The sequence below is a fragment of the Bidens hawaiensis genome, unplaced genomic scaffold (assembly GCF_021521415.1).
Source record: "Bidens hawaiensis isolate Kalapana, Puna unplaced genomic scaffold, B.hawaiensis_p1.1 tig00012889_1, whole genome shotgun sequence".
Lineage (NCBI taxonomy): Eukaryota > Viridiplantae > Streptophyta > Magnoliopsida > Asterales > Asteraceae > Bidens > Bidens hawaiensis.
Window position 1 is genome coordinate 268,836 of NW_027492075.1, and position 144,179 is coordinate 413,014.

The window sequence follows — 144,179 nt, forward strand, 5'->3', positions numbered from 1 at the left end:
TGTGAAAAAGTTTCTAAGTCCCCCTTTTATACCTAACGTTTGGGTAGTATAGTACCTCCTTTTTTCGTCTAGTGCAAACAGTTATCATTTAATTTCAAATTTAATGTACCTCCCTTGCTCGAGCATACAGCCAAAATAACAGCTGGCTCCCACTGTACTCTACTTAGTACAATTCTTGCTCGACGTACTTATATGTTGATGCTCGAGAACAAGTATTCTCGAGATAGGTTGCTCGAATACACTTGTGCTCGACGTCAAGGTAAATTGAAGTTACTTCAGTTGCTCGAGTATAGGATCATTCTCGACAAGAAGTGTACTCGACAATACTTAGTAAAATTCACTTAGTCATGATACACGAGACACACTCATTGCTGAACCTTACTCGAGTATGCATCATGCTCGACACTGCTTAGAAATCAATCATGACCAAACATATGCTCGAGATGCAACTCCTCTTAGCAGTGTTATAACCTTTGCTCAACTTACTTAGATTACTACAACTCAATGTGCTCGAGTTACCTTCATGCTCGAAAGCCTTAGCAGAATTAATCCTTCCTATGTCTGTACTCGAACACTCAAACTTAAGAGTCTAGTACACTAGTTTGCTAGAATCACTTAGCAATTATGTCCATCTACCTCCTAAGCTCGAAACTCACAGACCAAAGTGCCTAGTACACAACCTTGCTTGAAACACTTAAATGTCTCCTATCATTCCATTCTTTGTGCTCGTAGACTTAGGTCTAACCACTTAACATGTAATCATGCACGAAACATATAATATCAATTTTCATGACCCAGCAGGTGCTCGAAAGTAAGATGCATGCTCGAAATACATAGATGAATCCTACAGTTCATATAGCATACTCGAAGCAATGCAATCACACAAAGAAGCAAAGTTTCTTTGCTCGAAACACTTAAATGGTTTTTAGTTCAGATTGCGAAATCAACACATCTTTTGCCAATCAGTTTGGACATTTTCACATATATCCTTTGCTCAAATTGCAATTTTGCATAAAAGATAATCATTTCAGAACATTGAGCTGACATAAGAAATTAGTTTTAAGGTGAAATAAGAGATCAAATTTCAGTTGAATACTCTTTTTGAAAACATTTTCATAGAAAAATCTCAACATGGGATCAAATTGTTTAAAAACTTTCACACCATTTCATAGTAAGCCTTATTACGATTTAAGTCAGGTTGACATTAGGGAATTGCACTTAGCATGATTATCATAACATTTGTGATATAATTAAAGTTCAATTAAAGCTTAAGTGAAGAATGGTTACATTTTGGACTTCAGATTGTTCCTTATCTCTTCTCAAAGCTTATTTAGCTTTCTCCAATCACCCCAATTTGACTTCAACCCCCTGATGCCTTGGTCAAAATTTGTTTTTATGAGCAGTTTATTTGTAAATTTATATAGATATCAGACTGTAAGGTTGAACATTGGACTTACAAGCCATCCGGACCTACATGCCTTACATTCAGGGTGTTTAGGACTTATTTGGATGCCCCACCCCTGTAGTTCCCTTGGTGCCCCTTAAGTCATGATATATTATTATTTGATATACTACTTTGAAGCAATTTTCTTTTTCTATATTTTTCCTCTTTCTTTTTCTTTCTTTTTCTTTTTAATAAGCTTTTGTATAAATACTTTTATATCTGCTCGGATACTTTGTAAATATATTTTTGTGTCACCAAAACACCAACAGGTTTTTGTATGATTGGATAATTGCCTTTCTTCCTATCATTCGGAGAGATATGCAAGGAAACATACCTTGGTCTTCAAATGAGTCACCACATCAGACTTAGCATTTTCATTATATTTGTATCACGTATGTCACTACACTCATGAAAAGATACTCAAAGTAAAATGTCAATTTACTGAACAGAGATCCTTTAAGCCTATATTCCATGAGTTAAGAATTTAAACAATATACTATCATTTCCCATAAGATTGGATACAATTTCTATCCAAAAACCTTTAAGCTTCTATAAAGCTTATAACTGAATAATCTTATCATATCTCATGTTTGAGATCACCAAAAAAAAACAGTGTTGCTTAGTCAATAACATTTCACAGTTTCAAAAACCATTTCTTTTGAAAATTCATTTTAAGGATTGATTCTGAAACAGTGATGTCATTTAAGCATATTTAACAAGCACGCACTTCAACAATATCAAACACATTCATTCAAACAACATAAATCATTCAGATAAGCAAATAACTCTGTCGAGCATGCTCCGAAATTCATCGAGCATGCTCGAAAGTCTATCGAGCAAACTTGAGATCTATCATTTCAGTGCTTGTGCTCGAAAGACTTAAACTGTGTGCTTGAGCAATAGACTTGTGCTTGGAATACTTAGAAAGCTTTCCAGAACACATGTCCATGCTCGACCGGTAATAACATATCATTTGTGCTCGAATTACTTGAGAGAGATCTCAAGTATGGTTTGTTTTTGCTCGAAGAACATCAAACACAGAGTTATGCTCGAAATACTTAAAAAAGATTTTCAAGGCAAGAATCTATACTAAAGCAACTGAGCTATGACATCTGTGCTCGAAAGACTTGGAAAAATCTTCCAAGTACTCCTGCTTGTGCTCGAGGAGCAACAAGCATAGTATCAAGCACAGATTCATGCTCGAAGTACTTAAACCACAGAAATACATCATGCAAGCACAGATCAAAGTACTGAAAGCTGTAATTATCAATAATATAATATTTTTCACACAAAGACAGTCACCTACATGATTCATGCAATCAGAATGATCAGTTAAGTATAGCAAATCATAATGCAAACATTCAACGTGAGTAACAAAGATAATCAGTAAGCACCTCACTTAAACATACATCCTCAATCAAACTTTATCAGCATTTATCATACCTAAGCATTTTAACAGAAAATGAAACCTAGTCTTATCTAAAGGTTTGGTGAATAGATCAGCCAGATTATCAGATGTGTCTACTTGTTTCATTTCTATTAAGCCTTTCTCTTGACAATCCCTAATAAAGTGATGTCTAATCTCAATGTTCTTAGTTTTAGAATGTTGGACTGGATTCTTAACAATGAACATAGTAGCAGTGTTATCAATTAAAATTGGAGTAGATAAGAAATTCAGACCATAATCCAGTAGTTGATTCTGAATCCATAGAACATGTACACAGCAAGCGGATGCAGCAATGTATTCAGCTTCAGTAGTTGAAATGGACACTGTAGTCTGCTTCTTGCATTGCCATGACACCAACCTATTCTCTAAAAACTGGCAGCCTCCTGAGGTTGATTTTCTACTCATGTTGCAACCATCATAGTCACTGTCTCTGTAGGCCATCAAATCAAAAGAGGGGTTCTTTGGATACCAAATCCCCAAATATGGTTTCCCTTTGAGATATCTGAAAATTCTTTTCACTGCTAGTATGTGTGAGACCTCAGGTTAGCTTGGAATCTTGCACAGACACACACAGCAAACATAATATATGGCCTAGATGATGTAAGATACATCAGTGATCCTATCTTGGCCCTCTATTCATGCTGGTCCACCGGCTCCCCCTTCTCATCAGGTACCATCTTCTCATGTGTGTCCATTGATGTAGACACTGTCTTGAATTCCTGGCACTTGAACTTGTTAAGAATCTTTTGGACATACTTTGATTGATTGATAAAAATTCCATCTGCCTTTTGCTGCACTTGAAGTCCAAGGAAGAAGTTCATTTCTCCCATTGAACTCATCTTGTATTTAGACTTCATTACTTGCTCAAATTCTTTGCACATTTGTTCATTGGTAGAGCCAAAGACGATGTCATCAACATAGACTTGTAACAGCAGCAGATCCCTGTTCCATCTTTTGTAGAATAGGGTCTTGTCAATGGCTCCTCTGCAGAAACCATTGTCTAATAGGTGGTTTGATAGCTCATCATACCATGCTCTGAGAGCTTGATGTAGTCCATATAATGCTTTACTGAGCCTGTACACCTTGTTAGGATGGACTGGATCTTCAAGTCCTATAGGTTGAGTTACATACACCTCCTCATCCATCTTTCCATTCAAAAATGCAGATTTCACATCTAATTGGTAAACTTTTATGTTCATAGATGCTGCATATGCTAGAAAGATTCTGATGGCTTCGAGTCTTACAACTGGAGCAAATACTTCTTCAAAGTCCACTCCTTCTTGTTGTAAGCACCCTAGAGCCACCAGTCTTGCCTTGTTTTTAATGACTATTCCTCTCTTATCCTTATTGTTTCTAAACACTCATTTGGTTCCAATAGCAGACTTGCCTCTGGGCTTGTCAACCAAGTCCCATACATGTAAGTCTCTGAATTGAGCTAACTTTTCCTGCATAGCTTCTACCCAGCTGTTGTCTTTTAAAGCTTGATTGATGTTCTTTGGTTCAACTTGGGATAAAAAGAAAGTATACAAATAGATGTTTGCCTTTTCAGATGAACTTCTTATCACTCTCTCATGCAAGTCTCCTATGATGTTCTCTGCAGGATGATTTCTTTCAACAGAAGTAGTCTGCACCAGTTGTTATGCTGACACTTCTGTCTCAAGATTGGTCATATTGATCTCAGCAGTTTCACTTTCAATTCTTTCTTGAGTTTCATCAGCTTCTTGAGTTTGATTAATCTCAGATGATGATGGTTCATTTGATCCAATCTGTAGAGAGTCAAATAAAGATTGAAATCTTTCTTGAAATTGATTTGTCACTTCAGGTTGAGCCTATTGCTGACTTTGATCTGGTTCACTATTCAGGTCACTTGGTTCTTCATTGGAAACATCAACTGCAGCTTCTTGTCCATTCATTTCAACATCAGCTACTCCTTGAGTGCATCTTTCAAAGGTAAATCCATTTGGTTCAGGAGCAACAGATGACCATAGCTTGTCCAGATCAACTTGTTTTTGTTTTCCTTTATCTTCAAAGGTTGTTCTGTACATGTTGTCATCCATGTCTACATTATAAATCTTGAATGACTTGATCATCTTCTCCAAGTCAAATAGCCATTTGGGTCCTTCAACATTATTGAAATGGTTTTCAATTAAGATGATATCTAAAGACTCAATGACTACCATATGCTCCTTCACATAGACTCTATAAACCTTTGAATGAAATGAGTATCCCACAAAGAAACATTCCAGAGATTTTGACTCCAATTTGTTTAGATAGTCCTTTGTATTCAACAGTGAGCATCTGTATCCAAAAGGCTTTAAGAACTTCACAAAAGGTTTTCTTTTGAAGATAACCTCATATGGGGTCTTATTTTGAGACTTGTTTAGTAGAACCCTGTTTTGCACATAGCATGCAGTGTTGATTGCTTCTGCCCAGAAAGTGACTGGCATATTTGCATCAGCAATCATGGTCCTTGCAGCTTCAATTAGTGTTCTGCTTCTTTTTTCTGCAACACCATTTTGCTCAGGAGTTCTAGGTGCACTATATTGCTGAAAGATCCCCTTAGAAGTGCAGAATTCTTCCATTATTCCATTCTTGAATTTTGTCCCATCGTCACTTCTAATGACTTTCACTTTCCTTTCAAATTGATTTTTCATTTTTAGGACATAGGTTCTGATCAACTCTGGGGTCTCATCCTTGCTGCCCATAAAGTATACCCAAGTAAATCTTGAATAATCATCTGTGATCACTAGACAGTATCTCTTCTTTCCAATACTTAGAACACTCACTGGACCAAACAGATCCATGTGTAGTAGCTCCAAGACCTCATCAATGGTATTTATCAATTTGCTCTTATGTGAGGATTTATGTTGTTTCCCTTTGAGGCAAGATGTGCATTTTTCTTCAAGCTTAAATTCTCTTGTGGGAAGGCCAACAACATGTTCACCTTTTACTAGCTTGTTCATATTCTTCAAGTTGACTTGACACATCTTCCTATGCCATAGTTTAGTCTCATTTTCAGTGGCTTTGGAAACAAAGCATGAACCGCCTCTAGATGTAGCAGTATTCATTCTCAATTCATAGAGGTTGTCATTTCTTGGAGCCATCATCATGATCATCTCAGTTGGAATCACAAATTCAGGCTTTAGGATTAGGCAGTGTTCATCATTGAAAGCCACTTTGTACTCTTTGTCACAAACTTGAGAAATGCTGAGTAGATTATATTGTAGTCCTTCAACATGCAGCACATTCTCAAAGGATACCTTGCCCTTAGTGAGTGTTCCTCTTACAACAATCTTCCCTCCATTTTCATCACTCCCAAAGGCAACTGGACCTTCATACTTTCTTTCATAATTGATAAGAGCTCCCTTGTCACAGGTTATGTGCCTTGAACATCCACTGTCCACGTACCATAAGTCATTACTGTTCAAGGACTATTCCTGCACATATACACAAAAGAGAATCAGATGGATTCTGAGTCACAAACTGCATCAGTTTGCAATTTAGATTCAAGTGAAGATTCATCAGGAGTTAGAACTGGAAGTGGAAGTGGATCTTCATAGACAACTTCACATTCTTCTTCTGAGTCAGAGTCTGACCCAACTTTCACAACTTGTGACATGATAAGGTTTTCATTTTGTTCAATCACATAGTCTTTCTGTTCATTTAACTCCTTCTTTGTCTTCCACTGAAACCCTCTTGGTTCATAACCTTGCTTCATCAAGAACTTTTCATCACCATTAATAACACCAGGTCTCATTTTGGCCTTTCCTTTATCATTTAACCTTTTGTTCTTTACAGGTTTGCTTGATCCTTTTGTATCATCCTTTATTTTCAAAACTTGTTTCAGTCTCTTTTTCAAAACTGATATTTTCTCTTCATCACTTGAGCTGTTCTTCTCTTCATTCAAATATCTTTGATACATCTGCTTGTATCCTTTCATGTCAAAACCACAAACCACATCAAGGACCACAAACTCTTCTTCTTCAAACCAGCAAGAATCAGTGTGATGACCATAAGCATCACAATTCTTGCACCATACCTTGGCATAGCTTCCCATATCCTCAAGTAATTGTTTGTCTTTAATTTTGTCACTTGGTTTGTGGAAGTCAAAGCCTAGGGAAGTTTTTGGACATAAAGAGTTGCTGAAGTCCATTTTGATTGGCTTGTTCACATCAGGCACCAAATGATATTTCTCCTTGACAAACACAATTGGCTTCAACTTGGATGGTAATTTTGAACAGCTTCCTTCTTCAGCAGCAAATCTTCTCATAGGTACATACTCCACATCTCCAATATCAAACAGTTCATGATTAGAGAAAACTGGATAGATTGGAGGATGGGACTGATCATACGAAGATTTCTTTGGTACATCATTTCTTTTCTTGATTTCTGGCTGTGATCTTACACAAATGTCAAATACCACAAGTTCTTTTCTTATATGTTCATAATGTTTCTTCAGCTTGGGAGTCATCTTTGGCAATAGTGGAATCTTTTCATCTTTCTTCTTGTTTGATCCCTTCTTTTTCTTCTTACCTTTAGATGATTTTATACTGCCACAGCTGCAAGTACTCTCCTCACTGGAGTATTCACTCCATTTCTTCTTCTCACCATCCTTCTTTACATCCTTCTGTTCCTCTTGTTTCTCATTTTTCTTCTTAGCAAACTCTCCATTTTCATCAACAATCACATCTTCATATTTTTTTACAAATTCAGCTTTATCTTCAAACACATTCTTAAATTGTTTCAAATACTCATTTCTACTTTCCTTGTCTACTCTTAGTGGATAACTGTCACAGAAAGGTGGTGGCACCTTCTTGTATTTCTCTTCATCTGTCATTTTGTCCACAAATCCCACTATGTTTCCTGTAGACACAAGGTTTTTCAAGAATTCCTTTTGAATTAATAATTCAACATTCTTAAGCTTCTCTTCAACATATAACTTTTTCAGTCCCTCAATCTCAACTGTCATTCTTGATTGAGTTCTGTATGCTTGCATAAAATCTTCTTCTAGCCCCTTAATTTGATTCTCATAGGTTACTTCACTCGTTTCATACAAATTTAGAAATCCTTCCTTTCTACCACATTCAGTCTTCCATTTTCCAACTTCCTGATTGAGTTCATCAATTGTAATAAGAAGATCAGAAATTGAAATATCAGAATGTACCTATGCATTTGAAGATTCTGATTTGTCTTGCACCTTGGCCATGAAAGCAACATTTGCTTTTTCCATCTTAGCTGCATGATTACTCCAGTCAAACTCCCCATCTTGAGGCACCCTTGTGACTGCAACAATCCCTTGGTCTCTGACTTGATTCACAACATTCCGATTGACTCTGTTCTGGTTGTTTTGAATCTGCAATTGGTTGTTTCTTTGAGGCTGAAACGGTTGTTGCTGGGGTCTATTATGGTTTTGATAGGGGTTTTGATTGGTGATCTGATTTCTCTAATGCTGGAAGTTTTGGTTCTGATTTTGGTAAAATTGATTTTGATTCACTTGGTTTCCAACTTGCTTGGGCATATTGCATTCTCTTGCGAAGTGTTTAGGATGTTGACAGTTGTAGCATATGGCTTTTGATTTGTCAAAACATGTTCTCTCATTTGGTCCATTGAAGCTTGATCTTCCTGTTCTGTTGTATAACCTCTTGCTTCTCACAGCTAAAATGACAGCCTGCCATTTGAGGTCCATATCTTCCAAGTCATCAGCATCAATTTGCTCAAGGTCTTCCTGCTCAATGCTTGTGTTGATCAGTTTCTTGGCTACAAATGCATGATATGACTCAGTAAACATAGAGAACAATGCTTGGTATTCAGTTCCTTGAGTTGTATTGTTTTGCACAAATGTGGACTGTCCACTTGCTGTTAAGGCTACATCATCTTCTATCAACTGAACATTAAATCTTAGCTGTCCACCACATGTTGAACTTGTCTCAGATGGCTCTTCAATGATTGGCTACTGATTCTTGATTGAGAGATTTCCCGTTGGAGCTACAAGAGCATTGTTCACTTGAAACTAGGCTTATCTTCTCTGATCATGTGGTTTTCAATCATTTCATGTTCTGTAGCTTTGAGGAAGGCTATTACATCATCCAACTTAAAGTTAGGGAAATTTTCATGTTCCTTTATGAATTTGCTTGTTGTATACCACTCACCAGACAAAGATGACAGAAGCTTCTTGGTTAGCTCAAAATCAGAGATCTGCAGGTCAGTTGTTTTTATATCATTCACAATCACCATGAACCTTGGCAGGACTGATTTTAATCTTTCTCCATCTTTAAACTTAAATCTTGCAGCTGTTGCTTCAGTCTATCGTTTTTAATGTCTTTCAGTTCTGTATTTCCTTCAAACATATCAATAACTGCATCATACATATCTTTAGCAGTTTTATGATGATTGACAGTTGTCAATATTTCCCAAGACAGACCTGGCTTTAGCATAGATAGTGCTTTGTCATCTCTTTTCTTCATTTTTAGCTCTACAGTGGCACTATTGTTTGCAGCAGTGGAGGCAACATCGTTTCCCTCTGTAATAGATGTCCAAAGTTCCGGGTCATTGTAATTTACAGTAGCTTCAAAGAGTACCTTCCATTTAATAAAGTTTTCTTGTCCAAGTAATCTAGGAATTTTGTTGGTAGAAACTTCTTGTCTTCCATTTCAACAGATCTGACTTTTGCAGCAGAGAAACAGAGTAAAGCTTCAACCTTTTTCACAAACCTTCAGTCCCGTGGCCTTCAGCAAGCTTCCAAAGTTCTGATACCACTTGTCAGGACCGGGAGTCAGGTGCAAACCTTGGAAAGGTTGACAAGAACACACTAACTCAGTTACCCAAAGGCCTATTGGATATCCAACGAATGGGAACGAAGGTGTGATGTTGTAGACACGAAACAGTAACGGATAATCAATAAGAACACAATCAAAGACAAAGATTCACTGTATTGAATATATCATTAAATAGAACAGTGAAAGGAATGTCTAGGGTTTCGTGAATGACGGCGGCAGCTGTACGAGGAAACAAATAAAATATTCGCTAAGCATGTTTCTCGTATTCCGTGTCACGTCTGCCCTAAAATGAAAACCTAGGACCCTATTTATAGACCCTGACATTCCTTCTAGAATCCCTAATCATTACATAATGAAAGACAAAATCAATATAAGTGTAAGAGTCTTCGAGCAAGGTTTGTCTCTTGCTCGAGCAGACTCAGAATGCAGGGTATGCTCGATGAGTGTCTTCGGGCATACTTTACTTAGAATATTTTCCAATGAAAATATTCTCCTCTAGCAGTTTTCATTCCTCTTGACTCGTCCTTACTTTGCTTAAACTAATCCATCAAGCAAGCTTATTCTTATTGATGTCTTCAATCTTGTCATAAGACTTATTTAGCAATCTTTAGCATGCTCGGATGTAAATCTTGCTTGAGAGATTGAATCATGCTTGTAGTCTATGCTTGGAGCACATGACATCTTCTTATTGCATCCATGCTCGTCACCTTGTTCTCGAACATCCTGTGCTCGTAACACTTGGTTAAAGCTTGAATGATCAAACTGTTTGCTCGATTGGCAATCCATGCTCGAAAAAAGAATACTCTTGCTTGTTGAAGTGTAGCTTGCTCGAAGCCTTAACACTTACAGAAATCAACCATAAATGGTTCTTTAGACCTTGCTCGAAGTAGTAAGACCATGCTCGATACTCTATGCTTGCTCGAAGTCCATACTTAGCCATTTCCTGAGGAGGTTGAGAAGATTCCAATCTTCCTTATCAAAAATCCGACCCAACACAATCTAGCAATCCAATACTCAAAGTCGTCAGTTTAAACGATAACCTGCATATACGTAGAAAATACATTAGGTTTGTCAACAATAATGTTAAGATAGCAAGTCATTAGTTTTGCAACGATATATATAATACGAAAGTAGCAAAACGTAGGTAAATCAACAAACCAAACCAATGAGCAATTAAGTGTCAAGTGAACCATTGCCAAGCGAATCAAACGCCGGTTAAAACTAGACGGTCGTATGATCATACTATAATGAGAATATGGTGGATCTCTGCGAATGCGCAAATTAAACAAGTAATCAATTTAGCAACTTTGTGTAGCAATTCACACACAATACCACGTTTGCTAATGTTAAGATATATATAATATAAAATCCTATAAGTACGTATACGCCCCTAAAACATTTGAAAAATATGTGAAAACGGGGAATGACAAAACTCACCTTAATAATAAGCGAGTTAATTAAAATATATAAGAATAAATAAGAGGTCTTCCGATTAACGTGCTGAACGAGAATATGCAACAAAACTTGAAACTTATCTATATGAAAGTATAAGCAAAAGCGAATCTAATGCCGCTGGAATCAATCCAAACGGATAAGTATAACTCGAGTTATGTTGATTTTAATGTTTAAATGAGTCGAGTCTGACCAGAATCCGAACTTTGATTCAGGAGTTGGGTTTTGGTCAGAACGCTTAAAATTTAATTACGAGAAGAAAAGTCTTCTGGACTGAACATTGAATCCGACCAGAAGTATGAGAAAACAAGAAGTCAAAGTTGTTGACTGTTTACCCTTTATCGGGTTTTAAAGCAATTGACCAGTCAATACCCTTTAATCTCAGAAATTTATTGAAGGTTATCGACTAGTGAATATTTATGAATGAAAACTCAGTTTACAACTTACCCGAAAAGTGAACGAATGATGAGATATATCGAGTCAACGGTTCTTGAGCTTGCAAAGTCAACAGAATGTAACGGTTCTTCAACGAAAACACCAAAAACCGAAAGAATACGAGATGGCAGAGGTTAAGCACGGCTGAGGGGTGATGTTTAGGGTTTGTGTAAAGTTTTGTTGCAGATAAATGAGGTTAGTTTATACAGAACAAGCATAAACGAACTAGTTATGGGCTTTTTGGCCCGTTTAAGCAAGTGATGATGTTTTTAGGATAATATCTCTTATTATATTCAAAAAAACCCGATATAGATCAGTAAGAAACGTTTCAGGGAATCATATTTTAGTTAAGAAATGATTCATGGGTCCTTACTTCTCTCAAATGTGCTTAAAATAATTGATTTTATGCCTTAAACGAGTTTACGAACGAGATTTCATGAACTGACTGTGCAGCAATCCCCCCCATGCCGCGCGACGGCCGGCCTAGGGCCGGTCGCGCCGTGCGACGGCCACCGGAGATGGGTGGTTTCATTTTTTGTCAATAATAGTCCCTCTAGTTTAGATATTGAACAATATTTGAACTTGTTTTGATATAATTAATGAATAACAATACATAAAACATTGAGGACTTAACGTGAATATAAAGAATCTAGGAAACTCATAAATGAAATGTATTATTAAATATTAGGATTTGAAATAGGTGCGTACAATAATAAAACGAAAATAAATGGATACGGTAAAAACCCGAAATGTTACAGTATCCCCTACTTTTAGGAATTTCATCCCGAAATTAGAGAATAGCTGTAGCGAACAGATGAGGATACTTCTCCTTCATTTGATCTTCCTGTTCCCAAGTAAACTCAGCTCCTTGCATTGATTCCCAATGCACCTTGACTAACGGTATACGACTACGCTTAGTAACTTTATCCTTGTGGTCCATGATCTCAACGGGTCTTTCAACGAAATGCATAGTCTCATCGATAACTTCATCGAGAGGTATTTGGAAATTACCCTCGGCAAGACACTTCTTCAAATTCGAAACATGAAATACCAGATGAATATTTGAGAGTTCAGATGGAAGATCAAGTCTATAAGCAACAGGACCAATACGCTCAATGATTTCAAAAGGGCCAACGAAACGAGGAGATAACTTCCCTTTCTTTCCAAATCTCATAAAACCTTTCCATGGAGAGGTTTCCTACGCTTGTCCGCAAAACTCTTTTAACGACTACAAGCAGCGAGTAAATTTTGGCGGAATTGAGCAATGCGATCAGTTGTTTCTTGAACTAAGTCCGGACCAGTAACTTGAGATTCTCCAACTTCATTCCAACAAATAGGAGAACGACATTTGCGGCCATAAAGAGCTTCGAAATGTGCCATACCAATGCTAGAGTGAAAGCTATTATTATACGAAAATTCAGCGGTAGGTGAACATCCCAATTGCCCCCAAAATCGAGGACACATTAGCGAAGCATGTCTTCTAGAGTTTGAATCGTACTCTCAGATTGACCATCATATTGCGGATGATAAGTGGTACTAAGATCCAAACGAGTTCCCAAAGCGGATTGGAGAGACTTCCAAAAACGAGAAGTGAAATGACCATCTCTATCGGAGATAATGGTTAACGGAGTACCATGATGACAAACAATCCTTTCCACATAAATATGTGTCAATCGATCAACCGAATATGTTTCCTTGACGGGAATGAAATGAGCAGACTTCGTCAAACGATCGATGATTACCCAAATACTATCATGTTGTTTTCGGGTAGAAGGAAGCTTAGTGATAAAGTCCATAGCAATATCTTCCCACTTCCATTCGGGAACGGGAGGTTGCTTGAGCAAACCATAAGGTCGATGATGCTCGGCTTTGACTTTAGAGCAACTGAGACATTCGCAATGTAGAGAGCAATGTCTTTCTTCATTCCGGGCCACCAAAATATGGAACGAAGATCGGCGTGCATTTTATTAGCACCGGAATGTACGGAATATCGTGACTTATGAGCTTCGTCCATTATGAATGTGCGAAGGTCATCACGATCGGGAATCCATAAACGATTAAGGAAATAAAGTAAACCATTGGGCTTGGTTTCCAATTGAGATTCCGCACCACACGACATCTCATCATACATGTTGCCTTCGGTGACGAATTCGTGTTGCGCGTTAAGAACACGCTCTTCGAGATCATTTTGAATAAGAACACAAGTAAGCAACACGGATTTGACTTGTTTCTTACGGCTAAAAGCGTCGGCCATGACATTCACTTTACCGGAATGATAGCGAATCTCGCAATCATAGTCGCTAAGAAACTCGGCCCAACGACGTTGCTTCATATTGAGTTCCGTTTGATAAAAAATGTGTTAGAGACTCTTATGATCGGTAAATACTACACATTTGGTACCATAGAGATAATGTCTCCAAATCTTCAAGGCGAATACGACGGCACGAAGCTCAAGATCGTGTGTCATATAATTCATTTCGTGAACCTTGAGTTGTCTCGAAGCATACGCGATAACCTTGCCTCGTTGCATTAGAACACAACCGAGACCTTGATTAGAAGCGTCACAAAATACAATGAAATCTTCACTACCTTCGGGAAAAGCGAGAATAGGAGCGTTGCAAAGCAAGTCCTTCAAAGTTTGAAACGCTTCCTCTTGCCTTGACCCCTACTCATAAGGTTTACCCTTATGTGTAAGAGCAGTGAGGGGCAATGCAATCTTCGAGAACGAATGAAACGACGGTAATATCCCACCAAACCAAGAAAAGAACAAACTTCGGTGGGAGACGTCGGTGTCTTCCAATTCTTGACGGCTTCAATCTTTGTGGGATCGACATGAATACCATTGTCGTTAACAATATGGCCCAAAAATTGAACTTCCTTAAGCCAAAACTCACACTTCGAAAACTTGGCATACAATTGTTCCTTCCTTAGGAGGTCAAGGATAGCATATAGATGTTATTTGTGATCGTTTTCGGAATTCAAGTAGATCAATGTCATCGATGAAAACAATTACGAATTTTTCTAAGTAGGTTTTACACACACGATCCCGCACCTGTTTTGTTTGTGAAGAAGAAGGATGGATCACCGTGAACTCAACAAGCTTACCGTCAAGAGTCGTTACCCGCTCCCTCGTATCGATGATCTTTTCGATCAACTTCAAGGAGCCGCTTGCTTCTCGAAGATCGATCTCCATTCGGGTTGTCATCAACTTCGCGTTAATGAAGATGACATACCCAAGACTACTTTCCGTACTCAATATGAGCATTATGAATTTTGTGTTATGCCTTTTGGGCTAACTAACGCACCCACGGTTTTCATGGATCTCATGAACCGTGTGTGTAAACCCTACTTGGACAAATTCGTAATTTTTTTCATCGATGACATTTTTATCAACTCGAAGTCCGAAAATGATCACAAAGAACATCTATATGCTATCCTTGACCTCCTACGGAAGGAACAATTGTATACCAAGTTTTCAAAGTGTGAGTTTTGTCTTAAGGAAGTTCAATTTTTGGGCCATATTGTTAACGACAAGGGTATTCATGTTGATCCCACAAAGATTGAATCCGACCAGAACTATGAGAAAACGAGAAGTCAAAGTTGTTGATTGTTTACCCTTTATCGGGTTTTAAAGCAATTGACCAGTCAATACCCTTCAATCTCAGAAATTGATTGAAGGTTATCGACTAGTGAATGTTTATGAACGAAAAATCAGTTTACAACTTACCCGGAAAGTGAACGAATGATTAGATTTATCGAGTCATCGGTTCTTGAGCTTGCAAAGTTAACAGAATGTAACGGTTCTTCAACGAAAACACCAAAAACTGAAAGAATACAAGATGGCAGAGGTTAAGCACGGCTGAGGGGTGATGTTTAGGGTTTGTGTAAAGTTTTGTAGCAGATAAATGAGGTTAGTTTATATAGAACAAGCATAAACGAACTAGTTAAGGGAATTTCCGCCTTAGGTTGGAGTGTGACATTATCCACACTCAACATATTGTTTAATTAATTTGAAACGACATCACACGACACGATAACTAAAATTAACTCACAATATTTTATTCACTTATTATAGAAACGAGGACGTTACAAGTCTCTCCCCCTTAAAAAGGTTTTGTCCACGAAACCTATCTATTACATAAAAAACTGCTGGTAGAGCTTACACATTTCCTCCTCTGTTTCCCATGTTGCATCGGATCCTTTACGGTGTTTCCAAATCACCTTAACTAATGGAATAACCTTTTGATGAAGTTTCTTATCCTTACGGTCAACGATCTCGACTGGCTGCTCGATATAATTCAATCACTCATCTACCTCTATGTCCATCAATGGCACGTGAGACGTGTTGTCCGTGAGACATTTCATTAAGTGAGAAACGTGAAAGGTAGATTGAATCCCTTCCAGTTCTTCGGGTAGATCGAGCTTATACGCCACCTCTACTACACGAGCTACGATCTAAAACAGTCCAATATACCTTGGACTCAACTTTCCTTTCCTCCTAAAACAAATGATACCTTTCCACGGCGAGACTTTAAGCATCACGTTGTCGCCAACATTAAACTCGATCGATCGACGTCACTTATCGGCATAAGACTTTTGACGATCTTGAGCAGCTTTCATCCTTGCCTTGATTTGATCAAAATTCGGGGAGGTTTCTTGCACAACTTCCAAACTACAAATCCTTTTCTGACTAATCTCTTGTGACATTTGAGCCAAAACAAAGTACACCTCAGTATGTATTTACCGATTAAGCAAATAAACGCTTTTTGCGTAACAAACGAACGATTAACCGAACATGTCGGGTTATGACCCAGATATCCCGAGGGGACATCTATAAGTGATATACGATTAATATAAGCTAATATATTAATATTATGGCCTTAGTTCAATAGCAAACAAGTTACACGAAAACATGCTCGTTTAACTACCCGCTATAGATTTAAACGCGAAAGATAGTTACAAACCAAGCATGGTATCATCTGTTAAGCCGAAAAAGATTTACAAAACACTTAGTGGGAATGCTTTAAGCGACCTGTGAAAATATTTTCGATTTTTACAAACGAATAATACGTTTTTATAAATTTACACAAAAATAGCCGAAAAACACTCGTTTTCGCACTGTTTGTCATACCCGATATATTTTTCGCGCCAAAAACCGAACCCGAAATAAATTTAGGCTCGGGATTTCATGTTCTAGCACGCAAATCAAGAAAATTGGGCCAAGATGGGCCCAAAGGGGCCCATCCCTTGTCCGGCCGTAATGTTTGAAATACCACCATATATATCTTTTTTTGTTTACAATTTACCACATTCTATAACATTCCTCAAGATATTTTATAACCCTTTGAAGCTGCTGCAGCAGGTTTTGAGGAAACTCAACCAAAACACTAGGTAATTATGTCTAATTTGATAATTTTATGCATGTTTTATCTTGATTTTTCCATGAATATTGATCATTGATTATCAAATTCCTAACCATGCAAAAATCTTAAAAAATTGACCAAAAACACACTTTGACCATACACATGGTTAGGAACCTGGTTTGATAGTTTTTTTTGGCCATAAACACGGATTATAAGGTTTAAACGGCGTTTTTACGGTTCAAAAGTTCGGTTTTATACCCTCACCGAAACCCTAAGTTAAGGGGGTGTTTTGTTGATAAAACTTTCTTGGTTTGTAATATAGGACCTGTATCTAGCTTGCATAGGAGCACAAGAACCCGAAAACTTGATTAGAAGAGCAAAAACGAACCAAAACCGCAAAGGTAATACCGAATCACTCGTTTACGGGCTGTTTAGGTTAAGGTTATGATGTTCATATTGTTAGGTCTTGAAATTTTACAGGGACATCAGGGACCATGTCATTGATTCCCTGTTAAAATTTGGTAATTTTTCGACCATCCGAGAATATTCGGCGAAATTATTATCGAATTGGGACGTTTAATGGGGAAAAATAGTTAAAATACTTAAAAAATTATGAAAATTTTCAGAGAACTCAGATTTAATGTATTTTGATCACATATGAATTTTGGGATCATTTGGAGACGACTAAGGGTGTTTTGTGCATATACGTTTGTGTGATTTTTATAGCCGAATTTGAGCCGAAACGAATATGGCACGTGCTTTTTATATTCTGGAATTGATACAGGTTGTTTTGGAACATAATTTGAGTATTCAGGAATTTTTGTGGAATTTTTGGAAATTGTTTGGGATAAACGGACGATTTTCAGGCGAAATATAACTGATAAAATAAATTTTTATAAATTAATAAATCAGTAAATAATTCCAGAAATATTTTTATTAAAATATACATATTTTAATTGATAAGAAGCTAAATTTTCATAATTTAATGATTAACGGTTAATTAATTATGCCAATTTGAAGATTAAACAAATTCAGTTTTTATAAAACCGGCAAGTTCGCGACTAACGAACCTGCGGGAATATCAAAACACCAAGAGTGATCAAAAATCATATTTTTGGATTAATTAAGTAAAAACGAACCTTTCTATGAGAAACCTGGACAATCTGGATAGACTGTGCGCGTTTCTTCTCAAATCAAACTGAATAAACGGAAACGGGCCCCGTAGCTAATCCGGGACCCCAATATGTGATCTTTCTTTATAACTTAATCATTTTATTAACCAATATATTTACCCAAGCTTATTTACCCATAACTATTTTCTGAACGCGTAAACGAACAACTTGGTCCAGCTGGGAAAACGAGAATCTGAGCCAAGTTCGGTTTTAAGTATTAGGCATTGAACAACATCACAATCTAAGCCTATTGCCACTTTCTGGGCATTCCAACTATACCCAGATTAGTTATACAGCCCAGTTTAGTATTGAGATCATAATAATATTAAAATATTAATATTATTATAATATTGATTATAGGAAACTATGATTACAAGTTACACAAACCTCGAACCGACGTGCTACTGATTATCTACTAAATAGTGAGTTTCAAGATCCCACTCTTTAAACAGTTTTACGAACTTTTGGGGTGAAAAGCATGTTTGATTATGTTTACATATCTGAAACTTGTAACGATGTGAATTATCTAAGTGCTAACACACGAAAGTCCCCACGATCACAATGATTATCTTCGAGCAGGTGGCTTGTGAATAGTACTATTGGTTTGACAAACCCAAACGAAATCGGCCTGGTTGCCGTGTCACATAGCGCCGTTTGCACATAACCATATTTATACATACAGGCTATGTAGTCTTAGACATCGCTACCGGGGCATGTTGTGGGTGGAAGGGGAGCCACAGTGGTTGATTGAGCGTGGGAAATGGATGCACGCAGCATAGTCAAGGCTTCATTGTAGCTTAGCATAATTACATCATTTACATACATGCATACATACATACTTATATCATGATTACAAGTGTTAACTTGTGAATACTCATAACTGTTTTCTTGAAACTCGTGAAACTCACCAACTCTAGTAGTTGACCCGTTTTAAACTGCTTTTCAGGTGTACCTAAATCGGAATGATTTGGTGATCTGTTACTTGCCCAAGGTGGGTGGTAGATGCTATGTGAATAGAAGCAAGGGGGTTCATAGTAAGATCGTATAGTTAACAAACTAGTTTTGTTTGTATCACCTAGACTGTAAAACAATGATAGAACAATGAAATGTACTATATTGTAAATTAGTTTGTGATGTTTCTTTATAAACAATGTGTTGATACCAGAGGTGTCTGTTACGTTCCCGTTTTACGCTTCTGCATTGTGCTAGTCCGGGTGTGACAGAAGTTGGTATCAGAGCCATTGGTTATAAAGGATTAGGTTATCCCTTAGGGTACATAAAATATAACCGTAGGCTCGATTAACTCTGGGAAATATCTAAATAATAATTTAATATTATATAATGATGGATGTCGGGATGAACTTGTTGGACAAGTGAGTTATTGTGGTCCGGAACATAATAACAGACTTGCCTGTACGAAGGAATTCGGGGAGAAGTCGCGGAACGTGTGGTTAGGTAAAAGTGGCAACATATGTGTATAAAAGGTAATGTGTAAGTATATATATATATATATATAAATATATATATATATATATATGTAACACTCATACGTGCTTATCTGAATCAAGGTGTATAAATACATATATGTACGATACCGTTGATGATGGTAAATTTTATTATGAATATTATATTCATTTATATTCAGTATTAATTCTAATAATAATTAAAATTAAAATTTTAATAAAACTAATATTATATTCTAATATAATTAATATTAAATTTGGCTTAATTAATTAATCTCCCCGACAATAGTTAGCGCTAGCAATAGATATTATTCTTATAACTAACCTTTGTGCAGATTCATGTCAAGGAATAACGACTACGTACCGGAAGAAGAACCAGTAATCTCTGCTGAGGAGGAGAATCCAGAGGAGGAATCGGAGGAAGATCCAAAGGAGGAACCAGAGGAGGAGGACCTCGAAGAGGAACCGGAGGAGGATGATGAAGAGGTGGAAGAAGAAGTTATTTGTAGAGAGCTACCCAGAATTGTGCCTGATCTGTCGGGCTACAGATGTGATAGTTATCCACCCAGATCACCACGCAAAGATCAGAACGAAGTTAACAGTCAGTATCGTTCACCTGCTAGAGTAGCCAGATCACCCACTCCACCTATTCACCTGTCCCCGACGACTTCAGCTACTGCACGAGTCCGACAAACTGCTCGTATTCGGGTAACCCGATTGACCCTACCTCGATTCCATTCAGATCTACCCACTACCGGGGAGGACCTTCACGTCCTAGGGCAGATACTTCATCTTCCCGTTCGTTGAGTATACCTACCCCTCGCCCTGACCTCCCAAACATAGGAAACAACTCTTGGATGGCTGTCCTGACTGACCGTGTGATAGACCACTCGATAGCCATAGCTAAAATTAACCAGGAAAGGAGGGACGTGGCCCAGTGTTTATTGACGTTACAGCAGATAGTACTGAACTTGCAGCAATCAGATGCTTACCACTACTGGTGCTTGGATAGGGTGACAGTTCGACTGTGGAACTGTTACTTGGTGATTATGGTGTTGTTGTCTTTATGTTTGTGGCTAGTCTATCGTTTGTATGGATAGATGCAGGATGTTACAGATATGTGTACGTGATCTTTTGATACTCCATGTATGTATATAGTAGTATGTTATATTAACATGAAGTATGATTTTATGTATTATTACCAGCACTGACCCTTGGGTTAAGTTTAGCAGTTACTTAGTGACAGATTTTGATATATACAGGCAAGCACTGGCCTTTATTAGGCTAAGTCTATGTACCTTTTATTATCAATGCATAGAACAGTTTTTAAAATACCAGTGTGTTGTTTTATTTATTTGTACAACATTTATTGTGATTATGGTTACAATGTGCCGAATACTGGAATTAGTATTAATTGGCTTATATTTGTTTATCATTGTAGAATGGCCCCAAAGAAAGCAAATCCTATGACTGAGGCAGAAATAGCCGAGATGATTGCTCGGCAAATGCAAGCAGTAATCCCACTTATTGTAACACAAGTAACTGCCGGTGTTAATGCCAATGTACAGACAAACCAGCAACAAATCAATAATGCTCCCCCAACCAACAATGAAACAGTCACAAATAATAATCCCCCACCTAATACAAATGCCCCTCCCAATGCAAATAATCCCCCACCTGATACAAATAACGTCAACAACAATAATCCTCCAACGAACCCAAACAATAACAATAACAATCCTAATCCCCCTCGGAGAGAATACTCAATCAAAAACTTTATGGCCTGTAAACCGATTGATTTCAAGGGCACTGAAGGGCCAAACGGGTTAATCAAAATGGTCCTCAATATCAGCAATTGTCCACCTGAAAGCATTGTCAAGTATGTTGCCTCTACTTTTACGGATCATGCTTTGATGTGGTGGAACACTACAGTTCAGATAAAAGGGCAAGATACGGTTAACCGCATGACTTGGGCGGAACTCAAAACATTAATGCTAGATCATTTCTGTCCAAAGAACGAAATACAAAGGTTAGAACACAAACTCTGGAGTCTGGAAATGAAAGGAGCGGATCATTTGGGATACACGAACCACTTCAATGAATTGGCCCGCTTAGTACCATGGTTAGTAACTCCTAAAGAGAAACAAATTGAACGTTATGTTTGCGGTTTATCCCCAGAAGTGAGGAGTTTGGTGAACTCCATGGGTCACACATCGTTTGAAAATGCTGTGACTCAAGCCGAAATTGTGACTTTTGATTTGGTAAGAAGCGGAGTATTGAGAATGACCGGAGAATCAGTGGGTATGGAACGAACCGACTACGGGACGAGATCACAAGGAGGACAATCAAGCAAGCGTTCACGTCCAACAATAAGAAATTATGCTATAACCGGTCCAGATACGAAACAAGACAGGTATAAAGGACCCTTGCCAAAATGCGATAAATGTAATTACCATCACGTGGGAGAATGCAGATTCCCGGTATGCCAGAAATGTGGCCGAACTGGGCATTATGCCCCTAATTGCAGAGCAGGTACAGAAGTTGTGAACCGATCAACCCAAACAACTCAACCTTGTCGTCCACAACCACCTAGACCTCAGCCAATCCACCAACAACCTATCCAACAGACTGCAGCTGCAACCACCTACCGTGCCTGCTATGAGTGTGGCAGTACAGAACATATCAGAAGAAATTGCCACAAGGTGAATCCAAGAGCAACTGCTAGACCAAACCAAGCATCGACTTCAAATGCGCCTAGAGGACGCGCGTTTGTAATTGGGTCAGGAGAAGCACGACAAGACCCGAATGTGGTGACAGGTACATTTATAGCCTCTGATCAATATGCTTCTGTATTATTTGACATGGGTGCCGATAGAAGCTTTGTTTCCACTAGTTTTGTATCCCTGGGTAATATGCTAGTTAGTGAACTAACAAATCCCTATACTATAGAACTCGCTAACGGTAACTCTATAAATGTCAACCAAATAGTCCAAAACTGTTCTATTATTCTAAATGACCACCCATTCCTTACTAACCTACTCCCGGTAGAGTTAGGAAGTTTTGATGTTATTGTCGGCATGGACTGGATAACCAAGTATAAGGCAGAGATTGTGTGTAACGACAAGACAGTTAAAATTCCCTTTTCGAATGGTGAGATGATTGTGGTACAAGGAGAGAAGTCCGGTTCGATATTACCTCTCGTGTCTCATCTCAAAATGTTGAAATGTTTACGCCAAGGTTGTATGGCATTCTTGGCAAATGTGACCATAAAGAACCCTGATGAGAAACGCATAAAAGAGATTCCCGTTGTACGTGAATACCCCGATGTCTTTCCCGATGATCTACCTGGATTACCACCGAACCGACAGGTTGAATTCCGTATTGACTTAATCCCAGGATCAGCCCCTATTGCTAAGGCACCTTACCGATTGGCACCCTCTGAAATGCAAGAATTATCCAACCAGTTACAGGAGTTGTTAGATAAGGGTTTCATACGTCCTAGTTATTCTCCTTGGGGAGCAACGGTATTGTTTGTAAAGAAGAAAGATGGAAGTTTTATAATGTGCATCGATTACCGGGAATTAAACAAAGTTACCATCAAAAACCGATACCCTCTTCCACGAATAGACGACTTATTTGATCAACTTCAAGGGGCAAACTATTTCTCAAAATTGACCTTCTATCCGGTTACCACCAAGTTAAGATTCAAGAGGAAGATGTGTCTAAAACGGCGTTCCGAACTCGTTATGGCCACTACGAATTCTTAGTTATGCCGTTTGGGCTGACTAATGCTCCCGCAGTTTTCATGGATCTTATGAATCGAGTTTGTAAACCATACCTCGACAAATTCATTATCGTGTTTATTGATGACATTTTGATATATTCGAAAACCAAAGAAGACCACGATTAGCATTTACGAACCATTTTGGAATTGTTGAGGCAGGAAAAGTTGTATGCGAAATTATCAAAATGTGAATTTTGGCTACAAGAGGTTCAATTTTTAGGGCACGTTGTTAATCGACACGGAATCCATGTAGACCCGAGTAAGATTGAGGCCATCAAAAATTGGCAAACCCCAAAGTCACCGAAATAAATCCGCCAATTTTTGGGATTAGCTGGGTATTACCGGCGCTTTATTGCTAATTTTTCCAGCATAGCCCAACCTTTAACTCTTTTGACTCAAAAAGATCGTGCTTATGTTTGGGGAGAAGAACAAGAAGCGGATTTTCAATTGCTGAAACAAAAACTATGCCAAGCCCCGATACTGCGTCTTCCAGAGGGAACTAATGATCTGGTAGTCTATTGTGACGCGTCCTGGAAAGGCTTAGGATGCGTACTAATGCAAAGAAATAAAGTCATAGCATATGCTTCTCGGCAGTTAAAGGTGCACAAGAAGAATTATACTACCCATGATTTGGAACTGGGCGCGGTTATTTTCGCACTTAAGATCTGGAGACACTATTTGTATGGCACCAAATGTACAGTATACACCGACCACAAGAGCCTACAGTATATTTTCGACTACAAAGAACTAAACATGAGGCAGAGGAGATGGGTAGAGCTGTTGAACGATTATGACTGTGAGATTCGATACCATCCGGGCAAGGCTAATATAGTAGCAGATGCTTTGAGCAGAAAAGACAGGATCAAACAACTATGGGTCCGGGCACTTGGAATGATTGTCCAAACCAGTCTCACCGAACGAATCCGTATTGCCCAAAACAAAGCTCTGAAAGGAGATCACTTAGAAAACGAATATTTACATTGAACCGAACAAAACTTTGAAAAAAGAACCGACGAAATTTTATACTACAAAAACCGAGTTTGGATTCCCACTCTCAGCAATTTGCGGGACTTGATCATGAAAGAAGCCCATAAGTTCAAATACTCCATTCATCCTGGAACAGATAAGATATACAAGGACTTGAAGGAGTATTATTGGTGGCCCGGTATGAAGAAGGATATAGCCTCGTATGTTAGTAAATGTTTAACTTGTGCGAGGGTTAAGACCGAATATCAAAAACCTTTGGGAATGTTGCACCAACCGGAAATACCACAATGGAAATGGGAACAAATTACCATGGATTTTGTAACACACCTCCCTAAAACTTCCCGAGGAAACGATGCAATATGGGTGATAGTTGACCGACTAACCAAATCCGCACACTTTCTTCCAATCCGAACCACTTACACAACTGAAAAACTTGCTCACATTTACATAAATGAAATCGTATCCCGACACGACGTACCCGTTTCAATTATTTCTAATCGTGATAGCCATTTCACCTCTCGTTTCTGGAAAGCCGTACAAGAATCTTTGGGAACCCGAATTGACCTAAGCACCGCCTACCATCCCCAAACCGACGGTCAATCCGAGCGAACCACTCAAACCTTAGAAGATTTGCTACGCGCTTGTGCACTAGACTTCGGTGGGAATTGGGATCAACATCTTCCACTGGTCGAGTTTTCGTACAACAATAGCTATCATAGTAGCATTCAAGTGGCACCATATGAAGCGCTTTACGGACGGAAATGTAGATTACCCTTGTGCTGGACGGAGGTTGGAGATACCCAAATTACTCGATCTGACTTGATTCAAGAAACTACCGATAAAATCCGTAAAATTTCTAATAAATTGAAAATCGCCTGAGATCGACAGAAAAGCTAAGCCGATGTTCGTAGAAAGCCGTTATCCTTTGAAATAGGTGATAAAGTATTCCTCAAGATATCCCCGTGGAAAGGCGTCATTCGATTCGGAAAAATCGGTAAACTAGCTCCGCAATACATTGGGCCGTATGAAGTTATTTCTAAGATCGGTCCTGTAGCTTACCGACTGAAACTTCCTTTGGAGTTAAGTTCTATTCACGATGTCTTTCACGTATCAAACTTGAAAAAGTGCCTTACTGACGAAACCGAAATCATGCCATTAAAAGACTTAAACATAAACGAAAAACTAAATTTCGTTGAAGAACCGGTGGAAATATTAGAGGTAAAAATAAAACAATTAAGACACAGCAAAATCTCTCTGGTCAAAGTTCGGTGGAATTCAAAACGGGGACCCGAATTCACGTGGGAGCGGAAGTCCGAATTCAAAAAGAAATACCCGCACATGTTTCCAAATAAAGACAAAGTTGAATAATCAAATTTCGGGGATGAAATTTTCTAACGAGGGGAGAATGTGACATTTGAGCTAAAACAAGGTACGCCTCAGTATGTATTAACCGATTAAGCAAATAAACGCTTTTTGCGTAACAAACGAACGATTAACCGAACGGGTCGAGTTATGACCCAGATATCCCGGGGGTACATCTATAAGTGATATACGATTAATATAACCTAATATATTAATATTATGGCCTTAGTTCAATAGCAAACAAGTTACACAAAAACATGCTCGTTTAACTACCCGCTATAGATTTAAACGCGAAAGATAGTTACAAACCAAGCATTGTATCATCTATTAAGCCGAAAAATATTTACAAAACACTTAGTGGGAATGTTTTAAGCGACCCGTGAAAATATTTTCGATTTTTACAAACGAATAATACGTTTTTATAAATTTACACCAAAATAGCCGAAAAACACTCGTTTTCGCACTGTTTGTCATACCCGATATATTTTTTCGCGCCAAAAACTGAACCCGAAATAAATTTAGGCTCGGGATTTCTCGTTCTAGCTTGCAAATCAAGAAAATTGGGCCAAGATGGGCCCAAAGGGGCCCATCCCTTGTCCTGCCGTAATGTTTGAAATACCACCATATATATCTTTTTTTGTTTACAATTTACCACATTATCTAACATTCCTCAAGATATTTTATAACCCTTTGAAGCTGCTACAGCAGGTTTTGAGAAAACTCAACCAAAACACTAGGTAATTATGTCTAATTTGATAGTTTTATGCATGTTTTATCTTGATTTTTCAATTAATATTGATCATCGATTATCAAAAATCATTCCTAACCACGCAAAAATCCTAAAAAATTGACCAAAAACACAATTTGATCATACACATGGTTAGGAACCTGGTTTCATAGTTTTTTTTGCCATAAACACGGATTATAGAGTTTAAACGGCGTTTTTACGGTTCAAAGTTTCGGTTTTATACCCAAACCGAAACCCTAAGTTAAGGGGCTGTTTTGTTGATAAAAATTGTTTGGTTTGTAAGATAGTACCTGTATCTAGCTTGCATAGGAGCACAAGAAACCGAAAACTTGATTAGAAGAGCAAAAACGAACCAAAACCGCAAAGGTAATACCGAATCACTCGTTTACGGGCTGTTTAGGTTAAGGTTGTGATGTATATATTGTTAGATATTGAAATTTTACAAGGACATCAGGGACCATTTCATTGAGTCCCTGTTAAAATTTGGTAATTTTTCGACCATCCGAGAATATTCGGCGAATTTATTACCGAATTGGGACATTTAATGGGGAAAAATAGTTAAAATGTTTCAAAAATTATGAAATTTTTCAGGGAACTCAGATTTAATGTATTTTGATCACATATGAATTTTGTGATCATTTGGATAATTCTAAGGGTGTTTTGTGCATATGCGTTCGTGTGAAATTTTATAGTCGAATTTGAGCCGAAAAGAATATTGCACGAGTTTTTATATTCTGGAATTGAAACAGGTTGTTTTGGAACATAATTTGAGTATTCAGGAATTTTTGTGAAATTTTTGGAAATTTTTTGGGATAAACGGACGATTTTCAAGCGAAATATAGCTGATAAAATGAATTTTATTAAATTAATATGTCAATAAATAATTCCAGAAATATTTTTATAAAAATCTACATATTTTAATTGATAAGAGGCTAATTTTCATAATTTAATGATCAACGGTTAATTAATTATGCCAATTTGAAGATTAAACAAATTCAGTTTTTATAAAAACCGGCAAGTTCGCGACTAACGAACCTGCGGGAATATCAAAACACCAAGAGTGATCAAAAATCATATTTTTGGATTAAATTAAGTAAAAACAAACCTTTCTATGAGAAACCTGGACAATCTGGATAGACTGTGCGCGTTTCTTCTCAAATCAAACTGAATAAACGGAAACGGGCCCCGTAGCTAATCCGGGACCCCAATATGTGATCTTTCTTTATAACTTAATCATTTTATTAACCAATATATTTACCCAAGCTTATTTCCCCATAACTATTTTCTGAACGCGTAAACGAATAACTTGGCCCAGCTGGGAAAACGGGAATCTGAGCCAAGTTCGGTTTTAAGTATTAGACATTGAACAACATCACAATCTAAGCCTATTGCCACTTTCTGGGCATTCCAACTATACCCAGATTAGTTATACAACCCAGTTTAGTATTGAGATTATAATAATATTAAAATAATAATATTGATTATAGGAAACTATGATTACAAGTTACACAAACCTCGAACCGACATGCTACTGATTATCTACTAAACAGTGAGTTTCATGACCCCACTCTTTAAACAGTTTTACGAACTTTTGGCGTGAAAAGCATGTTTGATTATGTTTACATATCTTAAACTTGTAATGATGTGAATTATCTAAGTGCTAACACACGAAAGTCCCCACGATCACAGTGATTAACTTCGAGCCGGTGGCTTGTGAATAGTACTATTGGTTTGACAAACCCAAACGGAATAGGCCTGGTTGTCGTGTTACATAGCGCCGTTTGCACATGACCATATTTATACATACAGGCTATGTAGTGTTAGACATAGCTACCGGGGCATGTTGTGGGCGGAAGGGGAGCAACAGTGGTTGATTGAGCGTGGGAAATGGATGCACGCAGCACATACAGTCAAGGCTTCACTGTAGCTTAGCATAATTACATCATTTACATACATACATACATACTTATATCATGATTACAAGTGTTAACTTGTGAATACTCATAACTGTTTTCTTGAAACTCGTGAAACTCACCAACTCTAGTAGTTGACCCGTTTTAAACTACTTTTTAGGTGTACCTAAATCGGAATGATTTGGTGATCTGTTACTTGCCCAAGGTGGGTGGTTGATGCTATGTGAATAGAAGCAAGGGGGTTCGTAGTAAGATCGTATAGTTAACAAACTAGTTTTGTTTGTATCACCTAGACTATAAAACAATGATAGAACAATGAAATGTACTATATTGTAAATTAGCTTGTGATGTTTCTTTATAAACAATGTGTTGATACCAGAGGTGTCTATTACATTCCCGTTTTACGCTTCCGCATTGTGCTAGTCGATGTGTGACATCTCTCCCCAGCATACAGGAGTTCTACAATGTCTATCATACAACATCTCGAATGGAGGCATGCCAGTACTCGAATGGTAGCTTTTGTTGTAAGAGAATTCTGCTAAGTGAAGATGATCATCCCAACTTCATCCAAAATTTAACACGCAAGCACGTAGCATATCCTCAAGGGTTTGGATAGCCCGCTCAGACTGCCCATTTGTTTGGGTATGATATGCAGTGCTGATGTTCAATCTCGTTCCCATAGCTTCATGGAACCTCTTCCAAAATCGGGAAGTAAAGTGGGTATCTCTGTCGAATACGATCGACAATGGCACCCCATGCTTCGTTACAACTTCTTTAATAAACACATTCACTAAGGATTCTGACGAGATGGCCTCTCGTATAGGCAGAAAGTGAGCACTCTTGGTCAAAGGGTCCACAATCACCCAGATGGTATCATGATTCTTAGCTGTACGCGGTAACTTAGTTATGAAATCCATGGTGATGTGTTCCCATTTCCACTCGGGTATCTCCAAAGGCACCATATTCCCATACGGTTTCTGGTGTTCTGTTTTAACTTGTAAGCAAGTCAAGCACTTGCTGACATACTAAACTACTTCATTCTTCATACGTGGCCACCAATAGTCTTTCTTCAAGTCTTGATACATCTTGTTAGATCCTGTATGAATCGAGTATCGAGATTTATGAGCCTCATCTAGGATTCGTCTTCTGAGACTCCCGTGTTGTGGAATCCACATCCGATCAAATCTGATCTCTACACCTTGTGTATTATCAATCAACTCAGTCTATTGCCCATAAATCCTCTCTTTCTTCATTAACCCTTTATCTGCAAGTACTTATGTCTGAGCCTTGCTGATTTCTGTAAAGAGATCTGAGTTGACAATCAGCTTGTAAGACTTCACAGCCGCTATCACTTCCTCATTCTTCCGGCTTAGAGCATCGGCTACCACATTAGCCTTTCCTGGGTAATACTTGATTTCACAGTCGTAGTCTTTAATCAACTCTAGCCATCTTCTTTGTCTCATATTCAACTCCTTCTGCTCGATGAAGTATTTAAACTCTTGTGATCCGTATAGATAGTACACTTAGTACCATACAAGTTATGTCTCCAGATCTTAAGAGCATGTACTACAGCTGCTAATTCTAAGTCATGCGTTGGGTACGTACTTTCATGAACCTTCAATTGTCTAGATGCATAAGCTATAACCTTCCCTCATTGCATTAACACGCAACCTAACCCTTGATGTGAAGCGTCAGCACAAACTACTAAATCCTCGTTAACGTCAGGTAAAACAAGAATTGGAGCTTGCGTGAGCCTCTTTTTCAATTCCTCGAACGCCTCTTCCTGGAACTTACCCCAATTGAACACCACAGTCTTTCAGGTCATGCCGGTCAACGGTGCGGCTATCTTGGAGAAACCTTGGATGAATCTCCTATAATAACCAGCCAGCCCTAAGAAACTACGTATCTTAGTCGGGTTTTACGGTGTCTTCCAATTGTTTATCACCTCAATCTTTTCTGGGTCCAAAGTAATCCCCTCGGGATTGATTATGTGACCTAGAAACCGCACTTCACGCAACCAGAGCGCACACTTTGAAAACTTGGCGTACAGTTTCTCATCTTTCAAAACTTTCAATATTTCTCTAAGATGCTTAGCATGATCAGTCTCGCTTTTCGAATAAATCAGTATATCATCGATGAAAACGATAACTGACTTGGCTAACATCGGCCGACATACCCTATTCATCATGTCCATGAATGTCACGGGAGCATTCATTAGACCAAACGACATCACAAGAAACTCGTAGTGTCCGTACCGCATCCGAAACGTTATCTTAGGGATGTCTGCCTCTTTCACTTTCAACTGATGATAGCCCGATCGAAGGTCTATCTGCGAGAACCAGCTAGCACCTTGTAATTGATCGAACAAGTCGTCAATCTGTGGCAACGGATATCTATTTTTCACCATAAGCTTATTCAACTCACGATAATCGATACACATTCTCATACTTCCGTCTTTTTTCTTCACGAACAACACCGTTGCGCCCCACGGGGAAAGACTCGTTTGTATGAAACCTTTGAGGAGTTCTTGCAGTTGGGACATCAATTCTTTCATCTCGGACGGTTCCAGTCGGTAAGGTGCTTTCGCGACGGGCTGTGCTCCTGGTACTAACTCTATCTGAAATTCAACCTCTCGTTCCGGTGGCAACCCTGGAAGGTCCTCAGGGAACACTTCGGGATAGTCACACACTATAGGAACATCTCTCACTTCCCTTACCTCCACCGAAGTGTCGACAACATACACCGGTAGGCACCGCACCCTCGCTTTAACATTTTCTCGGCTTTTATCATCGTAATGACATTAAGCCCTGATCTTTCCTTATCACCATAAACCGTCACTGTACCACCATCTAAGAACTTTAACCTTATCAATCTACTCTTACACACTATCTGAGCCTAAAACTCAGACAGCCAATCCATTCCTAAAACCACATCGAACCCTCCTAATGTCATTACATAAAGAGTAGCAGGGAATTCACGGCCCTCTAATTCTATCTTACCGTCCTTAACCATTCTCATTATCCTAACGGAAGTATCACTAGCCGTTTCTACCATAAACATTTCGGGCACACGAGTACATGTAATTTTAGCTAATTTACAAAATGTTACATCTACGAAACTTTGGGAATCTGCATGGCTTGTTCCTGAGTCAGCATGTAAGCCCTTGTCTTTGGCCTATTCTTCTCAGCATCTCTCTTTCCACTACCTCCAGCTTCACCTTCATTACACTATCTCACAAAGTGACCCGTCTTCCCGCACTTGTAACACATGGGTTTAGCATTACACTCTGGAGCATAATGCCCCATCTTCTCACACTTGTAGCATCCATTCGATCCCAATCTACACTCTCCACCATGAGCCTTTCCACCCTTATGGCACACATCAGTACCTTTTCCCCACTTGCGTTCACCACCGTGCAATTTCCCACAAGTTTGACACGGTTTCTTCTCCCACACCTTACGTTTCTTGTCTCTTGGGTTCCGCAGCTGAGTACCGTGCCTTTTTCCCTGAATATCCCACTTCCTGCCTTTCTTCATCTCAACCACCGCTTGATTCACTGCTAGGTCCTCGCAAACCACTTCCGTGAGTTCAACTGCGGAATCAAAAGTAGCAGGTCTACTTGCCCTGACCAGTGTGCGAACGCTCAGTGGCAGTCCTCTGACATAACACTTGATTCTCTTAGTTTTAGTATTCCCCATTTCGGGCACAAGTCTTGACATACGGTTAAACTCAGTGGTGTACTCACGGTGTGTCATCTTTCCCGCTTTCAAGTTTAGGAATCTCATCCCTGCTCTCTCAACCTCAGCATCGGCACAAAACTTCTTCATTACCATCTCTCTCAAATCATCCCATCTCACAGCCTTAATTTCAGCAGCAGTCTTTCTTTGTTCAACATTTTCCCACCAAAACATAGCTTCATCACCAAACGACTGAGTAGCAAAACCCACAGCTTGGTCGGGATGGCACTCGCTAATGCGGATAGCCTTACCCATCGCAGTTATCCACTGTAGAGTCGCGATTACGTCACCAGTACCAGTCAGCTGTGGTGGGTCACAACCCTTGAAGGTTCTGTAGTTGCAACCACCTCGGCCTCTCTTACCGTCATTAACCTTCACAGAACGAACTTCACTTGATGCCTTAACCTCAGTCTCAATATCCTTCTTACCACTCTCCCCAGTCTTCTCAACAGTCTTAGTACGGCTTTCAGTAGACTTGTCTGATTGAACATTCTTCACTGCAGCAGCAACGGCTTGAGTAATCGCAGCTTGAATAGCATGATCGAGTTGATACTCTTCTTCACGTACAGTCAGGCTTCTGTCTTCACTAAGCTCAGTAATCGGTTCCTCAGAGGGTACTGGGTTGATATGGGGCCTACAACGACGCCCCTTGCGCCCTCCTTTCCCAGCAGTAGACTTAGCACCAACCATCTGAATTCTAAAGGAAAAACACAAACATTGTCACGTGAGGAACTATTTGGTACAAGGATAGTAAGGCTGCAGGTAATACAGTGGCCAGCAGGGATTAGCTGCTCACGTTACTTTCCGTGTCCCATACACTTCCTTTCGTGAGTCTACTTGTGCTTGGTTCTACTTAAAGCAGTTAGAGAATCAAACATTTCAAATACAAACAAGCAATTCTATCATTAACAATTCATATAAATTTCCTTACTTATCCCTGCGTTATACGTAAGGAAATTCACGTATTAAGCTTGCTGAGTGACACATAGCATTCTCTGACTGGCATCTTCTTTCTTTCTTCTTTAAGTCCCATTCTCTGTTCGAGCCTAAGCATGTAGCAGGATTATTCTCACAAACTTATGCTCTGATACCTACCTATAAGGCCCCCGACCCCGAGTACCCTGCTTTCACGCTAGTTGGATTTAATCATTCACATAATTCAGAAAATCAGAGTTAATTAAAACAATTTGCAGAATAAAAGTCAACCATTCTTACATAACATAAATACTTTGTCTTAAACGGAAATAACATAAGTCTCAAACATTAAATATACATAACACGTGACTCTTCTTTTCTTTGATGCTAGTCTTCTTTTATTTACCACGTGTCTCCCTCATGCCACCAGTTTCATCTTATTTGCCTGCGTGCATACTAAAAGTCAGCTACTCTGAGTGAGTTCTAGATAATCAATTAACATACATACAGTCATAGTCATACTTATACGTGTCCGAAGATACGTATTCCATACATTACTTACCATTACTCATTCATACATACATTACGTACATGCATACGTACTTACATACTTTCTTTCTTGCTCTTCCTATAGTATATGGTAAACTATCCTGCTTCTTCTATCTCAGATATTCTTAGGGTCTGGTCCCTCTATCTCAGATGTTATCAGGGTCTGGTCCCTACTATCTCAGATATTATTAGGGTCTAATCCCTACTGCCTCAATCTCAGATATTATTAGGGTCTGGTCCCTGTCATCTCAGATATTATTAGGTTCTGATCCCTGTCATCTCATATATTATTAGGGTCTGGTCCCTTCATCTCTCTTAACCATACAACCATACATGTCCTGTCAACTATCCATACTTTCATATCATACGTGCATACTTTACCTGTCTTATGTATATAATATATATAGCTATATACATATTCATTCATATAACATTATATAACAATAACATTTAATGCACAATAACACACGTATCTTACACTTATCACTTAGGATAAGTGTTTTATTTATCACATAGGAGTATGCACACAGCCCCGAAAAACATCACAGAGAAAGGGGCTAGAACTCACCTGCAGTCTATTCCTTTCCGAATTAATAGTGATGCCTTTCTTCAACTGAGCCCAACTAACTGTTAATAACTGACATATATTAATCCTCTATATTGTTTGCTATATATTTTTTTTCTAAAGTTAACGGGGTTAACTTTTAATGTAACCGAACCGACATGTACCTTTCTTAAACCGATCATATTAATTTAATACACTTAAACTTCTTTATTATTATTATTATTATTTCATTATTCTCAATTCACATTCTTAACTTGTCTTAAGTTCTCATCTTCACACCTTATTATATATATATATATATAATATTTTACAAGTTATCTTACGTCCATGCATTCCTTTCAATCCTTCCATTAACATCATGGGCTTTTATGTTCAAGTGTTTCAAAATGGGTCCCATAAATCATTGGTTTAGTTTAGGGCGGGTTACGGGTTTTAACTGAGTCAGTTCTCGGGTTCGGGTCTATTTATCTCTCACAATTTGCTTTTGTTACTATAGGGTATTATTATTAGTATTAAAGACATTTATTGATTGACCAAAATACCCCTCCCCCTTATAACCTAAAAGTCGTGACCTAGGAGACCCCCCCCCCTTCGTCACTTTCATCTCACATGTCTCTCTATTCTTCCTTCCTCACCCATATATGTCGCCGTCACCTCCCTTCCATTTCCGGCCACCATGACAACCACATCGAAGGATATAGGATGGCCGGTCCATTTCTAGTTGCTTCACATCTCAAAGATTGGAGAATGATGATGGAATAATGAGGATAAGGATAAAATTAGTGTTTAAATAGTCAAAGTCCAAAGGCTTTTAGGCCCATAATCACCCTCATGTCCAATAACTTCTCTTAATCTTATCCACACTCAACATATTATTTAATTAATTTGAAGCGACGTCACACGACACGATAACTAAAATAAACTCGCAATATTTTATTCATTTATTATAGAAATGATGACGTTACACCTTAAAACGATCAGGCTTAAACCCTAAAACGTTTAGGCTAAAAACCTAAAACGTTCAGGCTTAAATCCTGATAAATTTAAGGTTAAAACCCATCACTCAAAACTCAAAATTTATCGATTGAAGCTTTAAATTGATGATTAATTGGACAATTTCAAGGTGAACTGATCAATTAAGTTCAACAATTTCAATTTAATTGATCAACTGACTTGTGAACAATGATCGATGGTTGTGACGGAAGAGGACGATGCTCATGACGGTAGACGAAGGTTGCGACAGTGAACGAAATCATTGGACGGTGAGGGATTGTTGAACGGTGATGGTAAAGGTGGACGGAATCGAAGGGAGAATAATTGGTCGGAGACCGGCTGGGGTGGTTGTGATTTTGGGGTTAGCATGGTTATTGAAAATCGACGTTTCAAAGTGTCGCGTACCTATCGTACGATAAATGATGAATGTATCTGATCATTATGTATGTATGTATGTATGTATGTATGTATGTATGTATGTATGTATGTATGTATGTATGTATGTATGTATGTGTGTGTGTGTATGTATCTATGTATGTATGTCACACCCCGTTAAGCGATTTGCGGAAGCGTAAAACATGAATGTAACAGACACCTCTGATATTAACCACATTGTTTATAAAGAAAAATGCAAACTACTTTACAATATTTTACATTGATCTAACCTCATTTACAACTAGGTGATACAAACTAAATCCAGCCCGTTAAGCGGCTTTACTTCCTATTAGCACACTTGCATCAATTCACTCAGCATCGATCGCAAGTCAAACAAGTAGCACATTGACTTACTAATCCAATACAGTACCTGAAAAACATGTTAAAGAGGGTCAACTACAAATAGTTGGTGAGTTTCACAAGTTTCAATAAATCATTTAAGCGTACAATAATCGCAGTTTTGTAAATACGCAACAATATATGTATGTACGTTCACAAGTACGTTTGTTGGTATGTTTATGATGTAATTATGCTAAGCTACAGTGAAGCCTTGACTGTCTGTGGTGCGTGCATCCATTTCCCACGCTCAATCAACCACTGTGGCCCCCTTTTCGCCCACAACATGCCCCGAGTAGCTATGTCTAACACTACATACCGTGTTTGTATAATTATGGTCATGTGCAAACGGGATAATGTCTCTGCAAACCGTGCTGGCCCCGCCTGGGTTTGTCAAACCAATAGTACTATTCACAAGCCACCAGCTCGAAGTTAATCACTGTGTTAGTGGGGACTTTCGTGTGTTAGCACTTAGATAATTCCCATCATTAAACAGTTTAGAGTATGTATAGATATGTATCAACATGTTTTTCACGCCAAAAGTTTGTAAAAGCAGTTTAAAAGCGGGGTCATGAAACTCACTGTTTTGTAGGCACTCAGTGTGTGGTCAGCTCGGGGTTCGTTTCACTTGCTATCACTTAGTCCCTATAATAATATTATAATAATATTAATATTTTAATATTATTATAATCTCAATGCTAAATCGGGCTATATAGCTAGTCTGGATATAGCTGTTATATCCAGAAAGTGTCAGTAGGTTTAGATTGTGATGTTGTTCAATGTCTAATACTTAAAATTGAACTTGGCTAAGTTTCTCCGTTTTCCCAGCTGGGCCAAGTTGTTCGTTTATGCGTTCAGAAAACAGTTATGGGTAAGTAAGCTTGGGTAAATGCGTTGGTCGATAAAATGATTAAGTTATAAAGAAAGATCACACATTGGGGTTCTAGATTCGCTACGGGGCCCGTTTCCGTTTATTCAGTTTGATTTGAGGAGAAACGCGCACAATCTATCCAGATTGTCCAGGTTTCTCATAAAAAGGTTCGTTTTTACATAATTAATCCACGAATATGATTTTTGATCACTCTTGGTGTTCTGATATTCCCGCATGTTCGTTAATCACGAACTTGCCGGTTTTTATTAGAATTGAATTTGTTTAATTTTCAAATTAGAATAATTAATTAACCGTTAATCATTAAATTATGAAAATTTAGTCACTTAACAATTAAAATATGTAGATTTTTATAAAAATATTTCTGGAATTATTTACTGGTTTATTAATTTATAAAAATTCATTTTTCCTGCTATTTATAGCCTGAAAATCATCTGTTTATCCCAAACGATTTCCAAAAATTCCACAAAAATTTCTGGATGTTAAAATTATATCCCAAAACCATATGAATCAATTCCAGAATGTAACAACCTTTTTCAATATTCTTTTCGGCCCAAATTCGGCAATAAAAATTCATACGAACGCATATGCACAAAACACCTTTAGACTTTTCCAAATGATCCCAAATTTCATATGTGATCCAAATATACCAAATATGAGTCCCCCACAAAATTTCATATTTTTTCAAGTATTTTAACTATTTTTCCCAAATAAACGTCCCAATTCGGTAATAAATTTTCCAAATAATCTCGGATGGTCAAAAAATTACCAAATTTGAACAGGGACTCAATGATATAGTCTCTGATGTCCCTGAAGAATTTCAAGACCTAAAAATATGCACATCATAACCTTAACCTAAACAGCCCGTAATCGAGTGTTTCGGTATTACCTTAGCGGGTTTTGCTCGTTTTTGCCTTTCTAATCAAGGTTTCAATCTCTTGTGCTTCTATGCAGGCTAGATACAAGTCCTATATCATAAACCAAGCAAATTTCATCAACAAAACAGCCCCATAACTTAGGGTTTCGGCTAGCGTGTAAAAACGAACTTTTGAACCGTAAAAATGTCGTTTCAACCCTTTAATCCGTGTTTATGGCCAAAAAAAACTATCAAACCAGGTTCCTTACCATGTGTATGATCAAAACATGTCTATGGACCATTTTTGGGATTTTTACATGGTTAGGAATGATTTTTGGTAATCAAACTATGTTTATATGGTAGTTATCAAGGTTAAACAAGTGTAAAAGTTACTTATTTAAGTTATTTACCTTAGGGTTTGAAGAGATTCTGGAAAAAATGAGTTGCAGCTGCTTGGACTTGAAGTTTTTTGGTTAAATTTGATGTATAAACAAGCTTACATGTTAAGCTATATAAAAAATGGGGGGTGGGGTATGGCTTGCGGCCGGACTGCCTTCATGGGCCCATTTTGGGCCTATTTTGGCCCAAATTTTGATTTTTCAAGCTGTGCGAAAACGAGTGTTTTTCAGCTAGTTTTGTGTAAATTTATAAAAACATACTATACGTTTGTAAAAATCGAAAATATTTTCACGGATTGCTTAAAACATTTCAAATAAGTGTTTGGTAAGTCTTTTTTGGCTTAACGGATGATACAATGCTTGGTTTGTAACTATCTTTCGTGTTGAAATCTATAACGGATACTTAAACGAGCATGTTTTCATTTAACTTGTTTGCTATCGAACTAAGGCCATAATACTAAAATATTAGCTTATATTAAACGTATATCACTTACAGATGTCCCCCCGGGATATCTGGGTCATAACCAGACCCATTCGGTTAATCGTTCGATCGTTACGTAATAAGCGTTTAATCGTTAAATTGGGTAACCACGTACTAAGGTGTACCTGGTTTTGGCTCAAATGTCACAATGTATGTATGTATGTATGTATGTATGTATGTATGTATGTATGTATGTATGTGTGTGTGTATGTATGTATGTGTGTATGTCTGTTTGTGTATGTATGTATGTATGTATGTATGTATAGAGTAAGGATCCTAAGAGAACCCTTTGCAAATTGAGAACCATTTTGTACCACTAAAAAAAACCTTTAAAAAAATATTTAAAAAATTATAAAACAAAAAAAAATGAAAATTTTAAAAAAGTAAAAAAAAAACCAAAATTCTTATATTTCATTCCGGTTTCATAACCCCCCCCCCCCCTAAAAAAAATAATTCGTATTATACCTATACACATGTGTAAAATTTCATTTAAATCTATGGTTACTTAATGCACCCGTACATATGTACATTATCATTTACCTTAAATTATACATATGTGTATAAAAAAAATATATGTGTACATATATGGGCATATTATTCATATAGGTATACTTTATCTGAACCAACAATCTTTTTTTTTAAACCAGGATGATTAATAAGAATTTTGGTTTTTTTTTTACTTTTTTTATTTTTGTGTTTTTTTTGGTTTTATGATTTTTTTTTTATTTTTGGGTTTTTATGGTTCAAAATGGTTCTCAATTCTCAAAAAGTTCTCACATGATCCTGATCCTATATATATATATATATACACACACCTCCTCCAGTCGTCACTAGCCTCTGCCTGTAAGGCCCCCGACCCGGGAACCCTACTTTCTCGCTGGTTGGATTTACTCATTCACATAATTCGTAAAAATCAGAGTTAATTAAAACATTTCGCGGAAATAAAAGTCATTCATTCATTCATAACATAACCTTCTTGTCTTAAAATATCATAACATAAATCCATAAACATAAAACATAAAACATAAAACGACACGGTGTCTTCTTCATAACGATGCCAGTCTTCCTTTTATTTGCCACGTGTCCTCATCAAGCAACTTATTCCATTCTACTTGCCTGCGTGCATACTAAAAGTCAGCTACGCTGAGTGAGTTCTAGTTAATTAACGTACATTACATTCACTTACTTACCAATACCGTCCGAAGATACGTTTGATACTTACTCGTTCGTCTATCATTCAATCATACATATGTACATACATACATACATACATACATTCAGACTTTCATACTTTTTTTTACTAACAACGTACCTCGGATACTATAAAGATCCGGTCCTCACTTACCTTGGATAAGGGTCCAGTGCCCTACATACCTCGGAATTATAAGGATCCGGTGTCCTTCATACCTTGGATCTCCTCAGAGTCTAGTCCCTACTTACCTTGGATATTATAAGGGTCCAGTGCCCTACATAACTCGGTTATTATTAGGGCCCGGTGCCCTCTAACATACCATACCATTCTAACTTCATTTCATTTCCTTTCTAATTCTATCAATCATAACTAATATAACATTACGTGCATACTAATTAATCAATCCATAACGTTCACATTCATACACAAACATATATATAATATACACTTACCATTTAATTTAAGTGTATAAATCTAAACACATCGTAGTATGCACACAGCCCCGAAAACATAACACATAAAAGGGGCTAGAACTCACCTGGATCCTGTTACGTTCACCGTTTATAGTAATGTCCTTCCTGAGTTGTGCGCGGCTAACTGTTAACACATATATTCATTAATTAACCACGTACTAACATAATTAATTAGATTTATATTTATTAATCTAGCGTACTTGATAGGCTAGGCTCGTTTGTTTGGGCTAACAAATCTAATGAAATAACTTTATTTAACGACGGTCTCTATTTCGCGTTCGTATCCTCCCTATATATATATATATATATATAAGATGATATATATATATATATATATATATATATATATATATATATGAATATATTTTCTTTGCTTTAACTAATTATTTATCTTAAAAATATATCTGGTTATTTGGGGGTGACGAGGTTGGTTGGTTGGATTTGTTCATTTTGTTGGATTATATTAGATTAGGTAGGAATTGCCCAGTTCACATAGCATGACTCAGTTCGCATCCCCCCCCCCCCCCCCCCCCCCCCCCCAGTTCGCTTCGCTTGTACCCCAATCTGTTTCGCATAGCCCAAGTCGCTTCCAGTTTCGCGCGAAAAAATGTTACGAGAGCAAGGATTCGAACTCGGCTCCCCCACCTCACACTCCAACGCCTTAACCATTTTGCTGTAGCAGCTGGTTGATATTATTATAAGTCCCATTCCTTATATCCTGCTACTAATATATGGGAATGTGTGAGGTCTATGACTGCAGCTACTTTCTTTCTTGTTGTCTATTGTTATTATTATTATTATAAGGAAAGATACTACTCCATATTATTATTATATTTATTATTAGTATTATATTATTATCATTATTCTCACATCCTCACGCTGCTACTGTAGTCAATTATTATATTATACTATTATAATAATTATTATTGTTATTATTATTATTCTATTACTATTAAAATCCAACTTGGTTAGTTTCAAATTCCCATCTTTTATTCGCGATTTATCTCGTTAGATTTACAAGTCATGAACGAGTCAACGAGTCCGACTCCAAAAGTTCATCTTTTAACATCAAGTTTATATTTTTATTAACCCTTAGGCCCCGATCTAAGGTTCTACCAATTTTCATGGAGAACCGACCCCAAATGAACCACCTTTACACTACAAACGTACCTCTAGCGAAATTCGTTTCAGAACTTAATCTTTACACGAGCTAGATCTTGATTCTTCTTGTTGTTTGGATGCGAAAATCACTAAAACGACTTGGATCTCGTTCTCGGGTTTCAAAGTATGGACAGTGTGTGTTGGTAAAAATGGAAAGGTATGGAATATGAGATCTAGGGTTTTTAGGAAAGGTTAAGAGGTACTTATACCCTTACCTCATGGACCTTAGGCCCATTAATTTACTAAGTCCATGTTTTATTGTTAAGTCAATAACCATTTAAGCTTACATTCTCTCATTTTAATTTATTTACTTATTATACGAAATTTAAATAACAAGTTTATTTAAATATTACTTTATTTATTTTTCTAAAAGTCGGACGTTAGAACTCTCTCCCCCTTAAAGAGGTTTCGTCCTCGAAACCTATCTATTACATAAACAATTGCGGTTAGAACTTACGCATCTCCTCCTCTGATTCCCATGTCGCATCGGATCCCTTGCGATGTTTCCAGATCACCTTAACTAAAGGGATAACCTTTTGACGAAGTTGCTTATCCTTACGGTCAACAATCTCAACTGGCTGCTCGATATAATTCAATCGCTCATCAACTTCTATGTCCATTAACGGCACGTGCGACGTGTCGTCTGCAAGACACTTCCTTAGGTGAGAAACGTGAAAGGTAGAGTGAATCCCTTCCAGTTCTTTAGGTAAATCGAGCTTATACGCCACTTCTCCTACACGAGCGATGATCTTAGACGGTCCAATATACCTTGGACTCAACTTTTCTCTCTTTCCAAAACGAATGATGCCTTTCCACGGTGAGACCTTAAGCATCGCGTTGTCGCTAACGTTAAACTTGATCGGTCGTCGTCGCTTATCAGCATAAGATTTTTGACGATCTTGAGCATCTTTCATCCTTGCCTTGATTTGATCAAACTTCGAGGTGGTTTCTTGCACAACTTCCAGACTACCAATCTCTTTCTGACCAATCTCTCCCCAGCATACAAGAGTTCTGCAACGTCTACCATACAACATTTCGAAAGGAGGCATTCCAATGCTAGAATGATAGCTATTATTGTACGAGAACTCTGCTAGATGAAGATGATCATCCCAACTTCCACCAAAATCTAACACGCATGCACGTAGCATATCCTCAAGGGTTCGGATAGTCCGCTCAGACTGCCCATCTGTTTGAGGATGATACGCCGTGCTGATGTTCAATCGTGTTCCCATAGCTTCATGGAACCTCTTCCAGAATCGGGAAGTAAAACGGGTATCTCTGTCGGATACGATCGACAACGGCACCCCATGCTACCACTTCTTTAATGAACACATTCGCTAACGTTTCTGATGAGATGGCCTCTCGTATAGGCAGAAAGTGATCACTCTTAGTCAAACGGTCCACAATCACCCAAATGGTATCATGATTCTTAGCTGTACGTGGTAGCTTAGTTATGAAATCCATAGTGATGTGTTCTCATTTCCACTCAGGTATTTCTAGGGGCTGTAGCTTCCCATACGGTTTCTGATGTTCTGCTTTGACTTGCAAGCAAGTCACGCACTTACTGACATAATCAACCACTTCATTCTTCATACCAGGCCACCAATAGTCCTTCTTCAAGTCTTGATTCATCTTGTTAGATCCTGGATGAATCGAATATCGAGATTTATGAGCCTCGTCTAGGATTCGACTTCTGAGATTCCCATGGCGCGGAATCCACATTCGATCAAATCTGATCTTTACGCCTCGCGTATTATCAATCAACTCAGTCTGTTGCCCATAAATCCTTTCTTTCTTCATTAACCCTTCGTCTGCAAGTACTTCCGTCTGGACTTTGCTGATTTCTGTAAAGAGATCTGTGTTGACAATCAGTTTGTAAGACCTTACAGTAGCTAACACTTCCTCATTCTTCCGGCTTAAGGCGTCAGCAACTACATTAGCCCTTCCCGGGTAATACTTGATTTCACAATCATAGTCTTTGATCAACTCTAGCCACCTTCTCTGTCTCATATTCAATTCTTTCTGCTCAAAGAAGTATTTCAAACTCTTGTGATCCGTATAGATAGTACACTTAGTACCATACAAGTAGTGTCTCCAAATCTTAAGAGCATGTACTACAGCTGCTAACTCTAAGTCATAGGGTATGTACATTCGTGAACCTTCAGTTGTCTGGACGCATAAGCTATGACCTTTCCTCGTTGCATCAACACGCAACCTAACCCTTGATATGAAGCGTCAGCATAAACTTCTAAATCCTCATTACCATAGGGTAAAACAAGAATCGGAGCTAACGTGAGCCTTTTCTTTAATTCTTCAAACGCCTCTTCCTGGAATCTACCCCAACTGAACACCACAGTCTTTCGGGCCATACTGGTCAACGGTGCGGATATCTTGGAGAAACCTTGAATGAATCTCCGATAATAACCGGCCAACCCTAAGAAACTGCGTATCTCAGTCGGATTTTGCGGCGTCTTCCAATTCTTTATTGCCTCAATCTTAGCCGGGTCCACAGTAATCCCTTCAGGAGTGATTATGTGACCTAAAAACTGCACTTCACGTAACCAGAACGCGCATTTAGAGAATTTGGCGTACAGTTTCTCTTCTTTCAAAACGTCCAATACTTCTCTCAGATGCATAGCATGATCAGACTCGCTTTTCGAATAAATTAGTATATCGTTGATGAAAACGATAACCCACTTGTCTAACATTGGTCAACATACCCTATTCATCATGTCCAAAAATGCCGCGGGGACATTCGTTAGACCGAATGACATCACGAGGAACTCGTAGTGTCCATACCGCGTCCGAAACGCTGTTTTAGGAATGTCTGCCTCTTTCACCTTCAACTGATGATAGCCCGATAGAAGGTCTATCCGCGAGAACCAGCTAGCACCTTGTAACTGATCGAACAAGTCGTCAATCCGTGGCAACGGATACCTATTCTTTACTGTAAGCTTATTCAGCTCACGATAATCGATACACATCCTCATACTTCCGTCTTTCTTCTTCACGAACAACACCGGCGCGCCCCACGGGGAAACACTCGGTCGTATGAAACCTTTGTCGAGGATTTCTTGCAGTTGGGACATCAGTTCTTTCATTTCAGATGGCGCCAGTCGGTATGGTGCTTTCGCGACGGGCTGTGCTCCTGGTACTAACTCAATCTGAAATTCTACCTCTCGTTCCGGTGGCAACCCAGGAAGGTCCTCAGGAAACACCTCGGGATAGTCGCACACTATAGGAACATCATTCACTTCTTTTGCCTCCGCCGAAGCGTCGACAACATACGCCAGGTAGGCACTGCACCCTCGCTTTAACATCTTATCGGCTTTTATCATCGAAATGACGTTAAACCCTTTACTTTCCTTATCACCATAAACCGTCACTGTACCACCATCCAAAGACTTTAACCTTATTAACCTACTCTTACATACTATCTGAGCTTCGAACTCAGACAACCAATCCATTCCCAAAACCACATCGAACCCTCCTAAGGTCAATTACATAAAGAGTAACAGGGAACTCACATCCTTCTAATTCTATCTTACCGTTCTTCACCATTCTCAAGATCCTAACAGAGGTATCACTAGCCATTTCTACCATAAACGTTTTAGGCACTCGACAACATGTCATTTTAGCTAACTTACAAAATGTCACATCTACGAAACTTCTATTAGCACCTGAATCGAATAAAACAGAAGCAGAAATACCGTTTACGAGAAATGTACCTGTCACAACATCAGGAATTTGTTTAGCTTGCTCCTGCGTCAGCATGTAAGCCCTGGTTCTATGCCTATTCTTTTCAGCATCTCTCTTCCCACTACCTCCAGCTTCACCTTCAGTGCATTCTCGAGCCATATGACCTGTCTTCCCACATTTGTAGCAAGTGAGTTTTGTGTTACATTCATGAGCATAATGCCCCACCTTTCTGCACTTAAAACAGACATTTGACCCAAGTCTGCACTCTCCTCCATGAGGCTTCCCACACTTATGGCAGACATCAGTAACAGCACCCCACTTGCATTCACCACCATGAATTTTCCCACAAGTCTTACACGATTTCCTTTCCCACACCTTCTGCTTTTTATCCTTGGGGTTCCATAACTGAGTACCGTGCCTCTTTCCCTGATTATCCCACTTCTTATCTTTCTTCACTTCCACCACAACTTCGTCCACCGCCAAGTCATCATAGACCATTTCCGACAGTTCAACCGCGAAATCAAAGGTAGCAGGTCTATTCGCTTGGCAATGGTTTAATCGACAACTTATTTTCTTATGGTTTGATTTCATTGCCGCATTTATTACGTTTTGCTTATTTATCATATTAACATTATTTTGGTGTCAAAACTTGGTGATAAACTCACTCAACATGTTTGTTGACAAAACTCCATTTTCTACGCATCTGCAGGTTGCCTGAATTGAAGGATGGACACTTAGAAAGACATTAGGGTTATATTGAAAACAAACTTGAAGTTAACTGATTGTTTATGTTTATTTGAATTTTATTTTTGTATTTGGATATTGTGTGTTATTTGAATAAAATAATTAATTAGATATTGTCACATTTTATATATGATAGTATCTTCGAGTTGTGAGCAATCAGATCACGCCCCGATATTTCCGCCTTAGGTTGGGGTGTGACAACTAGTTCATAAAACCATAACTTTAAACAAATCCCGAATCAATATCAAACTTCAACAAAGGTCCATCATATGCCTAGATAGTCTATAACGTCTAGCCAAGCATCGTAAAATCAAAAACAATAATGTTCAAAGAAATCATGGTGAAAATAAATGAAAACAGAAGAAAATTGATGATAAACCCTTTACAGCTATTTAGATTAGCACACACTTAGGTTTATTTGATTAATAATTATTATTCCTATGATCTTATTGCAAATCAATTATAAAATAGTCAAAAACAAATAGTAGATTACCTAATAGCAACCTATTCTATGATAAACAATCACCAAGGCAACTATGGAATAATAAAAACTCATCAAATAATCATAAGCACACATATGCATCAACTCAATATAATTAAACCTTTTACTAGTTCATAAAACCATAACTTTAAACAAATCCTGAATCAATATCAAACTTCAACAAAGGTTCATCATATGCCTAGATAGTTTATAACGTTTAGCCAAGCATCGTAAAATCAAAAACAATAATGTTCAAAGAAATCATGGTGAAAATAAATGAAAACAGAAGAAAATAGATGATAAAACCCGTGATCTTCGTCTTTGATTGATAAGCACTTCACCGGCTGATTCCTAGCCTTCAAACTCGCTAAAACACGCAATCCTAAGCTCCGGGAAACTCTAAATTCGGTTCTGGTTTGCAGGGAATGTTTAGGGTTGAGTTTAGAGGTGTTTATATAGGTTTCTGGGCCAAAATATCGACAAAAACAAAGAAGATTATGGAAATTTGTTGCCTAGGTGCCACGCGACCATAAAATGGGGACGTGATTGCGCGGCGCGGCTGTGGGTTCATGATCCCTCTGGTTCTCCGTTTTGGCTTGTTTTAGCTCGTTTTTCGCCCTTTTTAGCCACGATCAAGTCCCATAACCTACATTATACAAATATGTTAGTAGTATACAAATTTTACATAAAACCTATCAAAAACTAATAAAATATTATATAAAATATAAACGGGAATTATATATATTTAGCGTTATATCACTATCCCAAAGTGCTACTATGATTTTGTTAAGCATGAGGCCCTACATCAACGTTTTGGATCATGGGAAATACTCCCAGGTAACATATACATCAAAAATACAATTCAAAAAAATGCAGCACATAACTAACACTCTTAACAAAAAATCTCGGATTACATTGGACGTGTCATCACGAACAAACTGACAGGTGTGAACATAAGGAACATCAAAGCAGTCGTGAGAAAGATAAAAATAAAAGACACTAGGTAAACATTAACAGTCTCTCAAACCATTATATATACAGGAGAAACAACAACACATTTAACTAACTTGATTCTCATGTGAAACAACAACATGAATGTTCTCATAACCCTTTGACCAGAAAAGGGAGACTTGGTTGACCACACAACTACTTTTGGGGATATAATCGCAAACATATCAGCAAGAATGACAGATTATAACGGTATATACTAACAATAAAAAAATTAAACCTAACATTGATACATACGAAAAGTTAAACATCAATCGTGTACCCAAACAGGTACGCCACAAATCGAGTCAACCCATATAACAGAAATTATTATCAACCTAACAGGCACCTACTTCCAGCAACATATTTACAGGTAATCAACAAAAACTCCTTTTCAAAAAAAAAAAACGTTCACAACTAACACATAAAGTTGATAAAAAAAAACATATTGTTGCAGCTTCCATTGGATTGGCAAGACACCGAACACACAACACTAATAATAACACGTCAGCTACTGCAGACAATACCTCAACACAACCCAGTAAGAAATTACATAACAAAAATGCAATAAAACTTAAAACGGTCAGTAACGACCCATTTTCGTGTTCTCATAACACCATATGACACTTATGCAGCATCAAAGAACTAACAATACTTGCAAGGCAAAAATCTATGAAGTTAAGACTCACCGAAACTGGTATTTCGCACGGTATTCTGAATGCAAAAACACACTGTAGATACAACATAATGGGAAACCATCTTTTGCATGCACAGACAATAAGATTCTCACTCCAGACTTCCAGCAAGTATCATAACTAGTTATCTTAATGAAATTAAACAACCTAACAAAATACTATTTAATATACATAACAGGTAGTGCCTTAATGCAAAGATCACTGATGACATAGACACAACTAATGATGTAATCTACAATGAAACAATGTTGGATTACCTCAAAACAGATTGCTAGGTGATGGTGGAAGACATGGGATACTACGAACCAAAAACGTTACCACCACCAATCTCTGCAATGATAGGAATGACCATGGACTTTATGCTCACAGTGATGGGACACAAGTTGGTTACCATCAGCAGGATGTCAAAACCAACGACAAACACAAGTCAATCAACTTCATCAGCAACAACAAATCTACCACCACCAACACCTGACCCCAAAACCAAGAGACCATCACAACAAACAACATGTACTAACAAACAATCATAACTACATATATGGTTTGAAATAGTTGTTTGTTGTGTGACAATTTTAATTTAGGTTGTAGTATTATCAATAAGTGTACCGAATTACTATCAACCTTCTGATAGGATAATGCTACTGATGACATGTTTCGAAATAGTGGTTTCTTAATTGTTGTTATGATACATGGCACTACTATTAATAGATAGTAAGCATCCTAGATTACTATGAACCTTCTAATATCAACTAAATTTTGATTACAGGTCCAGCCAAAAAGAAACAAAAAATGCATTGAACAAAACAAGGACACAATGTTGGCAACACAAGGCCAAATTTTTTTGGTTAAAACCACCTAGTACTTTATTATGTCAACCCACATAAGTTGGGCCTTTTGTAAGAAACATGTAGTAAACAATCCCAAATATAAAGTTGGGTACTAGGACTTCGTCATATGTAGTAGTTTACTATGTAAACCCACAAAGGTTGGGATTTTCTGTAAAATCATCTACGTAAGAAAAAGAAATACAAGCTCGGATGCTATAGTTCCCTATATAGACTATGACGATCTCTGTACTTTTTTGGTCAAATGTTTTTAGGTTTACTCAAATATTATGTTATTCAACCTTCAGTCCATGTAACATTTGACACTCAAACATTGCTTCTTTACTTTTATGTCAAATGTTATTCGAAAATGAAACAACTTGCATAGCTCACATCACCACGAGGGCTACAAACCTAGCTATCAACAAAAACATGTTTATTGACATGACATGAAACAAACTCTCATAAAATTGGGTAGTAAAACTTATGACCATCATCGACCAATAAAAACGTGTGTTTGGTAGGCAGCCCATTAGGGCCCAATATGAGAAATTTAGGTCACAGCCCGGTTTAACCCGTTTGAGATATATAACATGGATAGAATTAGATAGGGCAAGCCAAGAATAATAATAATATCATCAATCAATCAGCCCTTTATAATAATATCATTCCTCCGTCAAATCAACGCTGCAATCGCATCCTTCTGCTGGTAAGCTAATCACTCAATTATATGTTCAGTAAACTTTGATCTCGATGATTTTATCATTCATCTGCGATTAACGTTCTTATTGATTGCTTTCTGGATCGTAATTGCTGTATGTATGAGACTTGATTTGACAATCTGTTTCGCCGATTATAACTGTGTTTGTTTGTGTATTTAGGGTTCATAGTTTGGATTTCATGTAGACAGACAAGAAAATCATGTGTCAAATTGATGTGCTTTGAGTTTTGATATTAATTTACTGAATTCTTAGGGTTTTAACAATCAAACATGGTTTAGAATGTTATGAATTAGGATTGAAGTGATTATAATGATTTGTGTATCAAATTGATGCGTTTTTGTGACTATTGACTTTTAAATTTAGTGAATTTCTAGGGTTTTATTAATCAAACATGCTATAGGAAGTTGTAAAGTTGATTATATGGATTATGAGGTTTTACAATTGCGTTCTTTTAGTAATTTAACAAGTGTAATGGTCATTTTGAATAGAAGTGTTTGGAAATTGGCAATTCTATATGAACACGGATCGACTTTGTTATGGAAAGTAAATTAGCACAGAAAAGAAAGCGGCACGATAAATACATGGTTCGGGACTTTGGTCTAAACTTTAAAGAATGGTCTATGTTCAAAGTATATGCAGAAAAGCTAGGGTTTACAGTTGCAGGTCTTATGTTTATAAATGAAGAACCGGGCTTGGCTATACGCCTATACTGGAAGAAGATAACAAGCTCTGCCTGATGTTCTTTTTTGCTGTTAATGTTATGTTTACTTGGGTACTGCAGTTCTAAACATGTCTGATGAGGTGGAGTACCGCTGTTTTATTGGTGGCTTGTCATGGTCAACATCTGACAGAGCTTTAAAAGACGCCTTCTCAAAGTTTGGTCATCTTGTTGATGCAAAGGTAACATGGTTAATAATGTTTGTCTCGAATTTTCACTAATTGTTTATAACATTATTTGTTGATATCTAGCAGTGTATAATGAGTTTATATGAGAATGCATTTGATATCATCATTAAAGTTTTATACCTGCATTTGAGTCTTGTTTGAAAAGCTATTGTATCACTCCAAGCAATTGTGTTTATGCATTAAAATGATTTTTAAAAGAGTTTTAAGAATAATTTCTTTACATTTATAGATGTTTTGTTCTTTTTCTGGCTAGTACGACTTACATTGCATTGTATTGCATTCTAGGCTAACACATGGTAAAGATCTTACTTATCTTGGTTAAAACTTTTTTTTCGTACTTTTTAGGTTGTCTTAGACAAGGTCTCCGGTCGTTCACGAGGATTTGGGTTCGTGACTTTTGATGAGAAGCAAGCAATGGAAGACGCTATTGAAGCAATGAATGGGATGGATTTGGATGGGAGGAACATTACTGTAGACAAAGCTCAACCTCAAGGCGGTTCAGGGAGAGACTATGATGGTGGCAGAGACCGCGACCGTGGTCGTGATCGTGGTCGTGATCGCGATTATGGAGGTGGTCGTGGCGGAGGCGGTGGTGGTGGTGATTGCTTTAAGTGTGGCAAGCCCGGACACTTTGCTAGGGAATGCCCAAGTGAAGGCGGTGATAGAGGCAGTAGGTATGGCGGCAGGGATGACCGGTATGGTGGTGGCGGCCGTGGTGGTGGTGGTGGTGGTGGTGGCCGGTATGGACCGGATAGGAACGGTGATCGTTATAGTGGACGCAGTAGGGATGGTGGTGGTGGTGATCGCTACAGTCGTGACCGTTCCGGACCGTATGAACGCCGTTCAGGCGGTGGTTTTCGGTGATCGACAAAATGAATGGTACGATTTGTTAATATAACTTTATTATATTATAAAGTGGTGGTTTCAAGTTTCAACCAATATGCTTATATGTTTGTATAAATATGCAGATGCTGGATGTTGAAAGGTGGTACTGATCTGGACGGAAATGAAGGGGTTTTTCTTTAATTCTGCAAGATGTCGTTTTACTTCTGAATGTAGTAATCAAATGAAACTTTTATGGACATGGGACCTGCTACCTAGCTAGTTACCTACTATGTTGGATTGGTTTGGTTGGTTATTAAGAATGTCGGACCTTCTTTGTTGCATCATAAGTTGTATTACCACTGGTGATGCATGATGAAAAGTTACTTTTGGGTCCTCGTTTCAAACGGGAGCCAAGCGTGAAACGGGTAACCTTTTATGATTTACTTGGATCATATCGGTCGTAGTGGTTGATTATTAATTTATTAACATATTTAACCTTTTGGCAGGCAGGGTGGGTTGGTTGTGTTTAAACATGATAAATTTGGGAATAAAAGGTTTTTGAAGCAGCTTATTATCTATCTGCAAAGTGAAAATGATTCGTTTTGGAGGATTGGTTCTTGTTTACAACTGTGGTTCTTGTATCTTTTGTTCCAGCACATTGTTTCTGTTCTTCGTACAGTGACGGTTCTGCCCTTGAATTTTCGACCCGTATTTGAGCCCTGTTGTGGAGAGACTGCATTTTAGTTTCTTGGCATCTCACCTTTTTGTTGTTCTTCTGCTGCCTGCTCAAACTCGGTTATTTGGTGATTACAAATTCTGAAGGTTTGATTTAGTCATATCCTTGGCTGTTTTTTACATATATATAATACATTAGTTGTTAAATTTGATTATACAAACTAATTTATTACACTAATTATTAAATAAAACAGGTAGATGTTTAAATCATGACTGGAATGAGATAGAAAGATCTTACTCGATTGTAATTTAAATATCTAAACGAGTTTATAGGTGATAGCTATGTGAAATGGGTTGTTAGTTTTTAAAAGTAGGTTACGGGTAGACGGGTCAGCCTGTTTAGCCAACAAATGGATCAATATCAAACACAATATGCATTATGGTTACTAAATAAATGCTTATTTTTGTGTCTTGTTAGAAATTGACACCTATGTGTTATAATAACAAAATAGTTATGCATATTGTACAAAAATGTTATAATATAAGTCTATTAATATTCTAAATTAGGGGTGTTTTGAAAACCGAATGTACCGACCCGTAACTTAATTAGCCAATGAAATAGAATTGATCTCACCCAATTGTACCAAAAACGATGGGTCGGTTTATTGATTCTTTGATAAGAAACCATGTGGGTTGGTTATGGTTAACTAGGTTTTTCTAACTGATTATATTTATTTTTTTGAATACTATAGATTATTTGTTTTTTTCTTACTGACTCAAATAATATGTCTAATTATACTCTTTTGAGGTTTTTTTAGTTACACCCAAATTCACGGTCAACTGACCCGCAACATTCCAAATCGAAACTGTCTTAATTGATTAGTTAAGGTTTAGGCAAAACCGAACAATGCGAATATTCTTTTGTTTCCTTTTTGTGTTTTTCTTTTGTAAAACTGTAATGGTGAGATATCGTCAAATTTAAACGGTTCTTACGGACAATGTATTACGTCATATGCGCATATATATATATATATATAAATAAATACCGAACTGAATAAAGCATTTTACATCATATCAAATGCATTATAAAGCATAAAAAATAGATATATTCAAACATTTAGTGAACATCTTTATTTCCAAACAGCTTTGATGCTAGATGCGCTATTCTCTTGTCTACCATCTATATCCAATCACTTGTTACTTCCGTTATGAATATTATTAGTTTTGATGCTAGACGCCTTCACTTGTATTAAATTTTTAATGTACATTTTATTATTTATATTAGTATCAAAGAACATATTAGGGAAGTATAAAATGAATGCCCATTTGAGTTGTGTAAACCCTATATAACATCGTTTGTTTGTTTGTTTGTTTTTGTCTTTTTAATATGTAATATATGTTATATTTAATACAAAATATCGAAAAATTAAAAATAATTGTTTTGCTCTATTTTTATAATTTTTTACTAATTTTTATATATGTTTTCAGGTGAGAGAAAAAATTATATTTACTTTATATTTTTTATTAACTTTAATTATAAACCACAAGTTTCAACTTTAATTAAAACATGTGATTGAAAATGAGTTTTTATATTTTTCACAACTCAAATGGGTTTTTATTCTAACCTAACCTTATATATATATATATAGGGGTGGGATCTAGTGAAAACTCCTCTTAAAAAGAAACGTTAAAAACTCCTACAAACCCATTTTTAACTTTTAAAAAAAAAATTTTGAAGTTTCTTTTTTTTCCATTATTCTTATATGTTGTTATTGGTTCAAAAAAAAAACTTGTCGATAACCTCGTCGGTATAGTACGCATGTGTAATTGTGTACTTTGCATATATGCAAAGTGTTTGTATTGCATAGAATACTACACTATTGCACATATTTGATACACACTATTGTATATATGCAATATAAGACTAATACACGCATCGAATACACATTAGTACGTATGTGTAATACAACATTAACGCACATGTGCATCACATCGACTTTTATTTTAGTATTATTTTTTTCCATATAATACAACACTACTACACATACAATACACAATTATTGAATATATGCAATTAAACACTATTAAACTCAAAAATATATAGTAATACACATGTGTAATACAACGGTATTGCACAGTAACACGTATGTGCATTACAGCGAGTTTTTTTTTAATTTATTTTTTATTTTTTTTATTTTTTTCAAGCAAAGAGTAAGAAAATATAAGAATAATGGCAAAACAAGAAATTTGAAAATATTTTTTTATTTTTAATTAAAAATAATTCTTTAGAAGTTTTTAAGTTTTCTTTTTAAAAATGAGTTTTCTCTTGATCCTCTCCCTATATATATATATATATATATATATATATATATATAATATATAAACGAAAACCCTAAAATCCTAGGTGTCGTGATGTGGTCGCTCTCCCATTTTATAGAAGCCACCAGATTTCTTGATTTTTAAATGGAGGCATCTCATTGATTTAACCCAAATTTATGGGTATGGGTCTTACCAAAACCAAATAGCTCTTAAACGAGTTATAACATCTCATTAAATTAAAAATTAATCTTACCAATTAGTTGATATGAAAATCCTACAAAATAGGAATATACTAAAATTTAATATCCAATTTAAAAAAAATATTATTTATAATTAATAAACAATTTTATAATAAAAAACATAAGCGGGTCATGGGTCACCAAATCCAGATAGCTTTTAAACGAGTTATAACATATCATTTATTTATGAAACCATTTCATCATCAAACCCTAAGTATATTATTAACTTACTTACAATAAAGAAAATTAAAATCCAAAAAATAAATATTAAAAAACGAAAAATGTAAAACAACCATTCTCTCAAGACATCAGATTACTTTATTTGTAAATGAAGGCTTCTCACGCATTTGACCCGAATTCACGGGTAAAGGTCTCACCAAACCCAGATAGCTCTTAAATGGGTTATAACATCTCATTATATTAAAAAATAATCTCATCAAATATTTGATATGAAAATCTTATAAAATAGGAATATACTAAAAATTAATATCCTATTTTATTTTTAAAAAAATATATTATTTATAATTAAGAAACAATTTTATAATAAAGAAAATAAACAGGTAATGGGTATCACCAAACCCAGATAGCTTTTAAACCAGATTATAACATATCATTTATTTGTGAAACCATTTCATCATCAAACCTCAAGTATATTAATTATTAACTTTCTTACAATAAATAAAATTAAAATCCAAATATACATATATAAATATTAAAAACGAATAATGTAAACCAACCCCCGTAATACGGAAGATAAAATATAGTATGTATGTATATATATATAGGGGAGGGATCTTTTGAGAACCATGGTGAGTTTTAAGAACTTAAAAACTCCATTTTATGCCACACATTTAATTAAATGGATTGGAATATGTGGTTGAGATTAAATCTGGCAAAAAAGTCAAAGTAGAAGTGAGAATAAAGATGTAAATGGTTACACTAACTTTTACGTCCGTTACACATGTGTAAAAAGTCGGCTCGGTGCGTAAAAAATTCTGTAATTTTTTTACGTGTATGTAACCTACATATATTACGCATGTGTAAAAAAATTTGAAAAAAAAATCGTTACACTGAGTTTTTTCGAGTTATTAAAACTCAAAAGGGTTCTCATTTGAAATATCCCACACACACACACACACACACACACACACACACACATATATATATATATAAAGAGTTAAAAACCTACTTGAGTTGAGTTGAGAAAGTTCTAGAAACTTATTCTCAACAACATATTTTTAATTAAAGTTTGAATCTTATGATTCACAATTAAAGTTAATAAAAAATGTAAAAGTTAATTAAATTTTTTCTCTCTTGAAAATATATATAAAAGTTAGTAAAAAATATAAAAAAATAGCAAAATATATATATTTTTTAATTTTTTAATATTTTGTATTAAATGTAATAACATATATTACATATGTAAAAAAAAAGATGTTACATAGGGTTTTCACAAGTTTTCTCAACTCAAATGGGTTTCATTCTATACATGGCATATATATATATATATATATATATATGTTAAGTTCAGGAGAGAAATGAGAAATGTGATAAATTAATACGGCCCACTAGTTTTATTTTTTGTTTTAAATGTTTAAAAATAAATAAAAAAAATGTAAGTGCAACAATAAATGTATTCTCTCTCTTCAATTAATACAACTAATATAATCATAATAAATCACTCTCTAATTATGGATACACATATCCTATATGTGTGTAGGTTATATGTTTTTCGTGTGTAGGTAATATGTTTTAACAAGTGTATGCTATATGTTTTTGTTTTGGCTGTATATTTTTTATTGACATTTAATACTAACATATGTAAGATAGTTTTTTGTATTATTCATTACAATGTACCTACGTGTTGATTGATATTGATATATTCAGTTGGAAGAAATTGATTTTGGATAGAAAAAAAAATTAATATATGAATATATTGTATTTGTGTAGGACAAAATTTTCAAGTGTAGGTTATATGTTTTTCGTGTGTAGGTTATACGTTTTCGTGTGCGTGTGTAGTTTATTGATGCTGAATTTTGTGTGTCGGTTATATATTTTTCGTTTATAGGTTATATGTTTTCTTATTATTAGAACAAGTTTAGGTTATATGTTTTTGTGTAGGTTGTGTACTTTTTTATTGGTATTTAATGCAAACACGTGTAAATAGTTTTTTGCAATATTTATCACAATGTAACTATGCGTTGATGAATATTAATATATTGAGTTGGAAGAAATTGGTTTTTGATAGAAAGAAATTTTAATGTATGAATAAATTGTACTTGTGTAGGATAAAAATTCAAGAGAAAAAAAAATAAATTATAAAAATAAATGAATTATTATTATTATTTTCTAATTATAATAATTTGATTAGTTATATTAATTGAATAGATAACTATTATATTTATTAGTTATATTAATTGAAGAGAGAGCATGCATTAATGCTTTACTCATTTATCTTTAAGCATTTAAAACATAAAATAAACTAGTGACTCATATTCATTTCTCACATTTCTTACAGTAATCTAATTTCTCTCCTGAACCATCCCATATATATATATATATATATATATATAAGGTGGGATCAAATTAAAGCTCATCTTAAAGAGAAACTTAAAAACTCCTAAAAAATTATTTTTAACTTATTTTTAAAAACTTTTATGTAGCGTTTTTTACATTATTCTTATATGTTGATATTGTTTTAAAAAAAAAAAACTTCGTCAGTAAGCTCGTCGTTGTAGTGCATACGTGTAATAGTGTGTATTGCATATATGCAAGAGTGTTGTATTGTATAATATACAACACTATTGCACCTATTTGATACGCACTATTAATTATATGCAATATAAGACTAATGCGCACATCGAATAGACATTAGTACGAATGTGTAATACAATACTAATGCATACGCGCTACATCAACTTTTATTTTTTTATATATTTTTTGCATATAATACAACACTACTATACTTATACAATAAACAAATATTGAATATATGCAATTAAACACTATTGAACATAAAAATACACAGTATTACACATGTGGAATACAATAGTATCGCACAGTAATACGTATGTGCAATACAACGTCTTTTTTTTAATTTTTTTATTTTTTTTTCCGTTGAAGAATAACAAAATATAAGAAGAATGTAAGAAACAAAAATTTTAAAATATTTTTTTATTTTTAATTAAAAATAATTCTTTAGAAGTTTTCTAGTTTTCTCCCTAAGGATGAGTGTTCTCTTAATCCTCTCCACATATATAAATAGGGTAAGGATCCTAAGAGAATCCTTGGCAAATTGATTTGAGAACCATGTTGGAACACTAAAAAAACCTCTAACAAAATATAAGAAGAATGGAAGAAACGGAAATTTTAAAATATTTTTTTATTTTTAATTAAAAATAATTCTTTAGAAGTTTTCTAGTTTTCTCCCTAAGGATGAGTGTTCTCTTAATTCTCTCCACATATATAAATAGGGTAAGGATCCTAAGAGAATCCTTGGCAAATTGATAACTTTAAGAACCATTTTAGAATACTAAAACAACCTCTAAAATACTAAAGAAATATTAAAACAAAAAAAAAATTTTAAAAGTAAAAAAAAACCAAAATTCTTATATTTCATTACGGTTTCATAAAAAAAACCAAAAAAATAATAATAATTCGTATTATGCCTATACACATGTATATAATTTCATTTAATCTCTAGTTACGTAATATACACATATGTACATTATCATTTACCTTAAATTATACATATGTGTTTTTTACAAATATATAGAATAAGGATCATGTGAGAAAATTTTGAGAATTGAGAACTATGAGAACCATTTTGGACCACAAAAAACCCAAAAAAAATATATATATCATAAAACAAAACAAAAAAAACACAAATATAAAAAAAGTAAAAAAACCAAAGTTATTATTTATCATCTCGGTTTCTAAAAAAATGAAAAAATAAAATTCTCGGTTTAGCTAAATTATACATATATGTATAATATGTACATATATGCACACATATGTATAGGTATATGGACATAATACGAATTAAAAAAAAACTTTTTTTTTGGTTTTTTTCTTAATGAAACCGTAATGAAATATAAGAATTTTAGTTTTTTTTTTACTTTTTTAAAATTTTCGTTTTCATTTTGTTTTATAAATTTTTAAATACTTTATAAAGATTTTTTTAGTAGTCCAAAATAGTTCTCAAAGTTCCCAATTTGCCAAGGGTTCTCTTAGAATTCTTTCCCTATATATTTATAGCAGGGAATTATGATGTGTTTATATAGGAAAACATAAAACGAACTAATTATGGCCTTGTGGCCCGTTTAAGCAAGTAAATATGGTTTAAGGGAAAGAATCAACGAAATATACTAAAAGATCTGGTCTTAAGCAGAGGAAAACGATTTAGGACGTGTGTTTTAGTTATATTATGATTTCTTGGACCTTAATTCACTCAATAATGCTTAATATACAAGATTTTATACATTAAACGAGTTTAGAAACGAAATCGAGTTAACGAACTGACCAGTTGCACCACCACGCTGCGTGGCCAAGGGGAGGGTAGCCCCCCCCCCCCCCCCGCGCGGCGCGGCCCCCCTAGAGTGCATGTTTCAATTTTACATGTTTAGCCCATGTAGTTTGATGTTTGGTCCTTTATTGAATTTTATATTAATTAAATAGGTTTTAAACAACATGTAAAACATGAGGGGTAATAAGTGCACATTAGAAACTTAAATGTTGGATTCTTGATTAATTATAATGATCTAAAATATTCCCGGTTCGGGTTATGAGTAAACGAACACGGTTTAGAAAATCCGAAATGTTACAGTCTCCCCTACTTTAGGGAATTTCGTCCCTAAATTAAGGAAAACCAAAACATCATCGTTTTGAAAACAATTTAAACTTTTAAGGAAAATATCATAACATAGAACTTCTAATAACCGAAGCAACGCTTCAAATGACAATCCGATAAGGGCACTTATATATAGGATGTACCAGTGGCGTATCCACCATGTCCTTATCATCTCATCATTCGTACCGTTACCCAAGCTACCTTAGGTTCTAGATCATGACACACAATTATACGTATTATGAATTCCATGCGAGGACTTGAATAATTATGTTCCGGACCATAATTACTCTTATCGTCGGATGGTCCGCATAATCTGCTCCATCATGTGGGTTATAAAACGTTTTAAATAATTTTTTTAAGAGAAAACAATTGTTTTGATAATTCTAAATATAATTTTAAATTATAATAAATGTTCGAGTTGAATTAATAAAACCATGAGATTTTGAAAACCTCTTTTGCTTTTAAAAGTAAAATTTTGAAAATTGAAAGAAAATAAATTTTGTGAAACAGATGTTATTGTGATAATCGAGATTAAGGAAATGAGATGAAGATACAAGATCCTAATAGATTAATTTTGATAAAGGAAGCTTTATTCATGAAATGATATGCCAAAATAACAAATAGTTAATGGCATGCGGAGTCCTTAAAGATCGTATTCTTTAGGAATGAAGTTCTTAAGATCGAGAGTATAAGTTCAGCTGAAGATTTTGGTGAGTCAAGTTTAATTAGTTTAAGAACTTATGAGATTAAAGGGAAGTTAATGTAAAGTTTCTATGTTTTCAAATTGTGAATCTAGGATGGGATTAATTTGAGTAAAATATTCTAAAATATTATAAAACTTAGTAGTTAATAATTTAATTACTAATGAAAATGCAAAAACATACGTATTTGAATAAATTGTTATTAGATTAAATTGAGAAGCGGATATTCCCGAATTACCGAGATAGTTCTATTTCAATTAAACCTTTCAAATTATATAAAATATAAGGTAGATAATTAAATTAGAATAAATTGAAAATTCGTGGATTTTTTTTCCTTTTTCATAAAATCGTTATAAATATTAAGAAGTAAGTAATTTGAATTATTAATAATGGAAATTTGAGTAAATAATAAATTCTAAATTAAAGTGAAGCATATAATAAATTGAGATAAATGCGAGGCTAGAAATACGTGAACCATCATAACTATTCTAACAACTATGAATTTATCATTTAAAATGTTCAAAATTTTCAAAAATCAAAGTAGAGAGTTGAAATATTTATGATGAAGGTTTAATCAAAAAGTCATTTTAATAATAAAAGTTGCATTAATTAATGGAAAATTTTTAATTTAAAAATGAAGATTAAATTTAGAGAATACATAATTTAGTTTAATAATAAAATTTATAATAATTGAATTTTAATAATAAAGATTTATAAAGTGGAAAATAAGTTGTGAAAACCATCATGATATTTGAGGAAAACGAGAGATAATAATATATTTATAGTTTAAAGTTGAGAATAAGGATTTAAATGTACTTAGAAATTTATAGTTTGAGGATATGGATATAATTTAAATAATATTTAATGGATATGAGTTAGTATAAGATTTTTTGTTCGGTGTATTTTAGTTTTTTCGAGATTGGCGGTTATTTGGTTAACGGCATACAGCAGCAACTCCTTGGTGATTCTAGCAGTCGTACGGTGATCGTGAGAAGCAGATGAACGACGTTGATTATGACGATGATTTTCTGGGGAAGACATCATACGAGGACCAAGAATAAAATTTTAATAAGATGATGGGTAAGTTGTGTGAATAAGTTGATATGAGATGATGGGGATGCGTATGTATATGTATTAGTACTAGTGAAGACTCGAGGACGAGTCAAGAATTAAAATAATATGTATGAGTTCGAAGCATTTAAGTAGATGAACAATGTTTAATAAGATTTTCCAAGAATAAAATAATCAAGCATATCAGCTAGTTGACCTCCCATTAGCTTTCCATGGCAATTTGAATGGCCCAACTAAATAAAACATCATAAAGTTTATGAATTGGCCTCCCATGAGCATTCCATGGCAATTTGATGGCCCAATTCAAATAACGTGTAATAAACATTTGAGTTGATCAGCCCATGAGCATGTATATGGCATTTAACTGACCCAACTAATTAACGAATTATCGAATCAATGGAGTTGTTCGGACCATGAGCGTTACATGGCGTTTAACCGACCCAACTAAATATCGAATCAACAAATCAAGTATAAGTAGTTGGTGTATCTCGGGAACCACCCCGGACGATACTTTCCAACCCAAAAATCAAATCGAAAACGATTTAAGAAATGGATAGTTGGAGTGCCCATGGATTTCCATGGATTTTTCACCCAACTAAGCATTTAAAATAATTTAAAAACACAATTTGGAAGTATAACCGTTTAGCTGGTTATGTTTACCACGTAACCGTTTAGCCGATCACGGGTACCATTTGAAGTTATGGTTGTACGACATTGTCATACCCCCACGCTTTAAGGTGAAAGAGCAAGACAAAACACGGGAATTCTTAAGGAATTATTCACAACAAAAGGTAATCTACTAAAATTAAGAGGGTTTAAAAATATTTTGAAAGTGAGGCATAACCTCAGAATTTGTGTGTGTGTGTGCAAGATAAATACAATTTAAATAATTAATCTAAGCAAGCTGTAAACAATTTATTAAATAGCACATAAGGAAATTCATATAAGCACGTATAGGGTTCCTAACATATGTTTAGGACCATTAACGATCTATCTTATAACCTTCGACTCTGATACCAATCTGTCACACCCCAACCTAAGGCGGAAATGACGGGGCGTGATCCTATTGCTCATAGCTCGAAGATACTATCAAATATAAAATGTGACAATATCTAATTATTATTTTATTCAAATAATACACGATATCCAAATACAACAATAAAATTCAAATAAACATAAACAATCAGTTAACTTCTAGTTTGTCTTCAATATAACCCTAAGGTCTTTCTAAGTGTCCATCCTTTAACTCAGGCAACCTGCATATGCATAGAAAATGGAGTTTTGTCAACAAACATGTTGAGTGAGTTTATCACCAAGTTTTGACACCAAAATAATGTTAATAAGATAAATAAGCAAAACGTAATAAATGCGGCAATGAATCAAACCATAAGCAAATAAGTTGTCAATTAAACCATTGTCGAGCGAATCGGGCGCCAATAAATCAACCATGAGCAAATAAATAGAATAAGACCATTGCCAAGCGAATCGGGCGGTGGTCAACAGAATGAGAACCCTCTCCAAGGGGATATGTCAAGCGATTGCATACAAAGACAAGTAAGCACATAACAAATATATTTGATTAATCAAATACAATTACACGTTTGCTATTATATATATATATATATGTAGTATGGTATACACATATGTCCCTAAACCATTTTAGAAAACTGAGTAAAATAGGGTAATGATAAAACTCACCTTAGATGGAAGGCAAGTGATTAATAAATACGATAAACGAACTAAAGATTAAGCGAGTCGTCCACTAACGCGCCATACGAGATAACTAATCAGAACCTGAAATTTGTGATATGAAACTATAAATAAAAACGAACTTAATGCCGCTGGAATCAATCCAAACGGATGAGTAGAACTCTAGTTATGTTGAATTAAACGTTTAAGCGAGCTGGTACTGACCAGAATCCGAACAACGAGTCGGAAGTCGAGTTTTGGTTAGTAGCCTTAAAATCACGTTTCAAGAATAAAATTCTTCTGGACCGAACGTTGAATCTCACCAGAAGCATGAGAAAACGCAAAGTCAAACTTGTTGACTGTTTTGCCCTTTAATGGGTTTTAAAGCAATTGACCAGTCAACACCCTTCAACCACCGAAATTGCTTGAAGGTTATTGACTAGGGAATATGTATGAATGAATTTACAGTTTACAACTTACCCGGAAAGTGAAAGGATCGATGAGAAACGGAAGTCAAAGGTCTTAACGCAAGCAAAGTCAACGATCAAGTTTTGTATCTTTAACGAATATGCAAAAACCGAAGGGTTTGCGAGATGGAAGAGGCTAGTGATGGCTGGAGGAGGTGTATTAGGGTTAGATTAAAGTTAACAGCAGGGAATTATGATGTGTTTATATAGGGAAACATAAAACGAACTAATTATGGCTTTTTGGCCCGTTTAAGCAAGTAAATATGGTTTAAGGGAAAGAATCAATGAAATATACTAAAAGATCTGGTCTTAAGTAGAGGAAAACGATTTAGGACTTGTGTTTTAGTTATATTATGATTTCTTGGACCTTAATTCACTCAATAATGCTTAATATACAAGATTTTATACCTTAAACGAGTTTAGAAACGAAATCGAGTTAACGAACTTACCAGTTGCACCACCACGCTGCGAGGCCAAGGGGAAGGTAGCCCCATGCGCGGCGCCCCGGCCCTCCTAGAGTGCATGTTTCAATTTTACATGTTTAGCCCCTGTAGTTTGATGTTTGGTCCTTTATTGAATTTTATATGAATTAAATAGGTTTTAAACAATATATAAAACATGAGGGGTAATAAGTGCACATTAGAAACTTAAATATTGGATTCTTGATTAATTATAATGATCTAAAATATTCCCGGTTCGGGTTATGAGTAAACGAATACGGTTTAGAAAATCCGAAATGTTACACTAGTAAAAGGTTTAATTATATTGAGTTGATGCATATGTGTGCTTATGATTATTTGGTGAGTTTTTATTATTCCATAGTTGCCTTGGTGATTGTTTATCATAGAATAGGTTGCTATTAGGTAATCTACTATTTGTTTTTGACTATTTTATAATTGATTTGCAATAAGATCATAGGAATAATAATTATTAATCAAATAAACCTAAGTGTGTGCTAATAAAATAGCTGTAAGGTGCTAGATTATTAATAGGTCTTTATTGATCAAGCTTGCTAGATTTAGTTTTTCGTAAGGAGTTCGTCTAGGTTTGATTGGTTAATTTTGTCTATCAAGTCAATAAAATATATTAAACCTCCTATGATTTCCGCGCTGTAAGGTAGGATTTCTCATAAAGGAACTAGTTCATAATTAATTAGGTAACCGTAAGGAAACTTGATTCTTAAAACTGTTTTGCGTTAAAACTTATTAGAAACCCATAATTGTCTTCTTGAGAAGGTTCAGGGGTCCTGTTCAGGTTTTCCTTTAATCATCTACTTTAAGATCCCAGTTACATAACTAAATATTTTCCCGGTTAATTGACAACTGAAACTTAGGGGATTCTAGCCTATGTAGTTTTTCATTATCATCTGATTAAAATCAACAAACTTGTCTTTCGTTTAAATTACTGATTTTTCTTTAGTTTTTAATAATAGTTTAAATTTATTATTCTAGTAAAAACCCCTTAAAACAAATAAACAAATAGTCGTGTCTGTAGTTGAGTCTAATTAGCTAGTTAAACGTAATTTAAAGAGTCTCGTGGGTTCGATATCCAGATTTACTTAGCTGTACTAGAGTCGACCGGTTCACTTGCCGGTTAGTAGTTTTAGTTAAGTAAAGAATCTAGAATTATTACTTAGTGTCTAGATTTGCTTAAATTTAGTTCATAATTTTGTAACTACTTTTAGCACATCAGATAGTGCCATTAGGCATCAGAAATGAGTTGGAATTCAGCCTTGAGCCCAATTTGTATTGAAGCACTTTATGAAGTAACTGGCATTGACCTTCGAGACCGGATTGCGACATAGTCGATGATCTTGTAGCATGATTGAACCTTAATCAATGATTCAAAGTGTGACCTATTACCTACGTCTATGACGGAGTCTATTGCATCACCCTGCATCATGATAACAAATGTCATGACCTGTGTATTATATGAAATAATGAATTAACCAGTTAGGTTGTTAATGTTGTATGTTACTTACATTGTGGTCAACAAATAGGTAGCACAGCTCTGCACATTTGCCTTTTGACATCCATTGTTTTAGTACGCGAACAGTGATGATTCCTGGATTCTGTCCTTTTATATCACATATACGTGTGGGTGTCATTTCTATATAAATGAGTATGTAAAGTAAAGAAATATATATGTTAGATAATATAACAGTACTTTTTATGTTAGTAGCTTCATGTGGTATGTATTTTATCTATAAAATCAGTATATACTAAGTTTTTGGTGATTTTGGGTTCTTCATTGTCTTGTGCAACTATTAAAATTTTTAGTGACTGTGGTGAGGTTGCCCTTGACAAAGCCACGCATAGTTGTCCATCACCAAATGATGGATGTGGTAGGTATATGCCTATTTTGTCTAGAGATAGCCATTGGCTCTTGTTTATTGTCATTGCATAGCAAATTCTTATCGGGAGTTGGGTTCGTTTCATCTCAAATGGTAATTCTTTGTCTTTATGTGTTAATGCTATCCTAGTGTAAGGCCACGATCTTGGTGCCCTACATTGGGTGTTGGATTTACTCATAAACACAGTTCTAAATATCAGAGTGAATTAAAACTTTCACGGAAATATAAAGCATCAACCATTTCTTACAAATCATTCAATTCTTTTCCTTAGAAACATCTCAAATTGTCTTAACATAAAACATAACCATAAAAACATAAGATCCTTCTGTCTTCAGATGCTAGCCACTTCAGTCCACTGCCATGTGTTTTGCCTCAAGCCAGATGCCTCATTCTATTAACCTGCGTGCAGACTAAATGTCTGCTACGCTGAGTGAGTTCTAGTTAATCAGGAAACATACATTACAATCACATACTTGCATATACGTATCTGAAGATATAAATTACATAATTAATCGAAATACCTTTGATACATACATACATACATACTAAATAAATGCGAGATGGCGGTGGGGAGTGTAAATGGGGAACTGGTTCTGATGTGTGCCGCAAATGTGGGAAGGCTCATGGTGGAGAGTGAAAGTTTGGGTCAAATTCTTGCTATAAGTGCGGTAAGATGGGACACTACGCCAATGAGTGCGGTGCAGAACCAGCATGTTTCCGATGTGGAAAAACGGGCCACATGACGAGGGAATGTACTGAAGTTGGAAACATTGGAAAGAAGGATGCTGAGAAGAACAGGCCAAAGATCAGAGGTTACATGCTGACACTGGAGCAGGCCAAGCAGATTCCTGATGTTGTGACAGGTACATTTCTAGTAAACGTTATTCCTGTTTCGGTTTTATTCGATTCAGGTGCTAATAGAAGTTACGTAGATGTAACGTTTTGTAAGGTAGCTAAAATGACGTGTTGTCGTGTGCCTGAAACTTTTATGGTAAAACGGCTAGTGATACCTCTGTTAGGATAGTGAGAATGGTTAAGGACGGTAATGTAGAATTAGAGGGACGTGAGTTCCCTGTTACTCTTTTTGTAATGACCTTAAGAGGATTCGATGTGGAAACGAGAACACATCACCATGAATTTCATAATTAAGCTACCGCATACAGCTAAGAACAACGATACCATCTGGGTGATTGTGGACCGATTAACTAAGATTGCTCACTTTCTGCCTATACAAGAGGTCATCTCGTTAGAAACGTTAGCGAATGTGTGTCTTATGCCGACAAACGACGACGACCAATCGAGTTTAATGTTAGCGACAACGTGATGTTTAAGGTCTCACCGTCAAAAGGTATTATTCATTTTAGAAAGAGAGGGAAGTTGAGTCCAAGGTATATTGGACCGTTTAAGATCATAGCTCGTATAGGAGAGGTGGCGTATAAGCTTGATCTACCTGCAGAACTGGAAGATATTCACTCTACCTTTCACGATTCTCACTTAAGGGAATGCGTAAGTTTTACCCGCAGTTGTTTATTTAATAGATAGGTTTCAGGGACGAAACCCTTTTAAGGGAGAGAGACTAGTAATGTTCTCGTTTCGATAAATAAATAAATAAAATATTCGGGATTATTTAGTTATCGTGTCGTGAGGCGTCAATTAGATTAATTAAATATTTTTGAAGAATGGATAATGTTAATAGAGGCAAATTGGACTTAAGGATGATTATTAGCCTAAAAGCCTTGGGCTTGCCTATTTAAACCTCTAAACCCTAAATTGCATCCTTATCCTCATCATTCCATCATCATCATCCAATCATTGTCACACACCCATACACACACAAACCTCATGTACACCAAACATTCCAAATCCAATTTCAACCATCCAAGATCTAGTTCTACCACATCAAAAAGGTAAACATTATAACCATTTTCGTTTCGTTTTCTTTTCTATAAAATCGGTAATAAACAAACAAACAAACAAGTAAGGGTTAAAAACGAGAACGAACCGAACTAATTAAGAAACGGATATTGGTGAAATAAGTGGAATTAAATTGGATCTATCTATACCTATATATAAAGGGATGTATAAATGTGTATGTGTGTGTGTATATGGATATCTATACACACAGATGCAAGTGTATATATAGATATATATATGTGTGTATCTGCAGCCACGGGAATCAGATGGACTCGGAGGTCCAAAGGTACACCGAGCCTGGAATCGAGCTCTGACAAGGCTAGACTCGTCTCCAGCGATCTGAAGGCAGGCACGAAACCCGATGCACGACCCAAACTTAACCAGATCCAAACCCAACTAGCCATAAGCGACTCGAAACCAAGCGATTAGACCCCGTGCGACTCGTTGCAGAAACAGATTCGCATCCTGTGCGAATGGAAGGGATGCGAATGGTTTTTGAGGATTAATTCGCATCTCGTACGAATTCTTCGGAAGCGCATTATTGATGCAAATTCTGTTATGGGAATCAGTTGTCGAGCGAATGGTTTAAGTGCGGATTCTCTATGCGACTCGAACCGTTCTCGTGTGACTTGAAACCTATCTTCGTCGGCCTGGTGGCCGGAAAGACGCAAAACGGCGGCAGTGTTGCAGGTGGGTAAAGGAGGAAGCTCCGACACCTCTCTTCTTCTTTCTTTCGTGGGTCACGGCTGCCGAAGGTGAAGGAGCTCGTGGTGGCGGTTGCAGGTTACAAGGAAGAAGATGAAGGATGTGAGAGAGAGGGGGGGTTAGGGTTAGCGGGTGTTGGGAATATATATATATATATATATATATATATATATATATATATATATATATATATATATATATATATATAAGTATATAATAATAATAAATAATAATAATAATAAATCTTTAATAAATATATAAATATAATAAGTTATTAATAATATGATTCTAGGGGTGTGAACACTTAAACGAAACACGAACCCGAGAGCCGACTCGCTTAATAACTCGTAACCCGCCTCAACAGGGGGACGTGACTAGAAGGCAAATCGAGCAACCAACCCGTTAATGAAAGAATTCATTAATGAGAGGTAATTTATAAAATATATGTATAATGATAACAGATATGAATATGGGAACCCGAAATAAAGTTAATAAGTGTAAGCTAATAATAATAAAATAAATATAATAATATCTATAACTATATATATGTTAACAATAAATATCAATAAGAATGTAAATTGATAAGATTGGTTAGTGAGTAAAATAAGGTTAAGTACTTTAAACTAACATAACCGGTTTAATAAGGTTATACGTTCGGTTCAGTTAACTTAAAAGTTAACCACGTTAACTTAAGAAATGAATAACAAGAAATTATAGAGGACTAATACATGTACATATTTAACAGTTAGTCGAGCGCAGTTGAAGAAATGAATTACTATTAATTCAGAGAGGAATCGTCTGCAGGTGAGTTCTAGCCCCTTTTCTGTGTTACGTTTTTCGGAGCTGTGTGCATACTACGACATGTTAGATTAATACACTTACCTTAAATGGTAAGAGTATATTAATTATGATTGAGTATGTCTGTGAACGTTATTGAATGATTAATTTAGTATGTCGTAGTTATAATTAATTATATTATAATTGAAGAATAAAGGGTTGCGGACCCTAATAATATCTGCGAAGAATAAATGGTTGCGAACCCTACTAATATCTGCGAAGAATAAAGGGTTGCGGACCCTACTAATATCTGCGAAGAATAAAGGGTTGCGGACCCTAATAATATCTGCGAAGGTTATAAGGCGAAAGGTTTTTTAAAATATAGAAGGGACAAATAGGCATTAATTAAAGAAAGTCAGATAAAGTATGGAAGATTGTATGTATGTATGTATGAATGTTAGAAGAGCAGGTAACTAATTAATACGTATCTTCGGACGCGTATTAATAAGTAAGTGGATGCAATGTATGTTAATTAACTAGAACTCACTCGGCGTAGCTAACTTTTAGTATGCACGCAGGTGAGTAGATTGAGGCAGGTTGCTTAGCGTGGGACACGTGGCAAATAAATGAAGACTATCATCGAAGAAAAGAAGAGTCACGTTATTTATGTTTAATGTTTAAGACTTATGTTATTTCCGTTTAAGACAAAGTATTTAAGTTATGTATGATGGTTGACTTTTATTCCATGAAATGTTTTAATTAACTCTGATTTTCTGAATATGTGAATGAATAAATCCAACCAGCATGAAAGTAGGGTTCCCGGGCTCGGGGGCCTTACAGTATTGCTTGATAACGGGGGTATGTCATGTAGTGGGGACTATTTGCTAGTTAGTTACTTAAATGCACCTTAATCGTATCTAATGGTCATTCTGGTAGACTTTGATGCTTAAGTTTAGGTTTGGTTCAATAAAATATCCATGATTGTCTTAGTTGTTACATATGGGCTTAAAAATTGTACAATTATGCAAAATTTTGATCATCTAATCTCAAGGTTTAAGTTAAGTTGGGGTGGTCTGGTTCGGTAAAACCATAATGAAGCATGGTAAGGCGGTTTAAGGGCTTTGAAAGTGTGGGTTCCATTTTTATCAAATGAATTAATAAAACTGTCACACTTTATTTTTCCCGGTAAGTATTAAGGCATGGGTTTAAGTGGAAAGCAATATCGGCAATCGTAGTTTTTTGTGTTCTTTGTGCTTGATTAAGATAATCTAAAAGCATTTTGTAAAAATAATCTTTGATTCTGATTCCATTGAAAAGTCTTTTTCGGGACGAAAAAGGATAAGTGTGGGGATGTGATGGTTGGGTAAAAGTTAGGTATTATAATATATTAATTAGTTATAGTTAGTTAAATAAGTGAATAAACATTGGTACTTCAAGCATCTTTATGTGTTTCAGGGCATTGGACACTATGGAGGCTTACATGGTTGATTTACGAGCTTGGAATGAAAGCTTAGAAGTACGGGAATGGGATTGCACGCTTCACGAGGCATAATAAAGAAAAGAAAAAGAGTTGATTTGACATTTTTGTCCTTCGCACCACGCGAAGGACTGGAGCTAATTGTTCGCGCTACGCGAACCAGCTTGATATTGATCCCGACTATTTTTTCCTTTGCGTATGCCCATTACCCTTTCGCGCGACGCGAACCACCTTAAATCGAAGAAAACTAACCTTAATCACTATATAAGCATATCTAAGCCCCATTCGTCAGACCATTACTTCCAGAGGCAGAAGAGAGAGCTGAGATCGATTTCCGACCATCCCGAAGCTTTCGGTTCCTCGTTTGATCACATGCTCATCAAGATAAATAATTATAAAGTAATGTCAATGCTCGGCTAAAACCTTTGTGTTCATTCTAGGCTAGAGTTTGTGTATTTTAGCTTATGACAAAATTCATTTTGCTTCATGAATAAGAATTTGATTAAGTTTTATTGATTTGATCCTGTTCTATTATTGCTTGCTTGTTTAAACAATTTGTGTTTTCAATTATCTATTAGTGCATCACTTGTTTGGTTTTGTTCATCAACACTTAGGGTTAGGCTCTTGTGTCATTGGACTAATAATCATCGGCTATTGTTATTTAATTGGTTATCGTAAAACATAAATTGGTAATTGGGTAGATCGAGTTCAATTGTGTCAACAATCCGGTTAAGTTATCGTTTTTCATCATAATTAAACTAATAGGTCTAGTAATTACTGCGCAATCAAGTCAAGTGAATCTGTAATTAAGTTGAATGTCACATTACTCGAACCTAGAGTGAATACCTTTTATTATTATTGTTTACAACTTTGCAAGTAATCGTTTAGTTTTAATAATCTATCTTTTCAAAACCGATTGACATCGTCTGTCCGTTTTTAGTTAAATAATTAATTTAGTAAAAATCATAAAATACTAAGTAGCACTTTCCTTGAGTTCCTGTGGAGACGACGTTACTTACATGTACTAGTATAGGTATTTAAGTTATTAAAATCAATTGTTTGAGTAGACCATGACAGCCTACGTCAACCACCCAACTCATTATTATTTAACATAATTAAATAATTACACATCCTTAAATAAATAAAACTCTTTTTATTTATTATATTAATAAGTTGGATGTTACACGGTTTGGATTCACGGTTTAGACTATATAAAAGATATAAAAGCTAACACAGTACTTCTCTAAAAAAGAGCACACCAGTTAAAAAAATTTTATAATGGCATGAAGTTCATAGTTAGCATGAACATAAAATGCATATTAAAAAAAATAATAAGCAATGCATAAAACAATTTCAAGCATCCTAAAAAGCCATTTCAATGGTCACCAACTTTAAAATAGATTTCAGTAGTTAACCATAAAGGGTTGAGATTTGAGAACTTTATATCCATTTAGCCCAGTTTACTTCAGATAAATTAACCTCCATTCAAATGTATTTAAGTGTGATATACAATACTAATCATATCTAATATAAAATATTTTAGTATGTTTATGTTACTGGTATACTTGGAAAAATACATGTTATAGCAGACAAAAAGGTATAAGCTTGACCTAATGGTTAATGTTTCACACTTTTACAAGATTTACTTTTTAGTAATGTGTATATATGCGTTGTGTATCATCAGGTTCAAGGTGCGGTTTCACACTTTTACACAGTTACTAAGTAAATTAGTTTGCATACAAATAATTATCTATGTTAATATATTATTACTACTTACAGAGTTGCAGAATATAACAAACAAATTAATATATTATTATGTCAATTCGGATCGGCTAAGCTACCGAACGTTGGTTGAACCGCTCGGACCGGCCGGTCCGGTTTCAAAAACAATGTTTTAATGCTAAGATTTAAAAAACAGAAGAACTTACCTTTATTTTCTCACCCCACCACTCAGGCGATGCATCGATTGAGCTTCTCATCCCACCGATTCCAGTTTCAAGACTCGTCTAGTGATCATAAAGCTTCTATTCTTTCTTCATGACATCCTATTTGTTTTTAATTTGTTATTTTATCAAGGGTTATGCCTGTTTTTTCGTGCATGGTTTTTACTATATCCTCCCAACCAGCCCTAGTAAAGTGAGTACCGGGTCTATTCCCCTTTCTAAGTTCGAGCAAGCATGCATCGATAAACTCCTCCTTGAACGTATCATTAGACCATAAGAATTTTGCTTTATTCTTTTTAGTTGATTTTTCCATTATCTGATGCATAGCAAGTTGCACTAAAATCACATTCTATAGTCTCAAACAAAATCACAAGATATATTTAAGATTCTATCAAAAAAAAAAAATCAAACAGTATGTCAATCACAAAATTATGATAACTTGCAGTGAATGCTCTATTGACGGTGGGTTTTAAATGGTTATAATATCATGAACTTAACATCTTTTTAACACTAATATATCCCTATCTTTTGGCCATAGCTAAAATAAAATTAAAGAAAAACACACACACACACACAAAATTGAAACAGTAGCTAATTGAAAGCAATGTTTTGGTCATGTTGTTAACTACTTGAGTTAAGCAAATGGTATGAAATTTCATTGAGACATTTCATTGGACATGTGGTGGGCATGATTAAATCTTGTAAATCAAATAAGCTCAAATAAATAAAATCAGACACAAAACCTCATGAACTACACAAGATTCATCTAATTGAATTATAACTCAAAAGTCTGAAAAATTGATGATGCTTTCAGCTAATAGGTTTAGGTTCAGCGACATTAGACAACCCTAACTAACAGTGAACATGAAGATCCCTAACTTTGGAAACAAGAAAACCCTAGCATGAAACATCGGGATGGAATACACATGACAGTTAATCTAACAAAACTCTTCACGAAATTAGAAAATTAAACAAACCTGGTAGGGATGGATGGAGATGAGGAAGATGATGGCAGCAGAGGTCTTGTGTTTTTTGAGTTTTCTGAATTGGAGTATACATCGACAGTTTATAGGCAGTGGAATGTAGGTGGTAGTTGAACAAAGAAGTAAAGAGAGAAGTAAAGAGATGCAGGTGGTAGTTGATAGAGAAGTTAAGAGAGAAGGAAAGAGATGCAGGTGGTAGTTGGTAGAGAAGTAAAGAGACGCATGTGGTAGTTGATAGAGAAGTTAAGAGAGAAGTAAAGAGATACATGTGGTAGTTATGAAGTGAGTTATGAACAAGGATGTAAGGGTTTAATGGGAATATCAAACCCATTAAATTAATAAGTTATAGATTCCTAACTTTTTAAAACCTCTTTATTTTGCTTTCTTCATAAGGCCTTATTAGAGGGGAAAGGACACTCATGGGTGCTACCCATGCATTGGCCAATCATAAACCGTTATTTCATTTTTACCCTTAAGTACCCATAAACCTAAAAATAACTAGAAACACCTATCCACAGGTACCATAATTTTTTTTTTTGTTTTTTGTTAAAATTTAAAAATAAATAAAACAATTAAATGTAATTAAATTAAAATTTCATTAAAATTAAAACTATTACATAATTGAAAATCGGAAAAATAAAATATGACGATCAAAACCAAAAAAACTAAAACACAAACATCTAAACTAGATGATCCTTCTGCCAATTATATTTTTCCACAATTTCTTGTTTGTGGGTTATAGCGATTTTTTTCACCTCGTCCTCTAGACGTGTGGCCGAGTATATGCCTTAAAGTCTGTCATATGTCCCTTTAGCTACACTCCCACGTTGTTCCGCAATCAACGCTCTAAAATCCTTCACTTGTTTATTAGCATCCACCAAATCTTGAATCGCTGCTTCCTTCTTAACGTGTACGCATCTAGTTTGTCACCCAATCCAATTTGGTTTGATGAACCAAAGGACTTTTTACCCTTTTTCTTTGGTTGCGTAGGATGATTTCATCGTTCAAGTCTAGCATTGATGTGTCCGTTGTGTAAAAATCGTCGAATGCACATTGTGTGTAGTTGGTAGATATCGATGATTTTCTTTTGCTTGAACATCCAACAGATACCTCGCCCAACAACGGGATCTTGGTCCATTTCTCACGGTCTTTAACAACCTTTCATGCATCAACGTGCTTGAAACCTTGGTTCAATTGCACCTGGTAATCTCGAAGTGCGTTTTCCATAACAGTCAAATCGTTTCTCATGGACGTTTTGTATTGCCATAAAACTTTTTTTCATCCTCTCGTCATATCCCACTTGAAACCATGGATATTGTGCTTCCACATCACCAGCAATTTTTAAGAACAATTTCGACATACGAAACCGGTAACGGAAAACACCGTCATTGTATTTTGGTTCCTCCACAAAATAATCATTCATAAGAACTTTGTTACCTTTTTCGCGATCACGTCGAAGAATTTTTTTAGAAATGCGAGATGAAGTTGGCGTGTCTTCCTCTTCGGCTTGCTCGATGAGATCTTTGAAAAAGCGTATGCTACTATCATTTGGAAAATATCGTTATTAGAATCGTCCGACAGTAAGAATATCCTGAGATCATAGTTAAAGAAATTTGCCATTGGGGTTTGAGTGAATAGAAATTGTGAAGCTTGAGTGAATAAAAATGATGAAATATTTGAGTGAATAAAAAAGGTGAAGAGTTGTTGGTATTTATATGTAATAAGTTGATTATTAATGGATGTTTTAATTTAGGGAAAATGCCCAAAATAAGCATTTATGAAAATAAATTTATAGTTTTAGGTATCATTTATAAAAAAAATCCAGAAATAGGTATTATAAACTAGTCATGACGAGTAGTTTGTAGAAACCAATTAGAACTTGCTACGTATCCTTAAACTAACCGTAACGAGTACGTTCACTAATTATTTACTCGTCACAACTAAATAAGTTTCATGCCTCGTAATCAACGCCCACGAGTAATTCATAAGTCATTTAGTCGCGACGAGTAGATTATAAGGTTGAACTAGTCGCGACGAGTTAACTACTAATAAACAACTCGTGTAGGAAATGTAAACTTGGTAAACTAGTCGTCGCGAGTAAAGGACTTATGAATTACTCGTGGGCGCTGATTACGAGACATGAAACTTATTTAGTCGTGACGAGTAAATGATTAATGAACGTGCTCGTTACGATTAGTTTAAGGAAACGTGACAAGTTTTAATTGGTTCTACAAACTACTCGTCATAACTAGTTTATAATACCTATTTGTGGAATTTTTGCAAATGATACCTAAAACTAGAAATTTGTTATCATAAATACTTATTTTGGGAATTTTCCCTTTAATTTATTCAAAAATCTCCAATGGTCATATAAACACACGCTAAACCTTTGCCACAAATTATAATTTGACAAACTACCCATATAGTTAGGGGTGGATTTGCCATGTGGTAAACTACCCATAGTGTACACCTTATTATCTTAAGTTATAGAAAAAAATTCTATTTGAATACCTGTGGTTTGCTGCTTCCATCCATTTGTGTACAAATTTAAAAACCTTTAACACTTTGAATACATATTAATTTCAATTGTATCCATTTGTATACAAGTTCCAAACGGAGTTAACCAATGCCGTTAAAACCACCCCCACATGAGCGGTATTTTCGTCTATTCAAATAAAAAATAAACCAAATTTCATATCAGACCAATTCAAAAATTTAAGCCAATTACAAAAATACATTGTTTATTATTCCCAAATAACAACATTTAAACCTTATGACCTAATTTTGATTTTTAATGATATTTGGGAAAGATGATACATTGTATGAAAATGATAATGTCTTTATGGTACTGTTAGTGAAAGTCCATTGTGATTGCAGGTACCTAATGGTATACTGTTAGTGAATAAAAAAAAACTAACATTATACATGAAAATCTGACAATATATTCCTATAAATATATGATCTGCTGCAATATATATCGCAATCTGATGCAATATATTGGTCACATTTATGTTACATTTATTTTGAAGTCAAAAAACTGAATTTAACATTTTGGTAGATGCTTGAATGAGTAATTAGATCAAAGTTAATAGTTTAACTAAAAGGTCAAATGTTGATCATGAACATGTGCACCTTAATTATACCACATTTATGTGTTTTCAAATTGTGTTTAAATTATATCAGAATCGCTTCCTTTTTATATAAATAAATGATGTTCCATTTAAATCTTGTAAACACAGTTTGACTATTGTCAAACTATTATGAAAAATCAACTACTACTATTTTCTTTGAGTTAGCCTAATTACAACATTATACGTAGGCATGTAAGCGAACCGAACGAAAACGAGCATGTTCGTAGGTGTGTATTTAACTTTTAGTGAAAATGAACACTTAATTGAAAATTTTTTTTTTGTGTCATGTACGTTCATTTTAAAATTGAACATGTTCTTGTTCGTTTAAAAAAAAACATATTTATGTTTGTTTATGTTCTTTTAAAAATGAACGGTTTAAAGCATAAACGGTTTTATTGGAATAGACGAAAATATCCCTCATGTGGAGGAGGTTTTAACGATTTGGTAACTCCGTTTGAAACTTGTATACAAATGGATACAATTGAAATTAATATCTACTCAAAGTGTTTCGAATTTATATATAAATGAATGAAAGCAACAAAGCTAGGGTTTTTTCTAAGCCACAGGTGGATGAAAAAAAGAATCCCTTCTTCTTCTTCCGCCTCCATTCCAATCCTAGGGTTTTTCACTTCAAGTCACAAACATGTGGTACCTCTGTGTGTTCTACCACAGATTACTAGACTACCGAAAACCCGAATTCGAATCACTAGCAGACCTATTTGGCGCATTCGAATGGAAGCTTCCTCAGCATCACCACCCTGATTCTCCATTCCACTACGTTCATCTTCCGTCTGAAGACATCGCACGCAAAGTCGCCAATAGAAGTATGTTATTTTGGATTGGTTCATGTAATGCTTCAAGCTCGTTTATTCTTTTCAACTGCAGGTATTCTTGTGAAAGGGCTTTATGAAATATGGGGAGAAGGAAGCTCGTATGAGGAGCTGAAAGAGGCAATAAACAGTTATCCAGATGATAGAAAGCTGCCCTACTTGACTCCGGACACCACTTTTAGGATCGTAATGGATACTTTTGGAAAAACTATTGCCTTCTGCGACCAAACGGCACGCATTCAACGGATGGATTACATCCCCTTTCAGGGTCGGGTTGACTTGAAGTGCCCAGATCACAAGTTTTGGCTTATGGAAACCGATGACTCGTCTACCAACGGCCTTCCTCCGGTTGTTGATAAAAGAATATTTTTCGGACGTGAAATTGGCGGTGCTGATAGGAAGCTGTTGCCTAAATATCAATTGAAGAGTCGTGGTTATCTTGGACCGACAGCCATGGATGCTGAGGTGGCGTTTTTGATGGCTAACCAAGCACAGGCCATGCCCGGGAAACTTGTCTATGATCCATTTGTTGGCACCGGGAGCATTCTTGTTGCTGCAGCCCATTTTGGAGCTATGACAATGGTTTGTGCTCATTTTTGTTTTTGGCATCAGTGGTTGGTAGGGTTTTTTCTGGGGGGGGGGGGGTTGGTGGCTGAATAAAAAGGTTTAGGAGATTGTATGCACAAAATATAGAGAACCTATTTGGTTCGTTTGGCCCGTTTTAACACATTCTTACGTAATTTTCATTTGTTAGTTTGAGATAAAGCTATAACCCAAATCGCCCCATTTATACACAAATGAGTCAAAATTGCTATTTATAGCACGACGAGTGTCCTTTATAGTTTCTTCTAATTTAAAGCTTTCAGGGAGCAGATATTGATATCCGGGTGGTGCGTGATGGTCGTGGGCCCGATTGCAACGTTTGGAGTAACTTTAAACAGGTAAGTTTTACACAATTTTTTTTTTAATTTTTAAAACCTCCTTTTCACAAGATATGTGCGTGCTTGTTAAATAACTAAAATATCAACAGTATCTAACTTTCTGATTGTTTATATTGACAGTACGGATTACAAATGCCAGTTTCACTTTTAAGAGCAGATAATAACCTTCCTCCTTGGCGTCCTGGACTAAAAGAGGTAACATCTCTTATAGAGTTATAGGCATGTGAACAAACTCAACGAATACGAGTGGAGCATGTTCGTGTTCATTCGTTAACTTTAACTGAAGAAACGATTGAACACGAACAATTAAACGAATTGCGTATTTTTGTTCGTGCTCATTTGTTAAGAAAATGAACGTGTTCGTTTATGTTTGTTCATTATCAGGCATAACTAAACATAGAATTTGATAAACGAACATGACTGATCTAAAATTAATTAAAAGTACATGTGAACAAGAATGTGTTGGCTCTAAAATGTTATTTAAACTATACTAAATTGTAATGGGCTAAAACCAATTATGTACATGCGAGCAACAATGTGTTGGGTCTAAAATGTTATTTAAACTATACTATATTATGATGGGCGTAAAATATTTGAAATGAATATATTGAGTGTAAACTGATGAACTTAATCAAACATAGACAAGCAAATGTAAATGAATTAAATGAAAGAACGTTCAAGGACATAATGCACGAACAAGACATGTGTTCACGTTTGTTTCTTTATTAAATAAACTAAGTTTCCGCCGAATGGTTCATTGAGCGCTCGGTTTGTTTATGGGCCTAATCTTATACAACAAAATAAAATATTGATTTTTTAAAATAATTCATGGTATCTTAGGTACTTGATGCAATAATATGCGACCCACCATACGGTGTTCGTGCGGGAGGTCGTAAATCCGGGGGTCGGAAACTACTAAAAGGAGTCGTGGGCCCGTACACTGTTCCTGAGGAGAAACGGACCGATCACATACCGTCGACAGCTGCATACAGCTTAGCTGAGTGTGTACACGATCTACTTGACTTAGCAGCCAAAATGCTCGTGATGGGAGGCCGGCTTGTTTACTTTTATCCTGTTGTAAGAGAGAGTGAAACCCTAGATGTTGAATTCCCAAAACACCCTTGTTTCAAGTTAGTTGCTAGTTGCGAACAGATTCTAAGCTACCGGTACAGCAGGGTATTATTGACAATGGTAAAGATCGCACCGTATACCGATGAAATTAAAGAAGCCGCGAGGTTACAGCATTTGGATTTTAAGGAAAACCATGTTAAGTGGTTGGAGGAAGGTAATCTTCATGCTGCGGTTTTTAGTCCCGAGTTCCCGCTATCTGATGATCAAGATACAAAAGGTGTTAAGGATACTAAGAAAAAATATAGGGGAAAGTATGTCTGAGATGATTAGACATTAATGGAGATTTTGTAACAGTTGTTAGGTTTTAGATGTTAGCTACTATGATGGTATTGTTTGAGATGATTATTTAGGGGGTGTTTGGATGTGGTTATTAAACATACTTATATTGAATATTTTGATTTTAAGTTGGTCAATTTATTAATGTTTAGAACTTTAGATATAATAATTATGGTTATCTGATTATTCAGGATTTTATTAACCACAGTAAAAATTGGTTGGTTAAAAAAATAATAACCTAAAGTTTGCTGTTTTGAGATCCATTACATCTCCACATTTAAATGCCAAAAGATAGAAAGATGGATGGTATCTAAATTCCATGCCCAAACAAGAAGAATTGAGGGGAAAAAGGATAGAAAGAAGTCAAAATAGACTTTCATGGGGTTGACCACAGATAAAGTCAAAATCTTGACCCTTTTTCCAAAATCACAAACAACCCATGCATGAATTCCTAATGTTCTTTCATTCAATTTCTTGATTCAATGATGGGTAGGTTCAGTAGGGCCATTGCAGCAGTGAAGGATCACACGAGCATTCGCCTAGCCCAGCGAGGCTCGTTAGCCGACCTTGATGTTGCAATAGTGAAGGCCACATCACACAACGAATACCCGGCTGAGGAATATTACATCCAACATATCCTGACCCTAACATCCGACTCGCCTCTGTATGTATCTTCATGTGTTAACACCATCTCTCGACGTCTAAACAAAACCCGAAGCTGGGTTGTGACCTTGAAGACGCTCATGTTGGTCCATCGATTGCTTCGCGATGGAAACAAGAGATATGCGCGTGAGATATTTTGTGCCACACGGCGTGGGACCCGTATGCTAAACATGTCGGATTTTAGGGACACACTTAGATCCAGCACGTGGGATTATGCAGCGTTTGTTAGGATGTATTCGTTGTTTCTTGATGAGGAGCTTGAATATAAAATGCAGGGAAAGAGCGGGGCGGGTAGCTCATTTGCACTCGAGGAAAACGAAGAAGAAGAACAAGTTACGGAACGTGAAGAGGTAGTCGTACCTGTTCGGGAAATGGAAAACGAGCAACTATTTGCTCGGATTACTCATTTAACACAACTTCTTGAGCGGTTTCTTGCTTGTCGGCCAGCAGGTTATATCTCCCTTACCCTTTCGTAGTCATTGAACTAGTCGTCTTACCGGTCTACTAGGTTTCTAAAACCTATGAACATTTTCAATACTATAAGTTAAATCTATATGACTAGTTTTGCAAAATATGATGATGATGTAATGCTAACAAAATAATATTTAAAAATATAAAATTTAATTAAATAAAATATGAAGCCTGAAACAAAAATAAAATCAATAAATTATAATACAGAATGAAAAAGAAAAATTAAAATTTGGTCTAACTACCTGTTATGGCATGTCGGTTCTACCAGCCTGACCAGTAATCAGATAGTTAAATGTAGGCAGTTCAAATAGACTCGACCAGATTGGTTTTTAAAGCAATGCTACCACATCTATTTTGGGTTTTTTCTACATATAATTGTAAAACTAAAAGTGGGTTAAAAAGACTTGATCATAATTTGTGATCATTATTATCATATTAACTATTTCTTTCTTCCCCACGTTCATAGCAGTGACATAAAAAAACCAAATTTAACCTTCTTCGTCATCATTGCCACCACGACCACCATATCCGTCTTTTTTTTTTTTTGAACAAATTTACAAACCAAACATGATTATTTTATCAACCAAATGCATCAGATAGACACATTACACTTTAACAAATTCTAATTCCATCAAATTTTATTAATTTGGCAAAACATCTAATCCATTATTCAAATTCCGATTCCTTAACAAATTCCACCTCATTAGAATAATTATGCGAACCAAGTGCGTCACATATTTGTTTAATTTAGCTCTTAATACAAGATCATTCAAGTAAGATTTTTTTGTCCATGTTGATTATAACAAAAAGAAACATATATTTACTTTTTGGATATTATTCACAGGTGAAGCAAGGCATGACAGGATGGTGATGGTGGCTCTATACACAATTCTAATTCAAAGTTTCCAAATTTATAGTGACATAAAAGAGGCAATGGGTGAATTGATGGACCGATTCGAATACCTCGCCCTCCCACACGCCACTAAGGTATACAATATAACCAACCGAGTGGCCAAACAGTACATTGAACTCGATATGTTCTACGACTGGTGCAAATCAGTTGGCATTGCAAGAACACCCGAGTACCCAGAAGTTGAAAAGATTTCACAAAAGAAACTACAAGCCATGGATGGTATTGTCAAACTGAAATCAGATGAGGCAAAACAAAATAGTTGAAGAACCAGGGTCGTTTTTGGTATTTCTACAAGTTAAGTCAAGAAACAAAACCATGTTTAGGACATCAGTTATTGTCTTTAATTATGGGCGGTTGTAACTAAAAGATAGTTATGTTTTTTATGTCTGGTAATGGAACTTCTCTTCTTTTTCTAACTGACACGCCCAACTGCATTCCAACTGAAACTAGAGTTTCAATTGATCTTGCGCTGTAAGCCAAAAGGTCCTCGTCTAACGCGATTGAATCCTATGAAACCATTTTTATTATTAAATTTAAGCATAAAATTTATTAAAAAAAAAGATAATTTTTAAATATTTATGTGAAGAGTAACTAACCTTCTCAAACACGCATATGACTGTACTTCCACCAAACGAGAAATACCCAAACTGTAAAATAGAAAGTATTGTTAGAAGTTTGGATTTTCAGTACAAAACTAATTTTGTACCTATATAAGGCGGTTGCATAACCGCCTCATTTTCTCTTTTAAGAACTACGTACAAGCGTTTATGTGATTCTCTACTTAAAACTGGTTTTGTATCAACATGCCCAATATACATAGGTTCTTCAATATAGAACCAGTTTTAAGTAGAAAACGGAGAGAAACACTTGAACTCATTAACCTTTAACGCGTGTACAAGTGCTTACGTATGTCTGTAAAATAAACTAAAAAAAGACGTATTTTTTTAACCTCATCTCCTTTCTGGACATAATCGTCCTTCTTCTTGGTGAATGTGATACTGCCAACCATGGTTGCTCCAATTGCCACAAATGCCACCTAAGTAGTAATTATGATATAAATTCAATTTAAAAAAAATAAATTTGGTAGTTTACAACAAATGTAGATCACAAACCTTCCCGAAATCTGAGGTTGATATAATCGATACAGAGCGTTTGTTCTCCGTGAACACATTGCAATATTTACTATTTACCGCTATGGGGTTGACCTAATATTCACAAATGAGAATTTATATGAACAAGAGAGAATCCAAAAACACCAAATGTAAGTAGTCATGTGACACAATCGCATCGTGAACGTACTGTATATAAGCATCCTGGTATGTCAACAATCTGCTCGATCTTCCCTGAAACCGGGAAATGGAACCGATGATAATCCTGTCAAGAAAATATAACCACTTGCATAATCGGTCAAAACATTAAAATAGATTTAAAAAAAAGAAAAAAAAACTGTACCTGTGGCGCCAAACGAAATATCACAAGTGTGCCACCGAGGAAAGCATCTGAGCAAGGTACATTGCCGAGAAGCCCTCGTAGCGAAAACTTCTTACCCTAAAAGTTTATTAAATAAAGTTAAAATCATATTTGTCTGTTGTCTGATCACTGACCAGCAGGGTATTCGTGAGGCCCGTTTGTGAATAAAAACAAATACTGTTTGTGAGTGTAATATGGAGTTTAGTGAAAGAAACCTTGATCCAAAATCTAACACTTTCTTCAACTGTATTAAACGCCATTAACCGACAATCAGCAGCACAAACCGCCACATCATCACGCCCTGCAAAGGCAACTGGTCGGGCTCCCGGTTTCAACTCTCTTATAAAGAATTCATTGAATGTTTTAAAATGATGCAAAGGGTATTTAACTTCAGCCATATTGATTTGATCCTATAGAATATCAACAACACAACATAATCATAAAATAAGTTGTTAAGCATGATTTATTTCGAGTAGAATTTTTATCTTGCCTTGAAGAATTTGAGAAACGCGGGTATATCTTTTGCAGATTCGGTTGTATTCATTTTCTTGCCCTGCTTTTCTGATATGCTTTGCAATAATTCTTTCGCCCCTGCGGTTATATTATACAACTGTAAGTAATAAAATGGATAAATAGGTAAGTTTATTTATTGAATTAACCAAATTAGTAAATTACCTTTGTCCATAATCCCAAGGCCTACTTTAGATTGATAAATAGCTCTCATTGATAAAACAATCTTTCCATCAATTATTTCCTCCACAAGCCTCTTTTTCTTCCTATCAAAAACCTATCATCCAATGCAGTTGCTCAGGTATTGTCACACACACACACAACAATTAGTGTGCCAAGCAGTGTTAATATTATTACTCTACTTCAACTTTATTGTAGCATAATTACTCTATTTGGAGAAATCACATAAATGCCACCGCGCGGATTTTCCTAACTTCGTACACTTTGCACCATAAAGCTTATTTGTATTTGATCCTAACGCTATATATATGTGTGTGCACGCGCTCGTATAAATAGAGAGAAAGAGAGAGTACCACAATATGGGAAGCATTTGAGCCAGAGTTCAAGCCGGCATCATAAGACGAAACATGAGCCCATTCTGAGAGTTTAAACATCCACCTTGAAAAATGAAATAATTTATATGAGATTAAGACTTTAATCTAATTATAATCATCTCATGGTAATAATATCTTACCCGTATGAAGCTTGTTTATCCGTTAAGAAGCCTCCGGTCATAAGCTGGTTACCAGTGCCTTCATCAAAACATAATGACATATGAATCATCGAGTTCAGCTTATCGGAAACGTCTAGAGACTCCCCACAAACAGGACAGTTATTAATCAGTGGCTCCCTGAATGAACAAAGCATAACATATGTTACAGCTCATAATATTATTAAAAACATACAACATTATAGTATCATGTGACATAACATACTTTTCTTGTTGCACGGCTATTAATGTAGCGAGCTCGTCTATGCTGACAACACCATCTCCGTTTTCATCAGCCGCTTTAAAGAGCTCCAATTTCTGAAATAAAATATAAAAAATGTTTTATATAACATCTGGCCTGTCATACCATCAAGTAAAACAAGTAGATTAATAATTTAAACCTTTTCTTCTGCGTGTTTATTTCCGAATACATTTATCAAATCCGAGAACTCTGAGAAGGATAATTGACCATCACCATTATAATCCTGCACAACCAAAATTATTTAAAAACAGGCCGAGTTCAGGTTGACCTGTTTATTAAACAGGCTGTGCTTGAGTTGACCCATTTTAAAACATGTTGACAAATAATGATAAATGAAATGGATTTCAACAAAAAAGATTAAAGATGATCACAATCATACAACAATACACAAAATCCGCCTTGCAAAACTTTTCTCAGTTTCAATTGGGTCCTGCAAATAATAAATAAAGTTACATTCATCAACTGGGACCGAATGAGTATAATGGTAATGTAACAAACTAACACACCTCGACAGAACACGAAAGCGATATGCTGCCAACCACAACATCGGGTGATGATGGATCCAGTAACTTAAACACTTCTTTGCCAGAATCTAAATCCTATAAAACATAAAACCATGATTTTTATATTCCATCAAATTTATAATCAAATAATAATAATTATTATTATTATGCTTTTTTAAAACACTTACCCTGCTAAGAAATTCAAACAGATCTACCTCACAATGTCCAATTAGGTGGTTTTTTGACAGTCTATTGGTCTGCAGAAAAAGATAAATCCATATTAAAGATTATTACTAAATCATGGTCCTACAAGCATACACACAAGTTAAATAATATAACTTTTTGGTACAAACCTCAAAAACAGATATCTTTGCAACATGAGGCCCATTTCTTTCCAAAAGCAACTTTTTCTCCTGTAAAATAAGTTACATAACTCAAATGTGACATCACACAGGGTATTGGTTGAGTTTCCTTTTATTAAAAGATTTTGTAATAGTCAGATTGATAATCTATTATAAAAAATGTGAATGGCTATTTTGATAATGTATTTAGTGAAAATGGCTATTTATTATTTTTAATTCATGGAACAAACAATTGAAACAAAGTGAAAACCACTCATGGGCTTGAAAATACACTTACAGAGTTCCATTGAGGCTTCATGGTCCTGCAAATTATTCAAAAAATATAATTAACAAAGTTGAAATCGAATTGATCCTGAAATTTCTTTAAAAATCGAAAACTAGACTCATTAACTTTTTATAATTAACAAAGTCTCTGTTTTTTCGGGTTGGGTTAAGCCAGGCCGGACCCGCAGAGTGATTTTTTGTCCCAAGATGTTTCATCAATAATTTATAAACTATGTACAATCCCAATACAAAACAAGCATAATTTAAAATTTTACATAATAGCATAACATAATCCCAAAAAGGCATGGCAAATAAACCCAAGCCCGATCAGCAAAGCTAAAACATCCAGGATGACCGAACAGGTATTCGGGCTTGAGGCCAGGCATGGGATTAGTTTAAAAAATTCCACAGGCATAGTATTAAGTGATACCCGGCCGATTAGCCCCGGCCCGATTAGCTGAAGCGTGCATACTCGTTTTCCCAAGCCAAACCAGCAAACATTTTCTTTCTATTTTTAGCTGTCACTGAGTAATAGAATGATATCCTATTTATTAACATTCAGATTTTATATTTATAATTTTCTTAAGTAATAACATCAAATAACTTTTAACAAACCAGCAGGTATCCGGCGGGGTATCCAGGTTACTCGGTCCCAACCTAATATCAGTTTCATCGTTGTCACACTTAACTGGTCAGAAATTTCGGTCCGAAACGTCTGTTCTCCGATGGAAATACAAGCAAGCCACTTATCTTTAAACTTCATCTCCGCCTGAAACCCCATTCATTCACAATTTCAAATTTCAATAACCAATATCTATCACAATTCACATAAACAACTAGGCCTGCTAATGAACCGAACGTTTTTTAAACTGTTCGGTGGAAAGTTTGTTTATATAAATCAACAAAGAAACATGAATAAATTTGTTGTTCATTTAAATAAACGAATGAATCGTTCATTTATGTTTCTTCGTTTAAATACATAGGTAGTGTTATATATATATATTATATGTACTTGGTTAATTTTTGTTTGTAAAAAATAAATCATAGTGATCATATATCCAGTAGAGTTCGTATAATATGTTTGATCAATTATGTTCATTAGTTTACGTCTTAAGCGATCGACCGCGAACATGAAAAGAATATATCTATATGTTTGATTACATGTTTGTGTTTGTTCGGTCCAAGATAATTAAAATAAGCAGCAAGCGCGTACCGAAACAATAGTGAGCAAAGCAATACCAGCAAAATCCTCCAAATTAGTAAGCCTCGGATGCATGACACCATGGCTCCGGCGATGAAGATGAAGATGAAGCTTGGTCTTGATTCTCTGGCGACGCGACGAGTGTGATTTGGAATTGGAACCACCGTCGTTTGTTGAGTCATCAGAAGATGATTTTGAGCTTCCATGCCCCATTCTATTATGAAAGAAAGAATGTGAGAATTGTAATTGAGAGTTTGATGATTGAAATTCAAGTTTGACTATATGTATGTATGTATGTATGTATGTATGTTGTTGGCTGATATTGACATGGAAGTCGGCATTAGATTCATACCCCGGACTTTGTCAACGCGTCAAAAGGGTCGCAAAAACAATTACATATTGAGATGAGTCACGACTAATTAAGTTTTATTCGTTTTTCAGACACAACTATATTTTCATTTATTAGACTAAATTATTAAGAAGAAGAATAAGACAATTCAAAACTTTGTACGCGTGAAACTACCGAAAGCACCATCAACTTTTTTTTACTTTATTATTAAATTCAGTTTCTTTAAACTTTTTCATTCAAAACCGATTTTGGCATACTTCAAATGATAAATACAAATGAATTGTATCTGTTTACGTGTCTATGTGATAAGCTGGTAGACATGACTAACAGCATTCCCAGTTTGTTCCCTACCCTATATCTATATATTCATATAACAAGATTTTATTCCCCGTATTACGATGGTTATTTTACATTATTCGTTTTTAATATTTATATATATATATTCGGATTTTAATTTTATTTATTGTAAGAAAGTTAATAATTGATATACTTGAGGTTTGATGATAAAATGGTTTCACAAATAAATTATATGTTATAATCCGGTTTAAAAGCTATATGGGTTTGGTTATACCCATTACCCGTTTATTTTCTTTATTATAAAATTGTTTCTTAATTATAAATAATATCTTTTTTTAAAATAAAATAGGATATTAATTTTTAGTATATTCCTATTTTATAAGATTTTCATATCAAATATTTGATGAGATTATTTTTTAATATAATGAGATGTTATAACCCATTTAAGAGCTATCTGGGTTTGGTGAGACCTTTACCCGTGAATTCAGGTCAAATGCGTGAGAAGCCTTCATTTACAAATAAAGTAATCTGATGTCTTGAGAGAATGGTTGTTTTACATTTTTCGTTTTTTAATATTTATTTTTTGGATTTTAATTTTATTTATTGTAAGTAAGTTAATAATATACTTAGGGTTTGATGATGAAATGGTTTCATAAATAAATGATATGTTATAACCCGTTTAAAAGTTATCTGGATTTGGTGACCCGTGACTCGCTTATGTTTTTTACTATAAAATTATTTATGAATTATAAATAATATCTTTTTCTTTTTAAATTGGATATTAAAATTTAGTATATTCCTATTTTGTAGAATTTTCATATCAAATAATTGGTAAGATTAATTTTTAATTTAATAAGATGTTATAACCCATTTAAGAGCTATCTGGTTTTGGTAAGACCCATACTTATGAATTTTGGTTAAATCAATGAGTGGCCTACATTTAAAAATCAAGAAATCTGGTGGCTTCCATAAAGGGGGGAGCGACCACATTGCGACACATAGGATTTTTGGGTTTTCGTTTATATATATTATAGATTACACTAAAAAACACTGTATTTTTTCTCTCCTGCTTAATTAAATACTAATTTTTATACCTTTATCATCATATTTTATCTCTCTTTCACTCACAACTACTTTATAAAAACATTAAAAAATTATACAGTATCTACAGCAAAACCTCAAATTTAACTTTCCCATATAAATTTTCTCTCTTCTCTACTCACAATAACTCATAACCATATCATATAATTTGCAAATTCCCTTCACATAATTTTAGAGAACGGGTTAAGAAGCTCTAAACACTTATTCAGACTGATTAGAGATTATGATTTATGTGCTAAAAAAATGTTATTTTAAGGTGGGAGAATGTGTAAATTTCCAACCTTTGAACATTATTACTGTTTTTAGTTGTCATTGTTTTTTTATATTTTGGTTTTGTCCTTTCATACTATACTATACACTGTCCAATATACACCTCCTAGACCGTATCAACTTCTTTTTTTTTCACTCATTACAACTTCTTTTATTTTTAGTGAGCTGTAACGTACTTTGGTTTGAGTTATGGTTAAGATTCTATTGTCGTCGTAATTCCATTTCATAAACTCGTATTTCATAGAACTTCAACTAGCTAACCAAAGCATGTAAAATGGATTAAATAGTACTAATAAAATCATGAATTAGATTTATAAAATATTGCCTTATTGAAGAAGCACGGACCTAATCTAGTGGGGATCGGATCTATGTTTCCATCAAGTACGAACTACAACACGAACCTAGAGGTGCACAAATCGGTTTTTTTAAAAAAACCGGTTCGGTTAATAACCGGACAGGTTTTTCTTGGCCTGGAAAAAAACCGGTTTTTAAATAACCGGACCGGTTTATTAACCGGTTTTTTTTGGTGCAAAACTCGGACCGGTCTAACCGGTTAGGACCGGTTTAGAAACCGGTTAGAACCGGTTAATAACCGGTTTTTTTTAATTAACCGGTTTTTTTTTTTAAAATAACCGGTTAATAACCGGTTTTTTTTCATAATAACCGGTTTTAAAATTAACCGGTTTTTTCCATAACCGGTTCAGTAACCGGTTTTTTCTCTAGAACTTGTAACCGATATACGAACCGGCGGTTACTAAACCGGTCAAACCGGTTTTTAAATAACCGGTTTTTGTAAAAACCGGTTTTCGGTTTAAACCGTTGAACCGGTTCACCAACCGGTTTTTTTGCCCATCTCTACACGAACCAACAAGTCAGACGTAATAGGGATGAGCTCGGTACCGAAAATCCCGATCCCGAAAATCGCAAATTTTTTGTACCGGTACCGGTACCGAAATGTTCGGTTCCGTACCGATATTTAAGGTAAAATTCGAGAAATACCGGTACCGTACCGTACTGGTCCTGAAAACTCAAAACCTTGGTACCGATTCGGTACCGGCGGGTACCAAATCGGTACTGGTTCGGCCAATCGGTACCATACCGATTTTTGCTCATCCTTAAGACGTAATCAAATCTCAGCTAGATTCATGTGAAACAGACACCGCGAGTCTCGCTACGGGAAGGAAACGGGGGGCTTCCCGTAACCACTCTCTAGCGTGAGAATAAGTACTGTTCTTAAGGAGAGAAAGTACAAAGTGATTGATGTGATATGTGAAGAATGAATGAGTACCTCATGATGGTGATAAAGGTATTTATAGCCCAGGATGGAGGAAGGTGATTGGTGAAGTTTTCACTGTCTAGAATATTCTTTTCTACCTGAACGGACACGTGTCGCGCCTTGATAGGGTGTGACAGCCTGTCCATGTGAATGGTTGCTACCAAGTGTCCGGCTGTCCCTCTTTCATTGGCTAACGTCCTTGTTAGGGAATGTTATGGTGATCTTCTAGAACTATATTGCTACAACTGCTCTTCCTTGCCACGTAAGGACTCTTTATTGTTTCTTCCTTGTGTGGGCTTCTCGTGGTCCGCGGATCTTCTTCCGGGGTATCATTAATGACCGCGGGTGCTATCGGTGATCCACGGATCTCTTTCTTGGGCTTTCGGGTCACTTTTGTTACCCTACCTCTATAAGTCCCCCCCCAGTTCATTGTTTCTTCCGCGGCCACTTTCTGCGGATGGAATTTTGGACTCAATACTCTTTCTTTTGCGTGAACATGTTCCAATTCATCCTTGTGCAGGTACTTATAATTATGCTTTTTAGACTAGGGTGTGGCTTTTGAGGGATATGATGCGACGATTCTGTTCTGGGTAATGCCAGGCGTTTGTTTCGAGGTATCTGCATGTGTCTTGGCGGTTGTTTTTGAAATTACTTGTTGTTTTTCGTCAGCTCCCACCTATCGTGTCGCCTGCTGAGTGGACGATAGCTTTTGGTTTACTGTTCCCCTTCCCATCTCATTAATTGCGATGAGTATAAAAAGGGGAATCTGTTTCCATTCATCATTTACTTATGCAAATTCATCTCTTGGCGATTCTTCTTCTATGATTTCTTGATTTCTTACCATTACCCAACCATAGCTCGCTGTGATAAGTTTCTAGACGCCCTGATGGCTGGTGGTAAACGAGAAGGTCCTCCCGCCACCGTCGATCTCATTCCGATTAATTGGAAGAAAAAAGATTTTGACGATATAGTCCAAAGATATGGACTGGTCCTGAAGGGGAGCCAGAACTTCGGGTCACCGGATCTACCGCCGATAACCCTCCTAAGGGCAAAATTGCTTTATACAACGAGTATTTCACTACCAGTAACTTTAGGTTACCAATTACCAGGTTTCTGGGCCGATTCCTGGTTCTAACTAGGATACACATATCCCAGATGCATCCATTTGGGCTTATGAGGCTCAGGCACTTCGAGTTTTGTTGCCATTCCCAGGGTGCCATCCCTTCTGTTTCAGATTCTTTGTATTCTCCAAGCTCCAAAGTCGCGGAAGCTGGTTCAGTTGCGACGCCATTGTGAAGAAGGCGCTGGGCACCGAGCCCCCGCGGAGAGCGCACGTGTGGAAGACGAAGTTCTTCTGGATCAAAGACGACGTTATTCCTTTGACCATGTCCTGTTGTTCCTTGGCGGAGAAGTTTACGAATCTAACCGTTCCTGATTCCAAGAATCAGTAGTGGTTCGAGACTCTGACCCGCACACCAACCCCCATGCGTCCGATTCCAGAATCGGCTGGCCGTTCCCAGATGAGTGTCCCTATTTCTCTCAGGATGATGGATGTAAATGTTTTGTAATCTCTCTCTCTCTCTCTCTCTCTCTCTTTTAACGCTTGTTTATTGTTTCAGCCGAAGGGACTGTCTTCGATATCCTTGTGGATAGCGTTCGTGGTGATATGTATCGCCAACCACGCGAACCCGCGTCGCTTCCAATATTTGATAGGACGAAGGACAACTTCCTTTTTCCCAATAGCGGGTGTCCCGAACCCTTCATTGACGAGAACTTCCTCGCTAAAGGTGAGTATGTCTTAAATCCTCGCCCTCTTTCCGCTATTGATTCATATGGGACGGTTGTACTCCTTTCTTCTAGTGAGGAGTCATCGTCCTGTGATGAACCTTCACCCACTAATTATGCGGGCGTTTTGCGTGCAAATGCAGATCTTACCCGTAAGAGGAAGCGAAAGGATGACTCTGGCGGTGAAACCTCCAAGGATGGGGGTTCCACCCACGAGATCTACCCGTCAACACTTCGGAGACGGAAACTCCGGCGGCTACCACCACCAGCCAACCTGAGGGTTTGAAGGAGATGCTCAATCTTCCTAAACCCAAGAAGTTTCGTCTAAGTGACCGGGTCCTCAAGGTTGCCACCAAAGCTTCTCAAGGTAAAGATTTCCTTTGAATCTATTTTGTGTATATGTAGCTTATCACGCTGTGTGTTTAACATGTCCCGCTAAGGTGGTTATCGATGAACCATCTCCTTCGTCTCCACCAACCCAACAAGACCCTTTAGTCACCCGTGATAAGGGGAAATCTCCTGAGAAGGAAGTGACGGGGAGTGAGGATGCACTACAGACAGAGCCAATCATCCAAGCCCCTCCCTTTTCCGTCATAGGGGGCGAAGGAGGACCTTCCCAGGTTTCTACTTCGACCCTTCCTACTCAAGGGGGTCCTTCCGTTTTCCTTCCTCCATGGACGCTTGGTCCAAACTCACGCTTCTCAGATGTTGACACTTGTCTTCAGTTTTTTGACCATTGCCTCCCTCCCAGTGAGCGCGGGCACCAGAATGAGCGTTCCCGGTCTGATTTGGCTGATTACTTTAATTATAATCTTGCCAATGCCATCTCTAAGTGCCGGGAAACTTTCAAGGAATGGGTGTCGATGGAGGTTGACATGGAGAGAGAAAAGGAGGCTGTGAAGAAGGCAGAGGCAGAGAGGGATGTTGCTCGCGAAAGAGACTCAACACTTTTGAAGTCCTTGGAGACTAATACTGTCTTAGAACAACAAGTCTCTTCCCAGGGTAATCTTATCACCCAACAACAAGAAGAAATCCGACGGCTAAGGGCTGAAGCCTTGGAGAAGGATAAGCAGATTGCTGAACTTAATGGTAACAACACCCGACTCTCAAAAGATTATTCTGAAGTTCCAGCAACTGCTGAGCTGGCCACCACAGAGAGGAAGTGGCTCATGAAATATGACCTTCCTCTGGTAATTATATTCATTCTTCCTTTGCTTCTTAGGGCTGAATATACTAATCATTTTGTTGTTTTTTGAAGGTTATTGGGCATATCAAAGATGGACCCGAGCTTGGATATTGCTTGTCAAAGCTTCTCTTTACTTCTTCTCGAGCCGGGCGGAAGGCCGGATTTGAGGAGTGCCTCGCAATGGCTCGCGAAGGTCACTCAACATCTTAGTTTGAACTACATAATCATGATATAGATGCTGAATATCGCGCCAGCCTTCAAGAGTTTGATGAACTCTCTTTTGCCCTCCAAGACGTCATTAAAGATTGCTCAACTTGTGACTATGGATTCGCACGCTTGCGTGAGCATTTTCAAGTAGATGGACAGGGTGGGTATATGCCTCCGTTGATATATCGAGACCGCCCGCCTCTTAAATTTTTGTATTTAGCTATGGGATTTAAATATTGTAAAGGACTATGTAAATCCATATGTAACACTGCTTTTGAATGATATATAAGAATGACTTTTTCCTATCTTGTTACTTCTTCAATATAATGCACTTATGAATTTCCTGAATTACGCCCAAAGAAACAACTTTAATGGTACCACATGACACGCAGGTCATGGTGCTTTGTTGCGTAAACATTTCCATGAAAATAATCCTATCTGCTCCACTTATAACGCGGATTTGAAGACTTTGTTATCCCTAAGGCCATGACATGTATAACTTTTGACCCCCGAACCATGAGCGAAACACTTTATCAAGTTGAAATATCCTTTCGCGTACATGAATTCCCACTGATGTTTGGTTTGGCGGGTTGAATATTGTCACTATTGAGTTCTTTGCCTTAGCATATAACTAGGTTTTAGTATAACTTTTAGGAATCGATGTGACGGGTTTGTGCTAGTTAGAACGACAATTTGACAGTTGTACAATCTTGACGGCTGTCATCAGAAACTGTTCCCTAACTTTTTGCTTTTCCCGCATGACGTGTCACATATCCACTAGACCCCTCTTTCTCTCTCTCTTCTGGGTATCCCTAATCGCATTTATTGCGATTAGTATAAATAGGAGTTCATCTAGCCATTTCCTTTTACCTTTCCAGTTTTGCCTTCTCATATTTCTTGCCGAAAAACTAAGTTTTTCTTTCAAACCCTAATTCCTTATAATAGCTCGCTGTAGCCGACTTCTAGCAGAACATTTAATGGCCGATAAATGAGCTTACCCTTCGATTGATCGTATTCCGATCAATTGGAAGGAGAGATACTTCCAAGACATTGTAAACGGCTACGGCCTTGCACCGGAATGGGAGCCGGAGTTTCCTGCCCCTGGGTCCACGACTGACAAACCGTCTCAAGGCAAGGTGACGGTATATGCCGATTATTTCCCTCTTGGGAATCTCTGTTTTCCCATTACCAAATTTATCGAGAATCTGCTAACGAGGAACGCGATCCATCTTTATCAATTGCATCCGCTGGGTTGATGCGAATCCGCCATTTTGAATTTTGTTGTAAGGTGCACAACATTGTCCCTACAATAGAAAATTTTTCTTTGTTTTATAAGTCGAACAACCACGGTGGATAGATCAATTGTGTTCCTACTGATAAAGGAGTGATTGGAATTGAGCCTCTTCACAGCGATTCCGAATGGCGGACGAAGTTTTTCTGGATACGTGAGGATGTTATCCCCATTTCCATGACCCGCCATTCGCCCAATGCAAAGCTTCCAGATCTGACCTTTGCGTCTTATGAGGGCCAAGGTTAGTATAACCTTATAACCCACACGCCGACACCGATGCGTCCTATCAACGAAGCTGCATTGGTGTGTGCGGGTATGAGCCGTTTGTGGCCGTTCCCAGACCTTGTATCCTATTACATGGATGTAAGTATTTCTATTGCTCTACTTTGACAGGTCTCCATCTAACTTCTATTTCTTGTGTAGCTGAGGGAACAACTTTGGCGTTGCTTGTGGATGATGTTCCAGGATGCATGAAGCACCGCCCGCGCGACAAGAAGGCTCTTCCATTTCTTGATAAAACTTGGGATTACTTTTTTTTCCCCAAAAATACCCGCCCGGAACCCGTGGTCTCCGAGTGATGTTTGTGATAGGTAAGAAGCAATCTAGTTACTTATCTCTTCGATTTTTTACACCCTTTCTAACAATTTTTGATCATTCTGTAGATGCTGGGCTCCATCACCACTGACCAAGGGAAACAGACCAAGCCCAATGCTAATCCTTCCGCCCCACCAAATCTCATGATGAAAATCCAAAGGAGGCGGGGACCAACACCCAAGGTCCTAACCAATCTTTCCCTCATCTGCTCAAGAAGATAAAAAATTTGAGTCTTTATGATCAGATCCAAAATGTTTCCTCGCATAATATCCAAGGAACTTAAAAGTTCTCAATATTTTTGTCTTTTGCTGAATCTCAATAACATATTTCTTTTTTGTGTACGTTGGATCCTGTGCGGAAGCCATCTTCTATTTTTGTCATCCGGGACCCTGTTCAGCCTAAGGTTCCTATAATTGTTTATCCTTCCTCTGATAAGGGGAAGGCTCCATAAAACACGGCTGAGCGGGTGTCCCAATCTGATCCGAATGTCCTTGGTATGGATATTTCAGCCTCCCCACCTCACTCCTCTCCGATATTTCAAGAAGGTGAAGGCGGGTCCTCACAGGTTTCTAGTAACCCACCTCTCCAGTCTTCTCAATCCCATTTTGAAGGGGAGGCGGGGTCTGCATTTTATGGGGTCTGCAACCCGCAGGAGAATTTTCTGTTGCACCAACCCTGGTGGTCGCTCACCCAAGGCTCAAGCTTTTTTAATGCTGAGATATGTTATAATTTCTTGAGCCGCAGCATTCCTCCTGCGGAGCGGGCCCATCAACGTGGTCGCCCCACCTTGAACTTGTCAATGCCCATTGCTATCATATGGAAATGTCATGTCCACTGGACAAGAAATCTACCTTGAATGGGTGGAAATGGGTGAAGAGTGGGGTGTCACTGAAAAAAAGATGAAAGAGCTCAAGGAGGATGCTGAATTATACTGCCTGAAAGCCAACACTTCCAAGTGGAAGCTGAAGGACGCCCAAAAAGATCCGGAATTTGAGAAGGTAAGGAAGGCAGCGATTGCAAAGAGTTGGGAAGAGGCGTTCCAACAACAGAATGCTGTCTTAGAAGCTGCCCGCGCCCAAACTCATGCCAAGGAAGCTGACCTTGCCATGGCCGAAGATGCTAAGGCTGCCTTGGAGGAGGAAATGACTATTCAAGGAAATATGATCAACTCCTTGCAGGCCGGGGCTTTGGAAAAAGATAAGTTGATTGAGAAGCTCACTGTGCACAATGTCAAACTTATCATTGAGCAAGGAGAGCTCAACCAGAAGGCTGAGCAAGCCGTTTACAAGAGGAAATGGCTTATGAGCCATGGTCTCCCGCTGGTATGGAATTTTCTTACTTTTTCTTTATTTTGGTATAGGTTCTAACCATAATTATTTTATCACATGTTATCGGACATATCCGCAATGACGCGGAGTTAGGAAACTGTCTTGCTGAGCTCCTACATGCTTCATCTCAATCTAGACGCAAGACTGGTTTCCAGGAAAGGGTTTCCTTCCAGCGGGAGGGGCGATCATTGGAAGAGTTCGAGTTGTATGGACTGGATTCGGAGGGAGAATATAATGCCAGGTTACAAGCAATTGATGAGCTATATTTCGAAATCCAAGATGCCATTCAAGAATTTGCCTTACAAGATAATGGTGTCCAGCAACTCCAGGAATACTTCCTTTACCGGAATTAGTTTTTAGATCACTGTTGTTCTTACTTTGTAATTAACGATTGTAACCTTATCCCTTTTTTTGTAAATAAATGACCAGGTTTGAACATTTTGTCTTGCTATGTGAATAACAATATAAATGTATTAAGTTAAACCCATCATGTATTCAAAATAAAGGATTAGCGTATAGATTATTGACACACAGGCTATCACACACCATGAATATCATAAGTACGACTTAAAATGATACGCAGATCATTCATACTAACTTGGTAACTTTAGGAATGACATGCAGGCCAATTCCGTAAAAAGTTATCACACATGCTTTCCACGCACGTGGCACGTACGCCATAAAACTTAAAACTTGACACGCAGGCCAGAGTTTTAACTTAAATGAATAACTAACAGGCAGGTTATTATTCATATTGAAAATTTAAAATATGAAGAAACTCATATACGGATAGATGGCACACGAATTTTTCTTTATATTACACAAAGTGAAATTCAAACTGTAAATCAAGAATTGGCGCGCAGACCAAAAATAAAGTTGGCACACAAGCCTAAAATAAATAATGGTGTGCAAACCATTATAATTAGCACCGTTTAAGCTGTGCGACGTTCCAAGTTCGTGGAATTAGCGTTCCTTCTAACTTTTCTAACCTGCATGCACCTTTTCTAAAACTGCTTGAATCTTATAGGGTCCTTCCTAGGCCGGGGCTAGTTTTCCTGGTAATTCAGCATTTGATGCCTCATTATCGCGGAATACGTAGTCCCCCACATTGAATTTGCAAATTATCACCCGCGAGTCATAATATTTTTGGAGTTGGCGTTTGTATTTGCTTTCTCTTATAAATGTCAATTCCCGCCTTTCTTATAAAAGGTCTAAATTTAAGTGTAGCTCCTTCCATTCTCAATGGTGAGAGTGTTCTAACAGATGGGACCTCTATTTCCGCAAAAAGTATGGCTTCTGTAACATAAGTAAGACTGAACGGCGTTTCAGAATTACTGGTCTTTTTGTGGGTTCTATGAGCCCATAGGGCATGCGGAAGCTCATCAACCCATCCAGTCCTTTTCGTGCCAAAACATGCCTTATTTCGTCTTTAATACTTCTATTTGCTCGCTCCACTTACTCGTTGGCTTGTGGGTGAGCAACTGAAGTAAATATCTGAATGATATGCAACTCTGTCAGCCGTTCTTGCAGACCCTTGTATGCGAACTGTGTCCCATTTTTCACTCACAATGGTTTGTGGCAGTGATGGTTGGGTAAAAGTTAGTTATTATTGTATATTAATTAGTTATTTTAGTTAAATAAATGAATGAACATTGGTACTTCAAGCACTGTTATGTGTTTTCAGGACATTGGAAGCTTTAGAGCTTAATGAGGATATTTACGGGCTTGGAATGAAGGCTTAGAAGTGAGAGATTGGAAGTGCACGCATCACGAGGCAGTCAAAAGATTAAAATAATAATTTTGCTGAAAAGTGCATCTTCGCGATACGCGAAGATGCAGGAGGAACAACTTCGCGATACGGGAAGGTTGCAGGAACATGGCCTGAGTATTTTGTCCTTCTCGATACATGAAGAATCAAGCTCGGACATCTTCGCGATACACAAAGATGCTTAAAGTCGGTAAAAATTAGGGTTTGCCTTATATAAACCCCTTAACCTCCCCATTCGGATTATTATGACTTCCAGAGGCAGAAGAGGTGTTCTAGGACGATTTTCAGCCACCCTGAAGCTTCTGGTTCCATCATTGATCGTATATTCATCAAGATAAGTGTTTTAACGATTATGTCGATGCTCGGCTAAGTTCCCGTGTTTGTTCTAGGCTAAGGTTTTGTGTGAAATACTGTTTTAAGCAGATTCTTATGCTTAATGAATATAGCTTGATTTATTTTATATGAATTTGTCTTGCTTAAATTAGTTATTTGGTTGATTAAAGGTTGTGTTTGCGATTATTGATTTGTGTAATGTTTGTTTGGTTGTTCATCAACATTTAGGGTTAGGCTCTTGTGTCCTTGAACTATAATCATCAAACCTTATCGTTGAGTTAATTATCCTAGACATAGAATTGGTAATTGTGGTGTCCGGGTTCATTTGTGTCAACAATTCGGTTTAAGTTATCGTTTGTCATCATAAATCAAACCATAGGATTAGCAATTATTATAATACCAAAGACGAGAGAATCTGTAATTAATGTATGGAACACATAACCCGAACCTAGAATGAATACTTTTCATTAATATTATTTACAAATCGTTTTAAGTAATCATTAGTTTTAATTAAATCTTTTTATAAAAACCGCTTGACATCGTCTGTCTGCTTAGGTTAATTAATTAGTTAAAAATATAAACTTGCACTTTCCTTGAGTCCCTGTGGAGACGACCTTACTTACCCGTACTTATTATAGGTATTGAAGCCTTAAAATTAATTGTTTGAGTAGACCGCGACAGCCTATGTCAAAATGGCGCCGTTTCGGGGACTCAACACGCTTAGTGCTAGTTTAGTCTAGTTTAGTTTAGTTAAAATTAGCACAATTTAGTTTAATATATTTTAATTTTAGTTTATTTCCTTTTCTTCGTTGATTTTACGCGGGGTGTGCTTGTTTGGTGTGTGTAGTTAATCTTTTAGGTTTTTGCATACAAGATTTGCTCGAGACAAGGAGGTGTTGTAGTTTGATCCTGAGATCGAGAAAGCCGCGAGAAGAAACCGAGCAGAACAAAGAAGGGGTGAAACTTCAAGGACGAAAGTAGAAGACATGAATCATCAGGACCATAATCTATACCCAATGCCACCGGTGTTTCAACCCAACAATCTTAACGCACCACCTCATCAAGAACAACCCATTCCACAACACATTCTACAAAACCCTCCACTCCATGACTTACCACCATTAAACCTACCAAACCCGCCACTTAATCAACATGTTAACCAGAATCAAAAACGTAGAGCTCAGAGACAGTACCAGATGAGAGATGATTGTTCCGTGAGATCTGAGCCGCCAAACAATCGGTTAGAGTTTGAATATGAAAGGATGGCTAATCGCCGCAGGTTGTTTGATGATTTTGATGAGTTCGAGGATAAAGAGGAGATGGAAGACGCACAAGAGGGTCGGTATTATAGAAGACAACAACAACAACCTCCCAGAAATCAAACGCCAGAGCCAGTCCAACAACCAAGAAACCATAGAGAAAGAAGAAGACAAGATCCTCCCGAGCCACAGTTTCCTGAGTATGAGTTTGACGATGGGGTCCCGAGGGCATTTGTTCCACCGCCCGTTTGGGGAGTTCAAAGTCACTTTATTCCTCAAGTGGCCACGAACCCGTTTCCCATTGTGATCCCGGTTAGAGAAGGAAGGACATTTTCAGTGAGATAGAGCAACTTGACCCGGATGCCTACTTTTCATGGAAAGCATCAGAAGAGCCATACCTACACTTGAGCGAGTTTAATGCAATTTGTGCCACTATATCAAGTCAAGGGTTCACTACAGATGAAGTCAAGCTAGTTGTGTTTCAGTTCAGTCTCAAAGATCTAGCGAAGCAATGGTTTGTATCATTACCGTCAGCAAGTATTTACATGTGGCTAGACCTGGCTCAGCAATTCTTAGATGAGTATTACACACCGCAAAGAACTTTCGAGGCCCGAACCTCCATGAAGCGTTATGAGGTTCAAGAGGTTGTTGAGAACTTGTCCTCATCATGGGACTACGTTGTGGGAGCTGATTAAAGCGTTTCATGATGGGTTGTCAAGTGACGATGTGCGTGATCTTCAGTCAACCACAAATGGGTCGTTTTTTTACTAATGATGAGAATGAGGATTGGCAACATTTGGAAAGACATGCAATGAACTCGAAGAGGCAAGCTTAGTCGAATCGCATGGTAAAAAGGGCGGCTGTGAAGGCCGTGGATAGTGGTGAGTCGGATGATCGTATGGCTAGATTGGAGAGAAAGTTGGATCAGTTGATAGGTGTAGGTACGAAGGAGAAAGGCAAGTCAGGAAAGGCGTATCCAGTTTGTGAGGGTTGTGGAGGAATAGGCCATGTAGTGGCCACGTGTGGAGTTGTGTTGAAAGACGAAGAAGAAGAGGAAGAAGAGAAGGTGAATTTCGTTCAGGGTGAGAAGAGGTATAATAACAGGAATATGAATTCGAACACAAAACATTAAACGAGTTGGCCTCCCATGAGCTTTCCATGGAAATTTGAATGGCCCACTTAATAAAGCAACTTAAAGTTTGTGAATTGGCCTCCCATGAGCATTCCATGGCAATTTGTTGGCCCAATTCAAATATCGAGTAATAAACAATTGAGTTGGTTAGCCCATAAGCGTGACATGGCATTTAACTGACCCAACTAATTAACGAATTATCGCATCAATGGAGTTGTTCGACCAAGAGCGTTACATGGCATTTAACCGACTCAACTAAATATCAAATCAATGAATTAAATAAACTTGAATAATCAAAAACACAATTTTAGAAGTATAACCGTTTAGCCGGTTATGATTACCACGCAACCGTTTAGCTAATTACGGGTACCACTTGAAGTTATGGTTGCACGACATTTGTCATGCCACCACGCTTCAACGTGAAGGAATAAAACAAAACACGGGAATTCTTAAGAAATTTCCCACAAATAAAGACAAACTACTAAAAGAAAAGGTTTCGAAAAATATTTTGAATGTGAGGCATAGCCTTGGAATTTTTGTGTGTGTGAGCATTAAACAAATAAAATAAGTATGATTAAGTAATTAATCTAAACAATCTGCAAACAATTTAATAGCACATAAGGCAGTTAAGCACGTATAGGGTCCTATCCATATGTCTAGGACAAATTCTAACGACCTATTTTATAACCATCGGCTTTGATACCAATCTGTCACACCCCAACCTATGGCGGAAATGCCGGGGCGTGATCCGATTGCTCACAGCTCGAAGATACTATCATAATTATAAATGACATTATCTAATTGATTATTTTAATTCAAATATTCACATATGTTTACAAACATTACAAAGCAAATCAAATATATGATTATAAACATGATTTAACAATCGTCTTCATTATAACCTATAGTCTTGACTAAATATCCATACTTCAATCTAAGCAACCTGCATATGCGTAGAAAATGGAGTTTGTCAACAACACATGTTGAGTAAGATGATCACCAATTTGACACAACAAATAATGTATATATGATAGATAATTTGATAATTGATAAGTGATAAATACGCAAACCAATCAGGTGATAGAAATCAATCAAAGCATAACAAGCATGTATATAACAAATCACAACAAAAGACAAAACCAAGACTTGCTAGTGTGCCAAGGAATCGTTGCCAAGCGAATCGGGCATTGATTACAATGACTAAAGTTGTCGTTTTACCCTTTCCAAGCGAATCGGGCTCTGGTTACTAAGACGAGCGCATGATCATACTAATGAGAATCTCCAAATGTTGTCAAGTAAACAATTAAGCATGTAGCAATAAACAAATAGCATTCAATTGATATACACACAATGACTATGTTTGCGATTTTTGTGTATATATAAGATAGAAAAAATATGAATAGATACGCATATGTCCCCAAAACATTTGAAAACTGTGTATAAAAAGAGGAATGATCAAACTCACCTGATCGAATAAGCCAAACGGGAATGTTTATGACAAGAAACGGAAATCACGCTCCTCGAGAATTATCGACAATAATCCTAATTAGATAATATAATATTAAGAATGAATTTATAGTGATGTAATACGTATAAAGAATTTAGGATTTCGATGTGTATTGAGTTACAAGTATGATTAGTATGTTATGGATTGAACGATTGACCTTTACGGATTATTGTTATCATTTAATTATAAAAATCATTGTTTAATGTATAATCAAAATTACAAATAATAATTAGTTTGAATAAACATAAATTGAAATCTATTATAATAATACATGTTTAAATATTTAATGGTTATAAAATTTACATTTTTAAAATCCTTAATGAAACCAACAGTAAATATATAATTATACTTTTAATACGTTTATTATAATTTTGTTTTAAAAATAATACATGTATGTGTATACATATATATTTATAATAAATAAGAGTTCGGATTTTTAAATAAAACAATGATGATTTAGTATATATATACACACACACACACACACACATACATATACATAGATACCCGAAGACTTGTAACGAGCTATTTGACACAAAACTTTAATTTCATGATGTCGGGTTAAATAAAATAGTGTTTATTTGATATCCATTATTAATTATAATATGTTATAAATCATTTAAAATATAGTTAAAACAATAAAAAAATGAAAATACCAAAACATGGCTGCTGGGACTCGAACTCGTGACCTGTGGCCGGACCATGGCTGAACACACACACCCTAGCCAACTAGGCTAGGGTGTCAGTTACTAACAGTTTGGAAAAGATTCATTATATACAGAAGAAATTCAATACTCAATTGATTAAGAAACCCTAGCTTTTCAATCGATCAATTCATTCAGTGTTTGTTAAATTAATGTTAGGGTTAATGTATAACGATGTTAGACGAATCATATCCATGTTTTAATTACCTCTAACGACAAAGAATCAAGGGAGAACAGCGACCTAGTCTCCGGCGGCAAGACCGACGACGAACAGACAGGTTACAGCCAAACTCAACGCAATAAAGTATAGGGGTTTAGGTCGTCTGCTTATATAGATGGTGCCTACGCGTTTAATTGAATTATTATTATGTTTAGATAACAATTCATGAGTTGGGATCTTGATGGATTCGTTTAATTTAGAATCAAATCAGTTTTTGATATTCTTACCTAATTATATTAGGGATTAGGTTGGTTTAAATCTTATAAACGATATAGAAAGATCAATTTTGAATATAAAACAAAGATTATGGTTCAAGCAATATAAACGAGTCTACGGGTTGGGTTATACGAATACGGGTTACTGGTTATGGGTTTGGGTAAAAGGGTTATAAAATATTATACAAAATTTGTAAATTAGTCCTTAGAGGTTGAAGGTGGAAACGATATGGGTTTAAAGTTTGTATTTTGGGTTAAAGGTGCATCGTTTTCAAAGTTATCTATATATTAAATAATTAATAAATAAATATAAAGTGTATAGAATTTCCTCGATAAACGTGATACTTTTTATTGTTTAAAATTTCCCGAATCATAAAACGAGTAGGGTAAAAGATATAAATTCGTTCGTTGGAAAACCCGAGTTGGTACATTCTCCCCTACTTTAGGGAATTTCGTCCCGAAATTAAGGAAAACCACAACATCATTGTTTTGAAAACAATCAAACTTTTTAATGAAAATATCATAACATAGAACTTATAATAACCGAAGCAACGCTTGAAATGACAATATGATAAGGGCACTTATATATAGGATGTACCAGCGGCGTATCCACCATGTCCTTATCATCTCATCATTCGTACCGTTACTCTAGCGATCTTGGGTTCTAATTCATGACACAATTTTACGTGTTATGATTTCCATGCGAGGACGTGAGTAATTATGTTCCGGACCATAATTACTCTTATCTTCGGATGGTTCGCATAACTCGTTTCATCATGTGGGTTATAAACATTTAAAATCCTCATTTTGAAAGAAACAAACATTTTGATAAACTTAAAATTCAAAAGGTGATAAAGGTTTTAGTTTGATTCATAAAACCATGTAATTCTTTTTATATCTTTTGATTATTAAGAGTAAGATTTGGAAGATCGAAAGAAAATTGATTTCTTGAGACAGATGCTATAATGAGTTAAGATGGATATGAATAAAATAGAAAGATAAAAGTGCAAAACCTAACAAAGTATAAGAGGGAACGTCATTCATAAGATGAAACATGCAACATAGATCAACTCAAAATCACTCAACGTCACAAATAACCAAAGAGTCGATACGATGCGAAAACAGAAAAGATAGGATAGTCTTAAAACGGAAATAAATAAAGCAATAAAACTTGATGGTCTTCAAAGATCTTTAGTTACGGTTGACTTGATTCCCCTGACTTTGAGCACTTGAGGTACTTGGATCCATGATGACTTGAGCAGCAACAGTAGATGGATTGGGAATAGCTTGGATAGGTTGGACTTCAACAGCTTGCATCAATGGGGATTGGTTGAAGTGAGTGGGGTAAACTTGAGCTTGCGGGTAGGGAGTTTGATAAGGTGGAGCCATGTTGGTGATAGGAGTTTGCAGTGGATATGGTTGATGGGTCGGGGCTTGAGGAACATTAGGGATGTAGCATGGGGGCAGGCATAGCTTGAGCTTAGTGTGCACGGATAAGTCGAGGACATGCATTGCGAAGATGACTAGGATCTCCACAATTATAGCAAGCACGGGTAGTAGGGGGTTTAGGAGTAGACGGTGTACGACAAACATTAGCAAGGTGGCTATAACAATTGCATTGGGTGCATAGACGGCACAAGGATTGGGTCGGATGATGATAGTTGCAAGTGGAGCATAAAGGGTAGGGTCCAGTGTAAGGCTTTTTGTTAGGAGCATCTTGATTGGAGGGTTGTGAGTTGGTTTTGTTAACAGCATAGTTGCGGTGGTTGGCCTTTCGTTTGTGGTGAGAAGGATTACCAGTGGACTTGGGTTCGGCCTTAGCATCGGTAGAGGAATCGGTTTTAGAGTTGTCAAAGGTAGGTTTAGCATCTTTACTAGGCAGGGTTCCATCCCTAACATGGTCATCAGACAGTGAAGCAGCAAGAGTAATAGCTTCCTCGATGGAGAGAGGGTCTCGACTAACCACAGCATCACGGAAGATAGTCGGCAATCCACGAATGTATTTGCGCATCCCATGAGACAAAGGAGTCACAAGGTGAGGCACTATCAGGCTAAGTTCCTTAAAACGATTCGAGTAGGTTGAGTTATCACCACCAATTTGTTTAAGTTCCCAAAACTCCGTCTCAAACCTTTGTAGTTCATGCTCGGGATAAAACTCTCTCTTCATCACATCCTTGAGTTCCTCCCAAGACATAGCGAAAACTTCATCGACACCATGTAGAGCTTTATAAGAGTTCCACCACGTGAGAGCTCGTTCTTCAAAGACGCTCATTGCGAACCTAGTACGCTTATCTTCCGGACATTCACAGTGGATAAATTTGTTCTCCATTTGTTCAAACCAGCGGAGGAGCTTAGTAGAATTCTCCTCACCAACATAAGAAAGGGGGTTTAGCACTTGTAAAGTTCTTGTAGTGGAAACTGTTTGGTGTAGCCGAAGTAGCGGATCCACTAGAGTTGATATTTTGCAGTTGAGCCACGATCTCGGGTAGGGCAGTAGTGAACTCCTTAGTGATTCTAGCAGCCAGACGGCGATCATGAGGGGTCGACGAACGACGATGATTACGATGATGAGCATGAGAAGACATTCTACGAGGATCAATAATGAAAATGTGTGAGATGACAGGTGAGTTGTAAGAATGAGTTATTATGTAATAATGGGGATGTGTATGTATATGTATATGTATATGCATGTGTATGACTTAGTGCTAGTGGAGACACGAGGGCGAGTCGGGATTGAAAATAATATGTATGTGTTTGAAGTATTTAAATAAATGAACAATGTTTATAAAATTTTCCAAGAATAAGATAACCAAACACATTAAATGAGTTGGCCTCCCATGAGCTTTCCATGGCAATTTGAATGGCCCACTTAATAAAGAAACATAAAGTTTTTGAATTGGCCTCCCATGAGTGTTCCATGGCAATTTGTTGGCCCAATTCAAATATCGAGTAATAAAAAATTGAGTTGGTCAGCCCATGAGCGTGTACATGGCATTTAACTGACCCAACTAATTAACGAATTATCGCGTCAATGGAGTTGTTCGGACCATGAGCGTTACATGGCATTTAACCGACTCAACTAAATATCAAATCAATGAATTAAATAAACTTTAATAACCAAAAACACAATTTTTGAAGTATAACCGTTTAGCCGGTTATGATTACCACGCAACCGTTTAGCCGATTACGGGTACCACTTGAAGTTATGGTTGCACGACATTTGTCATGCCACCACGCTTCAAGGTGAAGGAATAAAACAAAACACGGGAATTCTTAAGGAATTTCCCACAAATAAATACAAACTACTAAAAGAAAAGGTTTCGAAAAATATTTTGAATGTGAGGCATAGCCTTGGAATTTGTGTGTGTGTGTGAGCATTAAACAAATAAGATAAGTATGATTAAGTAATTAATCTAAACAAGCTGCAAACAATTTAAATAGCACATAAGGCAGTTAAGCACGTATAGGGTCCTATGCATATGTCTAGGACAAATTCTAACGACCTATCTTATAACCTTCGGCTTTGATACCAATCTGTCACACCCCAACCTAAGGCGGAAATGCCAGGGCGTAATCCAATTGCTCACAGCTCGAAGATACTATCATAATTATAAATGACATTATCTAATTAATTATTTTAATTCAAATATTCACATATGTTTACAAACATTACAAAGCAAATCAAATATATGATTTAACGATCGTCTTCATTATAACCTATAGTCTTGACTAAATATCCATACTTCAATCTAAGCAACCTACATATGCGTAGAAAATGGAGTTTGTCAACAACATATGTTGAGTGAGATGATCACCAATTTGACACAACAAATAATGTATATATGATAGATAATTTGATAATTGATAACTGATAAATACGCAAACCAATCATGTGATAGAAATCAATCGAAGCATAACAAGCATGTATATAACAAATCACAACCAAAGACAAAACCAAGACTTGCTAGTGTGCCAAGGAATCGTTGCCAAGCGAATCGGGCATTGATTACAATGACTAAAGTTGTCGTTTTACCTTTGCCAAGCGAATCGGACTCCGATTACTAAGACGAGCGTGTGATCATACTAATGAGAATCTCCAAATGTTGTCAAGTAAACAATTAAGCATGAAGCAATAAACAAATAGAATTCAATTGATATACACACAATGACTATGTTTGTGATTTTTGTGTATACATAAGATAGAAAAAAATATGAATAGATACGCATATGTTCCAAAAACATTTCAAAACTGTGTATTAAAAGGGGAATGATCAAACTCACATGATCGAATAAGCCAAACGGAAATGTTTATGACAAGAAACGGAAATCACGCTCCTCGAGAATTATCGACAATAATCCTAATTATATAATATAATATTAAGAATGAATTTATAGTGATGTAATACGTATAAAGAATTTAGGATTTCGATGTGTATTGAGTTACAAGTATTATTAGTATGTTATGGATTGAACGATTGACCTTTACGGATAATTTTTATCGTTTAATTATAAAAATCATTGTTTAATGTATAATCGAAATTACAAATAATAATTAGTTTGAATAAACATAAATTGAAATCTATTATAATAATACACGTTTAAATATATAATGGTTATAAAATTTACATTTTTAAATCCTTAATGAAACCAACAATAAATATATAATTATACTTTTAATACGTTTATTATAGTTTTGTTTTAAAAATAATACCTATATGTGTATACATATATATTTATAATAAATAAGAGTTCGGATTTTTAAATAAAACAATGATGATTTAGTATACACACACACACACACATACATATACATAGATACCCGAAGACTTGTAACGAGCTATTTGACACGAAACTATAACTTCATGATGTCGGGTTAAATAAAATAGTGTTTATTTGATATCCATTATTAATTATAATATGTTATAAATCATTTAAAAGATAGTTAAAACAATAAAAAAATGAAAATACCAAAACATGGCTGCTGGGACTCGAACTCGTGACCTGTGGCCGGACCATGGCTGAACACACACACCCTAGCCAACTAGGCTAGGGTGTCAGTTACTAACAGTTTGGAAAAGATTCATTATATACAGAAGCAATTCAATACTCAATTGATTAAGAAACCCAAGCTTTTCAATCGATCAATTCATTCAGTGTTTGTTAAATTAATGTTAGGGTTAATGTATAACGATGTTAGACGAATCATATACATGTTTTAATTACTTATAACGACGAAGAATCAAGGGAGAACAACGACCTAGTCTCCGGCGGCAAGAACGACGACGAACAGACAGGTTACAGCCAAATTCAACGCAATTAAGTATAGGGGTTTAGGTCGTCTTCTTATATAGATGGTGCCTACGCGTTTAATTGAACTATTATTATGTTTAGATAACAATTCATGAGTTGGGATCTTGATGGATTCGTTTAATTTAGAATCAAATCAGTTTTTGATATTCTTACCTAATTATATTAGAGATTAGGTTGGTTTAAATCTTATAAACGATATAGAAAGATCAATTTTGAATATAAAACGAAGATTATGGTTCAAGAAATATAAATGAGTCTACGAGTTGGGTTATACGGATACGGGTTACTGGTTATGGGTTTGGGTAAAAGGGTTATAAAATATTATACAAAATTTGTAGATTAGTCCTTAGAGGTTGAGGGTGGAAACAATATGGGTTTAAAGTTTGTATTTTGGGTTAAAAGTGCATATTTTTCAAAGTTATATATATATTAAATAATTAATAAATAAATATAAATTGTATAGAATTTCCTCGATAAACGTGATACTTTTTATTGTTTAAAATTTCCCTAATCATAAAACGAGTCGGGTAAAAGATATAAATTCGTTCGTTGGAAAACCCGAGTTGTTACAGTAATGGTCAAATCGGGTACAATAAAAAGGAGTCGGTGGGTTATAATAAAGGTTATCAGAAGAGTTATCAGCAGAATCACCAAAATCAAGAGGCAACTCAAGGTCAAGGAAGTTCTTCGGGTAATAAGGAAGAGTTGATTAAAGATGTGATTGACTTTCTGAAGCAAATGAAGACAGATTAGGAGGCTCAGAATAAAAGCGTTAATGAGAGGTTAGAGCTCCAAGAGAAAGCCAATGCTGCAAGGGATAAACAGGTGAGCCAGCTAGCAGAAGAAGTGGCTAGTTTGAAGAAAAATCCATCTAAGCTACCAAGTGACACATTGAAGAATCCGAGCCATCAGAATAGCAGTTCATCAAATGGTAAAAACGTACACGTGAGTGCAATCACCATTGAAGATCATGGGGTGAATGATCCGACTGAAGAAGTTCAAACAGGGGCACCACTTATTCCCATTCAGATTGGCGAGTTCAAGACCACCAAGGCGTTAGTTGATTATGGTGCAAGTGTAAGTGTTCTATCGGGGAGTGTTTATGACCGGTTTGAGTTTGGACCTTTACACGAAGTTGACACCACATTGGTGTTAGTTGATTTCACTCTAAGACGGCCCCGAGGGAAGTTGGTTAGAGTTGCAGTAAAGGTTGGTGATTTTTATTATCCTGAAGATTTTCTTGTTCTTGATTATACACCAGTAGATAATGAAGAAGAATCGAGAGTGATATTGGGGAGACCGTTTTTGGCAACATCAAATGCTCAAATCAATTGCCGAGACGAAACAATGTGCATGGCCTTTGGTAATCGTAAGTTAGTTTTGCATATCTGTTCAAATTCATTTGATTATTCTTTTGAAAATAAATCTTTTAGGTCAGATGCTACTAACATGTGTCTTCCTCATATAAGTGAGGATGATACCAAAGATGAAAGTTTTGTGTTTGATAGTTCGAAGCGGGAGAGAGAAAAAAAGGAGCTAAATGCGGTAGAGATACGTGTTGCAGAGGTGGCAAAGTCAGGTGATGACTTCAAACATGCAAGAAAAACAGGTGGTTCATGATGAGACGGTAAGACAAGTAAGGAGAAATCGCCAAAGGAGAAGGTGAGGAAGCCACCGGGGTTTTAAAATGAACAAAGAAGATTGGCATGCTTCAGGCCAAGATGGAGTGTCATGGACAGTGTACCACTATGTTGGAGGAGTAAGAAGAACGAGGTGGAGGAAGGTAAGCACTCCATTAGACCACCATAACTGCCAAATCAGGTAACGGTCTGGCTGAAGACCTTAACAAAAACTTAGCGCTAAACGGGAGGCAACCCGGCCTAGTATTCAGGTACTTGTATATTTTTGTTGTAGTTGAACTTTGAGGGTGTAGTTCACTATAAACCCTCACGAGACCATATTCGTCCACCCGGGCTACCGGTGGGTTTAAAGGGCTTGTTGCATACGCTAAATGCAATCATGATTCCTACGAAAGTGAGTTAGGTCTTTTAACATTTTTACTCGTTTAACAATTTTGGTTATGAAATTAATTAATCTTGGTTGGTAATTTAAAATAAATGGTTTTGCAAACGGTTTAAAAGACCTATTTTTTTTTAACATTTGCGAGAAGCTTGCTTCTACACGTGTGTGAGTTTGCAGATTTTATTTTGAGAATTGAGGAGGTAAGGTTCACCGAGAGATCACTGAAGACACGAGAGTTGCACATGAGAGTATTTCTTATTTATCAGGTGATTTCGTTTTCATAACCTTATTTGTTTTATTAGTTTTGTGTTACAAGTGTAATTGTATTTTTGTATATTTAATAACCACCATCACATTTGGCCCAATTTTGGAATTGTGAAAGTGAATTTTAACCCCGTCCCCAATTTTAATTGCTACTTTTTAAACATTGAGGACAATGCTTGCCTCAAGTGTGGGGATGGGGGAGAAATTGAAAATTGTTTTCATGTTCCTTGAATTAAGATTTTTGCATAATAAATGGAAAATAATAGAAAAATCGGGGGTTATTTTTCAAAATTATTATATAATTAGAGATAAATAAAACGGGAACACACGTAATTTGAGATGTATTGGTAGGCTCAGCCTTGAGAATGAAAGGATAATTTGGTTGTTGACTTAATTGAACCTTAAATGCTTGATTTTTAGTGGGAGACGCCTTCAGGGTTTTGTCTATTTAGCTAAGCCTGTGTAAGGACTGGAATGAAAGATTAGGCCATACTCAAGCCTTACTGTCAGGACCGTTAGTCGGGTGAAACCTTAGCAAACGTTTGACAAGAACACACCGACTCGAATACTCTAAGACCGATTGAATATCCCGGCGGAATCAGGATATCCAATTATTGAGAATGAAGGATTGTGAACAGATATCAAACACAAAATAGTAAATGATAATCAGTAAAAGCTCTTTCAGAGACAAAGATTCACTATATTTAATGATACGTTAGTGGAACAGTGAATGGAATGTCTAGGGTTTTGTGTGACGACGGCGGCTATTGTACGACAAACAAAATGGAATGTTTTTCGTAGTCAGTGTGTGCCGGCCTATTCCGTCTCGAAATCCGTCTCGTAATCTGTACACTAAAGGTACCCTAGGACGTTTATTTATAGACTCTGACTTTCCTTCTATAAGTCCTAGTCATTACATAATGAAAGATAAATCTAATACAAGTGTTACAGTCCTCGAGCAAGGTACATACCTTGCTCGAGCAAACTTCCTATACTAGGTGTGCTCGGTGAATGTCCTCGAGCAGACTTTACTTGGAATATATTCTCTTTCGAAGAATACATATTCCCTTTGAGTAGGCTTCATTCCTCTTGACTTGTCCATGCTTTGCTCAAACTAGTCTATCGAGCAAGCTCATTCTTCTTGATGTCTTCAGCTTTTCTTATTCAGCAATCTTTAGCATGCTCGGATGTAAATCTTGCTCGGTAACTGAACTGTGCTCGAAGTCTTTGCTTTGATTCACGTGACATCCTCTTATTGCATCCATGCTCGTCCCCATGTGCTCGATTATCCTGTACTCGTAAAACTTGGCTAGAACTTGTATGATCAAGCTGTTTGCTCGATTGGCAATCCATGCTCGATAGAAGAATACTCTTGCTCGTTGAAGTGTAGCTTGCTCGAAGCCTTTAACACTTAGAAGAATCACCATTTAAGGTTCAGAACCTTGCTCGAAGTAGTAAAAACCATGCTCGATCGTCTAGGCTTGCTCGAATTCCATACTTAGCTGTTTCTGAGGAGGTTGAGAAGATTCCAATCTTCCTTGTAGAAAATCCAACCCAACAATCTCCCCCTAGATTGGAAAAAGCTCAAATGCACCAAAACATACCTGCATAGAGTTACACATATATCAGATTTCTAGATAAATCATTTAAGAACATGTCATTTCATTACATAATCGGAATTCTGCCACATGGGCATTACAAACTAAAGTTTTTACAACTCAAACAAAATATGAAGATAAACAGAAATAAAAATCAATCATTCATTAGCTCCATTCTGTTATCTTCTTCCTCTATTCTTGGCTTCAAACCTTTCTTTTAGTTTCTTCACATATGCAGCTCTTTGCTTCAGCATGTCAACTTTTGAGGAGTCAGAGGCATCACTTGGAAATCTTGCACTAATTAAATCTTGTAGGTCTGAGGATGCATATAATGCAGATCTCCATTCTCCCTTATGACTGCAATAGGTATCCCAGACTCATTTCTCAAAGTGGTCGAATCATCATGTTGATTATACGTTATGTATGTGATTCTTCCAAATTGTTGTACTCTTGAGTTGGGTTCCTTCATCACTTCTCTCGTAGCCAAGCATTCTTTCAAGGTCTTCCTTTTCTGGTGAGAGCTGCTTGCTAGAGTTCTTTGTTTCTTTGACTCAGAGAAGGAAAACTCAGATATGTGAACTTCACTGATTCTCTTCCTCCTCTTCTCTTTTTCTGCTTGGCTCCTGATCTCTCTCTTCTTCTGCTGCAGAAATGGGAATCCCTTTTCTGCTTGTTCCTTCAAAAACTTGGAGAGATCATTCCTCAGTTGACCAGATGGTTGACTCCTTACTTGATTGTCATATAAATTCAGCTCAGCCATCTTGGTCAATTGTTCTTTTGAAAAATTTCTCAAATCATCTCTGAAGATGATGAGATGTTCTGCTTTATCTTCAGTCACCACCCTTAAAGTCTTTGATCTTCGGTCAAAATAGAGACGTGTGGGCAGATTCAAGTTTCTTGGCTGCATAGGCCTCATGTTAGGACATGAAATGTCATGTGTATGTCCCCAGTTCTATCAGGATGGTTCGATATGAAAATAACGATCGTGAAACCAAGTTAACGGACTGAAAATGTCAAAAGAAACTGATTCGATCGAATCAGTGACTGATTCGATCGAACCAGGACTCATTCGATCGAATGAGATACTCATTCGATCGAATCAGTATACGATATATAAACGAAACTTAGGAAATTTCACAAGGGAGAGCACACATTACACACAGTCACGAACCTGCTACTGCCGAAAATCCTCTCTGCCCATCTTCGTCGTGTCGGTCTTTTCCTCCGTCCCTAGGTGTCAAACCGTCTTAGGAATCGTAACCGTGCGTTGTTGATCACCACCGAATCGCCGTGTTAGAGGATTCCGCACTCTAACACGTTGCCCCGTGAATCGTTGGGAAACCGTGTCCCGCACCGGTCCGACAAAGTGGTATCAGAGCCTTAGGTTCTAGATTCACGTTAGATTCGTGGTAAAATTCGTGTTTTTCTCGCGAAAATCGTAATTTTTGCCGGAAAATTCCGAATTTTTGGTGTTTTTGATCTTGGTGTTCGTCGTGTTCTTGTCAAAAACTGTTAAAATTGTCATACTTTGGTGTTTTGATCTTAGAATTGTGTGTTAAAAGTTCGAGTTTCGTCAAGAACGTTCTTCGCGTTCTTCGTGTTCTTCGTGGTTTTGATCCGTTTTTTGGTTGGTCTTAAGTTGTTTTTGTGTTAAAAGTCATATTTTGATCTTAAGTTGCTTCTTGATCTTCCAAGATTTGTGTTTTTGATTCAAAATTCGAAAATCCGTCAAAATCTTCTAATTTTGGAATTTCCAGATTTTCCGATCGAACGTGTCTATTTTTGGAACTCATTCGATCGAATAGCCTTCCTATTCGATCGAACAAGTTTAAACTTTGACCGAATCAGTTTTTTTCCTGCCGAGAATTACTCCTAGTTCATTCGATCGAACCAGATTTGTTCGTTCGATCGAATTAGTCACCATTCGATCGAATAAGTCTTTTATTCGATCCGCCGATTCGATCTTTGTCTTATTCGACTGTCAGAACCCGTTCGATTGAACCAGAAACTCTTTCGATCGAACCTCTCAACCCATTCGATCGAACCAGATTCACTTTCGATCGAATAACTTACAGATCAGCATTTCAGAGAGACATTCGATCGAACCAGAACACATTCGATCGAATAGGTCACTCATCCGATCGAATCAAACCCATTCGATCAACAGTTCAACGTTAAAGCAAAGAAACAAAGATGGCTGCAAGTTCGAGTACCAACAAGAGGATTCAATCGATTCTCGAAAGTGATTCTGAATCGGGAAGCTATAACAAGCCACCAAAGCTAATGACTTTAAACGATTTTACAACCTGGAAGACAAGATTTCAAATTCATATAACAGGTGTGAATCCTGGACTTTGGGAAGCTGTTCAGACAACTTGGGTGCATCCGACAAATGATGATGGTGAGACTTTGAGTTACTTTAGGCTGTCTGAAGATCAAAGGATAGCCTTTGATGCTGAGAAGAAAGCCTTCTCGTTACTGTCACAAGCACTTTCAAGCGATCTCTTCCATCAGTTTAACCAGTTTACAACAGCGTCAACTCTTTGGAACGCACTGGTTGAACGATGTGAAGGATCTGACTCACTTAGAGAAATTCACGCACGGGAGCTCAAGCGTGAATTTGATTTGTTTGGTCCAGAATCGGGAGAAGACATTGAATCGTTACTGTCGAGATTCTATCATCTAATGTCAGAACTCAAGTCCTATAATGTCAAAACAACAGGGACTGAAAAGGTTAGATGTCTTGCTCAAGGACTTCCAACCAGCTGGAACACCTTCCTGACAGTAATGAGAAGAAGTCATCAGCTGGAGACGATTCTCCTGTCTGATTTTATTAAAGAAATCAGACAAGAAGAGGCTGAACTAAGAGCCTCCTCCAGAAAACCGAGATCAACTTCTGACAAATCACTCTACATGTCAAAACCTCCTATGTCAGATTCAACTGATCATGCTCCGATGAAGACCGCTTTTGTCTCCTCAACGTCAAATCAATCAAAGGGGACTGAAACGAGATCTTCCGTCCCACCATCAACTTCTGGAAACTCAAGTACTAACTCCGGACCCAAGTCAACGGAGAAAGCAACGTTGAATACTGAAGGCTTGGGAACAGTAACAGTGGAGGTTGCCAAAGAACACATGGCAACTCTAGGCACGATAATTGAGTCCTACAGTTTAATGGTGGCGGGTAAGCTAGGAAATAGTCATCTGGACAGTGATGACTATGAACAGCTTGACGAAGATGATATGGAACGCATAGACATTATGTGGGCTCTTGGCAGTGCGTTCCGAAGGGCCAGAAAGTGGACGAAGAAAACAGGTCAGGCCCTCTCAATAAACAACAAATCCAAGTTCGGCTTTGATAAAAACAAAGTAAAATGCTACAACTGTGGCGAACTTGGTCACTTTGCCAAGGAGTGTTCGAAGCCAAGAAGGGAAGGTCACCAATATCCCTTCCGAACCACTTCATCATCATCCACTCCTGCTGCAGCTGCTGCAACTGTCAACCTTGAGAGACAACTGGTCCCTCAAAATCAAACCGCAACAAACAACGTCAACATCAACAATGAAACTGCTCTTGCAGTTCAAGGGGATGAAGGCGAGACATGGAACTTCAGCATCAACATGGCTGATGTCACAATAGTAGATGGAAACTCTGAAACCGAGTCTGTTGTTTCCTCGACCAATGAAGAATATATTGTCGATGAACCAGCTGCTGAAGTCCATGAAGAAGAACCTGAGGTTGAAGTGGTATCTTTGGAGATTAAGGAGGATCACGATAAAGAGTCAAATGTTCCTCAAATATCTCCATGTTCGACAATTCCCGCAGAGGCTGCTAAAGTTGAAGAAGTCAACGAAGTAGAGTCTAAAGCAACTTCTGCATCGTTTCTGGAAAAAGCTAGGAATCTTTGCTTTGCATTCATGGCAGAGACATCAAATGCCAAGGTAAGTTCTAACCCATCAACTCCCAAACCAGAAAATGTTAAATGTTTAAAATGTGAATTGTATGAACAAGAAATTCAATCTCTAAAAGAGAGAATTGAAGATCTCGAGGCTTACAAACAAGCAGCCTCAAGATCTTTAATGGAACTGACTGACGCGCTTGCACAGAATAAGGCTTGGAAGCAGAAAGAGTCTGCTTTTAAAGAAAAGATTGATAGCCTTAAGCGTCAGAACAAGGAACTTGAAATATGTGTTCTGAATCAACAAGATTCTATCAATTTTCACATAAATAAGAATAATGTTTTGAAAAAAGAATTGGAAAACTTGAAAGCTGATTTTGAATCATTGAATTTCAAATTAAAAAGTTACTCAAATTCATCTTATTTATTAGAACACATCATTCCCGAGTTCCGAGGCAAAAAGGAAAAAGGCGTGGGATATAACAATGTCCCACCCCCGATCCTGAATCAATTTGCAAGCACACCAGGAGCTGTGCCGGATGATGAATCAAATGATTATATACCCGAGGACACAAACCAAATTTCTAAGTCTAAGGGAAAAGAAGTCATTGACCCGGCTCCTGAGTCCAAACAAAATGTTGTTGCCACAGACTTAGGTTCCACAACTAAGTCGGGCCCACCACCATCTAAGTCAAAGGCAACAACAACAAGAAATTCTCAGAAGAAAAAGTTTAATCCTAAATCTGAGAAAGTCTATGTGGAACATAGTACCCAGTTTGTAAAGGAGGGTAACGTTAATGAAAAACATAATTTCCCAAAACACCCTCCTAGACAAACTACACCCCAAAATATCAAATCCAGGGGGTACTATGATAACCGACAAAAACAGAGTTATTTCTCTCCACCAAGTCAAAGGGGGAGAAACTACTGTTTTTCGTGTGGAGAGGTAGGGCATATAGCAAGATTTTGCTATAAGTAAACGGATCCTAAGCAGTACATATCGACTCCGGATCCGAGGTATGCCAAGTCACCTCCTAGGAGGCGACCGACCATTGACGTTCAAGGTCAAGAACGGTTTCACACACCGAGGTCGGTTTCTCCTCGGAAACCTCAGCCAACCTCACCACACCAATCCCCAAACCCCTCAGATCCAAATGTTTCCACTTCGACAAGTGAAACTCAGTCTTCAACCATCTATCTCAAACATGTTGAGAAGAAGACTGACTTTTGGAAACCAAAGAAAACTAACACTGTTGACAACAATGTCAAACCAGAAAACAGTGTTAATGAGGGTAAATGGATTGAATTGTACATTCGTGATGAAAATGGAAAACCCAAGACCGTAAAGGCTTGGGTTTCCAATGATATTTAAACCTTTTGTTTTTGTGTGCAGGTTGCTCTATATGATCCAAGATTCAACATGTGGATCATAGACTCAGGAGCTTCCAGGCACATGACTGGAAACATGAATCTCCTTTCAAGTGTCAGACAAATAAAAGGAGGTGCAGTTTCCTTTGCAGGAAATCAAGGAGGTTATATCACGGCCCAAGGAATTGTGTCTAATGGGCGAATTTCGTTTGAGAAAGTTAATTTCATCAAAGAGTTGGAGAACAACCTGTTGTCGATAAGTCAAATCTGCGACAAAGGTTTCAAAGTTATGTTTGACGACCGAGATTGCCACATCTTGGCTAAGGATTTCAACTTTCCTGAAGACAAGGTTTTAATGTCAGCTGCACGCCAGAGTGATCTCTACATTCTGGATATGGCTAAGGCAGGGTCATCGTCTCCAACGGCGACATGTTTTGTGTCCAAGGCATCCGAACGTGATACTGTCTTATGGCATAGACGGATGGGACACATAAATGTCAGGAACATGAACAAGCTTGTGCACAACAGACTAGTTGAGGGAGTTAATCTGAGAAGCTTTCGTCTCCCTGATTCGTGTGTGCAGTGCAAAGCAGGAAAGCAAATAAAAAGGTCCCACAAGTCTAAGAGTTTCCACTCGATTGATATTCCGTTGGAACTCCTTCATATGGATCTTTTTGGCCCAATAAGCGTCAAAAGTATCTCTGGGCACTCATACTGTCTAGTGGTTACTGATGAATATTCTAGATTCTCTTGGGTGTTTTTCTTGAAAGTAAAATCAGAAACGTTTGGATGTATACAACTGCTGGTTACAACTATTGAGTCTCAATACAATCTGAAGGTTCGAAGAATGCGGTCAGATAACGGTACAGAATTTAAAAATGCGAATGTTGAAAATTTCTGCAAAGAAAAAGGGATCGTTCAGGAGTTCAGTGCTCCATATGTTCCACAAATGAACGGGGTTGCTGAAAGGAAAAATCGTATGTTAATCGAGACAGCAAGAACAATGTTAGCCGACTCAGTGTTACCTGTTACGTTTTGGAGTGAGGCAATTGCCAACGCCTGTTTCACATTAAATCGGGTAGGCATTGTCAAGCGCCACGGCAAGACAAGTTTCGAGCTTCTTCAACGACGAAGGCCTAACTTAGAGCACCTGGAACCATTCGGAGCTCTTTGCACGTTACTTAAAAGGCACGTTGATAATAAGTTCGAGGAGAAGATTATCAAGGGTTATTTTCTGGGTTACAGCGTACCTCTCAAAAGGGTCTTCAACAGAACAACAAAATTAGTTGAAGAATGGTACCATGTCGATGTTCAACGCTACACAGAACCAGCCAAGGGGACAGGAGAAGACTGGTTGTTTGATTATGACAAATTGTTCAAGTCTTTCAATCTGTATGAGATTGCTATTCAAATGATGTATGAGGCGCAAAATGCACCTCCTGATGAATCTTTGCAATCTTCAACTCATCCTGGTCCGTCATCATCTTCCTCCACAGAGTCTAGCGATCAAGTTCAAGAATCTTCCGAATCTGAATCTGAAGATGAATCTCCAGCAGATGATGTACAATCGGCACCAACTCAGGTTACTTCACAACCTTCATCGTCAAATCAAGAAGTGCCGAATGCAGATCAGCCTCTAACGTCTACTTCAGAGGCACCACAATCCGCTCCAGTTCCTGAGCCGAACTTAACTAACTTGGAACAAAATGTTGTCGTTCCTGACAATCCGGTTGTTAGGACTGAACGTGATCATCCACAAGACAACATTATAGGGGACATTCAACAGGGTGTCAAAACTCGTCGACAGCTGAATTTTGGTCTCTACACAGAAATGATGGAGTCAGGATCAGTTGCTCTTAATGCCCATGAATGCTTCTTAGCACAAGAAGAACCACACAGCACCACCGATGCGCTGAAAGATCCCAACTGGGTCTCAGCCATGCAAGAGGAATTATTGCAGTTTAAAAGACTTGGTGTGTGGAAGCTGGTGGATCTCCCCAAAGGACAGAAGAAAATTGGCACTAAGTGGGTACTAAAATGTAAACGTGACGATCATGGAGTGATTGTTCGCAACAAAGCCCGCCTGGTGGTCCAAGGGTTTAGGCAAATCGAAGGCCTAGACTACAATGAGGTATATGCTCCGGTTGCTCGTTTGGAGGCAATCCGGATGTTCTTGGGGTATGCATCTTTCAAGAAATTCAAAGTATATCAAATGGACGTCAAGAGTGCCTTTTTGTACGGTCACATCGAAGAGACCGTATATGTGGCACAACCTCCAGGTTTTGAAGACCCATATCACAAGGACAAAGCCTATCTGCTCAACAAGGCTTTGTACGGTCTTCACCAAGCCCCGAGAGCTTGGTATAAAGAACTATCCAAACACCTTCTGAACAACGGGTTTAGAAGGGGAACCATTGACTGCACGCTATTCTCAAAAGAAAAAGAAGGAGATCTAATTATGGTACAAGTGTACGTGGACGACATCATCTTCGGGTCCATGAATAAAACACTTTGTAAGGAGTTCGAACAAGTGATGAAAGAAAAATTTGAAATGAGCTCCATGGGTGAGATGAAGTTCTTCTTAGGACTTCAAGTTGATCAAAAAGATTCCGGTATCTTCATTCACCAGACAAAATACGTCAATGACATCTTGAAACGGTTTGAGATGTTGAGTTCTTCTTCACAGGGAACTCCTTTAGAGGTTAATCACGGGATTAATCCTGACGAGAAGGGTGAATTGATCAATCCAACTCACTATAGAGGGATCATCGGATCTCTAATGTACCTGACTGCTTCTCGGCCAGACATAATGTTTGCTACGTGTCTCTGTGCACGTTACCAGTCAAAGCCGAAGGTCTCCCATCTGATTGCAGTCAAAAGAATTTTGCGTTATCTGAAGGGTACTCCAGATTGGGGTCTTTGGTATCCTTATGATGACAACTTCGATCTTCATGCGTATAGTGATTCGGATTATGGTGGTTGTAAACTCGATTACAAATCAACAACAGCAGGATGTCAGTTCTTTGGAAGTCGTTTAGTAACGTGGCAATGCAAAAAGCAGACGTCAGTCTCCACTTCAACAGCTGAGGCGGAATATATTGCGGCTGCCAGTTGCTGTTCTCAAGTTATTTGGATTCAGCAACAAATGCGTGACTACGGTATTGAATGTTCTACTACTCCCATATATATTGATAATTCTGCTGCAATTTCAATTACCAAAAATCCGGTCCATTTTAGCAAAACGAAGCACATCGAAATTCGATATCACTTCCTTCGTGACTGCTACGAAAAGAAGTTAATCGATGTGATAAAAATCCCCACTCAGGAACAACGCGCTGATCTCTTCACTAAAGCATTTGATAAACCACGGTTTTTATATTTACTAGAGATCAACGGCGTTAAACGTATATCAGAAGATGTTCCTGAAGATATCATTTAAATTGTTTTCATTTTTTCTTTTCTTAAAAATTTAAAAAAAAATCCAAAAAGATTTTGTTTTTTTTTATAAATTCTAGGGGGAGAAAGGTTTCAAGAAAAACCAAAAATTTTCAAAATTTTGAGAAGTTGATCTTGTTACAAGAAAGGTGATAGTACACAGACGCTATCATACTGAGACATCAAAAAGATTTGTTATTTCTGTACAGCTTATTTTCATTTTTCTTATATTAAATTTTTATACATCACTATCGCTTAAAATTATGTCGGTTACCTCAGTTTGATGGACACATTTTCGGATGTGTTTTGGTCCTTACTTCTACTAGTAGATTATGAGGATAGCCATTAACCAGATGACTGAAAGTGATCGGGGCGGGTTTTGATGGGTTTTTTATTCTTTCGCTGAAAAATAGTCGGTTATACTTAGTTAGAAGGACACATACTCGTATGTGGTCGGTCCAGTTGATCCATTGGATCTTCAGGATAGCCGTTTACCTGAAGACTTTGACTTGATCGGGGCGAAATAATTTAAACGTTATTTTTTTTAAAAAAAGGACATTCATATATATTCAGAAAATGAGAAATTGATCCAACCTTGGAAAATGATAGATACACTGATTCTGTGAGCTTAACTAGTGAAGTTATTAGGCTTAAAAGGCTTTAGAACGGTCATTGTGTGTCATGGTAGCTTTTTATGGTGCGTAAAAGTAGATGTGATACAAACTAAATCTACTCGATTTTACGTGGAAACTCCTTAAGAGTTTTGTATGTCTTCATATATATCTTTCCGAATGATAGGCAGAAAAGCGATTACCCAGTCATACACGAGCCCATAAGTGTTCTGATTCCTGTAAAGATAGTGTGTGAAGAAACTGCAGTGATCCAGATTCGGGACTTGCAATTGTTTACTACTCTGAAGTCTATGTAACATTCAAAAAAAAAAAAAAAAAAAAAAAAAAAATTTTACCTTATGAGTGATTGAAACATTCTAGAGTTAACAATGTCAAGACTTCTCAATCATGGAGTAAGAAAGAAAACGGGAAGCAGATGAAGACACTTACAACCTTAATCAGACACTATGGGTCAAGTTCAATTCGGGGTGACTTGGGGAAAGCCAAATACGCTTTGAGAATAGATAGGAGGCATCATAATCTCTGAGTTGTTACCCACTTAAATTTTGAGACATAATTGAACCTAACTCGTATCACAGAAACGATGAAAACCATTTTAAGTTATTTACATGCTCACAACCTGTTTCTTTATGTCATAATACAGCTAAACACGGATCTGTGTGACAGTCACGTAATTAGTATGATTCCTGTTCGGATCTTTCTCACAAAAAGAATATTCATTATGTCTTGTTTAACTTCGTATATTCTGTTAAAAAAAAAAAAAAAAAAAAAAATTCCCGAAAAGTCTCAGTAGATAGTCATATACGTCTGTATGATTTCTTATTATAGATCCTTCTCAACCAAAAATAATGTGTTTTAAATTTTTGTACAGTTGTTTATTTCAGTTTGAATATTATAAAAAAAAAAAAACATACAAAAAGATTTTTATTCTGAATTAATTTTTTTTAATTTTATTCTGTTTTTTTTTTTAATGAGAAATCATCGTGACAGGTAGTCTGATCCTTGTCTGTTCCTACTAAATGTTTATCCAGTGTGTAGGAATGAAAGAAAACTTCATGCAGGTTGCTAAATGTTCATCTGTGCAACAGGCTGTGCATGAAAGAAAGAATGAAGTGACAAGAAAACCCAAAGATGTTTGAGCCTGATATTTTTCCATTTGTTACTAATGTATTATGATCTATATGTTCTGTAGGAACGAAGCTCTCAGGATTGGAAAATGTCTAAGAAAACTAACCAAGTGTCAAAAGTTTATGTTTTCGTGCAGGTTCAAAGGCATCACGATCGATGGACGGGAAATAAGAAATTTAAAAAATTTATTTTTCAAATGTTTTCCCTCATTCGATCGAATAGGTTGCTATTCGAATGAATAACTCGATCGAATGGACAGTTTCGATCGAATCAGTGTGTGAGAGAATGCGAACAGTTGTGAAGAGACTCATTCGATCGAATAGAATCTCATTCGATCGAATGATCCAAACGAACAAGTCCATTCGATCGAATAAGTCCAAAAACAGTATAAATATTCAAACTTATTCGATCGGACAGAATTATTCGAAAAATATTACGGATTTTCTCTCTCAAATTTGTTTTTCTCAAACCCTCTTTTTGATCCGATCACTTTATTCAGTTTTTCACGTAGATTACAAAAATGTAAGTTTTACTTGTTTTTAACCGTGTTTTGATCGGGTTTTTGGTCGTTTTGGTTTTCCGGGTTCGGGTGTTCTTCATTTCTGGGCTTCTGCTTGAATGAGTCGAATCAGTCTATTCGATCGAACGAGTTCCTTATTCGATCGAATGTGACTTATTCGATTAGTAGTTCGATCGAATCAGAAGTAAATGATAAGATCTATCTCATTCGATTGTCTGTTATCGAACCAGATCTCATTCGATCGAATGAATAGCTCACCCGATCGAATGTGTTGCTCGTTCGATCGAACTAGTCCAGAAAATTTGAAAATTTTAAACGCATTCAGTCGTTTCGATATCTGTTCGTTCTAACACGTTTAAGTTTACAGATTCAATGGCTGAAGTTGCAGAAGTGGTTGCTCCATTCAAAACGTCTATCAAGCACAATATCGTGGCTTTCCTGGACGAAAAGTCTAGCCACGGGAAGGATTTTGCAACAGTTATCAAATTTCTGAAGAGGTCAAGGATTTCTGGACCTATCTCGAGGATCGTTGAGCCTATAATGTCAATTCAACAAGAGTTCTGGAGGAATGCCACGCACGACAAAACAGTCGTGCCGTCGGTTATTCGCTCCACGGTCAGAGGGCATGCCATCGTAATATCTGCCCAGGTAATCCGAGAAGTCTGCGGCTTTGTAGACTTAGAATCAGACCCTACATCATTACATCCTGCGGCAACTAGAGGATGTTTCGCAAGAATGAAGTATGACGGCGATCTCAATGCCGGTCTGCTTAACAAAGCCAACCTGTGCCCCGAATTCAAGTATCTGGCACACGTGGTGATGCATTGCTTGGGGCCTCAACGAACTAGCTTTGACAAGCTGAGGGAAAGCATGCAGTTCACCGTAGCTGCTCTGGTGATGAACCGCCCCTACAACTTCTCTCAAATGACGTTTGGTCATATGGTGGAAAACATCACGTTGAAACAAGGGAAGAGCGAGAAGTTTCTTCAGTACCCGAGGTTCGTTCAGATGATAGTTGATACTCAAGCACCGGGTCTACTGAAAGAAAATGAAGGTGATGTGGTGAAACTGGACCACATGAAGAATGAGACTCTCAACCGTCTCAAATCCTACAAAGAACGTCCCACCAGGCCACCACTCAAACGATGCTTCGGGCATATAGTCAATCCGTCCTACAGGGCCCCTCCAAAGAGGCAGAAGAAGAAGGTTACAAGAAAGTATCGGAGTTTATTTTCCGATCAACCACGTCCTTCAATGGTACCATTAGTTGGGACTTCTGCTGCCCCTCCTGCTCAACCAGCACAGCCACCAACACCGCAGTCAGCACCACAACCTACTCCTCAACCTCAACCGGAAATGTCTATACCTCAAAAGGTTGCATCTGAAATTGCTGATCTTCACAAGGCTATGATGAAGATGTTATTGTTCAAGACAGAGCAAGAAGAACAGAATCGACTCAGAGATGAGCAGATTGCTAAACTTCAAGCTGAGAACGAAATGCTCAGGCTTGAAAACAGTCAGCTAAATGCTACTGTCGCTGAACAAGGATCTTCGATCAACAAGCTGAAAGAGTCAAATCTAAGCCTTGAAGCAAAAGTGACCGAGCTGAAAGGAGATGTTCTTCGTCTGGAAGGTCCAACCAATGTCGATGTGGACACAGACGAACTGGACTCTTCTGATGATGGAGGTGAAGGTATTTAAGAGGAATTTGAGTGAATGTAGTGAGGACTTAAATGTTAAATCTTTTTAATTAATGATTTGTGTGTAAACTTAGTTTCATATGTAATGGCATTGTATTTCATGTTTATGATATTACATATGTTTATTTAAAATTTGTGTTACATTGTGGTTTTTAATCAACCAGGTGATGCTGATCCGTTTAATGTCCAACCGCTGCAATCAAAAACAGCAGCGGAATATTTCACGTTTTTACTGGACAATCCATATGAGCAGCAAAACTTCGCAAGTGGAGACTTGGAAGAAGGTGAAATTTCACACAATTTCACAGAAGAAGAACTGGAACAAATGTTTGAGCTATACAATGAAGAAACAGGCAAGTATCTGGCTTTGCCTTCAACAGAACAAACATCTTCTTCGGCTGCTACACCTGACTCAACATCATCTACGGCCGCTGATCCCTCTCAATTTGATGAAGTTGAAATGGAAGACTTGACACAGGAAGAATATCCAGAATACTACACGTCTCAAACTGACAATCTTCCTAACTCTGCAAGTTTCTTCCAAAATGTAACAGAGGAGGAAATACAGAAGAAGGCTGACAAAAGGTCAAACACAATGAAACAGCCTTCTGAAGCAGATCAAGCCGAATTCGTTGAGAAAACAGAAGAATGCAAGAAAGCTTTCAACGCTATTCTTGAGAAGATAAGGTCCAGACGACAAGCAAAGCCGACCATTCCTCACACAACGTCTTATAAGATGAAGGGTCGTAGAACTTCAGGAGAGATTATTGCTTGGGCGTGTCTGAAGGATCTTAATTGCATTGCTATCAAGAGAGAAAAAGGGGTTGAGTACTTTCAACGTATCACTGACTTGAAGACTCTTCCTACTTATGATCTAAACCGTCTGAACTATCTTGATATGCTTTACGCCAGTTCATCTCCATTTGCCACGTACTATCAGAGTGTATTGCGAAAGGAATACAACTCAAAATGGAAGATGATCACTCCACAGAGGCCAAAGAGATATACAAGTAAAAAGGAGATCGATCCGATCACCAACAGGCCAATGATTATCTTGAAGTACATGCCACCACTCACGATGAAGAAGATTCCTCTAAGAAAGATGAAGCAGGACTTCTACAAAGCATTCAGGCATTGGTACTATGATGGAAGACTGCATGAAGCAGTTATCGTGCTCAACGACAATGGAAATTGGAGCACAATTCGCATATTTGATCCTATGTGGCTCACAAACTTGTCACGGGAGGATGTCTATACACTATACAAGACAGAGATTCTTTATGCCCCCGAAGACAGAGAGCAAGCATTAACGTATAGAAATGTCATTAGGATTTGCTTTGCCTATGACATACATGCAGGATCAAACTGGAAAGAGCAACAGAAGAAGTATGCACAAGAAACTGAAGCTTAATTGTCATGTTTATTTTGTTTCTTGTTGTAATTCAAGGTTTAATCTTCTGATTGTAATTGTTCTTGAGTTGAATGTAATTTGTTTTGGAACATTGTGATAGATTGTGCTTAAATGTTTATCTAAAATTCCAATTGACAGCTTCTCAGGATATGCGGAACCTATGGTAAGTCTGACTGACTGAACCATTTGATCTTGAGAGAACTTCATGAAGAAAGGAGTTCGTGGATGCAACGTGCGCACCACTAGCTTTGAGAAAAGAGAGAGTGAGATAACTCCAAGGGGGAGTTACGATCGAGCAAGAGAACTCGATTGATTATAAGTAAATAGAACTGGCTCCAAGGGGGAGTTTGTTAGGACATGAAATGTCATGTGTATGTCCCCAGTTCTATCAGGATGGTTCGATATGAAAATAACGATCGTGAAACCAAGTTAACGGACTGAAAATGTCAAAAGAAACTGATTCGATCGAATCAGTGACTGATTCGATCGAACCAGGACTCATTCGATCGAATGAGATACTCATTCGATCGAATCAGTATACGATATATAAACGAAACTTAGGAAATTTCACAAGGGAGAGCACACATTACACACAGTCACGAACCTGCTACTGCCGAAAATCCTCTCTGCCCATCTTCGTCGTGTCGGTCTTTTCCTCCGTCCCTAGGTGTCAAACCGTCTTAGGAATCGTAACCGTGCGTTGTTGATCACCACCGAATCGCCGTGTTAGAGGATTCCGCACTCTAACACGTTGCCCCGTGAATCGTTGGGAAACCGTGTCCCGCACCGGTCCGACACCTCACACTCTCTGACCTTTGAGTTCTGCTTGAGCTCCCCATTTCAACCTTCTTTATCTTATCAAGACCCTCTTCAACATACCATCTCTTTATTGTATATTCTGTTTGCATTACCATTCTTGACATTTTTACTCCCTTTTTGTGGAGGGCATTCATCATTTCTGCATGAACTTCTTGTTCTACCCTCCTTCTGTCTTCTTGCAATTTCCTCTGTGTTTCGAGGTACATCCTCTTCTCTCTGTGATATATTTCCATTAGTTCAGCAAGAGGCATATTCTGAAACTGTTATTCTGATATCCCTTTATCTGTTACAAAAGTTTTTAACATTTCCATCCTTTGAGGGTCCTCAAACCACCTCTTTGCTTCTTGATCTTTCTTTTCTTTCTCCTCCCTTTCCTTCTGTAACCTCATTTTTAACTCCTGCTCTCTTTCAAATTTTTCTCGACTTTCTTGATCTTTGTGAGAGTCTTTAATATGTTGAATTCTTCTTTTCAGTTCTTCAGGAGAGAGATTTATCAAGAAGTTGTAGCTGTAGCCATACAGCTGAAGGAATTTGATATCCTTATGTTTTGATTTTAAGGATTCATATTCTTCTTCATCCTTTTGTTTCTTTTCAGTCCTTTTCCTGCTACTATCTGATTCTGTAAACTTCTTTTCTTTCTCTTCTTTTCTTTTAGTCACATTTCTCACATACTCAGATAGATCCTCCATGAGAGCCCTTTTATATAAATTATCAATCTTGTCAAAGGGTTGTAAGTTCAGGAATGCAGGCTTGTGACCAGCCTTTATCAAAACTTCCCTTTTTCCTATCCTTACTCTCTAACTCTCAGCTTCTTTTGCCACATCCTCTTTTGATAGTCTTTGAACATAAAGAGGATCATAACCTAAGCTGATCAAATTTTCAACATCTTCATTTTTCTTTTCAGCTTCCTTCAATTCTTCCTCATCTTCACTTTCACCATCCAAGTCCACCACTTCTTCAAGGTTATGAAGAGCCTCAATCATTGGTTCATCATTTTGTTTGGATTGAGCTCTTCTTCTTTCTTCAAGCTTGTCTCTCCTCATCTTATACACCATTTTCTTAACAGATTTTTGTCTTTTGGACTTTGGTGTCTCAATATCAGTTGTGTCTTTCCTTTTTAAACTTGATTGAGTTGGAGTGGATGTATCGGGCTGCTCCACTTCTGTTTCTGGTTCTTCAATAATTATCTCCTCATCCACTGACTCAGATTCGTCAATAACAGTTTCAACTGTGTGTGTGTCAACAGGTTTTTCAGTAACTTCTTCAATAATGGGCACATTTAATTCATCTTGTTCTTTCATTCTCTGTTCCCTTTCTCTGCCCATATTGATGTATTCCTGTTGTGCTTTCATTGCTGCCTTTACAATGTTTGGGTGATGTTTTTCTGGGTTGTTCAGTATGAGTGTTTTATCTTTCATTATCACCAGTTTGACCATTGTAAATGCTGAAACCTCAACTGTTTCATCTTTTTCATTTGTTACAGGACCCAAACCAAGTTCATCTTCATTTATTTCAAGCTCTTCAGGCTCAGTGATCAAAGGCTCTTCAACCTTTTCTTGTTCAGGTTCTTGTTGATCAACATTCAAATTTTCTTTCAAGGCATCAATTGTAGCCTTGATTGCTTCATCAGCTTCTCTTAATCTCCTCTCATCTTCCTCCTCTTTATCTTTCATTTTAATCAATGCTTCTATGACCTCCTGAGGAATTTCCTCCTCCTCTTGATTTAACTTTTCTCTTTCCAGAGCTTCCAACTCTTCATTCATTAGATTGATTGCTGTTTTCACTGACTCAGCTTCAGCAACGTCCAGATCAACAACATTTTCTTTAAACAAAATATCTTTTGATTGGACTGGATGCTTAGGCAGGGGATGTAGATCATCTTCAGTAATTGCAACCCCTTTGCCTTTTGCTTTTCTTTTTAAACTCTCTTCTTCAGTTTCATCTTCTTCTTTATCCTCCCCCTCATCCTCCGATTATCCATCATCATATGCTTGGTTTAGCATGTTCAAAGCATCAGATGGTCCAACCTCCTATTCAACATCAATATTCTCCCCCTATTTTGGTGCATCTGAGGTCTTCTCAACCTCAGACTGCCCCTCAAGGGTTCGAATCTTCATTAAAGCTTCATTCAGAGCAGCTTCCAATGCCGAGTTCCGTCTGGCCAAAATGGCATTACGTTCTCTTAACAAGATGTTTTCAAACTCAAGTTTTGCATTTTCACACACAACATCGTAAAGATTGGGACTTGATGGTGGGGTTTCAGCAGTAGGTTTTGGAGCTGGTTTAGATAATGGTTCAGATTATGCGGTTTCAGGGGATGGAACGTTGTATGGTTCTGGGATTTGGGTTGGGAGAGTAGGTTCAGTTGGTTCTGTAGTAGGTTGAGGATGGATAGGTATGTCTTGTTCAGTTGGCTCAGTTGTGGCAGGTGAAGAACGAATGTCAGCATTATCAGTTGGCTCATGAGCTTCTTGACCAATTTTAGACACAGTCTCGTCAACTACAACCTGTGCATCAGCAGCATTTTCAATAACCATCTCATCTCCTCTATCGGCACCATCATCATCATCATTATCATTATCATCACCATCATCATCTTCCTCATCACTGTTGCCAGGGGTCCTTGGTACATCAATAGCACCCAGTGCAGGTATGAGTAACCATGGGAGTACATCCCAGTCATCATTGTCAATGAACTTACTCTGAGCATCCTTCATACGTTTGCATATATTTGGGTCTTGCAACCTCAAGATCTGCCCTGTCCTTTGAATGTCTAGTAAGGCCCTGTTTATTAAGATCTGCAGAAAACGTGGATACATTATGAATCTTTGATGGATTGGCCTTTCTGCATTTGAAATCAACCCTTGAAAGATGAGTCTTGAAATGTTGAAGGGTTGCTGGTAAAGAATGGCGACAGTGAGAGTCCCAAGCTCTCTGCTCAATAAAGTCCAAGTCCCTCTCCGAGGAGATAAGGACTAGATCACATGATGAATCAGGAACCTGTAGAGTAAAGGAAAACTTCCCTTTTAAAACTGTCCCTCCTTAACTCCTCCCTGATAGCCCATAGTCTTTTGAAAGACTCTTAGTAACCTTGGGACTAAGTAGGACGGCTGATCCTCAAAATTGTCATTAAGGTCCAGTGCATCTCTGATTGAGGCTTCTGTTATCTCAATGTCATGATTTAGAATCGACGCCTCAATTCTGTCCCCATTGACGTCATTGACATATGTTGCAGACCCCCAAAAATCTGAAATATGATTTCTGTATATTGTGGGGTCGGTAGTTAAAGCCACCCTCAGATTGGAGTTTCTCAAAAAGTTTATGATTGGCTCCAACTCACGGTTGTCATCATCTATCTCCAACCGAGCACACATATTATGCCGTTTTTCGAATTTGAAGGCCATCAGTTCTGTTCCGTAGTAATATGCGTACCTGTAAAACAAGTAAACAGTTAGTCAATTTGTTCAATTGGAAACCCTAATTTCAAAATTGGTGCGACGATTATCGAACAACGATGTCTTACCGAAGTCTAAACAGAGCTAATGGCTATAATCGAAGAGAAATTAACGAGTAATAGAACAGCGAGCAAGAGGGAGATAGCACGAGCAAGAGGGTTTTCGTCTAGGTTTAATTAGAGAAAAATGTGTGAAAAACTTTCTAAGTCCCCTTTTTATACCTAACGATTGGGTGGTACAGTACCTTGGTTTGTCGTCTAGCACACGACAGTTGTAATTTAATTTCAAATTTACATGTACCTCCCTTGCTCGAGTATACAGCCAAAATAAAAGCTGGGTCCCCCTGTACACAAGGACATGGTAGAATGCTTGCTCGAGTATACTTAGAAATATATCATGTCCATTCCCTATGCTCGAGATGCATTCCTGTGTGCTCGAAGTACAGTGTGCTCGAAAGCCTTAAAACAATCTTTCCTAATCCCGCACTCGAGCACAAAAATCTGGTACCCTAGTGTGCTCGAATCTCTAAATCATCTTCTCACTAAGACACCAAGCACAGACCTTGATCAAAACACTTAGATGTTTTCTATCATTCAGTTCTCGTGCTCGTAGACTTGAAATCATACTTACTCATGCAATCATGCTCGAAGTACTTCGTAAAATAACAAAGTATATCTTCATGCTCGTAGATTAAAGATAACAAAACACATCAAAAGCAAGCTCGAAGTATAGTCTAATTCCTAGATCATACTCGAAAATACTGAGAACAAACACAGATAACATTGGTGAAGTCAATATCATTTTCCTAGAAGTTAAGACAAAAATCACACTCAAACTTTGCAATAATTAAGATTACAAGTTAATGAAATCATTCCGTTTGCTCAAGCTTGGGTTTGAGGTGAACAAGAGATCAAAATCCAGTTCAAAAAGTTATGTCAATTAATTGGAAAGATCTCAACATGGGATCAAATTGTCCAATAACTGTCACACCACTTCATTTTCAGCCGTACTATGAGTTAAGTCAGGCTGACATTAGGTGTAAGTTCTTAGCATGATTCTTATGACTTTTTGTGATATTCTTAAGGTTCAATTAGTTGCTCGAGTTAGAATGGTCACATTTTAGACTATAGTTGTTCCTTATATCTTCTCAAAGCTTATTTAGCTTTCTCCGAATCACCCCGAATTGACTTCGACCCCCTGATAAGATACATAGATATCAGACCATAAGGTTGAACGTTGGACTTACAAGCCATTCAGACTTACATGCCTTTCATTCAGAGTGTTTAGGACTTATTTGTATGCCCCACTCTTGTAGTTCTTTTAGTGCCCCTTAAGGTCATGATACATTTATTTATCATTAATGATTTTGAAGCATATTTCTTTTTCTTTTTCACGCTTTTTCATTTGCTTCATTTTCTGTTTATAAACTTTCAAATATATATATATATATATATATATATATAGTTATTTAGTAGCTGCTCATAATTTGATAAACTGTTTTTGGTAGACCAAAACATCAACAGGCTCGTGTATGATTGGATAATTGCCTTTCTGCCTATCATTCGGAGAGATGTGCAAGGAAACATACCTTAGTTTTCAAATGAATCACCATCAAACTTAGCATGATTATAGTATTTGTATCACATAGATCACTACACTCATGAGAAGAAGCTACACAAATTTTCAGTTTACTGAACATAAATCTTTTAAGCCTATAATCCATGAGTTAGGAGATTAGACAATAAACTATCATTTCCCACTCTAGTTGGATTCAATCTCCACTTGAAAAAAAATTTTCACTCCTGATTAGGAACTTGGATAATGTTATCATCTCTCTTGTATGATCACCAAAACCGTGTTGCTTAATCAAAAACTCTTTACCATTTAAAAACCATTTTCCTTTTGAAAATTCAGTTAAAGAACAGTGATTTTAAAGATGGTGTTGTCATTTAAGCATTTGTAATTAAGCACACACTTTCACAGAATCAAAACACAGACTTTCAGATAGCACAGAAACAACAAAGTATCACTTAAGTCTATCGAGCATGCTCAGAACTTCATCGAGCATGCTCGAAAATCTATCGAGCAACCTTAGAAGTGAATCAATTGAATGATTGTGCTCGAGAGACTTAATTTTGTGCTCGAGCAGTAAGTTGCAAGGAATTAGTTATCCTGAACTTCCAAGTATGGATTGTTTGTGCTCTAAGAGCATTAAAAACCCATCTTCCACAGAAGCATGCTCGAAACACTTGCAAACGTTTTCAAGACTGCATTCTATGCTCGAGCAGTTGAGCAATGACATCTGTGCTCGAATGACTTAGAATAGTCTTTCAGAAGCCTATGCTTGTGCTCGAAGAGCAATAAGCACATCATCAAGCATAGATTCATGCTCGAAGTACTTAGAATAAAAAAAATCATCATGCAAGCACAGATCAAAGTACTAACAGCTGTAATTCTCAAGGTTAACAGAAATTCCACACAAGAACAGTCACAAACATGATTCATGCAATTTGAGTAATCATTCAAGCATAGTGATGTGTTGTAAAACACTCGATTTTCCGCACGTTTTATCTACGTATTATATCATATTTTATATGTTTTAACTCGTTTTAGATAGGTTTTACATAATTTTATTCATATTGTAGGTTTTGGGTGAAAGGAAGAGAGAAACCGAGCTTTTGGAGTAGTTTACGAGCCTTTTACGCATACGTTTTCAAGTAAAAACTCAAGGCATAGTCCGTTACATCATGGAAAAGCCCAAGCCTCATATTATAACATAACAATAAAAAGAAAAAAAACCCTAAGTGGGCAGCTACTGGCCGATCGCAGCAGGAGAAGAAGGGAGGAAGGAAGAAAAAGTTTTTTCGGCTTAGGGTTTGATCGTGTGACGGCTAGGGAAGGAAGAAGACCCAAGAACCAAGCCTCGGGGACGTTTCTCATCAGTTGTAGCAGCCAAGAACAGCCCGGAATTCATCCATATCCTTTCTTTTCATAACATTGTTCATCATCTTTTTATACTTGTTCAATTGATTACTAGTTTTGCGATTGATTGAAAGACTGAAGTGTTTATGAGTAGGATTGATTGTTGAATGATTTTTGAGATGATTGGTATGAGTTTTATGGAGTTTTTATTGAGTATATGTTGTTGTCCAAATAATATGATCGGCTAATCTTGTTAGTTCTACCTAGGAATGATGATTATTGTTAGGTTTTGATAGGTTTTATGGATTGTTTGATTGATAGACTTGAATTGTTATTGTAAAGTTTGATTTAGACATGAAATAGGTTGTGTTTAAGGGCTGGAAATTTTGGTGATTCATTGCATAAACCTCGTGTGTTGATTGATTAGTTTTGTATTGATTGATCGGTGCATTGTTTGATTCTAGACTTGGAGTTTAGGGTTTGTTTGCGGTAGGAAAAACCGTAGGGTTTTGTTGCATGATTATTTGGTTAAAGTACAGCGGTTAGGCACCTTCTTAGAGACCGAGAGGTGATAAGAAGTTAGGGTTGTCTCATTGCCTTTGCATGCTAGAATAAGGATTGCGCGAGAGCGAGTTCGTTTCTTGTCAGGTTTAGGTGTTTTGAGCGACTAGTTGATCTATTTTGGTTTAAGTTGAATTGTTCCTCTATCCTTGGTTGTGTAGTATTCATTGCCATTAGGGTCGAGTGTTGGTGAGACTGAGACGTAATCTAGCATTAGAACACGTTAGCAATTGTTTCCCGGTTTGGTCGTTTTAGGCGATTTTGAGTAGTTTAGGCTTGTTGAGTGAGACCGAGAGGTGATCCAGTGAGCCCGAGGGATCCTTAGTAGTGTCATCTTTAGGGACTGGTGTCTTGAAGTCATCCAATCCATTAGCTTGTTAGGCCTACAATTTGATTCAGACCTAGGTAGTTCTCCATCCTAAGTTAACACAGTTAGTTCCCCGTTAAGTTTTCTATTTTTGGTAAGTTTTGTTAGTTAGTCCAGTTAAGTAAGTAAAAACCAAAAATCAATTAAATATTATTCTAAGGTAGGTCTTGTCTAGGGTTAGTAATCGTTAGCGTCTTACGTGTCCACGTGTTCGATACTCGGACTTCCTAGGTCTATACTACTTGCGATCGGTACACTTGCCGGTTGTGTGTGGTTTTAGGATTTTCGTTTTAATATTAAAGCTTAGTTGTGAGGGTCATTATTATAGGGTTATTAGACACACATCACATAACAATGTTATCATGCAAACATTCAAAGTGAGTAACATAGATCATCAGTAAGCACCTCACTTAAGCACACATCCTAAATTAAACCTCATCAGCATTAATCATTCCTAGGCATTTTAAGAGAAAGTGAAACCTGGTTTGGTGAACAAATCAGCCAAATTATTAGATGTGTCTACCCTTTTCATTTCTATAAGCCCTTTTTCCTGACAATCCCAAATGAAATGATGTCTAATTTCAATGTGCTTAGTCTTAGAATGTTGGACTGGATTCTTAACAATGAACATAGCAGTAGTATTATCAATTAAAATAGGTGTGAGTAAGAAATTCAGACCATAATCCAGCAGTTGGTTTTGAATCCACAAAACATGTGCACATCAAGCAGATGCAGCAATGTACTCCGCTTCAGCAGTAGAGATTGACACTGTGGTTTGTTTCTTGCATTGCCATGACATGAGTCTGTTCCCAAGAAACTGACATCCTCCTGAAGTTGATTTTCGACTCATGTTGCAACCATCATAGTCACTGTCAGTATAAGCCATCAAATCAAAGGAAGAGTTCTTTGGATACCAAATTCCCAAGTCTGGTTTTCCTTTCAAGTATCTGAATATTCTTTTTACTGCTAGCATATGTGACACCTTGGAGTTAGCTTGAAATCTTGCACAGACACACAGCAAACATAATATCTGGCCTAGATGCTGTGAGATACATCAATGATCCTATCTTGGCCCTATATTCATGCTGGTCCACTTGCTCCCCCTTTTCATCAGGTACCATTTTCTCATGTGTGTCCATTGGTGTTGACACTGTCTTGATGTCTTGGCACTTGAACTTGGTGAGAATCTCTTGCACATATTTTGATTGATTGATTAAAATTCCATCTGTCTTCTGTTGCACTTGCAGTCCAAGGAAGAAATTCATTTCTCCCATTGAGCTCATTTGGTATTTTGACTTCATCACTTGCTCAAATTCCTAGCACATTTGTTCATTTGTTGAGCCAAAAATGATGTCATCCACATACACTTGCAGCAGTAGCAAATCTTTTCCCTTTCTTTTGTAAAACAAAGTCTTGTCAATGGCCCCTCTACAGAAACCATGTTCTAACAGATGGTTAGAAAGCTCATCATACCAGGCTCTTGGTGCCTGATGTAGTCCATAAAGTGCCTTGCTAAGCTTGTAGACTTTGTTTGGATGAATTGGATCTTCAAATCTAGGAGGTTGAGTGACATAAACTTCTTCATCTATCTTTCCATTCAGAAATGCAGATTTTACATCAAGCTGATAGACTTTAATGTTCATTGATGCTGCATATGCTAGAAAAATCCTGATAGCCTCTAGTCTTGCAACAGGAGCAAATATTTCTTCAAAATCTACTCCTTCTTCTTGTAGACACCCTAGAGCCACCAATCTAGCTTTGTTCTTAATCACTATCCCCCTTTCATCCTTCTTGTTTCTAAAGACCCATTTTGTACTAATTGCATACTTGCCTCTGGGCTTGTCCACCAAGTCCCACACATGTAAGTCTTTGAACTGAGCTAATTCCTCCTGCATAGCTTCCACCCAGCTGTTGTCCTTTAAAACTTGATTGATATTCTTTGGTTCAATTTAGGATAGAAAACAGGCATACAGGCAGATATTTGCTCTTTCAGACGCACTTCTGGTAACTCTTTCATGTAGGTCTCCAATTATGTTCTCTGCAAGGTGATTTCTTTCAACAGAGGTAGTTTGAACAACTGATGGTACAAACACTTCTGCTTCTAGATTTGACATATTCATCTCAGTAGATTCATCTTCAGATCTGTCTTGATTTTCAGTAAAGGTTTGAACATGATTGAGTTTTGATGTAGATGCCTCATTTCCTCCTAGCTGCAATGAGTCAAACAGGGTCTGCAACTGAGACATTTCTTCAGTCTAAGAGGGTTGTTGACTTTGGATGGGCTCACTTTCAATAACACTTGGACCTTCATTTGAGATTTCAACTGCAGCCTCTTGTCCAACTCTCTTTACTTCATCTTCTTCTTGGATGTTTCTACCAAAGTCAAAACCATTTACTTCAGGAGAAACTGAGGTTCATAGTTTGTTCAGATCAACTTGTTTTGCTTTTTCTTTTTCTTCAAAGTTGGTTCTGTACATACTATCATCCATGTCTTCACTATAGATTTTAAATGATTTGATCATTTTCTCAAGATCAAATAGCCATTTTGGACCATCAGTATTGTTGAACTGGTTTTCATTGAAGATGATGTCAGATGATTCAATGACCACCATGTGCTCTTTCACATAGACTCTAAAAGCTTTTGAATGAGATGAATAGCCCACAAAGAAACATTCCAGTGATTTGGACTGGAATTTATTCAAGTAGTCCTTTGTGTTCAATAGTGAGCATTTACATCCAAAAGGCTTCAAGAACTTCACATATGGCTTTCTCTGGTAGAGAATTTCATATGGAGTCTTGTTTTGAGCCTTGTTAAGTAGAACCCTGTTCTGCACATAACATGCAGTATTTATTGCTTCTGCCCAGAAGGTAACAGGAAGGCTAGCATCAGCAATCATGGTTCTTGCAGCTTCAATTAAAGTTCTATTTCTCCTTTCTGCAACACCATTTTGCTCAGGGGTTCTAGGAGCACTGTACTGCTGGAAAATACCCTTAGAAGTACAGAATTCACTCATCGTGTCATTCTTGAATTCTGACTCATTGTCACTTCTAATTACCTTCACTGTCCTGTCAAGTTGATTTTCCATCTTGAGTACATAGGATTTGATCAAATTTGGGGTTTCATCCTTGGTGCCCATGAAATATACCCAAGTGAATCTTGAAAAATCATCATTTATCACTAGGCAGTATCTCTTCTTCCCAACACTTGGAACACTCACTGGACCAAACAAGTCCATGTGTAGTAATTCCAAGACCTCATCTATTGTGTTTATCAGTTTGCTCTTGTGTGAGGATTTGTGTTGTTTTCCTTTTAGGTAAGATGTGCATTTTTCTTCTAGCTTGAACTCTCTTGTGGGAAGGCCAACAACATGTTCACCTTTCACTAGTTTGTTCATGTTCTTCAAATTTACATGACACATCTTCCTATGCCATAGCACAGTTTCATTCTCAGTTGCCTTTGATACAAAGCATGAACCACCTCTTGAAGTTGCAGTATTCATTCTCAGTTCATAGAGGTTGTCGTTTCTTGGAGCCATCATCATAATCATTTGGGTTGGAATCACAAACTCTGGCTTCAAAATCAGGCAATGTTCATCATTGAAGGCAACCTTGTATCCCTTGTCACATACTTGTGAAATGCTCAGTAAATTGTACTGTAGTCCTTCAACATGTAGAACATTCTCAAAGGATACTTTGCCATTTGTGAGTGTTCCTTTTCCAACAATTTTTCCTCCATTTTCATCACTCCCAAATGCAACTAGTCCCTCATATTTCTTCACATAATTAATCAATGCAGACTTGTCATAAGTCATGTGCCTTGAACATCCACTGTCCATATACCATAGATCATTGCTGTTCATGGACTGTTCCTGCACACACACAAAAGGAATCAGTTTGATTTTGAGTTACTAACTCCATCAGTTTGTAATTCAGAGATAGTGGAGGATGCATCAGAAGTTGGGATTGGAACAGGTGGTGGATCTTCATACACGACTTCACAATCCTCATCAGTGTCATACTCTGATCCAAAGTACACTGCAGACTCTTTAATGCTACTATCAACTTCCTCAATCACCTTATCCTTCCCTTCTTCTACTTCCTTCTTTATCTTCCACTTGAATCCTCTTGGTTCAAATCCTTGTTTCAACAGAAACTTCTCATCACCATTTAGAACACCTGGTCTCCTCTTGGCTTTCTCTTCATTTGGAGACCTTCTGTTCTTGTCTGTGGTTATCAGGATTTGGTTATTTTCTTTGATCTTCAAAATTGTTTTGAGCCTTTGTTCCAACATAGGCTGATGTTTCTTATCTTCAGATGGGTTTTATTTCCATTCAAGTATCTCTCATACATTTCTTTGTAGCTTTTCATGTCATAGCCACTAACCACATCTGGAATTTCAAAAATATCCTCAAGAACCCAGCAAGAGTCAGTGTGATGCCCATAAGCATCACATTTCTTGCAGAATACTTTAGCAAAGCTTCCCAAATCTTCAAGAAGTTTCTTGTCCTTGATCTTGTCACTTGGTTTAGGGAAGTCAAATCCTAAAGATGTCTTTGGATTCAATGTGCTTGAAAAATCCATCTTGATTGGCTTGCTGAGATCAATTGCTTGTGGATATTTTTCTTTGACAAAAACAATTTTCTTCAACTTGGATGGCAATTTCGAAGAACTTCCCTCTTGTTCTTTTGGATATTTTCTTCTTGGAGCATAATCCACATCACCAACATCAAATAATTCATGATTGGAAAAGACTGGGTAGATTGGTGGATGACTCTGATCATAAGATGATTCAATTGGTTGTTCTATTTTCTTCTTCATGACTGGCTGTGATTCTGATCTCTTCTTGATGACTGGCTGTGGTCTAGCACATATATCAAATGGAACATGCTATCTTCTCATTCTTTCGTGGTGCTTTCTTACCTTTGATGTCAGAGGAGGCAGAAGAGGAATTTTGTGACTTTTCTTCTTATTTGTTCTTTTCTTCTTCTCCTTTGATGACTTAGAGCTTCCACAGCTACAGTTGCTTTCTTCACTGGAGTATTCACTCCACTTCTTTTTCTCTCCTTGAGGCTGTTCATCAATCACAGTTTTTGACTTATCAATCTGTTTCATCACAAATTCTCCATCCTGATCTACAATCACATCATCATACTGCTTGATAAATTCAGGCTTATCATCAAACACATTTTTGAACTGTTTGAGATACTCACTTCTGCTCTCTTTATCAACTTTCAAAGGGTAACCGTCACAGAAAGGTGGTGGTACCTTCTTGTACTTCTCTTCCTCTGTCATCTTGTCAATATGACCAATAATGTTTCCTGTAGAGACAAGGTTTTTCAAAAACTCCATTTCAATCAACAACTCTGCATTCTTGAGTTTTTCTTCAGCAAACATCTTCTTTAGTCCTTCTATCTCAATTCTCATTCTGGACTGAGCTTGATATGATACCATACAATCATCCTCCAATCCCTTGATTTGACTTTCATATGTAGCCTCACTGGCCTCATACACATTCAGAAAGACATCCTTCCTTCCACATTCAGTTTTCCATTTTCCAACCTCCTGATTTAATTCATCAATTATAGCAAGAAGATTAGAAATAGAGGTATCAGAATGTACCTGAGTGTTGGAAGATTCAGCCTTGTCATTTATTTTGGCCATGAATGCAACATTTTCCCTTTCCATCTCAGCAGCATGATTACTCCAGTCAAACTCTCCATCCTGAGCCACCCTTGTAACAGCTACATTCCCTTGATCCCTTTGCTGGTTCACACCATTTTGAGATGGTCTGTTTTGATTTGTGTGGACCTGCATCTGATTATTTCTCTGAGGTTGAAATGTTTGTTGCTGGGTTCTATTCTGATTTTGATAGGGATTTTGGTTGGGCATTTGATTCCTTTGCTGCTGAAAGTTTTGGTTCTGATTCTGATAGAACTGATTATGGTTAACTTGATTGCCAGACTGCCTTGGCATGTTGCATTCCCTTGCAAAGTGTCCCGGTTGTTGACAGTTATAACAGATGGCTTTGGATTTGTCAAATCCAATCCTTTCATTGGGTCCATTGAAACTGGTTCTGCCAGTTCTGTTATACAACCTTTTGCTTCTTACTGCCAACATAGCCACTTGCCATTTGATGTCCATATCTTCTAAATCATCAGCATCTATCTGTTCTAAGTCTTCTTTGCACGATGCTTGTGTTTATCAGATTCTTGGCCACAAAGGCATGGTAAGACTCGGTGAACATTGAGAATAATGCCTGGTAATCTGTTCCTTGAGTTGGATTGTGTTGTGTGAAAGTAGACTGCCCATTTCCAGTAGATTGATTGTCATCTTCAATCAGCTGCACCTTGAATCTTGACTGACTGTTACAAGATGAGTTTGCTTCTGATGGTTCCTCAATGATAGGCGGTTAATTCTTGACCGAGAGATTGCCCATGGGTGCCACAAGAGCATTGTTCATTTGAAAGCTTGGCTTGTCCTCTCGAATCATATGGTTTTCAATCATTTCATGTTCAGCAGCCTTGAGGAAGGCTATCACATCATCTAACTTAAAGTTAGGAAAGTTGGTCTTCTCTTTGATGAACTTGCTGGCGGTGTACCATTCGCCAGATAGAGATGACAAAAGCTTCTTGTTAAGCTCAAAATCGGAAATCTGTAAATCAGTGGTCCTAATTTCATTCACAATGGTCATGAACCTTTGTAACACTGACTTCAACCTTTCTCCTTCTTTAAACTTAAATTTGTCCAACTGCTGCTTCAGTCGGTCTTTCTTAATATCTCTCAATTCAGTGTTTCCTTCAAACATTTCAATCACTACATCATACATATCCTTTGTGGTTTTATGATGATTTACAGTGGTTAAAATTTCCCATGAAAGCCCCAACTTCAGCATTGACAGTGCTTTATCATCCCTCTTTTTCATTCTCAAGTTGACCGCATGTAAGGCCCCGTTACCGGTAACCCTACTTTCGTGTTGGATTTACTCATAAACACAGTTCTAAATATCAGAGTTAATTACAAACTTTACGCGGAATATAAAACTTTCATAAAACATTACATATCGATTCATAATCATGTCTTAAAACATTCCTCTTGTCTTTCAAAATCAAAACATAACTTATAAAACATATCAGATCTTCAGATGCCAGGCTTTAGTCTTCTGCCATGTGTCCTCCACTCAAGCCAGCTGTCTCAACCTACTCACCTGCGTGCATACTAAAAGTCAGCTACGCTGAGTGAGTTCTAGTTAATCATACAATACTATACAACACCTTCTTACATACATACGTACTTAACCTCATAACTTTCTTTTATACACACATAAGTACTCATACCTTCATTCTTACTTACATACTTTCTTTACATTCATAATCATACGTTTTAAAGAGCCTTTCGCCCTATAACCTCACAGATATTATAAGGGTCTGGTCCCTAACATCACAGATATTATAAGGGTCTGGTCCCTAACATCACAGATATTGTAAGGGTCTGGTCCCTAACATCACAGATATTATAAGGGTCTGGTCCCTAACATCACAGATATTGTAAGGGTCTGGTCCCTAACATCACAGATATTATAAGGGTCTGGTCCCTAACATCACAGATATTATAAGGGTCTGGTCCCTTGCTTTCGAATATTAGTAGGGTTCAGTTTCCTCTTCGTTACTATACAACCATGCAACATACCTCGAGTATTATTAGGGCTTGGTACCCTTTTCGTAACCATACAACCGTCATTTCCTTCTTTTATTAACTTTATTACGTTCATACACCTAAACATACATATCATACTTGCCATATTTATAACGTTACAACCTGACAGTACGTGCAATATCCGAAGATCGTTCACGAACCATCAAGCAATCATTCATACATATCACATATATCACATATGGCTTTATAACGTTACAACCTGACAGTACGTGCAATATCCGAAGATCGTTCACGAACCATCAAGCAATCATTCATACATATCACATATATCACATATGGCATACATTTATCACTTAGGATAAATGTATTAACAACACATCAAGTATGCACACAGCCCCGAAAACATAACAAGGAATGGGGCTAGAAACTCACTTGGATCCTGTTACGCTCGCCGTTGATCGTAATTCCTTTCTTTAACTGGGCTCGGCTAACTGTATAATATTTACACATATCAATTAACTACTACTTCTCGTTTTGTATTTCAATCTATATATGACCCACAACGAACGGGGGTCCGGGGGCAGCGCCCCTGGCAGCGGGGTTCTAGGGGCGGCAGCCCCTAGCGGGGTCCAAGGGGCAGAGCCCCTGGCTGGGGTTAAGCTGCCAGGTCAGCTTGGAAAAATTTTATTTTCGATAACTGCCTTAACACATTTTCCATTAGGTTTTTAATTTATTTTCTAAGCGAACTTCACTTTAGGCGAAGTTAAACCTTAGGCGAACTTGGCTTCAGGCGAAGTTAAACCTTAGGCGAACTTGGCTTCAGGCGAAGTTAAACCTTAGGCGAACTTGGCTTTTAGGCGAAGTTAAACCTTAGGCGAACTTGGCTTTTAGGCGAAGTTAAACCTCAGGCGAACTTGGCTTTTAGGCGAAGTTAAACCTCAGGCGAACTTGGCTTTTAGGCGAAGTTACCATTTCAGCGAAGTTGCCATCAGGCGAACTTGGCTTCAGGCGAACTTATCATCAGGCGAACTTGGCTTGCAGGCGAAGTTCATCAGGCGAACTTAGCTTGCAGGCGAAGTTCATCGCTTGAAGGCGAAGTTGCCCAGATGAAGGCGAAGTTGTCGCGCTGCAGATCTGTTTTGCCCATAACTCCTTCGATTCTTAGCCAAATAACTCGATTTTGGTACCCACGGAATCGTATGATCGGCGCCTACAAATCCCAACCATCAAATCGGCCTAAAATCGACGTTTTAGGGGTCCGATTTGGGCAGTTGTGTTTCGGGTC

At 37.0% G+C, this 144,179-nt stretch overlaps 4 protein-coding genes across 5 annotated transcripts; 3 read left to right on the forward strand and 1 right to left on the reverse strand.

The window, feature by feature from the left end:
- Positions 1-34,828: 34,828 nt before the first annotated feature.
- Positions 34,829-79,822, forward strand: LOC143542502 (uncharacterized). The gene is made up of 6 exons (XM_077035074.1): positions 34,829-34,832; positions 77,122-77,326; positions 77,388-77,914; positions 78,199-78,273; positions 78,394-78,468; positions 79,114-79,822. The coding sequence occupies exons 2-6, from the start codon at positions 77,146-77,148 to the stop codon at positions 79,663-79,665; spliced, it is 1,410 nt and encodes a 469-aa protein (XP_076891189.1). The 5' UTR covers positions 34,829-34,832; positions 77,122-77,145; the 3' UTR covers positions 79,666-79,822.
- Positions 49,982-52,041, forward strand: LOC143542500 (glycine-rich RNA-binding protein RZ1A-like). 2 transcript variants are annotated; one of them, XR_013136911.1, is made up of 4 exons: positions 49,982-50,378; positions 50,730-51,263; positions 51,353-51,634; positions 51,716-52,041. XR_013136911.1 is itself a non-coding variant. In XM_077035072.1 (3 exons), exons 1-2 carry the CDS (start codon positions 50,268-50,270, stop codon positions 51,246-51,248), a joined length of 630 nt encoding a protein of 209 aa, XP_076891187.1. In that variant the 5' UTR covers positions 49,982-50,267; the 3' UTR covers positions 51,249-51,263; positions 51,353-52,041. The 2 variants fall into 2 exon arrangements, 1 of the variants encoding a protein (XP_076891187.1); XM_077035072.1 differs by having other exon boundaries at positions 51,353-52,041.
- Positions 79,823-80,151: 329 nt separating the features above from the next.
- Positions 80,152-81,990, forward strand: LOC143542503 (putative clathrin assembly protein At1g03050). Its single transcript, XM_077035075.1, has 2 exons — positions 80,152-80,793; positions 81,659-81,990. Exons 1-2 carry the CDS (start codon positions 80,163-80,165, stop codon positions 81,988-81,990), a joined length of 963 nt encoding a protein of 320 aa, XP_076891190.1. The 5' UTR covers positions 80,152-80,162.
- Positions 81,964-87,221, reverse strand: LOC143542501 (phosphatidylserine decarboxylase proenzyme 2-like). The gene is made up of 20 exons (XM_077035073.1): positions 87,021-87,221; positions 86,497-86,576; positions 85,821-85,845; positions 85,535-85,594; positions 85,370-85,438; positions 85,185-85,277; positions 85,058-85,108; positions 84,818-84,901; positions 84,643-84,734; positions 84,402-84,557; positions 84,241-84,325; positions 83,873-83,984; positions 83,688-83,788; positions 83,413-83,607; positions 83,180-83,275; positions 83,027-83,101; positions 82,840-82,932; positions 82,677-82,763; positions 82,324-82,374; positions 81,964-82,234 (listed from the first exon to the last, which is right to left on the reverse strand). The coding sequence occupies exons 1-20, from the start codon at positions 87,219-87,221 to the stop codon at positions 82,088-82,090; spliced, it is 1,953 nt and encodes a 650-aa protein (XP_076891188.1). The 3' UTR covers positions 81,964-82,087.
- Between the last annotated feature and the right edge of the window lie 56,958 nt (positions 87,222-144,179).

Bases quoted from the DNA above. Each gene is read 5' to 3' on its own strand.
- LOC143542500 (XM_077035072.1), top strand. From the start codon at position 50,268: ATGTCTGATGAGGTGGAGTACCGCTGTTTTATTGGTGGCTTGTCATGG. The intron at 50,379-50,729 runs GTAACATGGTTA...CGTACTTTTTAG, and splicing joins GTCATCTTGTTGATGCAAAG to GTTGTCTTAGACAAGGTCTC.
- LOC143542502 (XM_077035074.1), top strand. From the start codon at position 77,146: ATGTGGTACCTCTGTGTGTTCTACCACAGATTACTAGACTACCGAAAA. The intron at 77,327-77,387 runs GTATGTTATTTT...TTTCAACTGCAG, and splicing joins ACGCAAAGTCGCCAATAGAA to GTATTCTTGTGAAAGGGCTT. The intron at 77,915-78,198 runs GTTTGTGCTCAT...TAAAGCTTTCAG, and splicing joins ATTTTGGAGCTATGACAATG to GGAGCAGATATTGATATCCG.
- LOC143542503 (XM_077035075.1), top strand. From the start codon at position 80,163: ATGATGGGTAGGTTCAGTAGGGCCATTGCAGCAGTGAAGGATCACACG. The intron at 80,794-81,658 runs GTTATATCTCCC...TATTATTCACAG, and splicing joins TCTTGCTTGTCGGCCAGCAG to GTGAAGCAAGGCATGACAGG.
- LOC143542501 (XM_077035073.1), bottom strand. From the start codon at position 87,221: ATGGGGCATGGAAGCTCAAAATCATCTTCTGATGACTCAACAAACGAC. The intron at 85,595-85,820 runs GTAAGTGTATTT...CTTATTTTACAG, and splicing joins TGAAGCCTCAATGGAACTCT to GAGAAAAAGTTGCTTTTGGA. The intron at 82,933-83,026 runs GTACGTTCACGA...TGTGAATATTAG, and splicing joins TACCAGGATGCTTATATACA to GTCAACCCCATAGCGGTAAA.